This window comes from Gossypium raimondii, chromosome 10, assembly GCF_025698545.1.
Source record: "Gossypium raimondii isolate GPD5lz chromosome 10, ASM2569854v1, whole genome shotgun sequence".
In the NCBI taxonomy this organism is placed as follows: Eukaryota; Viridiplantae; Streptophyta; class Magnoliopsida; order Malvales; family Malvaceae; genus Gossypium; species Gossypium raimondii.
In genome coordinates, this window is record NC_068574.1 from 61,390,530 (window position 1) to 61,510,428 (window position 119,899).

At 31.0% G+C, this 119,899-nt stretch overlaps 14 protein-coding genes across 24 annotated transcripts; 8 read left to right on the top strand and 6 right to left on the bottom strand.

Annotated features, from left to right (window-relative positions):
• Positions 1-305: 305 nt before the first annotated feature.
• On the bottom strand, positions 306-1,759 carry LOC105775742 (cation/H(+) antiporter 15-like). The gene is made up of 3 exons (XM_052622582.1): positions 1,449-1,759; positions 1,292-1,376; positions 306-1,085 (listed from the first exon to the last, which is right to left on the bottom strand). The coding sequence occupies exons 1-3, from the start codon at positions 1,757-1,759 to the stop codon at positions 306-308; spliced, it is 1,176 nt and encodes a 391-aa protein (XP_052478542.1).
• Positions 1,760-3,683: 1,924 nt separating this feature from the next.
• Positions 3,684-6,484, bottom strand: LOC105775743 (cation/H(+) antiporter 15). The gene is made up of 3 exons (XM_012598212.1): positions 6,266-6,484; positions 5,205-6,200; positions 3,684-4,826 (listed from the first exon to the last, which is right to left on the bottom strand). Exons 1-3 carry the CDS (start codon positions 6,482-6,484, stop codon positions 3,684-3,686), a joined length of 2,358 nt encoding a protein of 785 aa, XP_012453666.1.
• Positions 6,485-14,813: 8,329 nt separating this feature from the next.
• On the top strand, positions 14,814-15,613 carry LOC105778458 (abscisic acid receptor PYL4). Its single transcript, XM_012602167.2, has one exon. It carries the CDS (start codon positions 14,883-14,885, stop codon positions 15,540-15,542), a length of 660 nt encoding a protein of 219 aa, XP_012457621.1. The 5' UTR covers positions 14,814-14,882; the 3' UTR covers positions 15,543-15,613.
• A 3,993-nt stretch (positions 15,614-19,606) lies between these two features.
• Positions 19,607-24,021, bottom strand: LOC105776433 (protein trichome birefringence-like 33). The gene is made up of 6 exons (XM_012599075.2): positions 23,740-24,021; positions 23,412-23,643; positions 21,744-21,921; positions 21,184-21,383; positions 20,924-21,082; positions 19,607-20,129 (listed from the first exon to the last, which is right to left on the bottom strand). The coding sequence occupies exons 1-6, from the start codon at positions 23,927-23,929 to the stop codon at positions 19,784-19,786; spliced, it is 1,305 nt and encodes a 434-aa protein (XP_012454529.1). The 5' UTR covers positions 23,930-24,021; the 3' UTR covers positions 19,607-19,783.
• A 3,994-nt stretch (positions 24,022-28,015) lies between these two features.
• Positions 28,016-33,487, bottom strand: LOC105776435 (uncharacterized). Its single transcript, XM_012599076.2, has 11 exons — positions 33,148-33,487; positions 32,519-32,561; positions 32,150-32,203; positions 31,975-32,038; positions 31,567-31,623; positions 30,869-30,975; positions 30,719-30,757; positions 29,433-29,521; positions 28,724-28,802; positions 28,544-28,591; positions 28,016-28,448 (listed from the first exon to the last, which is right to left on the bottom strand). The coding sequence occupies exons 1-11, from the start codon at positions 33,324-33,326 to the stop codon at positions 28,368-28,370; spliced, it is 840 nt and encodes a 279-aa protein (XP_012454530.1). The 5' UTR covers positions 33,327-33,487; the 3' UTR covers positions 28,016-28,367.
• A 4,915-nt stretch (positions 33,488-38,402) lies between these two features.
• On the top strand, positions 38,403-44,754 carry LOC105776432 (cytosolic endo-beta-N-acetylglucosaminidase 1). 4 transcript variants are annotated; one of them, XM_052622599.1, is made up of 10 exons: positions 38,403-38,890; positions 40,730-40,867; positions 41,513-41,622; positions 41,989-42,208; positions 42,832-42,944; positions 43,132-43,213; positions 43,344-43,424; positions 43,517-43,572; positions 43,634-43,796; positions 43,896-44,754. In XM_052622599.1, exons 1-10 carry the CDS (start codon positions 38,504-38,506, stop codon positions 44,640-44,642), a joined length of 2,097 nt encoding a protein of 698 aa, XP_052478559.1. In that variant the 5' UTR covers positions 38,403-38,503; the 3' UTR covers positions 44,643-44,754. The 4 variants fall into 4 exon arrangements, with proteins under 4 accessions (XP_052478559.1, XP_012454528.1, XP_052478561.1 ...); XM_012599074.2 differs by having other exon boundaries at positions 43,661-43,796; XM_052622601.1 differs by lacking the exon at positions 41,513-41,622 and having other exon boundaries at positions 40,730-40,905.
• An 8,833-nt stretch (positions 44,755-53,587) lies between these two features.
• On the bottom strand, positions 53,588-55,190 carry LOC105776437 (LOB domain-containing protein 12). Of its 2 annotated transcripts, none has more exons than XM_012599079.2 (2): positions 54,923-55,190; positions 53,588-54,209 (listed from the first exon to the last, which is right to left on the bottom strand). In XM_012599079.2, exons 1-2 carry the CDS (start codon positions 55,076-55,078, stop codon positions 53,844-53,846), a joined length of 522 nt encoding a protein of 173 aa, XP_012454533.1. In that variant the 5' UTR covers positions 55,079-55,190; the 3' UTR covers positions 53,588-53,843. The 2 variants fall into 2 exon arrangements, with proteins under 2 accessions (XP_012454533.1, XP_012454532.1); XM_012599078.2 differs by having other exon boundaries at positions 53,588-54,257.
• A 17,859-nt stretch (positions 55,191-73,049) lies between these two features.
• LOC105776436 (ferritin-3, chloroplastic) lies at positions 73,050-75,741 on the top strand. Its single transcript, XM_012599077.2, has 8 exons — positions 73,050-73,448; positions 73,613-73,696; positions 73,789-73,849; positions 73,940-74,027; positions 74,861-74,922; positions 75,079-75,144; positions 75,244-75,307; positions 75,391-75,741. Exons 1-8 carry the CDS (start codon positions 73,171-73,173, stop codon positions 75,438-75,440), a joined length of 753 nt encoding a protein of 250 aa, XP_012454531.1. The 5' UTR covers positions 73,050-73,170; the 3' UTR covers positions 75,441-75,741.
• A 155-nt stretch (positions 75,742-75,896) lies between these two features.
• LOC105778415 (DNA-directed RNA polymerase III subunit 2-like) lies at positions 75,897-79,333 on the top strand. Of its 3 annotated transcripts, XR_008189939.1 has the most exons (6): positions 75,897-76,912; positions 77,016-77,137; positions 77,534-77,606; positions 77,757-77,818; positions 78,400-78,528; positions 78,725-79,333. XR_008189939.1 is itself a non-coding variant. In XM_052622150.1 (5 exons), the coding sequence occupies exons 1-5, from the start codon at positions 76,718-76,720 to the stop codon at positions 78,422-78,424; spliced, it is 477 nt and encodes a 158-aa protein (XP_052478110.1). In that variant the 5' UTR covers positions 75,897-76,717; the 3' UTR covers positions 78,425-79,333. The 3 variants fall into 3 exon arrangements, 1 of the variants encoding a protein (XP_052478110.1); XR_008189938.1 differs by having other exon boundaries at positions 77,757-78,528; XM_052622150.1 differs by having other exon boundaries at positions 78,400-79,333.
• Positions 79,334-86,946: 7,613 nt separating this feature from the next.
• Positions 86,947-91,596, top strand: LOC105777920 (inactive receptor-like serine/threonine-protein kinase At2g40270). Its single transcript, XM_012601439.2, has 9 exons — positions 86,947-87,245; positions 87,336-87,474; positions 87,559-87,630; positions 88,061-88,204; positions 88,285-88,362; positions 88,775-89,259; positions 89,335-89,525; positions 89,598-89,730; positions 90,789-91,596. Exons 1-9 carry the CDS (start codon positions 87,125-87,127, stop codon positions 91,328-91,330), a joined length of 1,905 nt encoding a protein of 634 aa, XP_012456893.1. The 5' UTR covers positions 86,947-87,124; the 3' UTR covers positions 91,331-91,596.
• Positions 91,597-92,604: 1,008 nt separating this feature from the next.
• LOC105775914 (non-classical arabinogalactan protein 30) lies at positions 92,605-93,369 on the top strand. Its single transcript, XM_012598409.2, has one exon. It carries the CDS (start codon positions 92,643-92,645, stop codon positions 93,162-93,164), a length of 522 nt encoding a protein of 173 aa, XP_012453863.1. The 5' UTR covers positions 92,605-92,642; the 3' UTR covers positions 93,165-93,369.
• Positions 93,370-103,094: 9,725 nt separating this feature from the next.
• Positions 103,095-105,288, top strand: LOC105774908 (probable transcription factor KAN4). The gene is made up of 5 exons (XM_012597476.2): positions 103,095-103,559; positions 103,730-103,806; positions 103,871-103,907; positions 103,992-104,109; positions 104,636-105,288. The coding sequence occupies exons 1-5, from the start codon at positions 103,271-103,273 to the stop codon at positions 105,069-105,071; spliced, it is 957 nt and encodes a 318-aa protein (XP_012452930.1). The 5' UTR covers positions 103,095-103,270; the 3' UTR covers positions 105,072-105,288.
• Positions 105,289-109,670: 4,382 nt separating this feature from the next.
• On the top strand, positions 109,671-114,901 carry LOC105777429 (hypothetical protein). Of its 4 annotated transcripts, none has more exons than XM_052622124.1 (17): positions 109,674-110,481; positions 110,570-110,750; positions 111,350-111,499; positions 111,884-112,045; positions 112,121-112,293; positions 112,373-112,439; positions 112,510-112,673; positions 112,772-112,930; positions 113,002-113,093; positions 113,182-113,276; positions 113,379-113,456; positions 113,559-113,639; positions 113,723-113,797; positions 113,879-113,970; positions 114,055-114,217; positions 114,351-114,411; positions 114,555-114,901. In XM_052622124.1, the coding sequence occupies exons 1-17, from the start codon at positions 109,793-109,795 to the stop codon at positions 114,665-114,667; spliced, it is 2,595 nt and encodes an 864-aa protein (XP_052478084.1). In that variant the 5' UTR covers positions 109,674-109,792; the 3' UTR covers positions 114,668-114,901. The 4 variants fall into 4 exon arrangements, 3 of the variants coding, with proteins under 3 accessions (XP_052478084.1, XP_012456147.1, XP_052478085.1); XM_012600693.2 differs by having other exon boundaries at positions 109,676-110,481; positions 113,559-113,654; XR_008189931.1 differs by lacking the exon at positions 114,555-114,901 and having other exon boundaries at positions 109,671-110,481; positions 113,559-113,654; positions 113,879-113,942.
• Positions 114,869-116,996, bottom strand: LOC105777430 (U-box domain-containing protein 1). Of its 2 annotated transcripts, XM_052622126.1 has the most exons (2): positions 116,347-116,996; positions 114,869-116,262 (listed from the first exon to the last, which is right to left on the bottom strand). In XM_052622126.1, exons 1-2 carry the CDS (start codon positions 116,963-116,965, stop codon positions 114,992-114,994), a joined length of 1,890 nt encoding a protein of 629 aa, XP_052478086.1. In that variant the 5' UTR covers positions 116,966-116,996; the 3' UTR covers positions 114,869-114,991. The 2 variants fall into 2 exon arrangements, with proteins under 2 accessions (XP_052478086.1, XP_012456149.1); XM_012600695.2 differs by having other exon boundaries at positions 114,869-116,995.
• Between the last annotated feature and the right edge of the window lie 2,903 nt (positions 116,997-119,899).

The window sequence follows — 119,899 nt, forward strand, 5'->3', positions numbered from 1 at the left end:
ATTAATTTCAACTTACATAATGCAGCAAACACTAACACAGGTCCCTCAAGAAGAAAGCTCTAATGCCAATTGTTGGTATTTTATCAGAAAAGAAAACTAAAATGATGAAGAAAACTGAACTGAGAAGTCAAGTAATTGAAATGGAAAATGTACATTTTATTGAATTGAAACTAGTTGTTTATATAGTAAACAAGTTAACAACTACTAACTAAAAATAGGCTAATAACAGAATCATAATCTTTAACAAAAATCTCTAAAAAATTTGAAATAAATCAAAGTTATGATTATATCTAAAAATAGATAGATTATGATAACTTAAGCAAATCTTTAACAATAACATTAGGATGAAAAGAAGCGCGAGTCGCCAAAGCTAACGCCTCGCGGTCGTCAACTCCGCTAAGGAAGATCACTGCCACGGTATAAGAAAAGGTGGTTAATCTAACCGAGCTACGCAACCCTCTATCCACTAGAAGCCCAACCGTGCATGTTGCAGAGGCTTGAACGTTGGTGTTGAATATCCGCAACGTGTCGTCAATGCTATGTGCTTCTTCGCTATTGAAAAAGGGCATTACAATGAGAGGTGCATGTATCTTTTCAGACAGCCTGCAAATGGGTTGGTGCATGTACTTATAATGTGAAATCATTCGAAAGGGATGAATTTGAACCAATCCTTGTGATTTCTCAATGTAGTTGAGGAAAGCTCGAATGATGTTGTCCGAACCACTAGGGTGGTTAAATTTCCTCAAGTGGTTCTTGTAAAGGGCTAATGTTGGAACACTTTGACTAGCCACCGGAACAAGGTGGATGACATAGGCGCTGGTGGGGCTAATTTCTTTGGGGTTCAAAGCTTCAAGGAGCCTAATGATGATCGGGACGATTTCTTCGTCTTGAATGCAAGTAACAATCCGTAACTCTTCAATGGTCGAAGTCATCCTAAGTGACCTAATTCGTAGCCTGACCAAGGTAGGTAAATTGAACTTTTTCGTCACGGCTGGCTTGTGCAACATTTCTATTAATGGAGTTATAATGGCATTTACGACAACAATGCCAATAATAGATGTTGCATAAGTCTGTTCAGTTAGTAACTGCACAAAGATCTGAGCTTATTATAACTTGTAGGAAATAAGATTTTCAATGAAACATAGTTGAAAGAGTACGGATCTGTAAATGTTTCCATCGAATGGATTGAATTAATTCCACAACACCTTGTAAACTCAAAATAAGGCTAAGCAAAATGGCAGATCTTTTCGACAACTTCATAGAAAATGAAACCAAGAGACATGCCACTAGCCTTCCTAAGCATCCCGCAATAGTCATAGCTCCATACATCATGAGCTCGTCCTGATTCTTTATCACCGATAAATTGGTGAAATAACCTATTCGAACGAAGAACAATGGAAGAAACAGTTCAAAGAGAATAAGTTCGCATGTCCGTATGATCGTTGTACCAAGTGGCCATCCGTCCGGTATTACGAATCCCATTATTACAGATGCCATACCAAAGGATGCTCCTATAGCGTCTGTGGTCAATCCCGTTAAAAAAAAGCAAAAGTAATATCGCTATAACATCAGATTCCTTCACCGATTTTCCTTTTGGTGTTATCTTGATGATCCAATACAACATTGGTCGTATAACGAAGAATGCAAACATGGTCAATGAACATAGAGACAAGATAGAGTAGACCGATGTTTTCACATCTTGTTGTCCTAAAGCAACTCCGAGTATTTGAAAGGTGCCGGAAACAACCTCGTTGTGCATCGCGACCGATAAAGAAATCTGCCCTACCTCGGAACTTAAAGAGGTTGAGTTCATCTAATGCTCGAGTAATAACGATGAAATAACTTATTGACGACATGATTGTGAATTGTACGGGAAACGCACTGCCACTTGCTCCAGGGAGGAAATAATTTTGCCCTATGGCTACTGCAATAGTGAATATAATAGGAAAGACAAAGCAACAGAAGCCGAGTTTCCAAGTATGTTTGGCTGCTTTAGTTAACATTATAGCATCCATTTTGATACATACAACGAACATGTACAAGTACACCGCCATGTTCGACATAGTGGCAAGCACCACCATTTCTTTGGGTGCAAACATTTTTTCCATGTATGTTTTGTTGCGTCATTGAAGGTCCTAGGATAACTCCAGCCTGTAAAAACAAAACCATGTATTAAATTTTACCTTATAAATATGATATTGCGAGACCACCGAAGTCTTTCAGCGACATCTGGAGAGCTCGTCAAGTTTCCCCATGATCTCATCAAACCATTACGAGCTAATACCGACAGCATAGACAAGATCCAACCAACCAGGATCTTGGGACACTTATCTCACGAAATAAGACAAGCACATGTCTAGGAACCACACCCGTAACAAAGGCGGCTTGCTTGACATCTATACACTGCATACAGGGGCAAAAACAAGGGGCCAAGCAGTGGACTTCCCCCAATGGTAAAATTATCATTTAGACCCTCAAAATATTGTAAAATTACATAATAATATAAAGATAAAATTATACTTTGACCCCTAAAAGTTATAATGCACTTACTTATTACCCTGATAGAGCAACCTAAACCTAAGAAAGACGAACATCAATATGACGATTAAACCCGGATAGTATAGAACCAATAGCAAAAGGACACATGGAGACTCAGAAAGGGATTGGCAGACCCTTTATAAGGCCTCGAGGCCTTGGAGCTAACCAATACTCTCTCTCTCCTTACTACAAATCTCTTCCACAACCTCTCTTACAGCTCTCTACGTATCGGGTGAACCATTTCCTTCACCATGTATCAAGAGATATAAATAACATAATAACAGGACAAAAACTAGAAACTTACCAAGATATTAGAGACAAGTTTAGATTGTCTTAATGGTTTAAGAAAAGCATGGAGGATCCGAGAGATGAGGACGGACAAGATGACTTGAAGCATTAAGGTAAGGACGATGTTGTCCAAAGGGTTTTGTTTCCAAAACATGCTATTGTAATGCATGTTTTTATTCAAGTCGATGCATACTACAGGGGTACAGAACGTTGTGTTTGGATTCATTTCTTCTATGAATCGAAAAAACCTTTCAGGGTCAAGCAATGTTTCAGGGTTTTTTCTTTCAAATTTTCAGACAAAACTATATGTATATTTCTTGACCAGATTTTCCTATGAATTATGTTAGAAAAAGATGAGCAAACACAAAGGCAGAAAATTATTATTTGGTAGTTTGTTGATTTACTTTAAGGATTTAGACGTTTCAATCATGTTCCTGTTATGATTTGATTTGATTTAGGTTCATCCATGTAAAACAAAGAAACAAAAACATTAATTAGGTGAAAAATAATTATTTGTGTTATAACATAATCCAACCCTTGTATTAACAAATGTTCTGTTTTTTAACCTCTTTCATCGATGAAGTGGGGAGCACCGACTCAGGGGCTTGGAGGATCGAAATAAAATTAAAAATAACTAAATTATTTGTAACCTCTTTGAAATCATAACTTTCTAATTATTGTAACAATAACGAAATTAACCGAGTTAAAATTAAATCGAAAAAAGTATAAAATTTGTTATTTTTTATATAATTAAATGTGTATTCATTCGTATTATGGTCTAAGATCAATCCTATTTGGACCAAGTTTATATTTAAGTAAAACCCTAACTTGATCCAAATGCTCGGAAAACAACTTACCTAGGTAAAAGAAAAGTAACTACAATTATCAAATTTTCGTTGGTTATCATCATGACGATGATGATGTTCCAACACTAAAACCGACATCTTCCCCCCGGAGAAATCCAACGTTGCTATGGCGTCGCCAATAACCCCGAGCTCCGAATATTGCACCCAACTCTCCAACGCTTGTAACTCCGGGTTCGCATGGTGTTTCCCTACAACAACGAGATCATATCCACTTTTTAATGACCGAAGTGCTTTCATTACTTCCTCAACATCATCCGCCATCCATTCAAGACACTCAACACGACCATTGTTTAGATTCATAGCTTCAAAATCTCTAAACAAAGCGTTATCCGCTTCTTTTTCTATTTGATCTTCTAATGTATAAGTCCCTCCTAAATTAATCCTAAAGACCGTAATTGAAACATTCGTTTGACACGAAGCGCGACTCGCCAACGCTAAAGCCTCTCGATCGTCGCCTCCGCTGATGAAAATCACCGCCATGTTGTAGGAAAAAGTGGTTAAAATCGAGCTCCTTAGCCCACGGTCAACAAGTAACCCCACCGTGCATTTCGCCGTGGCTTGGATGTTAGTATTGAAAATGCGCAACGTACCGTCAATGTTATGTGCTTCTTCGCTTTTAAAAAATGGTACTATAATTAGTGGTGCATGTATTCTATCGGAGAGCCGACTAATCGGTTGGTGCATGTACTTATATGGCGAAATCATTTGAAAGGGCTGAATCTGAACCGGTCCTTTCGAGTGTTCAGAGTAGTTAAGGAAAGCTCGGATGATATTGTCGGAGACACTCGGTCGGACGAATTTCCGTAAGTGGTTCTTGTAAGGGGCTAATGTTGGAACACTTTGGCTAGCTACCGCGACAAGATGGATCACATAGGCACATAAGGGACTAATTTCTTGTGGGTTCAATGCTTCAAGTAGGCTAATGATGCTTGGGACATTGTCTTCATCTTGAATGCATGTAATGATACGTAACTCGCCGACGTTCGATGTTGTCCCGAGCGACCTGGTGCCTAGTCGGAGCACATCGAAATTTTCCACCGCCGGTTTGTATAAGATTTCTATTATTGGGGTTATAATGGCATTTACCACAATGATGCTAACCACAGATGTTGCATATGTTTGATCATCTATTAGCTGTATAGACACAAACACCCACCATTATTATTAGTAATAAAATTTTAAAAAGAAAGAAAAAGGGTAAATTATGTGGTTAGTCCCTGTACTTTAAAAAATTAAAAAATTAATCACCCTATATTAAAAAATTGCTTTAGAGCCCCTTTAGAAAAAAAAATCATTTTAGCTTCCCAAACATTTATATTTTACTTCTGGGCCCTTTAAAAAAAATTTCCTAATGTCAAACTGACAAATTTTGATAGAAAATATTTACAATTTTAATGATTAGACTTAGTTTTTAACCTTTTAAGGACTAAATCTAACTTTTATCAAAGTACAGGGACTAACAACATATTTTAAACAAAAAAAGGGAAAGAAAAAAAAAAAGAAAAATCTGACCTGAAGGTGTTTCCATTGAATGGATTGAATTAATTCAACAATACCTTGTAAGCTCAAAACAAGGCTAAGCAAAACGGCAGTGCTTTTCCTCATATTCATAGATGAAGCAAACACAAGACATGCTATTAACCTTCCTATGTATCCCATGATAACAATTGTTGCAAAAGTCGCACATTCCCCCCAATTTTGTATTGCCGATAAATCGGTGAAATATCCGATCCTAACGAAGAACAATGGAAGAAAAAACTCGTGAAGAATAAGTTCGCTTTTCCGTATAATCGTCGTCCCGAGCGGCGGTCCGTCTGGTGTAATAAATCCCATTACCATAAACGCCCCACCAAACGACGCTCCTATAGCGTCCGTGGTCACTCCCATTACAAAAGTCGACAGTAATATCGTTACGACATAAGATTCCTTCACAGGTTTCCCTTTAGGTGTTTGTTTGATAACCCAATATAACATCGGTCGTACCACGAAGAGCGAAAACACTATAAACGAACATAAAGAAAGGATGGCGAGGAAAGCGGATTTGGCTTCTTTTTGCACCGTAGCGACCCCGATGATAACGAAAGCGGCTGAAACCATCTCGTTAAGCATCGTAATAGACGAAGAAATTCGTCCTAGCTCGGAACTTAAAAGATTGAGTTCGTCTAAAGCACGCGTAACAACGATGAAATAACTCAACGACGAGACGACGCTGAATTGGACCGGAAACGGATTTCCGGGGTTTAAACCGGGGAAGAAACGTTGTTTCGCCATGTCAACCGAAACAATGAGTACAATAGGAAAAGCAAGACAACATACACCAAGTTTCCATGTATGTTTGGCTGCTCTTGTTAACATTATTGTATCCATTTTGATACATACGATGAAAGTATATAAATTAGACGCCACTTGTGACAATGTTGCAATTACCACCTCTTCTTTTGCTGGAAACATGCTTTCCATGTATGTTTTGTTACGACCAAGAACAGAAGGTCCTAAAATCACACCAGCCTGTAATAAAAACCCATATAAGAACATTATAAACATAATAACATGAAAAGAAATTAGAAACTTACCAAGAGATGGCAGACAAGTTTAGGTTGTTTCAATGGTCTAAGAATAACATGGATGACCCGAAAGACGAGTACAGACAAGATGACTTGAAGCATTAAGACAGGGAAGACGTGGTTTAAAGGGTTTTCTTTCCAAAACATGCTATTGTAATGCAGGTTTTTATTCAAGAAGACGCATACTGTAGAGCTAACCAGCGTTGCGTTTGGTGTAGTTGAAGCCATTTTTTCCCTTCGAATTATGTTTCGAAGGGAATGCGTAAAGAACATAATGACAGGAACTTGATTATTATAATTAAGATGTAATTAATCAAACAAATGTTGGTTAAACTTGTAGTTTGTTACTAGGATACCTGTTGTGTTTTTTAGTTTATTTAGGTTTGGTTTTGGTTGTCCTTCTAAAACAAAATATTAATTAATTGTCACATAACATAATCCAACCCTCCCATTAACAAATATTCTATATTTCTATTCTTAACCTCTTCATTATTTTATTGTTTTCAATTCTAAAATAAAAAGGGATGAAGTTGGAGTATTTATGTAAGGTTATATTTTTGAAAATTAAGAATTTAGTCCATATATTTGTATTTCTAAGAATTTAGTCCTCGATGTGTATTTCTAGGAATTTAGTCTCTCTTTTCAGATTTCATAATTCAAGTCCAATTGTTAATTTTGTTAATTTCTAGGAAATGATGTGTCTTCTTTTAATTGGACGTGATCATGGATGATGTGGTGGAAAATGTTCATAAAATAATTTCTCCATTTAAAACTAGTTCAATATCTTTGTGCGAATCAAGATATCCCAAACATATATACCATTAATCAATTTCTAATCTAACCGGTTTAATTGATACATCTTATTTGATTCCAAAACATTGAATTTATCATAATAAATTGAGTGATTAATGGTTAAAGTCTAGATTAATTAATTAAATGGGTAAACTATACTAGTAATCACCCAACTATTAATGAATTTCTTTTTAGTCACGTAACTATGAAATATTACAAAATAATCACTCAACTATTAGGAAAATTCTTTTTGGTTACAAAATGGTCATCCCACTATTCAATTTTGTCTTGATTCTAAAAATCTAACCTTCAACATTTACACATTGTGTAATTTGGTGTTTTTGTAGTTTTGCTTTTCTTTGTGACTCTTTCACCTAAAAGCTAGAAAAAAACAAATTTATCTACTAAATTTGATTGAAAATATACAAAAATAGAAACACTCAAAAATCAAAGATAATAATTTTCATATTTTCTCATTCTTTTAAAATCAACCCTCAATGTCACAAAGAAAAACAAGACTGTAAAAAAGAAAAAGACCAAATTACACAATGTGTAAATGTTGAGAGTTATTTTTTTAGAATCAAGACCAAATTGACATATATAAATGTTGAGGGTTAAAGTTTCTATTATGTCAAATTTAAAAGCAACCAATGTCAGCCAATTGGTGACCAAAAAAGAAATTTTGAATAGTTGAGTAAGCATTTTGTAAGTTTTCATAGTTGGGCGACAAAAAGAATTACTAATAGTTGGGTGACTACTAATGTAGTTTACCCTAATTAAATTTAGTTACAAATTTTCAGTTTTGGTAATTATCTTAAACTAACAACTACTTTTTTTTCTTTTTTTCAATCAAATTAACTAATATTATGTTATAGAAGATCAAGAGGGTCAAGTGCGCTCAAGCGAATTATCTTCTTATTTAAGAGTTAGAGAGGGTTATGAGTAATTCTAGGCATTGTATCAAAATTGTATCAAAAGAATAGGTATAATAAGAACCTATAACTGAAATTAATGTTAAAAAAACCTCATTCTTATTTCTTATTAATATTAAATATTAAGGATAGAAAAGAAAATGTCAAATTCTACTATTAATCCCTATATTAAGTATAAGTTATAAATTTAGTCTATGTATTCTAATTTGGTCATTTTAGTTTCATTAGATTTTGAATTTGAATATTTTAGTTCTCACTAAACGGTAGTCATTAAATTTGTTAAGTTAAATTTTGCTATTTCTAAAATCTTATGTAACATACATATTATCACATGTGTAATGTCATATCGACTTATTATTTTCACATAATACTCATAAAGAAGATAGGTCATTTTAGTTAATAGGTTTAAGAAGTACTGTTTAAGTTATGACTAAAATTCAAAAAGTATAGAGACTAAATCCACAACTACGTATACTACGGGACTAATAATGGAATTTGATCTAAAGAACATAATTGCTACCAATTTTTCAGGACTAAAATTTCAAATTCAGAAAGTACAAAGACTAAAATTTACCATTTCGGACTAAAATTAACTAAATTAGAGTATAAGGACAAAACCCATAACTTATACATAGTACAAGGACTAATAGTAGAATTTGACCAAAGAAAGAAAGTGGCAATCTTGCAAATTGTAAGGATTAGTCAATGTGAATATGACAATATTGCCATAAATAAAGAAAATAATTCAGATTTAGGTAACTATTATTATATGATAAAAGAATTTACTTTATTATTAAGAACTTATTAAAATATTACTTTTTCCATTCAAAGGTTTTAGGATAATATATTAAATAAGTCCTTAAATTAGTATATTGCTTATTTAGATAAAACTCTTATGGATTTTCTTAAAAATCTGACTAAGTCATATGCTTTTTTTTTCTTTAGACCAAGCCATATTTTTAATAATTACTTATAGAAGACTTTAATTTTAAGTGCAAGTAATTAAAAAAAAAGGGTAAACTAGCTAGGTGGGTCACTCAACTTTTAGGGCATTTTCATTTTAGTCACCTAAAATGAAATCCTTGAAATTTCATCACTCGACTTTTAAGGTGTTTTCATTTTAGTCACTCAAGCGTTAAATCTTTAACAACGGTTTACTGTACATACCACATCATGTTTACACTTTCATTTTGGTCACCCAACTTCTACGTTGATTTCATTTTGATCACTTATTGATCGGGGTAAAAAAAAATTAAGGATTAAAGTGAAAAAGTGGTAGAAACTAAAAGAATAAATTAAAAAATTAGTCAAGTTGTACTTATTTATCCCTTGTCGAAAGTTTTGATTTTTTCAATATTGAAAATTTAAATTTCAAAATATCAAAATCAATTAAATAAATTATTAAAAATTATGCCTTGATAGTGTCAACCGATTTTTACTAAAATATTGAAAGTAATTAAATTAATTAATTTAATCTCCTTGTAAAATTTAAAATTTTATTTTATATTTCCAAATTAAAATACCCAAATTTCTTTTGATTATAATCTTGAATCTTCCATGTTAAGCTAAAAGAAAAATAAAAAAATCGTTGCAATTAATTAATTAAATAAATTTTATCTTCCATGCCAAACAAAACTATTCTTTTATTACTTCTTCACCCAATCAAGAATTAATTACAACGGCTTTTCTTTGCTTTTAGATTAGTATGGAGGATTTGAGATCATATAATCAAACGAAATTTAAGTTTCACAAATAATTATTAAATATAAGTTAATTGAGTTGATTTCGTTAAGGATAATCTAGAAACATAAAATAAAATTTAAAATTAGATGAGTGAGCTAAACAACTGCTTTGTTAAATTTTGGTTTTATATAAAAGGTATAATAACAAATTTAGCCCTCAACATTTACAAATTTTCAATTTGATTTTGATTCATACTTTTATTGGAAGTAATTATAATTTTTGAAACTAATAAGGCTAATGGGTCAAAAGGCCCTAGTAACAAATTAAAAAAATAAATTAAGTCTTTTAAATTTTAAAATTATTTTAAAAATTGTAACCAGATTATAATAAAAGTTATAAAATTTTTAAAATTATAAATTTTTATTAAAAATAACAATACCAACCCAATGAGTTTTAAAAAATTGACCCTACTCTTTTATTGGGTTAAAAGTATAATTTTATAATTTTTTCATAAATTTTTTCATAAATTTTTTATTTTTTAATAATTTTAAATTTTAAAAGGGCTTAATTTATTTTCTTTTAATTTGTTACTAAGGTCTTTTTGACCCTTTAGCCTTATTAGTTTCAAAATTTTCTAATTTACTTCCACTAAAAGAGGGGTCAAATTGAACAAGTGTATAAAAATTGAGTGCTAAATTGAATAAATATATAAACACCAAATTTAAACAGAGTGGCTTTTTTCCTCACTCATCTAACGTACATGGGTTAATTTGTCCATTTTTTCAGTAGAATGGTTGAAATACAATCCAATGTATAGTGTATTTATAACAAATCAAACTTAGATAATTATGTATGATAATTACACCATGTTTGAGATTAACCCAAACCCGAACCAATCCAACCTATAAACATCTCTACTCTTAACTTAGATATTCATATATATATATATATATATATATATATATATATATATATATACACCCACTCATCCACATATGTTATTAACTTTTCTTTTTTTGTGCAAGACACTCAGAATTCAGTACTGTATCAATTAAATTGAATGTCAAGTACCTAGGTTAGATCCTAAATGGGGACAAAGCACTTTAGACCTCTATTTTCTTTGTATATAAATCTCAAGACCTGCTGAAAACATATCAAGCTTCTTAGAATTGACCTAAAAGGGGTTGGCAGTACTATTAATTATTAAAGATAATTAATTAAGAAAATGACAATATTATTGTAACAGCCTGTTTTCAGTGAAATCGGAACAATGGTTTCGGAACCACAAACCCGAGTCTGAAAGAAAATTTATTTCAATATTATTTCATGGTCTGCATTATGATTGAAATATCATATAAAAATTTCGTAAAGAAATTTTACCAATTACATGTTTAATTGATAAAAGGACCAAATTGCATGAAATGCAAAGTTGAGTTTTAGTAGCTATAAGTATCAAATAACTGTGGAATTGAAAATTAGAGGTCCTTATATGGCAAATAGACCATTAAGAGGAGGTATTAGATAAGTATGATGATTCATCTATGGAAAACTAATTAAAGAAAAGGATGAAATTGGAAAGTAGAAATAATAAAAGATGATAAGTAATTAAATAATGGAAATATCATACTTTTCATCATCTTTCCCAAATTATTTACATGGAAACTCTAGTTAGAAGAGCTTGAAGGTAAAAAGCTTAGTTGGCTTAATTAGGTATGTTTCTTTGTCCCGTTTTTAGTAATTTTTATGTTTCCGAGATCGTAAAAGCTTAATTTAACTATCTCAGGGATTTATTTGTAAATTTATTAAGGTATTAAAGTTTTACCATGGATGAATATGCATGAATTTTGAAGTTTTATGGTAGAAAAAGAAAGGTTTTTGATAGAGAAACAACTTTTGTAAAGTGAATTTTGATGAAATTATGATTTAGGGACTAAATTGAAAAGTTATAAAATTCATGGAAAAATTCTAATTCTTTGAATTATATGGGCTGATATTGTTACACGTAAAACTCAACTAGTCTTGGAATAAGGATTAAATTGCATGAATTTCATTTTCAGAGCCTAGGGACGAAATTGGAATTAATTAAAAGTATAAGGGCAAAATGGTAGTTTTGCCTAAGATGTGAATTGGATTGAATTGAGTATAAATTGTATTAAATTGATGTTAAATTCATTCGTATAGATCCGGATAGATCAAATACGGAGTTAAATCGAGGAAAAGAGAAAGTAACAGATTAGTAACTTTTGTGTGCGTGAAATTGTCGAGGTAAGTTCGTGTAACTAAATTATGTATATTTATATGTTTGAATTTAATGTTATATTTTTGAATTGTATAAATGTCATATATATGAAATTAATCACATATTCGGTAATGCTTGATAAATAAAAAATCTCGTTTGGATAAATGAGATTCGATGGATACATGGTTCCTGAATTGGTTGTGGTAATGCATATGTTGCATACACACCACAGCTTGAAAGAGCGTACCGTTATTAGCCCTCTCGAGCTTCCCGTTTTATAGTTCTTGCGAGCTTCCTGTTAATAGTTCTTCGGAGCATCCCGATTGGTTGTGATCTTGCATGTGTTGCGGACACACTACAAAGAGTGTTCCATTAAATGGCTCTTCGTGAGCTTCCTGATTAAAGCCTCTTTGTGAGCTTCCCGATATGGCTCGCTTGAACTTCCCGATACACAACTATCTGAAGCTTCCCGTTAATGGCTATTCGGAGCTACCCGTTATTGGCTCGCATGAGCTTCCTGATTATGGCTCTTATGAGCTTTCTGATATACAACCTGGAAAAGCTTCATGTTACATGACTCACATGAGCTTCCTGTTATATGTGCTCGAGAGAGAGCTTCCCGTTTATGTGCTCGTATGAGCATTCTCGGATATGAATTGACGGTTTACAGCTTTGTACACTTCATGTGTAATACCCTTGTATCCATCGATATTTTAAATGATTTAACGAGTAAAGTTCCAATATGAGATAATATGAATTGAAGATGAGTTATTATGAGAAATGCTTGAAATACAAAGATAAGATATCTATGTGTTTATAGACAATTGAAGTGACAAATACATGTATGTGGAATTTGAATATTGATGAGATTAATCAAGTTCCTTTGTATTTATGTGAATTACATGACTAACAAGTTTGATGGAGATATGTGTTTAGGCAAATGACTAAACTTGTTTGAGCATGTTTAATTGTTTACCTTGAATGTGAAATATTTGGTAAGTTAAATTCCCATTATAAGAACTTACTAAGCATTAAATGCTTACTTTGTTCCTTTTCCTCTGTTTTATAGTAATCCTGAAGCTCGCTTGGTTAGAAGCTGGTCAGAGCAACATCACACTATCTTTCGACTCATTTCGGTAAAAATAGCAAAATTCCTTTTGGTTATAATAGCATGTATAGGGAAAATTGGCCAAATGTAGGCTTAACAATATTTTGTTGTAAATAGCCATTAGAATGGCTTGAGTTTGATATATTTGATTTATATATGATTATATGGTCATTTAGGTAAGATTGTATATTTAGGCATATGAGGTGCCATGACATGTATTAAACTTGATTTTGGTTTGGTTTGAATGTCTTGTATTGGTTTGAAAGTCTTGTATTGGTTTGAAAATATGTTTAAGTGTTGATGTAGGTGGAAGATAAGTCTGGGTGAGAAATATGGCTAGGAAATGACCTTATTTTGTCCACACGGGCAGAGACACGGGCGTGTGTCTCAGCTGTGTGTAACACACAGCTTAGCACATAGGCGTGTGTTTTGTCCGTGTGTCCGCTGCATCTTAAAATTTAAAAACAGAATACTCAGAATTGATCACATGGCTTGACACACAGGCGTGTGGCTTGGCCGTGTGACCCTTGCACCTAATTAATGAAAATTAATATATTCACACGGCCTAGCACACGGGCATGTGACTTGGCCGTGTAACCCAAGTGAGAGAGTTACACGGGTATGGACACGGGCTGGGACACAGTCGTGTGCCCTACTTCAAAAGCCCACACGGGCGTGTCTCTTGGTCGTCTGAGCCATACAGCATAACCACATGGGCATGTGTCTCTTGTACTTTAGAAAATTTTTGAGATTTTGTGAAAAATTCTTTGAGTTCCCGATTTAGTCTCGACTTGTTTCTAATGTATGTTTTGGGCCTCGAGGGCTCATATAAGGGACAATATGATTAATATATGATTGATTTCTGGTATGCATGTGAAGTGATATGAAATGTCTATACTTGATCTGTAAATTTTCGGTCATGCTCTATAACCCTGTTCCAGCGACAGATATGGGTTAGGGGTGTTACAATTATAGTTTATATAAAATAATTAATACCCAAAAGGAAATGAGCTCTTTCTATTTTCTTCATTCACAAGACTCGATTTAAAACTTAATCGAAGGGAAATCGAGTTTTTACAACTTGACTCAAAAGGAGTTGGTATTAATATCAAGGGTAAACTATACTTGTAGTCATCCAACTATCAGTAAGTTTCTTTTTTGGTCACTCACCTATGAAAAGTTACAAAATGATCACCTAACTATTCCATTTTTTCGTTTTTAGTCACTCGTCACTAAATGGGTAACAGAAAGATGACTACCTTTAATATTGGCATAATAACAAAATTAGCCCTCAATGTTTACACATTATCTAATTTTATCTTTTTTTTTACATGAAAGTATAATTCAATACATAATGCATAAGTTAGAAATAAAAATATTTTAAAATATATGTTTATTATTAAACTAAACAATCCTCAAATACAATATTGCTTTCCTTATACTTCAAATGATTAAAAACTTTCCATTACTCATTTAACACGGGTTACCAAAAAGAAAAGAAATCGAATAATTAGATGATCAATTTAGAAATTTCTTTTATAAATTTTTATAATTGAGTGACTAAAAAGAAATTTCTAATAATTAGATGACTACCGATACAGTTTACCCTAACATTAAGTAATAAAAATAAATAAATAAGAAAATGGCAATGTTGTAGTTTATATAAAATAAATGGATAAATATATGTTAACTAAGTCCAAAGGAACTACAACTTGGCCATCCACTTGCATTGTCCAGCGTAAGCTGTTACATTTGCATATGAGAATACCGAAAATAAATAAATAAAATAAAACCCTCAAAATCTAAAGTGGAAATTTTCCTTTAAATTTTCAAATATCTCAAACCCACAAGCAGACCACAAAAAAGAAAAACATGCCTTCCTCTTTGCAACTCCACCGCTCCACCGCCACCACCTTCGGCAGCAGCCACCACCACCACCACCACAAACAACCTCAGCCCTTACCCACCACCACACTCACAAGGTGTTCCCCTCTTCCACGCGGCGTCTCCCTACCTGACGCGGTCTCGTTGTACCACGTACACACCCTTGGACCGAACCAATGTTGTTCCGCGGTGGTTCAACTTATCGAAGCCCCAATCGAGACGGCTTGGTCCTTGGTTCGCAGATTCGATAACCCTCAAGCTTACAAAAATTTCCTCAAGAGTTGCCACGTTATAGTCGGGGACGGTGACGTGGGAACCCTCCGCAAAGTCCACGTGATATCCGGCCTCCCCGCCGCTTCTAGCACAGAGAGGCTTGAGATCCTTGATGATGAACGTCACGTGCTTAGCTTCAGCGTGGTCGGAGGCGATCATCGGTTGAGAAATTATAAGTCGGTCACCACCTTACACGCTTCTACAGACGGTAAAGGGACGGTTGCCGTTGAGTCGTACGTTGTTGATGTACCGTCGGGTAATACTAAAGAAGATACATGTACTTTTGTTGATATGATTGTAAGTTGTAACCTTCGATCTTTGGCTCAAATGGCCGGAAATTCGGCCAAAAAAGAAAAATATTCATCATCCCCATAATCATTCACCAAAAAGAAAATATATTTCTCTTTGTTTCAACATATAATAATACATACATATATGTGAAGAAATTTTGGCTTGGATGATGGCAATTAATTTTCATTTCATTTTGAGTATATTTCCTTGTAAATTCTATATAAATTACCTATCTTTCATAAATATATATTAGACTAAATTTATAATTAATACATCACAACAATATGCATCGAATGTGGTTCCAATTTGCTAATTTACCCATATTAGTACATAATATGTACCTTTTTTCCCTCCATGGAAATTAACATTAATTAACCCACCTTTTACTATATGGTTTTATGTCGTACAACTACATTATTCTTATATAATTAAGGTTTAATGAATGGCATGTGAGATTATATATATATATATATAATTATAGCTTTTATAGGTTTTATTTGAAGTTTGTTGTGTAGAACATGTTTAGAAGAAAGAGGGTGAGGATTGAATATAATATTCAAATGTTTATTGTTGTATATAGAGGGTTAAGTGAATTAGTATCACCATCCATCTTAAAAATTATCAAAAATTATAAATATTATCGTGATAATATTTTTATCATGTTACCTAATTCTTTTTTACTCACACTATGAATGTGTTATAATCTAATTATTCATATAAAAGACGTCTTAGAGTGGTTTTCGTTCATACAAACATGTACATAGTTCTATAAATATTTATCACAATAATAGATTTTAATTCATATATTGCTCTTCTTGAATTTGATAAATGTTATACTAAACGTCGATAATGATAGTAAAATGATCGCAAAGCAATAAGAAAGAAAATTCAGAACATATAGATTTTATGTGAAAAACCCTTATCGAGAAAACCACGAACAGAGGAGGAAAAATTCATTAAGTTGAAAACACACCAATACAAGAGGAGCTTGACTACATCTATTTAAGAGCTAAACAATCCTGTTATAATCAAAGTCTAATAAAAGAAAAATTCGGGTCACATAACTCTAACAATAAGATTAATAGAAATAATTTAACCATCTCTTATTAATGTTTTATGTAAATAAAATCCTAATAGGATTCTTAAAATCAGCAATACAGATGTTTTCTAAGAGACAAAGAATCAACAGCTTGCAAATTGCAACTTAATTAAGACTTTTATATAGAAAAAAGCATGCAAGTTGATGTTAAACCTTGCCCATTTTTTCTAATTATATATTCTCCCCCTTTTCTCTATTTATATATTCATCTGGTATATATATATATATGTATATGTCGTTGAGCAAGGGACGAGGTTTTGCAAGTTGGATTGCAAGTGGGCACCGAGGCCTTTAATGTTTCCACGTTGTAGGTTTCCTATATTATTCTAGAAGTATATTCTATATATATATAGGAGGGGTAAGTTGTTTTGGTATCTTTTTATACGATTAATATTTCATTGATCTAACCGTTATATTTTATTCATATAGATCATGCATGTCAAATAGAGATATCAGATCAGTTTGTAAAAGTTTACATGCATGACAAGTACAATTATATTGATAAATTCAACAGTTAGAACATTAAAATATTGATCGTAATACACCGTATAAGTGAATCTCTCATATATATATATATAAAGTAAATTACACCCAATGTCACTAAATTACTTCAAAAGTTCGAAAATGTTCATTACACGATTCAAAAATTTTCATTTAAGTTATTGACATAATTTCATATTCTAAAAGGATTAATATTTATAGACCCTAAACCTACCTTTATTCCAAAAAAAAAAAGAAATTATCCCCCATTCACATTTTACTATCTTTGATGAAAAAAATTTTAAAAGCATATTTTGATCCCTCAAGAAAAAGAAGAAAATCATTTTTGCCACTTGTTAACATACATGTGATTTTCTCATAATTTGAACAGATGGAATTTGCTTAGGAAACCAGATGTTGGCCATTGTCTGCAACTTGATAAACATATAAAAAAGTTTTAAGGTATAATGTCAAATTTAATCCTCAATGTTTATATTTTTATTAATTTGATCCTTTTTTCTTTAGTTAATTTTGACAAACAGTCTTTTAAAAACAGTTAAATTTAACCATTAATATTTCAAAAGAGTTGAATGGTTTTAAAATACTGACTAAAACGTTACATTTTTAAACATGAGAGTTCATATGACAATCCACGTGTACTTCATACTCTTTTTAAATTTTCATAATTTTTTTTGTTTTTAATGTTTGTACAATTTTTAAGTTATTTTCAACGTAGCATATAAGACAAATAATATTATGTTAACATGAAGTACATGTGGATTATTTTGCCAACATCGTTAAAAATAATGTTTTAGTTATCATTTCCTTTTTTAAAAAAAGTGATTTATTCTTTTCAAAAGTTAATGGTTAAATTTAGCTATAAAAAAGAATAAGAGCTAAATTGATAAAATGTAAACATTGGGAGCTAAATTTGATCTCATGTCAAAATTTAATAATATGCTCGTACATTTGAGATTTAGTCTTTTTACTTCTACAATCAAAAATTTAGTTTATCTGCTTTCATATTTCTAAATCCAAGTGACACCATTAAGAATTTTTTTTATAAATTCGTTGGCATGACAGTTTAAAATAAAAAAAAATTTACTCAAGTTGGCAATCACGTAACAAAAAATGACATTATAATGAACTTGAATTTAACCAAAAAATTTAACGGCATTAACAATTGGACTTGCATTTTTAAATCCAAAAACTAAAGACTAAGCTCCAAATGTAAAGAGGTACAATGACTTGGAGTATATTTAACCTTAAATACCAATTACGACTTGAAATCAATATTTTAGATTAAAAATTAATTCTATATATTAAGCCATTGATTGAATTGGCGTCGAGTTAATCGAGTACCAATTTAGTTGAATAATGACTAAAAATATCATTGTTTTACAAAATAAATTATATTATTTTGAGTATATTTTTATCATTTTACATATTTTATATAAGAAAAACTAAAATAATACATATTTGACCTTAAAAATTATAATTTTAAATATTTTTAATTTATCATTTCATGTTTTTTTATATAATTTTTATAAATATATTTGTTTAATTGTCACTAATATTTCAACATTATTAGTGTCAATATCACCTTTCAACACAGAATCATGTGGATAGTATTTCTGAAAAGGAAAATTGTTAATTTTAACCACAAATATTTTGGGGTAATCAATTAAATAAATGAAGAATTTCTTAAAATTAGAAACATATGATGTATATTGTGTTTATAATTTTTTTATTAATTTACAGATTGAGAAGTGGAAGTCTGAAATTCTTTTAGGGTCGAAATTAAATTATATATATTTATAGTAAAAATATCATTTCACCATTGTAATAGCCTATATCTTTATAAGTTTTAGAGGATTTAATCAAATTTTTGTCATTTTTGAAGGGAGCAAAATGTAATTTTATAAATTATAAATACCTAAATGAAAATTTTTTTCATGAGACACGCCGATCCGTCCCTTAGACCGAGAAGAAAGTATCCCCAAAAGGAGAACAATGAAGGTCCTTTGGCCTGTTATGTCATTGACAAAAATTACTTGTATTAGAGAAACTTAAAAGGAAAGTTTTTGGATTGCATTTAACTCCTCTACTTAAAAAGTGAGTAATTTAATTATGTACGTTAGATTAAAAAGTAAATCTATCCAATTTTATTGTTAAAAATTAGTTCTTGTACGTCAACATGTGGTGCACATAGCATGCCACATGTAACAATTTTGTTATTACGTCAATCACGTCAGTTTTTAACAATAAAAATAGATAATAAAAAATTTATCATAAAAAATTGCTCTTTAATTTAACGTACAAGGACTAATTTACTTATTTTTCTAAAATAATTGAAACAAAATACAATCTAACTCTTAATATAAGAACTTCTGCAATACTTTTAACCAAAAATTTTAATTTTAAAAAATATCTTCTCCAATCACAGGTCCTTTGAATTGATTACAACTTTTATAAATATATTTATTATATTTTTTTTTTCACTCATGTCGTGAGTATATCTATATATATTTATACATATATCAATACACTTTGGAGAATTGGGCCTCTATTATTATCTTACAAAAGCTCTTCTTTTTCATCTATTTCTTCATCTATTTTGTTGATCAAATGTTACCACCTCAAGCACCAAAACCTTGTATCAATGGCAATAGTATGCATGTGGCTATAACCAAAAACCAAGTAAAAGAATGTTAATTTGATATATATATAAATTCATGAATGGAAATTAGATTAAATCAGGATGGAAAAGCTTGGCAAAGAGAAGCTCATTCCAAGTATCTTGAAGTCCCGGCAAGCACCAATGGATGCAATCTGCATAGCTAGCCGGGTTGGCTAGTTGCTCTGTCGTCAATGGATTCCATTGTTTCTTGTAAATCGAGGTGTGCGCATCTTTGCGGTAACTCGATAGTTGTGTGATGTTAAGAAACGTGATGGGGAATTCGGATTTACTGAATTCTTCCCCAATCACTTTCATTATGCTTTTCCTGCTATCAGAACCCCAATAATTTGAATCTGCGATTGGTGTCGTTTGATTGTAACAGTTCTCACTAGCCTCACCTCCCCAATCGCCCCTGCCAATATATGTGTAGTGTAAATTTTCTATCTACTAGTCCCAAACTATCACCTAAATTCTAAATTTATCTCTAAATTTTAGAAGCATCACTATTGTATCAAACAGGTCCTTCTGTCAACCTAGCCATCAATTTAGACATTAAATGCCACTTTGGATCTAACATGAAACACACGTGAATCAAATTGTAAATACGTGTGTGCTTAACACATAAAAAACATAAATAATTTGTGTTAAAGAACATACAATGTCAATAAAATTTAAGAGGATTATTTCTTTTCTTTTTTCTTAAGAGGTCAGATTTAGGTTGTTCATTCAATAGATACAAATAAATTTACAATTTGATCCATGTATGTTAAGTATATGCCATCTCATATTTGAACTAGCAAAGGACCTGGTTGATAAAATACTAATAACTTGAAGATTTAATTAGACTGTTTCAAAGTTTATGGCCAATTAATCCATATACTAATAATAAACTATAACTACGAATAGACCTATCAATTGGCTGGTCGGGTTGATTACAGGTCGGGTCAATTTAGGATCATTTCAAGTTCAAACTATCTTGGATTCAGTTGTTTTAAGTTTTATCAGTTGGGTTTAACACTCGAGTTTGAGCTTTCTTGAATTACTTGTTTAGACCATTTCAGGTTCATGTCATTTCTCGGTTTGGATTGCACAGGTCTAGCTAAGTTATTAGACTTACTTGTATTCAGATTGAACCGGATCAAACTCGTATGATTCAATTTATCAATTTAGATTTCCAAATTTAGACCAAATTTAATTTATACTCACTTTGAATGAGTAGGAGACATGCTGGTGAAAAAAACCCTAGTCCTCTCACGATCCAAATTTCTGGTCACCCATCTCAACAAGCTCTTCATTGCCATACGATAAGCATCCTCAGTTGACATCTGCATTATTTCTTTCTCAACATCCTTGAATGACCCTTTCCTGTCAGAATAAAACACATACAAATCATCACAATTAAGCACATTTCCCCTAAAAGACAAATATTAAGAAAAAAAGAGTTGTGGTTGAAATGAGACACATACAAGATCTTCATGTCTTGGCCTGTCACCCACCACAAGTACGTATTGAAAACCAAAATGTCGACACCCTTCCAATGCCTGCCATGCTTATTCATCGAGCCTTTCCTCACGATCCTATCGGATATTCTATGAACTACAGCATTATCCGAGTTGGATTCTAGAAGAAATGGAGCCCAATAGAATTCTATGGTGGCATTGTAGTCCTGCACTAGAAAAACACATGGTTAATTAATAAGTCGGATTAATTCAAATTTTAAAATCTTAGATTCATTTTAGTTCAGATTAGATTAATTTCGAGTTTCGATCATTTTAGATTTGGATTTATTTCAGATTTAATTTACTCGAGTTTAAGACTTGAGTTTTTTTCAGTTAGGTCATTATTCAATTAATTTCAGACTGAAATCATTTCGAGTTTGGGGTTTGAGTTTTTCATTCAAGTTTTAAAGCTTGTATGAATCATTTTGAGATTGTGTCAAGTTCAAGTTTTTTTCATTTTAGATTCAAGTCATTTCGGGTTTGAAGTTCGAATTTTTCATTTCAAATCATTTTAAATTCGAATTTACCTTAACTCGGAAAACCGTGAGGGCGTCATTATTGTATGTTTCCATGGATTTTTTATCCTCGGGTATGAGCCTATGGAGAAGGCAAACCATTGATACATATTGACCACGGTTCAATGAGTCACCCACAAACATCATTCTCTTCCCCCTTAGGCTCTCTAGCATCAATGTGGCATTGAATCTGTTAATCATCAAAATCTACCATCATAATTAAATTTATTTTCATGCTAAATAAATTACAATTACAATTATAATTATTACAAAACATAAATATATGTCTTGATAATCTAAATACATCTCTAAATCAAATTACATATGAATATAACTTGAATAGAGAATAAAATCCAAATTAAAACCCACAAATGATAAAATTTTGAATCCAAAATCTCAAACTTTTAGAGATCATTCATCAAGGATTATTTATTTTATGGATATAAACTTAAATGGTGAAAGTTACCATTAAAACCCTTGTATTAGAAATCAGATTATATTTTGTCTTCTATCCAAGAAATGGATAAATGCTGTACATTAGTTCAAAGAACATATTAGTCCTTTTTTGTTAAAAATTTCACCTTTTGTACTATTAAAAGTTGTCTGACAGCAATACATGATATGCCACGTGTATATCGCGGTTATGTATAGAAATTTATTTTTATCATGAAAATATTTATTATTCAAATTAATTATAAAATATAAAAATATTTTTTAATATTTTAAAACCTAGAGAATAGTAAAATGATTTTACTAATCAGAAAAAAAACTAAAAATAAAAATTCCTTTTTTAAAACCAGACCAGGATCTGACCCATGGAACGTGTCCCTAGACATACTTCCACTTGCTTGCACGTGTTCCCAACTCAACACCTGATTAATCCCACGTGGCGTAATGACAATATTACAAGCCACCACATCAAGCGACACGTGGAAATAAAGAAAGTAAATGGGTCCCACCTTCTTAATATTTCCTACCAACACCACACCGACAACTTTTGCTTATTCCTATGGCCATAAGACCCATCCGGTTCGGCACGTGTGTATAATCACGCACCCTGAACCGCCGGCCCTAGAATTTAACCCCACTAATTCGTAATTACTTCAATTTACTACCTAAATTCATCTTTCGTTTTACTTAAAAAATTTAGATACCAAAATGAAAAAAATTGACATAATTTAGGGACTGAATTATAAGATAAACCTTAATTTATAGCTCTAATTTTACTAAGTTAAGCCAAGCCTACCAAGAAAACAACAACATCACTATTTTTAATCACATTTTAATTTACTTCATAGAAAATTAAAATTATTTAATTGCAAATTGAAAATTATATTTTAACCCTAGGCTTTAATTTAATTTTATTATAGAAGTTAAATTATTTTAATTTAATTTTTTACTTTATCAGTTAGTCTAAATAGTTTAAGGATGTAAAACAAAAACATGCATACTAGAAGGATCAATAACAAAATTTGACCTATAATTAAAAACCCTTCAAAAATTCAACTAAAAACCCAAGAAGAACAAGACAAAGTTCGTATATGAATTCGGACAATTTTTCTATCAGTCGACAAAACAATGAGAACAAACACAAGAAGAAGAAAAATTCAGAGGCTTTAAATTATCAACCAAAAAAATAGAAAAATAAAAGAAAGGGGCTTTTTGTGTAATTATACCTACCTAGGAATATCACAGCCATGAGGTTGCCATCTCCATTTCTGATACTCAGTATCCGGTCTCCCATGTGCTCTACACGTTAATTGTGGCTGGATGTATGGACACTCCGATTCACCATAGTGAGGCCGAGTCAACTCGTCCTTGACCCACTTGCCACTGAATATATCACATCCTTCTTCACTTTCCTCCACCGCAAATGACGGCAGCTGCACCACCACCTTCTCCCTTTTCTTCACTGACCCCACAAAAAAAAAATCAGCCAAAAAAACAAAGAGAGCTCGGGTTTTGAGTTTGAGTTGGACTGACTGAGTCAAGTATAAGGTTAACTCACCTGGTGTAGTGGAGATAACTGAGCTGGGGATTATTGGGTCAACTCGGCCAAAATTGGCGATGGAGTATTCTCCATGGATGACAGCAACGAAAACAATGAAAGCTAATAAAGTGTATAAGTAAGTTGAGAGACGAGACCTTCTAAGAATACCAGAGGATGATGATGTTGATGAAGAAAGTGGAGCCTTCATTTTTGTTCTTTAAATGAAAAAGAAGAAAAGAGGAACTTTTCTATGGTTTTGATTGTTTGTGGAAGTTTGTTCATGTGAATAATTAATGTATTTGGATGCCATGGAAAAGGGTTGAATGCTTTTATTAATGTGATGAATGTGTGGTGAGAAAGTGAAATTGTATTATTTTATAAACGGCTAAATTCCATTTTTGGTCCCTCTATTATGATTCATTTTGATATCAACTGGCTAAATGATTAGACTAGGGTTGCATATAGCAAGCGTCACCTTCTTATGTGCCTATTTCGATCCCAACCCGACATTCCCTACATAAATCTCTTTAATTTGACATGATTTGGTCTTTATAATTTTATAAAATATCGAATTATGGCTACATATAGCAAGTGTCACCTCCAATGAAGCACCAACTCCGAAAGCAATTCAACAAGGATTCCATTGAAATTTTGGTAAAGTCACCATTTCATGAACTAAATACATTATGAAAACGAAAGGTTAAATTATGTTGAATCAAAATACAAACACTAAAGTTCAAATTTGAGCACAGTTGAGGGACTGAAATCAGAATATAACCCTTTTATGGAATAAAATAAAACAAAATGATTGGTTGCATATGATCACCAGGTCATATCTTTCTGTTTGTTTGCCACTTTCTGACTTGTGAGGTTGGGATTTTGGGGGTTTCCTTTCCTTTTTTTTTGTTTTGTAACAATTTAATTTAGGTGAATAATTTTTGGATTAACATTAATTAAATGGTGATTAGGTTGGGGATCAATTTGCTAACAGGAAAAAGTGGTCCAATTTCTGTTGTAAACACAACTTGCCTTTGCTTCAACTCAACTCAACTTTTGATCATAGGCATTGTTGTCAATGAAAGAGGATGTGAGTTCGAGTGTGTTGAAACGTATTATCCTTCTATTTATGGGTTGGAGAGAGACAATGGATAATTCTAGGTATTGTGTCAAAAAAATAGATTTTTCGTATAATTGTAAAAAAAAATTTGATATTCATCTAATTTAATAACTCATTGATTTTTAATTCAATCGATTCGATGCAAGTATTGCAAGGAAAGTCAATAATATTTATCTTTGTTGTTAAGCCTATTTAGTATTCTTTCAACATGGATGCACCCATTATTACAATGACTTTAAGGGTAAAAAGCAGGATAAATATATAATTTATAAATGAATTTTAGTTTAATATGTAAATCGGTACATCAGCTTTTGAATTTATGCAATTGTATACATGAAACTTAAATTATGGTTCATATATATGTAAAAAATTATTTTGATTTAATTGTACATATTTAAATAAATGAATACATATATTTATTTTCATATTAGATTAATATAATTGTTTGTGGAAATTGAATCAAATTAAAATTTTATGTATAAAATTGTACAAAATCAAAATTTATGTATGATATTGCACATTAAATCAAAGTTCATGTACAATTTTGATATTTATCCTTAAAAGTAATTTCATAATTGAGGATGTATTAAAATAGGGTTGCTTTAATTAATTGAGGATTTAGGTGAAGATTTGGTAACATTTCAACTTCTACTTTGTTGGCTTTTAAATGTTTTTCTTTTTCTTACTCTAATCCTCAACAAGAAAATAGGTGTTTAAGGTGTCATCCAATTGATATGATCAGCAACCCAATTGGGATGTATCAACTACAACATATCCCATATTCATATGGAGAAAACACTATATAAAATTGAAGATTTTTATAATTTTTTTGTATGATTAATATTTTAATAATTTAGTTGATGTATTTCATGTTCTTGGAGATTATGTTAGTCACGTTTGGGGTCAATTAATTTTTTTTAAACTATTTATTTTAATGTAAAAATTTCAACAATTAAACAGTGGAAAGGCACATTACACTCCCAATGAAAAACTTGGGTTTGAACTTTGGAAATAATATTGTTGAGAGAGGCTACCAAAAACCTCAGAAAGATTAGTCTTAATCTTCATAGACCATAAAATGGACATGAAAGATACATTGACCATGCCAATATATATATATAGACAACAGGTGGGATTTTTAAAATCTTAATTGTACAAAAAGTTATGAATTCTCATACTATCAATTGGGCAGATCAAGTCACTCTAGATGTAGTTAATTCAGATTATTAAATTTCTAAGTGAGTCAATTTTAAGTTCGAATTATTTTAAATCTTGGCTTTTTTCGAATTTGGGTCATTTAAATTTGAGGTTTAAGTTATTGGTCAAATCATTTTGAATTCTATTAACTTTAGTTTCAAATCATTTCAAATTACTTGTTTGATTCATTCAAGGTTCGGTTTAGTTTCATATTTGAGTTAATTTACATTCGAGTCAATTCGGATTCGAGTTTTTGACTCTTTATAATTAAATTAGATTAGACAGAATTTGAGCTCAAATTATTTCAAATGACCTGTCGAGTTTAAGCCAAAACTGACAAATCTATTTATTATTTATTAAATAATTTCAAATTCAAAATAATCTATACTTGAATTTGGTAATTTGTACCTATTTGGTACCTTATTTATTTGATACTTAAACTTGAAAACTATAAGCTAACTTAGTAGTTTCTTTAGGTACCTAGCTAATACTATTATAATACGCTGACGTGGCACTAATGACCAATAGTATATTGACATGTGGTAGCCTCACATTTTGATACATGGTAAAAAATTAAAAATAAGAATTTATAATCTTTTATTTTGCCCTTATCAAAATGTGAGACTACTATATGTCACCATGCTATTAATTATGAGCGTCACATCAATATATTTTAACAGTGTTAATCAGATGTCTAGAAAAAAATAGTAAATTAACTTATCAATTAAGTCCAAAAATATTTTAAATATCGAATAAATATAAATTACCACCTCTATATATATTAACCCTTTTAAGAATAATTTTTGGCAGGTTGCAGAAAGTGGAGATAAAAGCTGGTCATGCAAAGAATGTAAGGGTATTCCCAATCTTTGCTTACTTTTATTATGAAATTAGCATAAAATGCATTCAATTATCGGGGAAAGAGGCATTTTAAAGGAGCTCGTGCTACACAAGTCATAGAGTTAAGTGAGATGGTAAGAGTCTTTCCTACCTTAATTAGTGGTCAAGAATTCGATTCGAGTGTGAAACAATTTTAAAACTCGTGACCAACATCTACACCTTAATGAGCCTATAGAACACGAAAAATTAAATACTAAGCTTGCTCTAATAGATACGTGATAATGGAGAAAGAGACTTCACAACTTTAGAGGGTAACCCTTTTTCCATTAAATAGATGTATTTGATTGAACTTCGTTTTATGCTTAACTGTAAAATTTTCGTTTTTCCAGTTAGGTATTTAATTTTCTTTAGTAACATTTTTATCCAAAAATGTACTGACATTCAATGAAACATTACCACATATCCTATTTTTATTGGCCTGGCTGAGGTCATGTTTAGGGTAAAATGAGACTAAATTAATAGTTTAGGTATCATTTTGATAGAAAAAAAACTTTAAACACTTGATTTTAAAAACCTTTTCTCTCAATTTTGAAATTGAGAAAATTAATTAGATCAATTTAATACATGTAAATTTTAAAAGTGAGTAATTAATAACAATTAATTAGGACATTAATAAGTTTGATATAATAACAAATTTAATCCTCAGATTTACATATTTCGTTAATTTGATCTTGATTTTAAAAATTAATATATTTAACTTCAACATTTACACATTTACAAAAATATTGGAAGCCAAATCATTAAATCATTACCAAATTGATAGAATATGTAAATTATGAAAGTTAAATTTATTATTATACCAATCAAATTTATGTAAAATTGATAATAATAAAAACATTAATGCTATGATTAGTTATCCTTAATTGCTCACATTCGAAGTTATAAGGATTAAATTGCTTCAAATTTTTTTAGAGAGGCCAATTTACTCGATATCAAAATTGTGATAGCCAATTTTGCATTTAAGCCAAAAAAAATTTTAAAATTCACACTCTAGATTATGGCAAACTCACGATACGAGTGAAAAAGAAAATTATGTAACAAAATCTAACCTGTAAATTCGTGAATTACCGAAACAAGGAATTACTTAAAACACGAAAAAATAACAATTTTCTCAATGCAACAGTCATTGAATTAGGTTTTAACAATTCAAGCAAATTTAACATTGTATACTCTTATCAATTTAAATGTCTAACTATCCCTAGTAAGAACAAAGTGAATGAAGATTCTACTATTAATTAGTTGTTCTCCGAGTAAACTACTCATTTAACACCGAAAAAAATTGTCAACTTCAATTAACAAGAGGCGGATCATCGGAAAACCGATTCCCTGTGCAATCATATTAGCAGTTTGGAACTTACTGGGAAAAAAAGGTTCATGACCAAGCGATCTCAAAGCTGGTTTACCTACAAACGCGGAACCAAATTGCAACTGCTCAAGAATTGACTGGCGAATAGGAGTTTCTGTGACTGGTTGAAGGTCCACTAAACTGTCGTACCAAAGACGAGAAAAATATCTGCAAGAATGATAACATGTACGATTGTAAGACTAGTGGGTTTTGGCTCGTATTTATTGCTTGTGCGGTTGAAAATAGCGAATAATGAGAGGTACCTGAGTTCTATGTGGTAAGCTGGCCCACAAATCCAAGTTCGGAATTGCCTGAAGAAAGTAGAGCAAGAATATAACAGAAGTTAGGAAAATGGTGAGTCGATCGAGGCAAGACAAAGTACCAAGTACCTACTTTCGCAAAGAAAAAACAGAGAATTTTAAGAGCAAGCACTAAAAACTTACTTCTATACCGTGAACTCCAAGGAAAAAATATCGATAAACTGTACCAGCAAGCAGGTAGGCTCCAAAGAGGCATATGATACTATAAAAAGAAAAAAAAAGAGAGAGGGGAGAGAGAGATAGAGAGAGAAAAGGCAACCAATAGACTCTTTTAGAACTAAAACTGTTATAGATTATTATTAGGCATAATGATAAATTTAGCCCTCAACATTTACATCTTCTGTTAATTTGACTCTTATTCTTTCTTTGAGCTAAATTTGGCCTTAGACTTTTAAAAAAAGTCAAATTTGACTATCAACCTTCAAAAAAAAGTTGAATTATTGTTTTTTTAATGGGAATTCGGACTAAAACATAAAATTTTAAACACAACTCGCATGACAATCCGCATATACATCATGCTAGTTTTTTGCATTTTTTTGAATTTTTTATAATTTTTTGAATTTTGAATTTTTATAATGATAGCATATAAGACAAATAGTGTGTATGTCAGAATAAAATACATGTGGATCGCCATGCAGGTTGCCAAACCAACATCATTAAAAAATTAATGTTTTAGACAATATTTCCATTTAAAAAAGTGATTTTACTCATTGTGAAAGGTTAATGACCAAATTTAGCTCAAAAAAAAAATAATAAAGAGCCAAAATGACAAAAGATGAAGAACTAAATTTATCATTATGCCTTATTATTATTGAAGAAGTAAAAACCTTACATGATTATCAAGGTGCCAAACCAGCCAAACCCTTTCCCACCAATGGATATGATTGTTGCACAACCAGAAGGATGCCGCAGCGTTGTAGCCTATCAAAAGTAAGGAAACAAACTTGAAACACCAGAGATGACAAAAAAACCATTTGTCAAATGCGAGGAAACAGAAAAGTTATCAATATAATAGATATTGTGCTCTATATTGAAAGTCTTTCGGACATAGAGATTTGTACTCTGATAACTAAGTATTCCCGAACTCGAGAAAAAGTAAGCATCCTCATCTTTCTCAAATGGAAACTATATTCCTTTATTCTATCCTTGCCATACTACAAAAAATTTTCTTTGGCCAGACTGGTTGATAAGAGACACCTTTTTGTAAACTAAACGTCAATTATTCGTAGGCAACTTGAGCTTAAACACAAATAACCTTACCATAACTAGGAAAAAGAGAACCTAAGTGTTCCAATCTGAATTCAAAACCACAACATTGAGACAGTCAATCGGTTGGATGGATGAAAACCACCATATATGCTAAAAGCTATAATCCTTAGCCCAAACATAAAGCTAGAAGCCTAGAACCCTCTGCTCAAATTTCAGAAAATCCATTGGACGACACTCGCTCCTCCTTTCTTCCCTTCCCAATTATTTCTAGAGTAGTGGTCAAATGAAATGGGAAGTCAAATGAAATAAGGGACAGCTAGGGTCAAAGTACTATGGAGGCCCTTATACTAGGAGTCAGATTGCATTTTGACCCCTCTACTCAAAAAAAGGGCAAATTGATCCCTGTACAGTAGATCAAAAAGCAAATTGATCCTTTTTGTTAATTATCATTTTTTTGTAATGTTAAAAATCAACATTACTAACAGAATAACCAGATAGTGACAAGTGGCCTGTCACGTATACCTTATGCTGATATACAAGGACCAATTTTTAACAGTAAGAATGGACAAATTTTTTAACAAAATGACCAGTTAGCTCTTTGATCTAATGTACAGGAACTGATTTGCCCATTTTTTGAGTAGAGTGACCAAAATGGAATCTGACTCCTAGTACAAGGGCCTCCATAATACTTTTACCAATAGCCAGTAGAGTAAATTATTATATAAAGTAACATTTGCAGAAGAATTTAAAATGACTGGTTATTGAATAATATATCACAAAACTGCACTTCTTGGACATGATGTAATGCATGTGCATCTATATTCAAGCATACGCATACTCACCACATACATGATGTTTGGTTAAAAATATCATCAAGTATATCAGAAACTAAGTTTTCTAGAAACTTACATAATCACAAGTCCCCAGTTTCTCCACTGAATCTGGCCCCTGTTAAAAACAGAATGACGTATGGGTATATGTCATAATACAGGTATTTGCAACTCTAGAGAATTTCTATTTGATCAAATTCAGCATAAACATTGTGGTAAACGCTCTTACTTGAGCTCCATTTGAATCACAAAGGATTGAGACCGAGAGTGAACAACTGGGATCTTTTCCACTGCTTGACATTCTAACAATGACACCTTTGAAAGGGTTCTGCTTGTCTGTCATGTAAAAGGTGATAGAGAAGTAAGTATTACCAAACTGCATTCATACAAATAAGCATGAAATCGACTGCCTCCTAATAGCACAGCACTATGGAAAGCGAAAGAATTTCCATTTGGAGGCTAAGTTAGAGTGTTAATCTTATTTACTAAGGCCTGGATCACAATTGAAAGACACCTACAAAATAAAAGGTATGGTAAAAGTACCATAGAGGCCTCTGTACTAAGAGCCAGATTGCATTTTGCCCCCTCAACTCAAAAAATGGGCAAATTTGTCTCTGAACATTAGATCAAAGAGCAAATTGGTCCTTTCTGTTAAAAATCGCATCCTTTTGTACTGTTAGAAACTGGCGTGACTGATAGAATAACCAGATACACATAGCATGTCATGTGTAACTCATGCTGATGCACATAAACCAGTTTTTAATAGTAAAAATAGATGAAATTTTTATTAGAAGGACCAATTTGCTCTTTGATCTAATGTATGGAAACTGATTTGCCCAATTTTTAAGTAGAGGGGCCAAAATGCAATCCAACTTCAATTATAGGGGCCTCCATGATACTTTTACCTAAAAGATATCTTTGACTTACCAAGGATGCTAACATTTGTACTTGAAGCATGTCCAAGAGTAGAACATACGTGATAACCTACATAAACCACAGAGATTCAATTAGAATTAGACAATTTAACATACTGAATTTGTTAGCAAGGCAGGAAAATCTTTGGTATCCTACATGAATATGAAGTTTCTACCATGTTGTCAATAACGCATATATAAAAGAATATTGTAAATTTCAAGTAATCCAAATGTTAAGCAGCAATCCACTCCAAAGAGAAACGAAATCACACATTTTTAGCACCGTTTTTTATTAGACTCTGATAGGTTACGGTGTAGAAAAGATAATATTAAGTGACAATGCCTAAACAGAGAGTGATTGGCCACTAGTAAACAAAGAATCTGCTAACTAAATGCAAGAAAATCAGCAAAAAATGTTTACCTCCAGCATTTCTAGCCGCTAACGCACTACATTCCGTTCCACAGCGTGATGGACCTCCACATTCCTAAAATATCATAAGGAAATCAAATAAATAATTACCACCATCGTTATTCTGGATCCTTCCACGATCAGAATGTAAACAATAAAACTCTGATAAAATTAATGAAGTACTTACCGAGCACTCAGCACATCTAGGTGGATCATGGTTAAAAAGCATTCCACCACAAAGCTGCTCCATTAAGTCAATGAAAAGAAAGCCAATAAAAGAATAAGTTAAATTTATAAGGTAAAACATCCTATACTTAGCTTGTAAAAGACCCTCGAACAAAGATCAGTAACAACTTATTGCCTCTGCTCAATAGTTACAAGTACTCTAATTAAAACGCACAAATATTCTCCAGTTTAAACAACCAACAAGAATTTAAAGGCATACTTCAGTTGTTTAATTAACCACATCAGATTCCACATAAGAAGTTCATACTCAAAAGGAGGAAAACAGTGTTACTTAAACAAAAGTAATAAAGTGTAACCTGATGGAGCCAACCTGAAACCAAAGCACAGTCTCATTCCCCGCCACCTTATAAAACCTAACACATAGTTACACGAAATAAAACATATTTCAATAAAAATGGAAGCTGACCCAATCAAGATATGATAGCTTCCAATCAAACTAAGATAATCTGCAATTTAACCCAATTTCATTATTCAAACAGGTCTAAAGTTCTACTAAACCAAGAGGAACTCTCTTCAAATTCAAACCAATTCCTTTATCGCCTCGTCTTCAAACAAGTATCCTTATCAACAATGATTGGATGCAACAGTAGCCAGCACCAAATTTTCTTTTTAATCTCATAATAACTACAATATCAAACTTGTTTATAAGCCATAGAAATTTCGCTCTTTGATTAAGTTAATTATACCAAATTGCACCAAACAATTAAATTCAAATTATTCTAAATTAGTATAATATACGCATAAAAGGGGAAATTACCAAAATTTTCAACAACCTCGTACGCTAAAAACGAACAATATAAATGTATGTATATATAACAGAGCATTTTACACTAAAATTCAATTAAAACAAAGTAATTTTAATAGAAATGAGAGACATTCAGATCAGGCAATAAAAGGAAAAAGCTAAAACCTAAGAGAAAGAGGGAATTAGTGAGTTACCCGTCTTCGCTGAGAATGCCATGAGGGAATTTAGGCAAAGGAGAAGCCAAGCTAAAGTTGTATAACTTGTTGCCGTCATTGAAGCTGTGTTCACAGATCCCAATGACTGAGTTAACTCGGAGTTGAACCGTCAAGAGAAAAATCGATAGAAGAAGCAATCTCCGAGATTCATTTCCCATTATCAATTTATTCACTCCAAAAAAAAATCTAAATTATTTTATTTCTTTGGTTCCTGAATTTCCTATGATGTTGTTTTGGTTTTCAGCTAAAAAAAAGAACAGTGAAGAGGGAAAAAAAATACAAAGCTGGACCGAAGACGACAAGCAGGGAAGGGAAACAAGCTTTCATTGCTGAAATTAAGAGGAAATTTTTGAACTTTGAGTTAATTGCTCGATTTCAACTCATGTTTTTGATTAATTATAATTTGACCCCTTTATTTTTAATAGTGCCCAACTTAAATTCATTAAAATAGTTATTGAACTATTCGAATATTTTTATTTAAGTCATTACATTGTTAAGATTTTTTTTAAGTGTTCAGCTAGCAAGCTCCAAGTGACTATTCGATAATCAGTATGATGGATTAATATCTATTGACGAGTAGGTTCAAGTCAATCTAACGGTCAATGTCAAATATCAGAAAAGAAAGTTGTTTGGATTTTGGTTTATAAATTTGTTACGTTTAAATTGTTTTATGAAAAAACTAAATGGGAGAAGAAAAAGAGAAGAGCTTTCGATTGGTGCAAATAGTGTAAATAAAGAATGCCAAAGAGTAGTGATTTTAATAGCCCAATGACTTAAATATTTTTTTTAAATATATTAATGATAATTTTCTAACTTTTTATAATTTAATAAGCAAAATATAAACTTATTAATAATTTAATTTAATGACATTAGGTGTAATTTACTCTTAATTTTAATAATAGCGATGTGGCCACCTGCCAAGTGCCCAAGATTATCAATTATCACTTAACAATTACCGGCTCAGCTTTAAGAAGGAAACGACGTCGGTTAATACTTAATGTTTGAAACTATGTTGAGCGAGGTCAGGTTAGAGTTGTCCATGGGCCGGGTCGGGTTTGGATTGGGCCAAATAAAAAAATTAGGCCTATTTTTTAGGTTTGAGTTTGGCCTGGCCTAAAAAATAAGTCTAAAATTTTGCCCAAGACTGGCTCGAATAGAAAAAGTTAAAACCCGAGCTTGACTCGGCCTGCCCGTATTAGTTTTTATATTATTTTTTATATAAAAAATAATTTTAAAAATATATATAATACATCAAATACACTAAAAATATTAAAATAAATGTTTACCAACAAATAGAAAAAAATTAAAATATAGTGCTTAAATAACACTAAGATAAGTGCAACTTAACAATCAAATACTTCTAAAATTGTAACAAAATTAATAATAAAGTAACAACAATATAATAGGGAAGTGATAGCAAAACAATAAAAAAGCAGTGGCGAAATAGTAAAAAACTTACCCAAGGCCCAATCTATTTAGAAAATAGGCATTTTTTTATTCAAACTCATTTTTTAGGCCTATATTTTTATCCAAACTCTCCTACTTCGGCGAGCCTTTAAGCTGAGCTAATAAACAACTCTAGGTCAGGTTGATTTCTAATTTCAAAAAAACATTAAGCCCGGCTTAGCCTAACCTAATCTACTTAAAAACCCATATTAATATTTAAAAGAATACAATATATATATATATATATTTTTATATTAATATATACATATTTTAAAATTAAATGAAATAATTTTAAAAATTATTTAATTTAAATTGATTAACTTGAAAACATAAATTTTTGTCCAAACTCCATCCAATTCGAACCCAAACCAAATTAATGGGATGAGTGTATTTGAAACTTACAAAATTATGTAACTTAATTTATTTTAGATTGGTTTTGTTTAATTTGATTTGATTATAAATATATTCTTTTGTGATTAGTAAAATTTAAAAATCATAATTATTTAAATTAAACTGAATTTTATTTTTATTTTTATTTCTATAGCGGGAAATAAATATTTATATTTAAATAAATGAAAATAATTTTAAATTATTATATTTTAAAAAGAATTCAACTTATATATGTGATTTTTGTTTGGTTTCAGTTTGAATTTTGAATTAATGTATAATTTTATACATGAACTTTGATTTTGTGTAATTTTGTATATGAAATTTTTATTGGATCCAATTGCCTACAAATCATTAATACCATTATTGATACAATACCATTTTATATTTACATATTGTATGCACAAATAATTATATTTATCTAATATAAATATAAATTGATGTACTTATTTTTTTTTCAAATATGCACAATTGACTCAGAACCAATGTTTCATGTCTATAATTATACCAAATCAAAGTTTTATATATCAAATTACACATTAAATCGAAGTTCATGAGTAATTTTGAGATTCATCCCAATAAATTAGAGGCGTTCGTGAGTCAAGCCAAGCCAAGCCTAGTCATGATATTAATATACTTTATGTTTGTTCGAGCCTGCCTTTATTTGTAAATAGTTAACCCAAGCCCATTTTAAGCCTATCTATGCTTGAGTAGATAACTCAACTTATAAACAGATCTACTAAAAAGAAAGCCACAAACTCAACTACACAAAACACAGAAAGCAGTTGAAAACCTTAGTCTCGTACAAAAACATATGAAGGAGAAAACCGGCCTCTATTAAGGGGTACCAACCCAAAAGATAATATTCTAGATTTGATTTTAGAGTGTTATCTTTTTGTGTGTGTAAACTCGCGTACTCCTAAATTATAATAAACTTAAAGACTAATCTTTATCATGTAGGAAGAATTAAAGGCAAAACTCTTCTAATAAATATGCTTTTCAAAATTTGAACTCGTGTTCTCGTCCATTTGGACAAAATTGACATGTAATGGTGGTTATAAACAAATATGCAAATTTGAACCATAAATAATTGTTTTTATTTAGCACTTATTCTAAAATTTGGGTCTTTAGAAATTAGACGAGGTCATTCGTGGAAATTGAGAAATTTCCAAGTAGTTTCTTCAAGGACTGAAGAAATAAATGTCCCACCAAATTAGTCCTTCTGTGAAAAAATTGGCTGGTTAAAGTTAAGTCTTGCATTGACCAGTTTTTAATGATACGAAGTGAATGTTATGATGTTTTGGTAGTGAAAAGTTTTTAACACTTGGGTTGAATTGTTATCATACACGAAGTCACGTGTGAGCTCTCTCTCAAATTATTTTAGATTGGTCTTATTCAAATTATTTGTAATTATATTAGTAAAAATTTGATTACATTTCGAATTAACTCAACCCAAAAGTAGTCAAAAACTAAAATGATTCTAACCCATAATGATTTGATTTCAAAGATCCTAGTTTAAAACGCAAATGACCCTATTGAGGGTTGGACCCTTAACCCATCATGTATTTGTCCTCAATGGCGTTGTCTCTTGACTTTGTCAAGAAGCTAGCCTGAGTGGTAGCCTTTTCACCTATAAATGCCCTACATGCTATAAGGCATGGATTTGAGTTAGATCATGCACAATTGCACATGGTTCACTTGTTCATGTATTTGACGAGTCATTCCCACTTTGTGAACTTGCCATCACTTCAAGCATTCTAGCTCATGGAAGAATTAGTCAATGAATCCACTTGAGCCATTAATAGAATCAAGAGAACCAATAAGTATTGAGTGCACTGGTAAGGCACATTGCACTCCCAATGGGAGGTGCAGATTCGAACTTAGAAGACAACATCCAAACTATGAACTCCGAACATGAATAATAAAACGAAAATGAACAAAAAAAAAAAAGAATCGAAAGATAAAATCCACACTATGAATAATACTTGACTTGTTGAGGGACCCATAAGTTTCTGATAGATAACACTTTGCAGATCCAAACTTAAAATACTCTGAACTTAAAATTAATCTGAATCAAATGAAGATTTTAAAACCCAAATTCACTCGATTCAGAACTAACCTATTCAATTCTACTTCTGCAAATCATCATTATTCGATTCAGAACTTATTTCTATAGGACTAAAAGCATTAAAGGTAAAGCTCTTCCAACAGATTTACTTCTTAGAATTTGAACATGTTCTTATTTTTTGGGACGAAATTGTTATCAGCTTGAATAATATGCAAATTTGAACCATAAATAATTGTTTTTATTTAGCACTGGTTCTAAATTTTATGTCGTTTGAAATTAGGTGAAGTTCTTCGTGGAAATTGAGAAATTTCCATGTAGTTTCCTTCGAGGACTGAAGAAATAAATGCCCTACCAAATTTGTCGTCGTCTGAATAAATTGGCTGGTTAAAGTCAAGTCTTGCATTAACCATTTTCCACAACTTAAATAATGCTGCCATTGGACCCAAGAAAAAAAAAATACAAACTCATAAAATTATTTTAGGGATAAAAAATAAACAATAAATTTTGGGGAGATCAAGATGTGAATTTCCCATTATACTAATTTATCACATTTCAAAATTTAAAGAGAGTAATATAACAATTTTATCATTTAAGGGGTCCAAGGCCACTGTTTGCTCCCTTAGTGCCACCTTTGATTTGATTTTAAAAAGTCTACAACTAATTCAAAGAGACTTGATAGTGTAACAAAGGTCGAAAAGCTTTGAACATCCAAATTCGATTATTACCATGTGCAAATGTCATGTATGTTCTCTTTCAGTTTTTTTTTAAAATCCACTATATATGGACCTTATTAAGATTATTTATACTTGTAAAAAATTATTTAACTAAAACTTGAATTGACTCGAACCTAAAGTGATCAAAATCCAAAATGATTCCAACTCAAAATGATCTAATTTGAAATATTTGAGCTTCAAATACAAATGACCTTGTTGAGGGTTGGACCCCAACACCAAATGAAAACAAACAATCCGACCAAAATAAAGACAACCAAAGCTTTAAAAATAAGTTAAATAGAGGTAAAAGTACTATAGAGACACCTGTATTAAAAGTTAAATTACACTTTGCGTCATTTATTAAAAAAATAAGTAAATTAGTCTTTGTACATTAAATCAAAGACCAAACTAGTTTTTAACAATCAAAATGGATTGAAAATTTTAACAGAATGACCAGTTTATTCTTTGATCTAACATATAACAATCAATTTACTATTTTTTTAAGTAAAAGGAGCAAAATGCAATTTTACTCTTAATATAGGGAGCTACATAGTAATTTAACCCAAACTTCACGTCATGTCTCAATAAGTCAATTGCTAGTCTTCTTACATTGTAATCCACAAAAAGAAAATTCCAACATACTTTCCTCCACAATTCTGAATTCTCCTCCACTCTTAAACTCATCGAAAAGAAAACCCTCATCGGAGAACCCAAAAATAACATGTCCGGCCAACCGAACGATCAAAAATCCGACCCGACACCACCACCTTTCGATCCATCAAAGCCGTCCGTTCCCATCTCTTATCCAATCAAGACCCTTGAAGACCTTGAAAATGGTTCTTACTACAAGTCTTTTCATTACCCCTTTAATAAAAGCAGTGTTCCTTTACGACCAAACACAGGTTTGGCTCAAAGGCCTAGGGTTTTGGTTTGCCATGATATGCAAGGTGGTTACGTGGACGACAAGTGGATCCAAGGTGGCGAAAATTCCGGTGCTTATGCCATATGGCACTGGTATTTGATCGATGTGTTTGTTTACTTTTCTCATTATTTGGTTACTTTGCCTCCACCTTGTTGGACCAATACTGCTCATACACATGGAGTTAAGGTTAGTTAATGTAATAAATATTATTTAAATAATTTTAAAGCATAAAAAGTAGGATGATGTTCATTTGATTGAAAAGTATGATGATTTTTATTTTTAGGATAAATTATATTTAAAGTCGTTAAATTATTAGTAAGTTTATGTTTTGGTCACTCAATTTCAAAAAGTTGCAAAATGGTCACTAAACTATTCGAAAATTTTTATTTAAATCACTATTTTGTTAAATCTGTTGATATATGACCTTCTTCGTTCTCATCTCTGGCACCAATCGAAAGGGTAAACATCCCCTCCACTTCTACAGTTTAGTTTTTTTTTTTTTTGGTGAAACAACTTTGAATGTCAATAATCTACAAACCAAATTCCAAACAACTTTTTTTAATCGATCTCCAACACCGACAATCAGATCAGCTTGGATTTGAGATATGTTATACTACTTGTGAATGGGTATTGTTCTATCGTACCAGTCTTCGAATCGTCACTTAAACTCGTGATGGGACTTTTAAAAAAAAGACTTAACAATCCGGTGACTTAAATGAAAACATTCGAATAGTTCAGTAACTATTTTGTAACTTTTTGAAGTTAAATAACCAAATTAAAACTTACAAATAGTTTAGTGACCTTAGGCATGGTTTACTCTTATTATTATAAAAATTGATTTTTTTATGTTTAAATTATTGTGCTTTAAATGATCAAATATCTTTATATGCATCATTGGGTTTTAAATTGAGTACTACAAAAAAATCAAATTACATAATGTGTAAATGTTGATGATTAAATGTTTAAGAATCAAGACTAAATTGATACATGTATAAATGTTAAAGGGTTAAAATTGCTATTATGCCAATTTTAAAAGCTAACACCTTTCCACGAGCCATCTAATAACTGGTAACCAGAAAAAAATGTAAAATTAAATAGTTGAGTAATCATTTTGTAACTTTTCATAATTGGGTGACAAAAAAAGCTTACCAGTAATTGGTTGACTATTGGTATATTTTACCCTTAAGACACATGTCTCTTTGTAAATTATGATTTTGGTCTTTATGTTTGAATATGAGATTTAGTGAATTTGGTATAATTTAATCTCTTTGATTTTATAATGTCATTAGTTAATCCAAATACTTAATACCGTTAATTATATCATTAACGTATTGACATTATCTTGACTTGTATGAAGTGGTGATTCAAACCGTGTTACTCTTATCCCGTACCCCAATATAAAAAAACATACTAATGAAAAATCTATTGTGTTAAAATTCAAGGAAAAATCTACGTTAGCATTTTAACAAAAATAATTAATTGTATCATTTGGACTTACTAATGAAATTATAAAGGCATAATTATGAATTTCACCTCTCTATGAAAATAAAAAAGTTAGTCACTTTACTTTAATTTACCAGATTTTGATGCTTATACTTTATGAAAGCTGAGAGATTAGTCCAGTTGTTGGTAAATACATCAACTTGGACTTCTAATTTTTGCTAACTTGTTACATATAAATTGTTGAACTGCTGATTTTCTCCCTCTAATTTTGTGCATATAAATGATTGAAATGCTAATTTTCGGGTTAACAACTTAAAGACAAAGAGTTGACAACGAAATTTTAACAATTAAGTAGAGGGACTAATTCAATTTTTCTAAAGTAGAGAGATGAAATTCATAGTTAGACTCATTATGAAAGTAAAAGTACCAAATTATGCAAATTTAAATATAGAAAAGGGACCAAAATCAGAATTTGACCTTTTTATTGTAGTTGGAAAACCTTGTTCATTGTTTTTGGATCATGGTGTGTGCTAAGACACTAACGGAAACATGTCCATATATTGTTTTTCTTTGGAAACTAAGGTATTAGGGACATTCATTGTTGAAGGAGAAGAAGGGACAGCTACTTGCAATAAAATGCTTTCAACAAAGGAATCTGCTCACAAATATGCTCAACTCTTAGTAGAGCTTGCTGTTGCTTTGGGCTTTGATGGATGGCTGGTACACAACATGCTACTCATTCAGTCCCAATCTCAAAGGTAAAAAAGGCCTCTCCAACCTCTCTCAATTTTGAAGTTGAGCAAATTGGTCCCTCTCAAAACAATCGGGGTTATTTAATCCCTATAAATTTTAAAATTGAGCAATTAAGGACAATTAATCATAGGGTTAATGTTTTCCGCCAATTGTACAAGTATTTTTAGTTAGTATAATAACAAGTATTTTCTGCCAATATTTATATGTTTTATTTTTTTAGAGAGTTTGGTTCTAAAAGAATTCAACATATTCAGCCTCAACATTTACAAATTTACAAAAAAAAAAATTACAGACAAAACTTGTTAAATCATGACCAAGTTGACAGTATGTGTAAATTATAAGAGCTAAATTTGTTATCTACCAATCAAATTTATGTACAAATGACAAAAAGCATTAACTTCGTGAGTAATTGTCCTTAGTTACTCACTTTTGAAATTGACGTGATTTAAATTGTCTTGATTTTTTTAGAGGAACTAATTTACTTAATATTGAAATTGAGAGGGATGAAGAGGTTTTTTTTACCAATGTCAAGCATGTTCACTTTTTTTCCGACAAGACAAGATAAAATTCAGAAAATGTTTAATAATGTTGATTTCAATGCTTTACTTGCAGCTCAACATGGAGGTTGACCTTGCCATTAGCCAAATCCCCAATCTCAAAGAATTTGTTAGCTATTTAACGCAGACAATGCACTCCTCGGTTCCTGGTTCTTTAGTTATATGGTTAGTAAATCGGGTTTAAGCCGTGACGGATTTAGAAATACGATTTAGGGGAGTAATGGTGAAGTTAGAAATTTTTTTGGGCACCAGAATTAAATTATATATTTTTATGATAGTAAAAATATAATTTTAATATTTTAATAGTCTATATCTTTATAATTTTTAGAGGATTAAATCAATTTTTTATAATTTTGGGGGTCAAAGTGTAATTTTACCATTACTAATTTAAAATTTTATAAATTATAAAGAACTTAAATGAAAATTTTTCCATTTTAAGGGGTTAAGGCCCTATCAATTCCTCTAGATCCACTCCTAGATTTAAGGTTTGCGGTTTAGGTGTTTGTTTTTATTTGCGGTGTTGTTTTTCAGGTATGATAGTGTTACAATTGATGGAACACTTAGTTGGCAAAATCAGTTGAATGAAGAGAATAAACCTTTTTTCGATATTAGTGATGGAATCTTCGTTAACTATTTTTGGGAAGAGGACGGTCCAAAGTTATCTGCAACGGTTGCCGGCGATAGAAAGCTCGATGTTTACATGGGGATTGATGTATTCGGAAGAGGAACATACGGTGGCGGGCAATGGACGGTATGTTTCATGCTAATGATAATCTTTTATGGGTAAACTATACTAGTAGTCACTCAACTATTAGTAAATTTATTTTTTGGTCATCTAACTATTCAATTTTAATTTTGTTGGTCACCTACTGACTAGCGATGGTATTCTTAAAAATTGGCATAATAGCAAATTTAACTCTCAACATTTATAAATTATATCAAATTAGTCTTGATTTTAAAAATTTTAAGCTGTTTCTTTTTCTTTTCTTTTCTTTTTTTATATTTACAATCAAATTTAGCTGATAATTTGTTTTTAGCCTTTTACATGAAAGAGCCACAAAGAAAAACAAACTTGTTAAAAGACTAAATTATATAATGCATAAATGTTGAGGGTTAATTTTTTTTAGAATCAAGACTAAATTGATACAATATATAAATGTTTGTGAATTAAAGTTGCTATTATACTAATTTAAAAGCTACCATTGTTAGCCCACTGGTGACCAAAAAAGACAAAATTGAATAGGTGAGTGACCATTTTGTAACTTTTCTTAATTGGTTGATAAGAAATTACTAATAGTTGAGCGATTATTAGTGTAATTTACCGATCTTTTATTGTCTCATTCCAAACTTTATATGATAATTGTCCTTTGACAGACGAATGTTGCACTTGATGTGATAAAAAAGGATGATGTCTCGGCTGCGATATTCGCTCCGGGATGGGTTTATGAAACGAAACAACCACCCGATTTTCAGACCGCTCAAAACCGGTAACGGACTTAATTCGTTTATCAAATGTCCTGATGTATTCAGCTCGATGTGGTTGCAATAGCACCATCCAGTACTTGCTTTATTTTCTTTTACGATTTGGACCATCATCGGGTCCTTCGCTTAAAAAACAGAGAAGCATGATACATTTTCGAGTTATCTTCATTATGAACAATTTGGTTTTCGCAGTTGGTGGAGTCTGGTTGAGAAATCATGGGGGATCGTCCAAAATTATCCTAAAACACTACCGTTCTATTCGAATTTCGACCAGGTAACAACTATCTCGTAGTCTTTGTTGTTATTTTGTTACGTCTCGTGCACGTAACAAAATAATCAACTCATCGAATATCTAGCATGACGGGCATATACGCATCCAATGACCGCTGTTTAAAATTGTTCAGGGCCGTGGTAATCATATTTCCGTTGACGGAGCACAAGTATTAAGCACTCAATGGAATAACATTTCTTCACAAACATTTCAGGTTTATCGCTTTGCTTGTCGGTTTGGATCTAAGTTGCTTTTTTATAGAAAAAAGTGTACTTACTTGCATGTTACGTTACCTTCTTGTTTCAGCCTTTCCTGGAGTATGTTGATGATTCCACCTCAAAAACAATTGAAGTTCGTGTTGAGTAAGTTCGCATGATTTATTGTATACCAAACGATTCGATTGTGTTTATATAATGTTCAAAGGTCTATGAATTGGTTCATGAATGGTAGTTTTAAGGAAGCGTCGTTTAACGGAGGTGGAAACATAACATTTAAAGGAACTCTCGAAGCCGGCGCCTCATTCTCAACCAGACTCTTCTCAGGACAACTTCTTATGGGTCCGTTACCGATTTACTTCACATATTCTGTAAGCTATCTCGACTTACTACTTTACATCATAACCAAATATTTTCGAAATCAAACATTGTGATCGCTAACGAATAGTGTTCAATAACCCCCGCTTTAGGTAAACTCTGAAGGTAATTCTCAATTGGGCCTTTCTCTTGAATTATCTTCTGAAACGGAAGGAAAAAAGAAGTTGTTTCTTGCATCCCAAGGAACAAACCAATTCTCGAGTGAAGTCCTCATGCCACGACGACTTACAACGCCGGACAATGCTCCAGGATGGGTTATGCAAGAGGTCAGCATTGCAATGAACGGATACACATTAACAGAAATCCACGCCGTATGCTACAAACAACAACCCGAAATCACAAACACAACTGAATACTTTGCTGTGCTCGGAGACATTAAGATTTCAACTTCGAGCAAGAATACCGAATTCCCTCCATCTACTTCTTGGATCGTCAACGGCCAAGACATAGAATGGGGAACATCTCAAGGTTCCAAAACACTTAGTCTTAAGATCAGCTGGAAACCGGAAGATGAAAAGGGTCCTCTTTTCCCAAAGTACAATATCTACGTTGAGAAATTATCGAAACAATCGATTCGAACATTGAAAGGAACGCTAGAAAGCGTTAGAGAGTACATCGGAGTAGCACACATAGAAGCCTTCTATGTGTCTCAACTTGTCATCCCTTCGGATACTTCGAGTCTCAAGTTTATTATTCAAGTTTGCAATGTTGACGGTGCCAGCCAAAATCTCGACGACGCTCCATTTTTTCAACTCGATGTTCAAAGCTCGACGAACATATTATCACTTCTGTTCGGTTGCCTTCCTTCCTTGGTGAAGAACATCATAGCTTATCTATGAATGTAAGCCAATCTATTATGATAATAAATTCAGGATGAATATCAAAACTATACATGAACTTTAATTTAATGTGTAATGTCATATATGAAATTTCATTTTGTGGGATTTTATATATGAATTTTTATTTGATTCAATTTTCATAGATCACTAACAACATTAATATAGAATTATCACCATTTTACGTTGATATATTGCATACACAAAATTAAAGATTTATGTATCAAATTACACATTGGACCAAAGTTCATCTATAAATTTGATATTGATCCCAATAAATTCATTAACTTCATCAAACCATGTTAAAATTGGTCAAGTTCTAATTTTGGTCCTCTATTATGATCAAATTTAAAATTTAGTCATCATGATTTATTTTTTATTTTGATTCATCTACTTTTATAATATCATTAATGATTAATCAAAATAGTTAACGATTAAATTGTTAATGTAGTTATTTTAAGAACATTTTTCTCATCATGACATTGGACTGAGTATTTTTAAAAAAATTACATCAAGAATTTAATCGGAATAATTAACGATGTTAACTATTTAAAGTATGAAATTATTAAAATTAACGATTAAATTGTTAATGTAGTTATTTTATGAACATTTTTCTCATCATGACATATGGGACTGAGTATTTAAAAAATCAACATCAAGAATTTAATTGAAATAATTAAATGTTAACTATTTAAAGTATGAAATTATTAAAATGGATAATTAAATTATTTTAAATTAAAATATAGGGATTAAATCAAGGTAGTCAGTATCGTACTGGTTGATGTACTGTTTTTGTCCTGATACTTGTATGTACTATTACCGGTATGTTTCGGTATACCGTTTTGAATTTATTGATGTTTTAAATATTTTTCATAAATAGAGAGTTTAATTTTAGTTTCTTAATAAATTATATATACATTTAAATAATTTTCACATATTTATTTAAAATCTAATTTTAGTTTCTCAATTAAATTATATATTATTTTGATCAAAAAATAAATCATATGATATATATACATACAAATATATCTCAATTACATCCATATAAATATATTTATATGTAAGTATAAATTATAAAATTAATAATTAGGTTCAATAATTTAATTTAATTACTATTAATTTTAAATGTAATTATTAAAAAATAAAATGGTTAATACAAAATACATTGGAATGATCGGAACACACCGAAATTTTGACCAAAATGGAACATTGACTATTTGGTACCGGTTTATGACCAGAACGGTATGGTCGCAACTACCATGGATTAAATGTTGATTAAGCCTTAACTCAGTAGGCATCATTGCTATTGCAATAACCAATAGGACGTGAGTTTGAGCGCGACTAAATTCTTCTTTTCCTCCAATTTAAGGGTAGAAGTAGACTTTGTATAAAGAAAAAGTATAAGGATTAGATCACAAATTTGAGTGTAATGAAGGGACCAAAACTACAATTTGACCTTAAAAACTTAATACATTTTGCAAAATTCAAAGAAACAAGTTTGAGAAAATATGAATAAAGTGTGAAATATTGCACAAAAATCAATGAAGAACGTTGGGTGCAATGATGGATAATGAATGATTGACTTAAGAATGTCAAAAAATGGAATATTAATAGTCAATTTACTTATTATTGATAAATTATATTATTAAAAGACTAAATCAAATCAAATTTTAATTAATTAAAAAACTTCATATATAGTCAATTGAGTCTTAGTTCGATTGATATGGGTATTGTTGTTAATGCAGAAGGACGTAGATTCGAGTACGCTAAAGCACATTATCTTCCTATTTATGTGTTGAGAGGGACTATTTGTAATTCTGTAAAAAAAAAGAACAGATATGATCAGAACCTATAATAAGGTTGTTCAAAAAAAACTCATGAGCTAGATGACTCGTCCAACCTACTTTGGCCATGCTTGGTGTTATATTTTTCAATCTCGAGTTGGCTCAGTTTATAAATAATAAAAAATATAAAAAATAATTTATATATTTATATATTTTCTAATTAAATTTAAAATGAATCACTTTTACCCTTGAATTTCTACATTGTGGGCTAAATCCTATTTGATGTGAACTAATCTCCTTTTAGATTCTCTTTTAGATTCTCACCTAAACGAACTAATCTCCTTTTTCACCCACCGACATACATCACCAAAAAATTCACCATCATTTCACTTTGATAATATAATCATTACAACTCTCCATGGTTAAAATAACATACATTTTTGTTATTACATGTAAAATTTATCGGATATTATCTTTTAAAGATGATTATATGAATCAATCGAGATGATATTAAACTTTGACTGGTTTCGTTGTTAATGATCACACTAAAAATATCAAGATATTCTCTTCTTCTGTCTTAAAAATTTGTTCATAAAATCATATATTAGTTGAGTAAAGTAAAAAAAATGGAACCAAAATTAAATTATAAATTTTTGAAAGATCAATTTTAATTTTAAATAGACTAAAGAACAATTTTTCCATATAGGATATCGGATTTTTTGAATTTGCCTATTGGCATTGGAAAACAATAATACTTAAAAAGCTAATGAGGTCTTGATCGTCTTGGTAAGATTGATGCTTCATATGAGATCTTGAGTGTTTTGTGAAAGAAAAATCATGTTTGGGTTTTTCTCAAATATATTATTGATAGTTAGTTGTTGAAATAATTATTTAATTCAGTAATTGTAATGATTAATTCTGTTTAGAACGATGATATAGTTTTGTTGAGGGGAGTTTGACTCATTTGAGAGAAATCTTCCAAGTGTTGTTCGTCGATAGTCAATAAATTTCTTAACGGATCAATATTATCTCCAGTTAGGATTTTGTCCCTTAACTTTACAGAAAACCTAAGTGTCTGGAATTCAACAAAACAGAGACAATACTAACTTAATAAAAAATCCACCAACTCTTAACAGTTGAAACTTAAAAACTTTTTTGAAAAAAATTAGATGTGAATTCAAAAACTAAACAATAAATGCTTACAATTGAGTTGATTAATATATTTTACCAAAAGAAAAACAAAAATTTCACTCTGGTTCTAATTTCAATCATGGAGGTGATTCCAAGTACTTTGAATTTTATTTGGTTGGTGCATAGAATATATGTTATTATTAAAAAATGAAATTATCACTCATGCTCCGAAACTTAAAATCATAACTTTAATATGAAAGCTTGCTTTCATATTTCATAATCATTTAATCATTGAACTAAGATAGAAAAGTTATTTAAAAGGTTATATGTTATTTAGTATTTGAGTTTGATTTTAATATTTAATTTAGTATTTAGTAGATGAAATTTCGCAATGAAATTTATCTTTGGCTGTGAGAACACAGCAAATACCCTGCAGATGAAATCTGCCTCTGACTGTGGATGCACAACAAATGTCCCGCAGATGGAATCAGTCTCTAGTTGTGGATACATAGTAAATTTGTAGATAAACTATCAATCTTCCTCCATACATATCATCCCACCTCTTTCAATGTAATGTGGCATACTTATAAGAGATCACTATGATAGCAATTAATATACTTATAGTAGATCAATACGATAACAATTATTATGCTTATACTAATTCAATTCAGTAGCGTGAGACATGCTTTATCATATGTTCGGTTTAAAGGTAACATAAGGCATGCTAATCCTACAATCCGTAATACAGATGCAACAAACATATATTATTCTCATATCATGCATATACAGTAATAATACAAACATTCAAATCATAATTGCAATACTCATATTATCAGGGGTTTAATTGCGAGAAATAGAACTCTAAAAATACTTCAGGGATTAAATTGAACAAATCATAAAATTATGGGTGAAACTGTAAAGAATGGGTCACACAATCACGTGGTCAAGTTGTGTGAGAGGCTATAGGCTGTGTTGAAGGGTTACACGACCATGTAACAGACTGTGACTGTATGACAAATGCAAAAATTAACCTACAGGGGAGACACGGCGGTGTGGCAAGCCATGTGAGATTCTAACTAGCCTAGGGTTTCAGAGGTACATGGCCGTGTGGTCCACACACTTGTGTGACAGACTGTGTGGCTCTAATCCTAGTTACGGTTTGCCCCGATTTACTTGTAAAAGAACAGACACCTTTCACCGAAAGCTCGATCGACGTTCCTCGCGATCAAATCTGATCCGACGCACTTAAAACAAGTATTCAAATGATATTTATACACAAGTTAACATTGAACATCAAGATTCAACAAGATTAATGGAAGATTTCGACAAGAATCGCAAAAGGTCGTGATTGGATTAAAAAATTAACGTGGATCGACGCTATTGCAAAATTTACACGTTCTACAAATTGAAAAGAATGTACTTACTAATCTTGGATGAAAAGAATTGGATGCTATCAATGGCGTAGTCGACAATCGGTAGGGAAATTTATTCGAACGAGAATTGGTTTTGATTCGAGAAGCAAAAATAGTTTCAACAATGGAGAGAAAATATTATGCAAAAAAGAATATGAAAAAGAAAAGGGCGAAGAAATAGGGAAAATGAAGCAAAATTATGTTTGGTTTGGAAAAGAAAGCAAGAATTCAAATGTAATTAGGAAAAAGAGCTAAATATAGGTGCTCATATTGTATGGGCTTTTAGTTTAATGTTTCTATTCAGCCGACGTGGTTATTGGCAAGAACTTATTGAATCCATTGTTTGGGCTCATAATAAATTAAAAGTTGCTCCTGTTACTCAGCCTAGAGCCTTGAGCATTGTACAAGGACGTGTTGTAGGGGTAACCCATTACCTTCTGGGTGGAATTGCCACAACATGGGCATTCTTCTTAGCAAGAATTATTGCAGTAGGATAATGGCTAAGAGGATTTGAAAGGCATTATGGCATTAAGATTTCCAAGGTTTAGCCAAGGATTAGGCTCAGGACCCGTCGTATTTGGTTTGGTATTGCTACCGTGCATGACTTCGAAAGTCATGAAGATATTACTGAGGAACATCTTTATCAGAATATTTTTGCTTCTCACTTCAGGCAATTAGCAATAATTTTTCAAATGGGAGAAGAGTGGCTTGAACTTAAAACCTCTAGAAAAGACACTAATTACTTAACCACCAAGCCTAATTCATTTCTTAATTAATTATTTCAATTAACCCTCTATATTTTGGGGTGTGAAATACTTAATTGAAACAAAAAAAAATCATGCTAATTCCATGACTTACACAAGAGGAAAAGAGGGACTATAATTTAAAAATTAAACACTATTTTAAAAAAGGAACAAAACCCTATAAATAAATAAATAATAGAAATATAAACATTCATTTTATAAATAGTAACAACAAAATTAAATATTTAAATTAGTTTAAATCCAGTTTAAACGGCTTTCGTTTTTGCACCAGTTCAATTTTTTTATGGGATTGATTGAACTAATTAGACCATCAATTTTAATTTAATCGACCAGTTCAATCTAATTCTAATAATCATAATTTCATCAAAAAATTTAGAAATTCTCAGTAAACCACAAAAATTCTGAAAATTTTAATTAGATCTCTTAAAATTTTGAAATTTTTCAATAATCTACAATATCATATTAAACATTTAAGTATTTAATAAATTTGATGGAGGTTCCTCCCCACCCCCACCATATCTCATTGTGTCCCCATAAATAAGTGAAAATCAAAAGTTTGATAGAAATCAAAAGTGAGCTATCTTTGTCGTCTAATGTCCTTCCAATGAAGTTTCTTCTTTTCTTTCTCTAATCTTATTTTTCAACATAGAATTTGACTGTCCCTCCCTAAGCTGGAAAACCCTATGAAATTCATGTATTAAGCCAATTTCAATCAAGTTTACAGCTAAGTACATATTCATATTCTTATAGGGTTAGGTTCATCATTTTTTCTGTCATTAAATTCTTCACATATCATTGCCTCATGACCTTTAATGTATCATTACCATTAGCTATACGTGACCTCCATGCTAGGGTTGGTAAAAAAATTCGAAAAACTCGAAATTCGATTTGATTTGAATAATAATGTTGGATTATTTTAATTTTAGTTCAGTTTTTAATTTAAAAGTTGAAAAAGTTGTAATTATTTATATTTATATTTACTTTTTTAATAATATAAAACAAAGTTACAAAATGGTCATCGAACTATTCCAAAAATTTTCATTTAAGTTACTAGGCTATTGCAGTTGTTGTCGTTGGTCTTCTCTATTCGCACCGCCTGCACCAATCAAAAGCTTCCGTTCTCCTTATTTTCTTCAATTTTATTTTCATGAAACAACTTTTAATGTCGCGAATCTGCGATCCAAAACTTATTCACCTATATGATGTAATCATCAAATGAATCAACTCCAAAACTTATTCACTGCATTTTTTGTTTGAAAATAAACTTGTAGTTTTCTTTGAAAATATTTATGTGTTTTGATTTTTTTTTTGATTTTTTAGAATTAGGATCAAATTGAGAATATATATAAATTTTGAGGGTTAATTTTTTAAAATTATGACTAAATCGATATAATATGTAAAAGTTGAGAGCTAAATTTATTATTATACCGATTTTTTAACTGCCACATAATGTACCGTTTGTGATTTCAACAACAGGAGTGACCAAAATGACCGAACTATGTAAAGTGGATGTATAAATTGTAATTTTTTTATTTTGGGTACCTAAAATAAAATGTCTTATAGTTGAGTGACTACCTATTTAGTGTACCCAAGATTTTATTCATCTTTTCATCATTTCCATATTGAAAAACTAATTTTATTTATAAATATATTTAGATTGCAAGATATATGATAAACCATATAGTATATATATAGGTATTTATATATATCACCTCCAAAGTTCGAGTCTACGGTCCTATTTGATAATTCAATAAATCTTACCATTCTAAAGAACACTTGTTGGTGTATATGTGCATATTCAGTCCATGGATATATCTATGATTTGAGTAGTTACCCTTTGTTGAAGTTAATTTCAACCTAAAGATAGAAAAGAAAATTCATGTTAAGAAGATGGTTCAAAACTAAATTTTCCTCTTAAGTTGACTGGTTAAATTAAGAATTGATTGATACAATTCAAAATATGATAAAAAATTGATTGACTCGTAAATTGAGTTAAAAATCCGTTGGACCGGATTTTATAATTTTTAAAATATTCTATTTTTAATAAGTTATTTGATTTAAACCTATTAAACTAATTATCTAACTAATTCGACTATCGATCTAATTCCAAAAGTAGTTCAGTTTTATTGAAAATATTGGGTTAAGAGGGGAAAAAGAACCTTTTTAATGATGAAAAATTTAGTTGGAGATTCTCATAATAACTTGATGCTTTTGCTGGCCAATGCAACCCAAGCTGTCCCTAAAAGAAGAAGCAAATCAATTAATCAACTTCTCTACTAATTAATTACATATTTAAAATGGCCGCCACCATTTATATGGCTTAATGTTAAGGTTAAAGTTTTGAGAATTTTGATATCTTAAATTCGAGTTTTGTCATGCGTAAATATTATATATGAGTTCTCAATTCATATTTTATATTAGTTTTACTTTAGGAGCGAAGCCGGAAAATTATTTTAAGAGATCATAGATGAATCATAAATTTTCGGGGCAAAGTGTTATTTCACCATTATATTAACATATAATTTCATAAAATTTTAAAGGACTAAATAATAAATCTACCATTTTGGAAAAAGGAAGGTATTATTCTAATTACCAATTTCATCATGTTTTCTAATAATTATTTATGGTGATATTTATTCAAATGTCGTGTATCTATATGTACTTGTAATAGTTATAACTTTTAAAAATATTAATTCAATTAATGGGAAAATTCCTTTACACCAAAAATTTTCACTTTGGATATAAAATCTTAAACATAACCCTTAAGTCTTTAATTTTAGCAAGTTTTCTCAATTTAGCCCTCATTTTTTGTCCACAATTTATATTAGTCTCAAATTTGACAATTTTTTCAATTTAGCTCTTGAATTTGGATTCAATTAAGATGTGATGACGTGACATTCTAAGATTATGCCACATCATCACCTGAATATAAAAAAAGTTTAGAGACCAAAATGAAAAAAATATTAATTTTTTTATATTCTTTCTAAAAATAAATTCAAACAAAATATGAAATACACTCTTGTTGTTTTATTGAAATAATTCAAAAACCATAAGCATTGGTATTTATGTCTCAAGATTGTTTATCGACCATTGAACTCATCTTTCTTTCCCTACTTTAATTAGTGGTCGAGGGCTCAATAAAGAAAAAAAAGAATGGAGGGGCTGTGTTTAATTAAGGAAAACTCTAGTTTACTTCACTTCTCACATGCTAGAGTTGACCTCATCAACTTGCTCTTGTCTTAGCACATACTCCATAACATGTCTCTCTCCTTGCCATATTAATTAATTATAGGACTAATTTCTTTGATATATGCTTAAATTATGATTCAAATTTTAAAACATTTTAATTGAGTCCTTAAATTTTTAATATCCTCAAACAAATCTTCTCGTACCTAAATGTTAGTATGAGGACTTAAATGTGAGTTCAATTATGACATGAAATATATTTAAAATATATAGATCAAATTTTAAATATGTATTAAGGTCAAGCAAAAAATTAGGGAGAGAACGCCAAAACCAATATGAATTGCAATGTTTAGACGATTTTAGAATACAAGTTAAAATTGTGAAAATTGTGATTATCCAAATGTAATTTAATTCTATTTTTATTTAATTTATATGGTGAAAAAAATATTTCACATTCAAAATAGTGAAAATACTTAAAATTATTGTATTAAAATTTTATTTTTGAAAAAATTGTACAAGACTTACTAATTTTTTACTTCAAAATTTATTGTTTGAGAAATGTTTAAAAAACTTTGAAATTTTATCAAATAATATCCAAAAGCCATTAAAGTAAAGTTTATTTTGTCAAAACAAAGTTCAAAACCTAAAACAAGTATGAAAAAAATCAAGAATTGAATCGAACCGAATTATTATAGATAGTTCAAAAAATTCAACCTAATTGAACCGAGCTGAACTCACACTTATTATGTACTTACTACATGAATAGTTTGGATTTGACATTTTAAAAATAATACAAAATCTCAATATTTGAAGGCCTAGGGCCTAATCTAGAATCTGTTTCGTGGTGTGGGGATATCTAGTGAAATTAACCCTAAAAATTATAACAAAACATCACTTAGCAAACAAAAAAAAAACCCATTTTTTAAATTAAGAAACTATGTCTCCAAAGATGCTCTCCCTTTTGAGAGACTCATGAATATTTACATAGGCAGAAGAAGAAGCATTATTATTAGCAAAATTAAAGCACTGATTTTGGAGAAGAAAAGCTTGGTCATCATCGTCGGCTTGGCCCAATACCATTTGAGGGTTAGCCGCCACCATAATAGGGTCTTGTTGCATTTGAATGCACACTATTTCAGCCTGAGCCACCGCAAGCTGCATTTGAAGCTGAGAAACCTGGTTCTGCAAATAAGATATAGCCCCTACACATCCATAAACAGGGTCCCTAATCCTTGCATTTGCTTCATACACCAAGCTACTCACCGCATCAGCCCTTTGTTGCAACGGCAGCTCCTGGTTTTTATGAACCCCAATGGTTAGCAACAAGAGATATCGTACGTTCTGTGATTGTTTACTCAAAAAATAGATAAATTATAGATAAATTAGTCCTTGTATTGTATGTTAGATTAAAGAATAAATTGATCTTTTTTATTAAAAATTTTATCTATTTCTATTGTTAAAACTTAGTTATTGTATGTTATAATGAAGTACACGTGGCACGCCATGTGTAACTGTATTCTATCAATTACGTCAGTTTTTAACAGTAAAAATGAATGAAATTTTTAACAAAAACTATCAATTTGCTCTTTTGGTTTAACATGTAGGGACTAATTTGTCTTTTTTTTGAATAAAATGGGACAAAATGCAATCTTACTTCTGGTACAAGAGCCTCCAAGATATTGTTACCAAGATATTAATAAAAAGTTAGGGTAAACTACACTAGTAGTCACCCAACTATTATTAGTATCTTTTTTTGGTCGCCCAACCATAAAAAAGTTACAAAATATCCCTCAACTATTCAATTGTCTTCTTCTTTTTTGTCATCACTAACGAAAAAATAGAAACACCCAACAATCTAAGTTACAATCCAAGATAGTTGGGTGATCAAAAAGACAAAACTAAATAGTTGAGTGACCAAAAAAGAAATTACTAATAGTTGGGTGGCTACTATTGTAATTTACCCAAAATGTTAATGAACGCATTAGATGAGGGGGTTGTTAATGAACCTGTAACGTTTTGCTGACATTGCTGGCACCAAAAACCTTGTGAACGATGGCGAATTTGTGGGGATCGTCGGAAGGGAAATAAGGTGCAAAGATGCAGTCTTTGGCACAACGGCGACGAAGCAACTTGCAAGAAGCACAAGGTGAGTTTCCTCCCATGGTTTTAAGGAATATAATCGAAGTGTTTTTAGAAAAGTAAATATTTTGTTGGTAATTGAAGAAGGAAACTAGAAAGGAAAGATGGAGAAGAAGGTGTGAGAAAGGCCACAAGTTTAGTTAAATACAGAGTTGGAGACAATGAGCTTGAGAGGGTGTGCATATTTATAGTAGCCCAATGCGTGTACCCAAGGGTGCTCTGTTTTTCCTTTTTCTTTTTCCTACGAAAGGATAGTAGGATAATATAACATTTGGCCCCTAAACTTGGCAACTAGGTTTACATTGGTACTTATACTTTTTCTTGGTCTACTTTGGCACTTGAACTTGACAATTAAGTCCATTTTGGTCCCTAAACTTGAAAAATATAGAAGTTTGATGATGCGACGCTCTGATCACTTGAAAATTAAAAATTTTATATAAATTTTCAAGTGATGATGTAGTACAATTCAAAGTGTCACATTCAGTTTTTTAATAATCGGACCAATGGTTGAACGAGTTAGACTTTCAGTTCTTGATTCAACCAGTTCGATCGATTTAACCACCTAACCAACAATAATTAATTAATTAATTAAAAACTCATAAAAATCTAAAAAAATTTAATAAACCGGTTCAACCTGTTCAGCTAGCAATTCGTATCCTAATTTTCAGTTTTAACCAATTTCAAGCAGTTTCTAAGTCAATCGGTTCAACCCTTTTGTTCGGACCATTATATCGATCAGTCTCAGTCCGTCCGATCTGGTCCTGTTCCAAAACACTAGTCACATCATCAAATCTCAACATAATACAAGTTCAATGACCAAAATGGGTCTAGTTTCCATTTTCAAACATCAAAATGGACAAAAAAAAGTACAGGTACCAAAGTGGACCTAGTTCCCAAATTCAAAGGTTAAAAATTATATTATCCCTTAATAGTAAGCCTTTCGATTAATTTAAATCTTTCGGATTATTTCGACTTCATATTTAGTTCATTTTAAATATGAATTATTTAGGACTCAAATAAATCAATTTGGGCTAATATGTAGAGATATGAAAGGAAAAGAATACAAGGAGAAGGTTATCTGAAATGTTTAAATAATTTTATTTTGTATTAACTTATAATTTTCTCATTTTTAAGGAATTAAATATAAATATTTTTATCTTTAAAGATTAAATTATAATTTTATGACCTATTAACCGTTCGCCTTTGCTTTACAAGCAGCAGATGATATATTACAAAATTGCTAACATTGAGGAGGTGATGAGCCTTGACAGGGTAAACATCTGACACAACTCTATTGAAGTAAGGCATATATATATATATATATATATATATATATATATATATATATATATATATATATTGTGGTTAAAATGTGCTTATAGTCCCTCTACTTCTCAGATTTCAAAATTTAAATTCAACTGTTAACGTTGTTAATTTTTTATTAAATTTGTTGTTGTGACATTTTGAAATAAAAAAACTGATCATTTGTTAGTCATGTAATTAACTTGAATTTAACCAAAAAATTAATAATATTAACAATTAGATCTGAATTTTAAAAATTAAAAAATAAAAGAACTAAATTCCTAAAATATTAATACAAAGACTATATTTTTTAAAAATACAAAGACTATAAATAATTTTTTTCTATTTTGCCTTTTGTTCATTTATAAAATAAAACATCTTAATTTTTTTATTATAAATTATAAATTACATAAATGATCATTTATACTCCTAACTAGAGGTGATCATGGGCCGGGCCCAGACAAAATTTTAAGCCCGTTTTCTAGGCCCAGGCCCGGCTCAAAATATGGGCCTAAAAATTTGTCCAAGTCAGGCCCGAAAGAAAATTGATAAGCCCGAGCCCGGCCCATATTAAATTTTACAACTCCAAAATAGCATTAAAAAAAGTTAAACATGAAAGTTAAAAAGTATATTTGATTAAAAATAAAAAATATTTAATATATAATTCGGGCCGGGCCTGGGCCAAAAAAGTTTTGCCCGAAGCCCGGGCCTAGGCCATATTTCGAACCTATATTTTTACCCCAAACCCTCTCATTTTTCGGGCTGAATGTCACACCGGGCCGGGTAACCCAACCCATGATCACCTCTACTCCTAACCCAAAATCATTATTTACTACCAACTATATGCCAACATGAGCAAGTACTCATTAAAAAAAAAAAGTACACCAACATGAGCAAGTGTTTAAGTTATAATACAAAAGTAAGAGATGTACTAAACATTTTGTTATTAGCATATTACATATTTCACCAATTTAATTAAACCCTTTTACATTTAATATCGAATATATTTTTATTACCAATTCAATTATTTATAGTTGATTTTAATTATAGTTATATAAATTATGAATTGTGATGATAATTTCATTTGTATTAAAGATATCAATAGAATGGGTGTCGATTGAGTCTTAGCTCTATTGGCTTGGGGTTTATTTTCAATGTGAGAGGGCGTGGGTTCGTGTGTGCTGAAGCACATTATCCCCTATTTAAGGGTTGGGGAGGGGATATATGGTTAATTTTAGACATTGTGTCAAAAAGAGTAAATATAATCAAAACCTATGATGAGATTATTCAAAAAAGAACAATATTCTGCGCCCCTCAATTTGAAAGATAGGACAATTATCTATTTTGACAAAATAAAAAGAGACCCCGTGAGCTGTGTTCTTCAATCATTTTCACTCAATCCTCTATTTGACTTTGCTATATCTACACTTCCATATTAAAAGAGATCATATAGGTCCAATTTGATGCTTTCATATAATATATATATATATATATATATTGATGCATGTATATATTGACCAAGTCAATGAACCTGTGACAACAATCTTCAAAAACAAAGAAGAAAAAAATATATTATTAGGTATTTTTAGCCCGTTGTTTTCTCTAAACTAAACGTAGAAACTGGTTTCTGTGTAGGATCTTTAAATCATAGCCCACAATAGACTCAAAAGCTACACTATATATATCTTTTAGTTATTTTATATACTCAATAATGAACCTTTCTGGGACAGATTTATCCACGTAACTAGGTTTTTTATCATAGATTCTTTTTAAATAAATTAATAACTCGAATCAAGATTTGGTTGGGGTAATGGTTAAAGCTCTCATCTGGCATCCGTGACACGAGTTTAAACCCTGTCAATCCTTTCCCCTTTCTCGACATTGTATGACAAAAAAATGACTAACATAGTTTAGAGCAGTAGTTAAAGCTTTAGTCTAGCACTTAAATGGCACGGGTTCAAACCCTATTATTCCCTTCTCCCTATGATAAAAAAAATAGCTAACATAGTTTATTTTTGTTATTTGGATATCATATAATTTAAAGGGTTAACTCTCATATATATATATATAGGGTCAAGCCAAAAAAATTTTTGTAGGGGTCAAATTTGAATTATAAATATTTTAGAGATAAAATTTTAATTTTGCCATTGTATTAACGTAAAATTTTACAATTTTTAAGGGATTAGACTATAGAATTTTCGTTTTTGGAGAGAACATAATTGAATTTTAAATTTTAGGAGGGGCTAAAATATAATTTTACCATTAAATAAATTTAAGACTTTGTAATTTCTAAAGGGACTAAAGAGATAGTTTTTCATTTTGGAGGCCAAAGGCCCTACCTGCCCCTCTAGCTTTGCCCATGTGTGTATATATATCCATGTATTTGTGTCTTAAATGTAACTACTTAAATAGCAAATTTTCATGAGCGGAATTAAGAATTGGGTGATGGAAAGGTTAATATAAGAATGTAAATTTTGGGGGCCAAAGCTAGAAATTTTGTATTAAAATAACTTGAATTAAACTTTTATAAGAGTCAAAATGCAATTTTCCATTTAATAAAGAAGCTAAAAGTGATTAATTTGAACTATTAACATTCAAGAAGGACTAAAGTTACAAATTTTGGCTCTTAAACTTATATTGTTTATCAAATCACCCAAAATAATTAAAATTAATTTATATTCACTTTATTTATGTGATATAACGTGATTTACCACATCAACAATTAATTAATTTTTAAAATTTAAAAGTTCAAAAAATATTTAAAAAATATTGTTCTAATATTTTAAATATTTAAAATTAATTAATTACTTCACATGACATATGATTCCATTATTTTGTTAGTTCAATGATATGCTTTGATCAATGAACTTAGAGATAATAAGAAACTTTCAGATACTCTTTTCATTTAATGAGATTCTGACATGGAAAACATTATGTGCAATTAGGGTTTTCTTCTGCTTTTTTTCTGTGAGGAACCCTAAGTCTTATCTTTCCACTCTTTGCATTTAATGCTCCATCACATGACACACAAAAAAACTCCTTTTCTTTATTGTCTTGTGTTGTTTTTTCAATTTAATCCCTAAACTTTTTATCTTGGTTTTTTTAAAATTCGATTCTTAAATTTAGATTCTATATAATGATATGGCACATTAAAATTATGTCACGTCATCATCTGAATTTTTTAAAAAATTATATTTTTTTGGGTATATTTTTAGATTTTGAGGCTAATGTGAACCAAATCCCTCTTATGAATTAAGAAATTATCTTTCGCCTATAATTTGAGAAAGTAAAAGTTGTTTTCTTTTAGGTAGGGTTTGAATATTTTTTTCCCAATTTGGGCACCTTTTTTTCACACATATATTTTTTATTTTCTAAATAAAGATATTTCTACCTTAATGAAATGACTAGCTTGTCACCTACCGACAATGCAAGGGCTTTCCTACCTTTATTCTTCCCTTCTTTTCCCAACAAAATTTGGAAAAGAGAATGAAGAAATCACTTTTCTCATCCAAATTTTGCAAATATGATGCACAAATTTTTAGTTTTTAACAAATATTAAATGAATTTCCATTTCAATAATTTTTACGGTCTGTTCCAATTGATGAGATATAGATTGTGTCGTGAGAACATATTTTTAAAAAAAATTTACTAAGATTTGTTAGTTTGTAGGAGTCATATTATCACAATTTTAGATTATCATATCGTCTCGTTTTAACGGAATTCAAGTTTCGAAGATTGAATTGAAAAAAATTGTCAAGTTTCAAGATTAATGTGGACAAAAAATAGATTCAGGGTCAAGGTGGAAACAGTTGTCAAGTTTAGGGGCTAAATGTTGCTTTATACCTAAAAAATGGGTTTTTAACTAATTTTTAACTGAGTTAGTGTTTAGTTGACTTAATGACAAGGGTAGAAAAAAAATTCCAAGGGCCTAGATTTGAATTACAAATTCTTAAATTTCAAAAGATAATTTTACCATTATACTCATTATTATTTATAATTCTTCAATAGAATTGGAATCGATCTTACCATTTTGGGTCAATACGATCATCTCTCTCTTGAATTTACCCGTAAATTAACTCATCATATCAACTTAATACAATAGACTAATGTTTATTTGAAGTGTCGTATTTGGTAATATTGATAATACATTATTAACAATGCTTTTCTTAATAACATATGGTCTAGGGAGGAGAGAAACTCCATATAGACATAGGGAAAGAATTTTTGTTTGATGTTGATTGAGTCTTAGGTTGATTGGCATCGGTATTGTTGCCAATGTAAGAGGACGTAAGTTCAAGTGCGTTGAAATGTATTATCATCCTAAGAGGTAGAGAGAAACCATGAATAGTTCTAGACATTATATAAAAAATTATAGATTATTATTAAGAAAAAACAAAACCTTTGTTTGATATTAGGGTTCTTCGAAAATGCATTGAAAATGGCAAATATATATTAATTTATGAAGAAAAATCAGACATCTTCACCTCCAATGCATTAAATGAGGTTCATATAGCAATGACATTGGTTCATTTTCGAGATGCTTAAAGTTTGATTGTCTTTTTTTATTATTGATGATCTTGTTGTTGGGGTTGGGGCCTTTCACAATGTTAATCTCTTCCAACCTTGCCTCCTTTTTATATGTGATAAGACATGTAATTTTTTTTATAGTATTGTTGAGGTTTATTTTATGATTTATGTTCGAGGTTTGTTGATGTATGTTTTAATGTCTATGTTCGAGGCTTGTAGTTATCTCTTTTAATAATATCATCTCCATTATTTAATCTTACGTCTCGTTTTAAAAGTGTATTGTGTTTTAACACTATACTCAACATTTATCTGTAAATATGTAAATCTTTTAATCAATTTTATAAGTTTATGTAAAATTTTGAATCGACTTAATATTTTTATTATATTGATCTATAATATTATTTTTATTAATAATTATTTAATAGATGAATTTTTAACATAAAATAAATAGTTAAACATTTTAATTTAGCTATTCTTTGATAAATCATTGAAAAATTAAATCCGATTTAAAACAATCGATAGAATTTTTTTCTAAAAAAGTGTAGATAAGAGATATTTATCACTTATGGAGTATTTTTAATTAAATTTATTTTATTTATTTTAATATTATATTATCGTATAATGCCTTTACGGTTAAAGTCTTATTTTTTGTTTACAATAAGGTGAAATGTTTACAAATTAAGGATAAAATGTAGAATTTTTTATATAATTTAAAATCTATATTTATCGAAAATTTAATTATATTCAAGAATTAATTTTAAATAATATATCAAACAAATTTTATAACTTAAATTCAAGACTTAAATTTTCATTTTCAAAACTTAATTTTTTTCAGTTTATCAAACAATACCTTGATATATATGATTTACTGAAATATGAAATATGACATATCAACCGTATTTAAAAGTTTTCAATAAAAATCATACAAAAAGTAATTAAGTGTAAAACTACTTGTAAGTATATTCTCCTCTCTTTGTGTATAGATATATATTTTTATATAGAAAGTTTGAAAGTTCATTTGATTGGATTGTGGGAAGAGTTGTTGACACAAAAAAAAAAACACAAAGTAAGTAGTACACATAAGAAATATTTATACAGTTCAAACTTAGTCTACATCTTCTTCAGAAACCAACCCTATAAATTCTTCGTAATATAAAAAACAATGATTTATGCTTAACTACCATCTCGCAAATTGTTGTACAACCTAACAACTTTGCAATCAATCACTTAGCCAGTGTTTACAACAACCATCTAAGAATGATTTCAACTTGCATACAATAGCTCCTCACATGAATAAATGTTTCACAATCCACTAAAATACTCAAAGCATTTAAGCTTTACTATTGCCTCTCAAGTTGCATCCTCACATTTGGACAACTTATTGTTGGTTCCAACGCATTGCTCTGTCAATCACTTAGTATGTATTTACAACAACCATTTAATAATGATTTCAACTTACACACAACAGTTTCTCGCGATGAACAAATGCTTCACAATCTACTAAAATCCTCGCAGTACAAAGAACAATAATTTAAACTTAATTCATATCTCTCAAGCTACTGTCTCACATTTATACAATCTATTGTTGGTTCTGATACGTTACTCTATCAATATCTTAGAAAGTGTTTATAACGGATACCTAATGATAATTTCTACTTAGATACAATAATTCCTCACAATGAACAAATATTTTACAATTTAAAATACTTCTTCATGCAAAATTTAAGCTAATAAGGTCATCTTCAAAATTCGAAAGGGGACACATTCTACTTTTTCAAATCAATCCCTTTATGTTGTCTTATTTTATAGAGACAAATGTGCAATGGTTAGGCTTATAAAGCTTAAAATTAAAATGGGGAGGTAATGTTAGAGAATATGTTGGGCTCAAAAGGAGCCTTAATGAGAGAGTCCATAAAAAAGTTAGGGATTAGGCCCATAAGGTACTTTTCTACAATCATTGGGGATTTTAACCCACCTTTTGGAGTTTTCCAAGTTTTATACATCAAATGGGCTACAATATAACATTCTTCAAAAGATTCCCAGTTATCAGTCTATCAATTTATTTAGGAATAAATAAACATTTAATCCACAGATTTGCAATTTTTCTACTTTGATCCTTAAATCTTTTTTGTCCACATCAGTCTTAAAATTTGAATTTTTTTTAATTTAGTCCCTAAACTTGGATTCCATATATGCCACATTGTCACTTAAATTTTTAATTTCTTTTTTTTGTATTTATATATATTTAAAAAATTCAAGTACCACATCATCATGTCTTAATGCAATTTCAAGAACTAAATAGAGGAAAAAATTAAAACTAATGTGGACCAAAAAATTCAATGATTAAATTAAAAAATTTATCAAATTTAAGAACAAAATATTGCTTTATCCCATTTATTTAATATCATGCTAATCAAAATAGTCACCGATCATTAGAAACTTTCCTATTAGATCATTCAACTAAAAAAATTACAAAATGGTCAATTGACTTACCTTTTATTTATTTAAGTCCAAAATTGTTAAATACTTAACAGTTGAGCCTTTTTTAAATATCCTAAAATTATTTAAAAAATAACTCGATTTTACTATATTTATCGGTGCTGCCTAATACACTCGCAGCAACGGTGCCTAAAAATCCAATAAATGTGTATGAATTATTACTTTAAAATGTCAAATCTATAATCAACTTTGTGAAGCATTTTATTTAGCTTAATAATCATTTATTTGAATGAAAAAGTGAAAATGGTCTCCACTTATTCTATGGGATGAAATATTATTAAAATAATAAATAAATAAAATGTTGGTCTAATAAATATTGAACACGTTCCTATTCTCAAAAAGATACTTTTTCTCACTTTCAATCAACTTTTCATGGATGCCTTTCTTTTCCAACACATGTCATCCATTTCATTTTTGAATATATATATATATATATAATATTTAAATAAAATAAAAAATAATTGTGCAAATATGTAAATAAATATTAAAGATGAACAAGTTAATTCAGGGCTATTTTACCAAAAAAAGCCTTTTTTTTCAATATTTACCGAAATGGGCCGGTTTTTTAATTATTTACCGGAATGGGCCATTTTTCGCGAAATCGCGTCCACGTAAGCGCGATGTCAGGGTACATGTCAGGACATTGCATCCACGTCAACGCGATTTGCTTACGTGGACACAAATCGCACCTACGAGGATGCGATTTGCTGACGTGGCATGAACAGTTTATGTTTTTCAACTTTAAAAAAGCCCTTTTTTTTCAATATTTATCGAAATAAGCCGGTTTTTTAATTATTTACCGGAATGGGCCATTTTCCGCGAAATCGCGTCCCACGTCGTAGCGATATCGTGGTGCGATGTCAGACATCGCGTCCACGTCAGCGCGATTTGCTTACGTGGACACAAATCGCGCCTACGAGGACGCGATTTGCTGACGTGGCATGAACAGTTTATGTTTTTTAACTTGGAAAACTTTGAAAGGCCATAACTTTTGGCTCGGTTGTCCGATTGAGACGATTTTTTTTATTTCGAATAACTTTTCGAGATCTACGCGCTGACAAACTTCTTAGAGATGAATAGGGACTAATTTGTAAAGTATAATTTGTTAGTTAAGAGTATAGGGACTAAAGTGTAATTATTTCAAAATTAGCATGAAATTTTTGTATTTAAGAATATTTGAATGTTATGGAAGGATGAATTTGAATTTGAATTGAAAAACGAAGCTTAGATTTGAAAATATGACTATTTAGGTTTTAGGGACTAAATTGAATAAAATGAAAAATTTTAGGGAACTTCTCAAAAGCGGAATGAGCTGACTTATACCTATAACAGGATGATATAAGACAATTCTGTAAAAAAACATCCGGTGTTTACTTCAAATAAATAAGGAAAATAATGATTTGAATGTTTCAAAATTCAATTTTAAACCGAAAAAATCAAAATTTAGGGGCAAAAAAGGATATTTTTCGATGAAAACTGCGGCAAACCGCCTTTGGCTGTTTGTCAGTGCATAGATCTCGAAAAGTTATTCGAAATAAAAAAAAACCGTCTCAGTCGGACAACCGAGCCAAAAGTTATGGCCTTTCAAAGTTTTCCAAGCTTAAAAACATAAATTGTTCATGCCACGTCAGCAAATCGAGTCCTCGTAGGCGCGATTTGTGTCCACGTAAGCAAATCGCGCTGACGTGGACGCGATGTCTTGACATGTACCCTGACATCGCGCTTACGTGGACGCGATTTCGCGGAAAATGGCCCATTTCGATAAATAATTAAAAAACCGGTCTATTTCGGTAAATATTGATAAAAAAGGGCTTTTTTTGGTCATTTGCCCTTAGTTCAGGATGAATTCAATTTTATTTTAATTTATTTTAAAAAAAATTATTATAAGTATATTTTTATCATTTTTAGATTAGATAAACTACACGAATAGTCACTCAACTATTAACAATTATCATATTAGGCATCCCAAATAAAAGTTTGAAATTTAGGCACCCACATTATAGTCATTTTGATCACTTCTATTAAAATCACAAATGGCAAATTGACATAAATTTTTCTAATTTGGTTAATCAGACGGTGGCTGAGTTTGGTTCGATTGGAGATTGGTTAATGATTTTTTGAAATTTCGATTATCGATTAATTCAGTTCGAAATCCGAGTAATTAATCAAATTAATCGAAATAAATAATATATATTATATATATAATATATTGTTTATATTAGCAATGTATTTTTTGAACTATTAATTTTTATATTAATCGAAATAAATTGTAATAGTTCGTTTTTCAGTAATGTCAGAAATAGTGGTTTCAAGAACACAATTCTGAAAAGTTAGTCCGTAAATATCATTATTTAATATTTAGGAGTCAAATCTAGTAATATAGTGAATCACGATTTGATAGAATTTTTAACTGGTCAGTTAGACACAGTAAAAATGGTTTGTAGCAAAAATTAGTGGTTTTAAAAAAAGGGTATCGAGACCTCATTTTTATAAATCGAGCCCGTAAATATTTAATAATATTATTAAATATTTACGGAGTTGTAACAACTTGATAGTCACAGGTGTCAGAAAATGTATTTTCGAGACTCCGTTTTCGCAAATTAGACTCGTAAATATTTATTAGAAATATTTACGAAGTTAGTTGTGTGGTTAATTAGGTTTTGGTTAGGTAAATTTGTATGAATTAAAAGTAATTAGGTATAAGGACTAAATTGCATAGAGGATGAAAGTTGAATTATAAATTAAAGAAAAATTAAAAGGACTAAAGAAGCAATTATGCTGATGGTTATAAATGAGGCGGCATAAGATTTTAAACATGTGAAAATCTATTATATATATTATAAAATAAACCTTAAATGTTAAGTAAATATATTATATTATTATATAATAATATATTATTTATTATAATAAAACAAATAAATAAAAGAAAAGGAAATAGAAAAGAAAGAATGAAACAGAGAAAGCCAAACGAAACAGGGAGAAAAGAAAGAAAAAATAAGAGGAAGGGAAAATTAGGGTTTCAAAGTTCCAAGCTCAATTGGTTAGTTACATTAATTTTTTTGTAATTTTTATATTTTTGGAATCTCTCGTATTAAATACTACCTAACCTATGTCAAAATTTTAGAAATTATTGAGTTTTTAAGTGTTGACTATGTTGAATAAATTTAGTATTAGGGATTAAATTGATAGATTTTAAGTTAGAAATGAAAAAGAAATGAAAAAGGAATGGATTGTAGAATAAATTGTAAATTTTGAGTAATAGGGACTAAATTGTGAAAAATTTGAAATTTAGGAATTTTAGTGAAAATAGGGAGTTAAATTTAGTTTAAAATGGAATTTGTATGAAAATATAAGATTAATTGTGAAGAAATAAAATTAGTCTCGGTTTAGGGACTAAATTGAAATTTAGGCAATATTTGAGTAAAAATTGAAATATTCAATATGAAATTGAATTGTGTTGTATTGATGATTTTTAATTATTTTAATTCCGTAGATAACGTCGTACCGAACCCTTGACTAAAAAGGGGAAAGATAAAGTCGACGAGGAATAGCTTGGAATTTTTAGTTTGTATTTCTATAATCCGAACTTAGTTATTAATTGTTGTATTTTGATTAAATGTTTATGGTAAGCGGTTGAGGTGAGTATTTGGCATTTTGATATTGAATTGAATTTATATGAATATGTGATTCTATGAAAAATTGGTACTGGATATTGATTGTTTTTGAAATGTGAAATTAAACCCTATTAACTGTATCGTACTGAGTCGGATATAGATGACATGCCATAGGATTAGAAGAGTTCAGAGATTTCTTCGACTTCGAGTCGATGAGACACTGGGTGTCAATTTACTACTTCGGATTAATTCGATGAGGCACTGGGTGCCAATTTACTTCAGTTTAGCTGATGAGACACTAGGTGTCAAATTATTACTTCGAATTATCCGATAAGGCACTGGGTGCTAAACTGGTGTGTTTTGGTTGGATTAGTGTATCCATCAATGTCCGAGTCCGAGTTCGAGTCGTGTTAATAGAGGTAAATGAATAGTAAAGTTTTATGATTGATATTGAAATGGCATGGTATGAGAAATGAAATGTGAAATAACTTGTGAAAAGCTATGTAAATAGCAAGTATGTGAATTGAGATATATTTGTGAAACAAATGAAATATGATATGATTGTTGTAATAATTAAATATTATTATGAGTTTATATTTCAATTGTATATTTGTAATTTCTTATATTTAAATATTCGGATTATAGAAATAACACTGAGTTTATACTCAGCGTACGATTTTATTTTTCGTGCGCAGGTTAGGTACTTAAGTTTGGTCGCTGATTCAGCATCCAACAACGGTCCCGATCTTAAATGTGGTGATGTTTTTCCTTTTGTATCGGCATGTACCTAGGGTGTCTAACTATTAATCATTTTGTGGATTGATTGTAAATAAGATTACAAGTTAATATTGGTTGGTTATATACACATAAATATGTGTTTATATTTGAGGTCATATTATGGTATCTTTAAGTTAAAGTTTAAATAAACATGAAATAGGTAAAATAGATTGAATTTGGCATGTTTACAAATTGGATTTAAATGATATTATATTGATATGTTTTGTTGGTATAATTAAGGTACCTATGAGGGTACATTGGTTAGACATTTAGGATAATTGTTTTAACATGATTTGGATGTGTTCGATTATGTTTTGAATTGGTTAACTAAATGATTTTTGAGTTGCTTATTGTCTAAGTTTGCAGGGAATGGTAAACTTGTTGTTTAAAGTTCATTTTGAGTCCACACAGCTAGCACAAGGGCGTCCGAGGCCATTTCCAAAGGGAACACGGTCTGGCACACGAGCGTATAGCTCGACCGTGTGACCCAAGTCAAAGAGTTACACGGGTATAGACACGTGCTGGGACACGACCGTGTGTCCCTCTTTCGAATACTCACACAGCCTGAGACACGAGCATGTCTCCTGACCGTGTGAATCACACAGCCTGGCCACATGGTCCTATGAACCCTGCAGCTTTGAAAATTTTTAATATTTTGTGAAAATTTTTCTGTAACGACCCAATAGTCACTGGTGTTAGAAAGTGCATTTTCGAGACTCCGTTACCATAAATCGAATTTGTAAATATTTATTAAAAATATTTACGGAGCTAGTTGTGTAGTTAATTAGGTTTTGGTTAAGTGAATTTCCATGAATTAAGAGTAATTAGGTATAAGGACTAAATTGCTTAAAGGGTGAAAGTTGAATTATAGATTAAAGAATAATTAAAAGGACTAAAGAATAAATTTTGCCATTGACTTTAAATGAGGCGGCATAAGGTTTAATATTATTATAAAATTTAAGTTAAAATATATATTATAATATAAAACCTTAAGAATTAAGTAAATATATATAATATAATAATAAAGTAAATATAATAAGTAAATGAAATAAAAAGAAAGAAAGAAACGAAACGAAACGAAACAGAAAGGAAAGAAAGAAAAGAAGAAAATGAAAGAAAGAAGAAACGCAAGGGATTAGGGACTTTTAAGGTTTAAAGTTTAATTGGTTAGTTAATTTAGTCCCTTTTTCTTATAATTTTATTTTTTTGAAATTCGATGTTAAATACTACCGATCCATGCCAAAATTTTAGAAATTATTAAGTTTTAAGTAGGGATTAAATTGATAGATTTTAAGTTAGAAACGGAAAAGGATTGCATTGTAGAATAAATTGTAAATTTTGAGTAATAGGGACTAAGTTATAAAAATTTCAAAATTTAGGAATTTAAGTGAGATTAGGAGTTAAATTTATATTAAAGTAGAATTTGTATGAAAATATAAGATTAATTGTGAATAAATAAAGTTAGTCTCGGTTTAGGGTTAAATTGAAATTTAGGAAAATATTGAGTAAAAATTTAAATATTAAATATGAGATTGAATTGTGTTGTATTGATGAATTTTAATTATTTTAATTATGTAGCTAACGTCGAACCAAAATCCTCGACTAAAAAGGGAAATGATAAAGTCAACGGGGAATAGCTCGGAATTTTTTATTTGTATTTCTATAATCCGAATCTAACTATTAATTGTTATATTTTGATTTAATGCTTATGGTAAGTGGTTGAGGTGAGTATTTGACATTTGATATTGAATTGAATTGAATTCATATGTATATGTGGTTATATAAAAAATTGATACTGGATATTGATTGTTTTTGAATTGTGAAATTAAACCCTATTAACTGTATTAGGATGAGTCAGATATAGATGGCATGCCATAGGATTGGAAGAGTTTAGGAATTTCTTCAACTTCGAGTCGATGAGACACTGGGTGTCAATTTACTACTTCGGATTAATTCGATGAGGCACTGGGTGTCAATTTACTTCAGTTTAGCCGATGAGACACTAGGTGTCAAATTATTACGTCGAATTATCCGATGAAGCACTGGGTGCCAAACCGGTGTGTTTTGCTTGGATTCGTGTATCCGTCCGAGTCTGAGTTGTGGTAATAGGGGTAATTAAATGAAATGGCATTATGATTGATATTAAATGATATTGTATGTGAAATGAAAATGGGACAGTGAACTAAAATATGGATTGAAACACATGAATTGTGTATTCATGAATTGGATATGGAATGAACAATATTGTTGTTTAAATGGTATGTTTATCATATTGTGAAAAGCTATTATATAGCAAATGATGAGAATTGAGTATGGTATGAATGATGTATTTATGAATTGAATATTGAATGACTAATGTCATTGTATGAATAAATGTGGTTTTTAATATTCAATTGTGATTATAATTAAAATGTACATATTATATTATCTTGTCTTTAAATATTCAGGTTATATAAATACCACTGAATTTTACTCAGCGTACGGTTTTGTTTTCCATGCACAGGTTAAGTACTAAATTTTGATCATCGATTCAGCATCCTACAACGATTCCAAACTCAAACATGGTGATGTTTTTCCTTTTGTGTCGGCATGTACCTAGGGTGTCTAAATATTAATCATTTTGTGGATTGATTGTAAATAAGATTATAAGTTAATATTGGTTGGTTATATACATATAAACATGTGTTTATGTTTGAGGTCATATTAAGTTAATATTGGTTGGTTATATACATATAAATATGTGTTTATGTTTGAGGTCATATTATGGCAAGTTTAAATTAATGTTTAACTGAACATGAAATAGGTAAAATAGATTGAATTTGGCATGTTTTCAAATTGGATTTGAATGATGTTTTATTGATATGTTTTGATGATATAACTGTGACACTTAAGAGGGTACATTGGTTAGGCACCTAGGATGATTGTTTTGACATATTTTGGATGTGTTTGATTGTGTTTTGAATTGGTTAAGCGAATGATTTTTGAGTTGTTTATTGTTCAAGCTTGGAGGAATAGTAAACTTGTTGTTAAAGGTACATTTTGAGTCCACACGGCTAGACACACGGGCATGTGACTGGACCGTGTGAGACAGACGACCTAACCACACAGGCATGTGAACCCTGCAACTTTGAAAATTTTTAATATTTTTAAAAAATTCTTTGAGTTTCCAAATTAGTCCCGATTTATTTCTAACGTGTATTTTGAGCCTCGAGGGCTCAGTTAAAGGACTATATGTATGAGTTTAATTTTTTTTGATATGATTATAATATGATAAGAAATGTTTGTAATTTAAGTCTATTTGGTCGATAAGCTTCGGTAATGCTCCAAAACCTTATTCCGGCGACATATGTGGGTTAGAGGTGTTACATTTTCTGAGTTTTCAAATTAGTTTCAACTTATTCTATCACGTATTTTGGGCATCGAGGGCTCAAATAAGGGACAATTTGTATGAGTTTGATTGGTTTTGACTTGAATATTATTTTATATGAAATGTTTTGAAATTATGTCTGTTTGATCGGTAATGCTTTGAAACCCTATTCCAGCGACGGATGTGGGTTAGGGGTGTTACAGTCGTATGAGTGAATTGAATTTTTGTCCGAAGGATAGTTAATTAAGGTATAAGGACTAAATCATAAAAATTGTAAAAATTAATTAGTATTGATTTTATTAATTAAAATACTTAATTAATAAATGTTAGGATTTTAAAGGCAATTAAACCCTCCTTATTGATAATGGACGGTTTGAGCATGTTTTGCATGTTTTGGGTGGAAATTATGAGTTAATTATAAGAGTAAATTAATAATTAAATTAAATATTAAAACTTAAAGTAAGGAAAACTCTTCATCTTCTCCATTTTTTTCTTACAACTGAAAATCACCATTGTTGAGTGGGGACTGAATCGCCCAAGCTTCCTTTCTTGCATGTAACTATTCTGAATGTTCGTTTTTCATAAATTTTATGTTTTTGAGATCATTGTAATTTAATCTAACTAAATCGTACCTCCATTTTCAAAATTGTTAAAGATTTTAAAGATTTTCATTTTTTTTAAGTTTTTAAATGATTAATGGATGAATGGTATTGTGGTTTGTTAGTTACATGTTTTAGCATGGATATAAGTTGAATGTTATGCAAGTTTTGTGGTCATGTAAATAATATTTGAATTCTAGGTTGTTTGGTATATGTTAGGCAATTAAAAAGACATATGTATGTTCAACACATGCTAGCACACGGGCGTGTGCCACACACGTCCTGGCCACACGCTCAAGTGAGTACTGTAATTTTCGTAAATATTGTATTATACGGTCACAATTAGTTACAGGTCTTGTGGCTCTTGCTGAATTTTTTTTACACTTTGGTCCACACGACCTCAGTGAGTTACATGACTGTGTGATACCTGATTTATACATTTGTCTCTCTTTTGTGAAAAGTTTCAAATCGGTCCTTGATTGATTCCGAAATGATTTTTGAGCTTTAGTAAGCTCGACTCAAGCCCAAACTTGTATGCAAAGCATGAATTGAATGATTGTTTGAGATTTAAAGATTGTTTTGATCAATTTTCAATTTGAAATCTCATACTCTTGTTATATTATTTACTGTAGCATCTCGTAATCTGATTCTAGCGACGGAGACGGGCGAGGCGTGTTACATAAATAACATATAGTATATATAAATTTTTTTTAACTATTAAAGAAAAGAATATGAACATTAGCAGTATATTTTTTTATATTTTTATACTTATTTTAACTAAAAAACATATAAATTTCGTTTAATTAGCTTAATGACTGAATAAACTGATATTTTTTAATTTAATTAAAATTTTTTACATTTTAAGTAATTCGATTAATAATAATTTAATTTAATTATTAACTGAATCGATTGATGTAACCACCTATATTTTTTAGTAATGGAATCCAGTAACCACCACATGAACTGTCTAAAAGTAGATATTATTTAATACATAATTTTCATATTTATTACATTACCTCAAATAATAAAAAATCTAATTTAAAAGAAAATAATATATATAAAAAAAGAAAATTTATCATTATTTAACAAAAATATTCCATCTTTTTTGTCTTCTAGGGTAAAAGACAAGAAGACAATAAAGAAGCCCTTTTTAGGGTCACAAATCACAAAAAGAGGGGATTTTTCTACACGAGCCAGCCACACTCCCACACTGCCACCCTTTCACCTCCTCATCTCTATCGTCCACGTGCCATTCATCCAATGGTTATCCTCATCCCTAGCTATCCTTTTTATTGCCTTTGCTGATCCGGTCTCTCCTTCATCCATCCATTCCTCTCTCAATCTTTATCTCCTTCAATTGTTCGTTTTTGGGTTAAAAAGCTCTGTTTTTTTTATTACCCTTTTCATCTAAAAGCTTCAATCTTTCGACCATGTTGCTTAAAGCTTCCCCTGCTTTTTCTTTGTTGAAGAATCCCCAAGTTGAAACTCGGGTTCCTCTGTTTTCAAGAAACGGTTCTGGGTTTGGGTCTGGGGCTGTTGTTGTTTGTGCTACCAAGGGAGCCAATAATAAGCCATTAACAGGTGTGATTTTTGAGCCTTTTGAGGAAGTTAAGAAGGAACTTAATCTTGTCCCAACTGTGCCTCAAATGTCCTTGGCTCGTCAAAAGTTTGCCGATGAGTGTGAAGCTGCCATCAACGAACAAATCAAGTGAGATTCTTTTCATATATGGTGTCATATTTATGAGAAAAAAATGGTTCTTTTATGGTTTGATCTACTTTTTTTTGTATGAAGAGATGATTCTTGGATGTGTGTTTCTCTGTGTTTGGTTTCAAATCTTAACACTAATGGTGTTTTCTAAATGTTTATGACAGTGTGGAGTACAATGTTTCATATGTCTACCATGCTATGTATGCCTATTTTGATAGGGACAACGTTGCTCTCAAGGGTCTTGCCAAGTAATTTCTTTATGAAATTTCTCAATTTTTTTGGTACCTTTTTTTTTTTTTGGTGGAACTGAGTTAACTTTAGGCTTTTTTCATGAATATAGGTTCTTCAAGGAATCAAGTTTAGAAGAGAGAGAGCATGCTGAGAAATTGATGGAATACCAGGTATTGTTGTAATGGTTTATCATTTAATATGATTTCTTTTTTTGTCTATTATTTATTTATTTACCTTATTATTTTGTCTGTTATTCTCAGAACAAAAGAGGTGGGCAAGTGAAGCTGCAATCCATATTGATGCCCTGCTCTGAGTTTGATCATGCAGAGAAAGGGGATGCTTTATATGGTGAGTTCAAATTATTAGAACCACACATAACATCTTCTTTATGCATCCATAAAAACAAAATGTGTAGTCTACCATTGTTGTACTTGAAAAGTACATTTGAAAAGCATCTAGCATTCAGTTTCTTGGTTCGAATGCCGAAAACCCTGTATTGTTGTTGTAGTTGAAAAGTGCGATTCAAAAATGCTTTTGATTCCGAAAGCCCTTTGTTTATCATTGTTGTTGCAGTTGAAAAAGTGTCAATTTCTTGGTTTGCTTTCGAAAGCACTTTTAAAAGTTGCTTTGCATGCTGAAAGCCCTTTGTTAAGCATTGTTTTTGCAGTTGAAAATTGCGATTTTGAAAAACATCTAGCAATCAGTTTCTTCTAGAAAGTGCTTTTGATGCCGAAAGCTCTTTGTTTAGCATTGTTGTTGTAGTTGAAAAGTGCTTTTGAAAAGCATTTAGTAAGTGGTCTCTTGGGTTGGTTTCAAAAACACATTTAGGAAGTGCTTTGGACGCCGAAAGCCCTTTATTTAGCATTGTTTTTGTAGTTGAAAAGTGCTTTGGATGGAGAAAGCCCCTTTGTTTAGCATTGTTTTCGTTGCCAAAATGTGTTTTTTGGACGGCCAAAAGCGATGAGATGTAGATTCAAGTGGCAACCTAGGAACATATGTGCGGAGATTTGTATGTTTGGTGTGTGTTTATTACATATGTTGGTTAATTCCTTGGAGTATCGGTATTTAGTGAGATATATAATCATCACACCATCTTTCCTATTGCTGAATCAAACTGCATGATAATATCTAATAAGTCGATTTTATAACTGAAACTGACTGTATCTAATTCCTCGGTTCAGCAATGGAGCTTGCCTTGTCTCTCGAGAAATTAACAAACGAAAAGCTCTTGAACTTGCACAACGTAAGACTTTCCTCTTTCCTTACTAGCATCATGTTCTGTATTGCAGTTATGCCTTTCAATCTTCAACATGTTAATAAACTAGCTTGAGGCCTTATCAGTTTGGTTTGCGAGATCATTGGACAAAATCTTGTTAAACATTGTAGATGTGTCTAACAGGTGGCTGAGCGAAACCACGATTCGCAGTTGACTGATTTCATTGAAGGCGAGTTCTTAGCTGAGCAGGTAATGATACAAACCTTGTTGTCTACGCTCTTGGGGCTTTTTCGTTTCCATTTGCATTTCCCAACCGTGATCATGATCTCGGTTTTGCTTTCTCAACAGGTCGAATCCATCAAGAAAATATCGGAATACGTGGCTCAGCTGAGAAGAGTTGGCAAAGGACATGGTATGAATCTTAAGCTTCTCCGTGTCCTCGTCTTTAACAAAAACATATTATTTATCATAACCATACGTTGTTCATCAATCTAGGGGTGTGGCACTTTGATCAAATGCTTCTCCACGAGGGAGCTGTTGCATGAAAACCTGACCAAAGAAACCGCCGCTTGCTTCTGATACCAGCCATCGTTCTTTTAAGTTCCCGTGTTAGTAGTTGTTGAGAGATTAAGTTTTGCAAGTTGTATGGCTAGTTTAGAAAACTTTGTGTTGATGATATAAGAAGATTGAGAGACTCGAAGGGATAATTTGTAAGTCCTCTTGATCATAGCTATAGATTTTCATGGTTTTCGACTTTTCGTATCAACATTTTTCGACTGTTTTTTCTTCGGTTAAATGCTCTGCACAGTTAGCAGATAAAATAATACAAGTAGGGATCATTTTGAAGTTTGGATTGTGTTTCTATGAATGAAAAAAACGAAGCTATTATGGGTTAAAATGTGGTCGCTGCCATGGCTGCTTGAAGGTCTCTGCTAGTATGGGTTAAAAAGATTTTGGTTTAAATATGATTTTACTCCTTTTACTATGTTGAATGTTGGAATTTAATCTACTAGCTTTAGATTTATACAATTTTTTTTCACTTTATTAAAGAATGAGATTTATTTAAAAAAATATGTACTTTTTATTTAAAATAATGTTTAAAATATAAACTTTTGGGGTTAATTTTTTTATAATTTCAAGTTTAAAAATATAAAAAGTGAAAAATTTAAATATAATATCCAAAAGATTGAAGATAATACAATGGGATGCAAGAAGTGTGCCTTTGTCCCAAAAGGTAAAATTTTATTCAACCCTTCAAGAATTGTAAAATATAAATTAATACAGTAATAAAATTATATTTTAACCCTCCAAATATTTATATTTCAAATTTGGTTCTCCTAAAAGTTTGTATGAAGCTAGATTTGATATAAGATATATAAATAATGGCATAAATAATATTTTAATAAAATAACAAAAATAATGAACTCAAGAAAAAATCATGAAAAAGAAAAGGCATAATGATAAATTAGCCCCTAAAGTTTACTCCTTTTCCATTGTAGTTCTAATTTTGTTTAAGCTTTAAATTTTAGTCAAATTATTTTTTGTTGAACGGAAAAGCTGATTGAGCTATTAAAATTTTAACAAACTGATGTGATAGTTCGCGTGACAATTCATGTATATTTCAACTGTGGCAGAGCTAAGTGTGATTGGTAGGGCTTCGGCCTTCCCTAAAATGAAAAATTTTCTATTTAGGTTCTTTATAATTTATAAAATTTTAAATTAGCAATAATAAAATTATACTTTGCCCTCTTAAAAATAATAAAAATTTAATTTAATTTTTTAAAAATTATAAAGATGTAGACTATTAAACTAGTGAATTAAAATGGTAAAATTGCATGTTTACGATAGTAAACCTATACACTGGCCATCAAATATATATAGAAAAAAAGAATTTTCTTTTTTCTTGTGGAAAACCCGTCAGCTTAATGTTTCTGAATTACCGGTGGACAAACAAAAGCTTACTGCTCCAATAAAATCAACTGCTGACAAGTTTCAGCTTCTCCCTGAGTTTTTAAAGGTGAACACTTTGATGTTAATTTGGTATTTATTTTTATGTGAATATGTTTATATTTTTGAACTGAACTGTGGTTTTTGGTTTTTTTTTGTTGTTGTTATTATAGGTTAGAGGGTTAATGAAGCAGCAAGTGGATTCTTTTGATTATTTGGTTAATACTGGGATTAAGAAGATTGTTCGTGTCAATGACAGGATTGTATCTGATATTGATCCCAGTATTTACCTCAGGTTTGAAATGCATTTTTTGTTTATGTTCTTTTGGTTATGATTGCTGTAAAATGTATTTTGTATAACTTGATGATGCAGGCTAGGGATGGAAAAAAACCCAAAGCTGACTGTTCTGATCTGACCTGATCGGAAAATCGGGTTTGGGGTGGGTCGGTTTTGAGGTGAATCTGCCCTGCCTGCCCTGAGATATTTAGCTAGCTTTTTTTTTTTTTTTTTGTTAGAAGCAGCAAAATGTGATCTTTTTGCTTAACTATTACTCATTTGTGATCAAATTTTGAAGTATTTTTGTTGATCTAGCTCAGTTGTAACTTGTGTTGCTGTGCTGGTTTAAAGATGCTAGAATTGGTTATCCCTCCAAGATGGTTGATGGGAATTAATATGCTGTTAGTCTTGTAGGTATTCAGCACCGATATTCGTCAACGGAGAGTACATTCAAGTTAGATATGGGCAGAAAACTAGACTAGAAAAGGTATACAGCAGATGCTTCTTTGATGTGTGTACGATGCAGAATGATAGGTGCTTTGCATGTAATGCAACATCTGTTCCTAGCAGAATAATCTTGTTATTGCAAAAATGCCCATCATGTTAAAGAGTTAACTCTGTGTGATATATGGAAAAGGTGAAGCAGAACTCACAAGGCCATATCCCCATCACAATCAGTCACCAAGAAATACCTACCAGGTTTTTTTACATCTTGAACTTGGTTTACATGTGAACTGTAATTTTTGCTTTTATCATCTCTAAATGTTTCTGTATTTGTAGTCATGTGCTATGGGGAAGCAAGCAATGGGAAATATTGCATATAACCAGACAAGCAGTATTACTTAGTATACTTTAAATTTATTTTCCTACCTTTGAACAAAGAGTCCTTGTATGTCACCGCTCAGTTGCTAAGGATTTAGCCTTCAACCTTCTCAGGCGAGGCTATTTTTATTGCGTGCTCATCCTAGTGCGCTTTATTGTGCATTAGGCTTCAACACAAGGTGATGAAAAAGCTAGCTTGACAGAAGCTGTGAAGTAACATTTAAGTCCTTAATTTTTTATTTTAAAACTCAAATATCCACTTAAGTTTATGAAGGTTTCGTTAGTCTAAAACAAGCATCTACTGTTTTCCATAAGCTATGCTTAACTTGAAGTGATTAAATAACCTTTTATCCATGATTTTCCAGTGGTGAAGTACGGTTCTTTCTTTTTACATTTTCACTGCTGGGATTATTGACAGTAACTAGCTTCAGTCTCAAAATAACCATCTTTTGACATAGGTTTGCAGAAAATGTGGTTTGTTAGGATACTACAGCCATAAGCTGAAAACTGGGATTTGTTCTTCATGTAAAAACGGAGATAATGTTTCTACTATGAAACTACCGTACGCATGCAAGCTTTTAATCCAGGTAAACTTGGCAAACATTTTTCTTATAGAAATGATGTGTTTGAAACTATCACATGCGTACTCGAATAAAATATCCAGTTTTACTTAAAATAGGATGCTTATTGAAATTCGATTTCTAAATTAAGATAGTAATTAGGCCTCTAATGGCATTTGTTTATTGAGCATCATCTTCCTATACTGTTTGTTGATGCATACAGGCAAGGGCGAAGCCAGGAAACTTTGGTTGGGAGTTGAGAGTGTCAGGATAAGAATATAAATTGTTGGGGGGTCAAACTTAAAATTTTTATGCGAAAAAGATTAAACTGTAATCCTAAATAGTAAGAAGGGCTCAAACTGCAACATGCTCATTTTATCCCCCCTTTGGATTCGCCCCTGCACACGGGTGTAGCATGGTACTTGTTAGTTCCACTTCTGAGCACATGTATTCGAAAAGCACGTATTTCATTTATATTTACTCCAACTTGGATCAAGTGCCGGATATGAGTATGTTCCGATATTGGTATGTTCAACTTTTTCAATGTTTTTTCATGGTATTTGGAGAGCCCTTGGAGGGTGTTATATCCTCGTATCCATGTCCAGGTATGAGTTAGACATGGAGTACTTCAAGAGAAACGAAGAATAAGAGCAACATATTATTTCTTAAGTTTGTTGTTTGCTATGGTTATTCAAGTTGTTGGAAATTGTAATTTATTCATGATTTGGTTCGATATTCTTTGTCTTTATCGAACTTTTCTCGGTATTGGTTTTCTTTGTTCATCTCTTATTACGACGAGATATAAAAAGGGGAGTTATACTTAGAATCGGAATTCATTTTGTCCATTCTATTCAGAAAAAGGGTAAATTGGTATTTTCTGTTAAAATTTTTATTCAATTTTACTATTAAAAACTAGCGTGATAAACTAAATAACCATATAGTGAGATGTGATGTGTCACGTATATCTCATGCTGACATACATGAATCAGTTTTTAATAGTAAAAATAGATGGAATTTTTAAAGAAGAATCAGTTTATTGTTTAATATAACATACACGGATTAATTTGTCATTTTTTTAGTAAATGAGGTAAAATACAGTTCGACTCTTACTACAAGGTCTTCATGATACTTTTATCGATATAAAAGTTTTTAAGTTACTTTCCTCATACCTTTTGGGTTTATTCCATTTTTCCTTACGAATTCGGACCATGGGGTTGTTTTCTTTCCTTATGCAATCATTTCAGTACTTAATTCCATTTTTCCACTTTGATTCGACGGCATGTTGAGATTATTTTGAGTTTATGTTTATTCGGGTATAATCCGAAATTTTGGTAAACTGTACTTAATTGAAAAACAAATTGTTGAAATGTATAGATAGGGAAATTCATGCAAAACATTAGTAATATAAATACGTAAAAATATTAGTAAGTATTCATGCTCGTTATAAGAGATAATTTATAATAAATTTATCTAGAATAGAGGTTAAAATTTTTGTCTGATTCTTAGATGATACAAACAGTGGCGTTTGAACTGGACTGAACCAGTCAATTGAATCGAGAACTAGTCAAGAAACTGATTTCTTATTTCGGTGTGTGTGTCAATGACCATTTACTTGTCAAAGTCTTTGGGTGTGATGTAAAATTTCATTTGTCTTAGTATTGCTAAGTAATTAATTATATTTGAAATCATTTTCAATGGAGAAGAACCGTTCAATTTTAAAAAGTACAAGCATCAATTTGAGAAGAGTCTTTCCCATATAAATCCACTTCTGCCATGGTAGCTTATTGAAAGTGGGTTTAAAAACGGTATAACGATAAATTTAGCTCTTAATATTTGTCAAGTAAAAATTGGTCTCAGATCTTTAACGAAAAGTATTGTTCTTATGATGGAGTTTTATCTCTTGTACTTTGAGGAGAACTCAGAGAGGTTCAAGCAGTTTAGGGAATGTCTTGGTTAGTGGAGATACAACTTGCAAACTCACGGGAGAGATGTCAGTATTGAGCATAATATTAATTATAGATATTGGCACATTTTTTGTGAGTTTGTAGGTCGTATCCCCACTAATCGAGGAACTCCCTGAACTTTGTAAACCCTGTTGGGTTCTTCTTAGAGTACGAGAGACAAAATTCCGCCATGAGAATAATACTTTCTGTTGAGGATCCAAGACCAACCTCTCCTTAATAAACGTTTAATTTTTTTTCATTACTTTGATCGTAAATTATTGTTTTGAGGGATTTCTTTGGCTTTCAACTTTCAAATTTTAGTTAAATTATTTTTTATGAAAAAATTGACTGAAATGTTAAAATTTTATTTGAACTTGTATGATGCTCGTGTAATAGTCCATTTATACTTCATTCCTTCTTATAATTTTTTTTTTAAATTTTTATATATTTTTTGATTTTTTTATGAAATACTAGTGGATTACCATATGAGCTACTATTAGGGACAATAAAACCCAAACCACCTAATGGATTCTGATCCACACAAAATGATGAAACTTTTATTTTTTTTGAGAAATGGATGCAGGATCGGCTGAATGAATTTTTTGAGGGGTAGTGATTATAAAGTGATTATAGTAATTGTTTACATATCTTGCCCCGTCACCACTACATGAAATTACCATTTTACCTTCATATATAACTATTAAAAAGGTGAAAATTCAACAACTTGAATTTGAATTTCAAATGATATGAACATTAAATGTATATAAAGATCCAAACCGAATAGACCAAAACTTAAAATGATTCAAGCCTACAATAATTCAATTCCAAAAACTCAAACCTCAAATTTGAAATATTTTCAAAATTTTAAAATTGAATTAACTTAAATTGATAGTTGAATCAACCAGATCAACGATTTCTAGTTCAACTATTACAAAATTAAAATTCTAAAAAATTCAAAAAAAATAGAAATAATTAAAGAAGAGAGAATACAAATACATGACAATATAAACATAAACATTTATTTTATAAATTATAAAAATTAAATTAAATATTTAAATTTGAAACGAAATTTTAATTGATTTTTATGTAGTTCAATCAAAATTTTTAATATTAATCTTATTATAGGTTTTTATCATATCTGCTCTTTTTGATACAATACCTAGAACTACCCATAGCCGCTCCCAACCCTTAAATAGAAAGATAATCCACTTCAATACACTCAAACCTACATCCTCCTACACTAACAACATTATCGATATAAATCGAGTTAAATCTAAGTTCTTTTCCAATTTATAATAGTGAATGAATGGTTAATTTTCGATTCAATTCGGATAAGCATGGGAGAAAAATTAAAGAGTGTCAATTCTCGCCACAAACCAAAGTCATCAACCACTACAGAATAGGTAAAACATTGTGCACCATAAATTTGATTTGATGTGTGTAATAAAATGTCAAAATAATTTAAAAGAATAAAAAGGACGAAACATTTTAATTCTATATAAAATATTTTATTTGAAGGAAATATTAAATAATTTGTATTTAATTTGATATTATGGGTGCATCGATTTAATTAAAAATATATTTTTTTAATTTTACTATTTCAATTAAAGATGGATTTAATTATATCTATATTTATTATTTAAAAAACCAGTTGATTCGTGACACTAACTCAATCAACGACTTAATATATAGTGTATATATCTAACATTATGCTTGAAATAAGGTCTAATTTTTTCTTTCAGTCCCTGCACTCCCCGGACTCTTGAAATTCAGTGCCTTTACTTTTAATTCTAGAAATTTAGTCCTTTTACTTGTCTAGTTTTAAAAAAATTAAAACTATTTGATAACATTGTTAACTAAGATTTACTAAATTTGAATATATGTTATGAATTGGACTTTAATTTTCAAACTAAATAAACAAAGAGACTAAATTTTAAATTATCGAAGAGTAGAGAGGCTAGAGCACAATTAAACCTTAAATTCCATATACATATATACATATTGTGACAATCAATCAAAGACCCAGAGTGTCATCTTGTTGGTTGACTTGAATAAAGACTTATAAAGCATACATGTGATATAGTCAAGAATCTAGCCAAGCACCACCACACTTATTTCATTGACTTTTCCACTCCATCTATTTTTATTTATTTATGACACCATCAAAGTAATTTAATTTCATAAGCAAGTTTTTGTATATTTTTAATTGATATTTAAATAAATAAGATATATAATAATTTAGTATAATAATAAATTTAGTTAAATCTTATTTCTGATACGAGCAGTTGATAATTGAATTCAACTTTTTTCACTATAAGATAAATAATGTAATCTTAACATGAAGTACATGTAACATGCCAGGCCAACACCGTTGAAAATAATGTTTTACTCAACATTTTCGTTTAAAAAAACTACTTGGCTCTTTTTGAACGGTTGAGAGCTAAGTTTAGCTAAAAAAAAGGAATAAGGATCAATTTGACATTGTATGCCTAATGAATTTTTAACCCTACTTTGTTTTATAGGTAAAATTGTTTGGAAGATCCTTACACTATGTATTTTGGGTAGATTTAATCTTCGAGCCCATTTTTTTGGTGAATTTTATAAAATAGTTTGACATGATTTTCTTGAAATGGTTTTTTTGTACTATTGGATAAACATGATACATTTCCCCTTTTTATTTAATGTGAAAAGAATTTGTTCAATTGTGCAGACAATACTGGTGTACATATGTCATGCCATCATTTGTTGTTAAAAGAAATAAACCACATCAAATTCTTCGACAGGATTGATGAAAAATGTTAGCCCGGGGACTAAAAATATGCTTTTTCAAAAGATAAAGGGACTAAATCTACCAAAAATGCATAGTATAGGGATTTTATATGGAATTTGACCTTTTATACACTACCTTAGATATTAAAATGAAAAATGTTAGCCCGGGGACTAAAAATATGCTTTTTCAAAAGATAAAGGGACTAAATCTACCAAAAATGCATAGTATAGGGATTTTATATGGAATTTGACCTTTTATACACTACCTTAGATATTAAAATGAAACCTACAATAAAATTCTAAAATTTATAATAATGCAAGTCCCTATCATTCTTTTATTGTAATAAAATGATAGTATGTAAAAATATGTTTAAAATGTAGTGTTATGGAACATTATGAAAATGTTAAAACATTATTTGTTTGGCTCAACCATTTTGAATAATTTGGCCAACATTAAATATGCATTTAATGAAGCAATTTACAAGTAAATGTGGTGACCAAAAATAATTAAGGAATCTTTAATAATGTTATAAAATGTGATAATAATTTATTTTGACTTTATAAAAAATTGTTTTAGTTTTTGAACTTAATAATAGAAAAGTTAACATTTATTAATTTTCTTGACATGACATGATATGTACATAGTAGCCCACGTGTCCATCATGTCGTAATTAATTTTTTAAATTAAAAATATTATTTTTTGTATTTTCATATTGGGGTGATTTGACAAATAGTACAAGTTTAAGAGCGGACAAAAAATAAATGAAAGACTAAAATTAATTTTTTTGTAAAATTAGAGGCCAAATAAGTTATTATGCCTTATTAAATATACACATATACATCTACAAAGATTTATAATCAACATTTTTAAAACCATCCGGTTTCTCTGTTAAAATTCGGATGTTCAAGATAAGTGGTTGTTATACATCTATAACAATATTTGATATTTAGATAATATTTTTAATTTTAAATTAAAAAATAATATATTAATATTTTATTAATTAGTGAGATTAAAATCATACCTTTAATTTTTATTTCACTTACGATTTTACTAATTTTTGAGAAAAGATGCTATTACAAAGGATTAGTTTGATAGATTGTATACTTCATATTTTATGATTGTTCTGTTATAGAGAGTAAAATAAAACATAAACAACGGTTCTATAACAATTTGATTGTTATAACAAAATGTTGTTATAAAGGGTGATTGTTACAAAGAGGGCGAATCTAGGAAATTTTTAGAGAGGCCAAAATTGAATTATAAATTTTGAGAGGTTAAAATATAATTTTATCATGTATTAGTTTATGATTTCATCATTTTTGAATAGGACTAAATATATATATTTTTTTTATTTTTTGGAGGCCAAAGTGCAATTTTACCACATATGAATTTATAATGGGACTGAATTGTAATTTTCCTTTTTTGTTTGCCTAACTCTGTTTTAAATCTTTGGCTAAATTAGCTATATATGCCTCTCTCTCTTTTTTTTTCTTTTAATTGGCCAAATAGGCCGTTTTTTCAAGATTTAGGGAAATAGGCCGATTTTGGATAGAGAAACTTGGACGCGCTTTCCACATAATTGACAGGAAAGCCCATCCAGTTGGACGAACTTTTGCCAACATGTCAAGGAAAGTGCATTCAGCAGGACGTGTTTTCTTTGGAATTTTCAGAAAACGCTTTTAGCTGGGCAAACTTTCCTGACATGTCAGCAAAATCTCGTCCAATTGGACGCACTTTCACACAATCTCTCCAAAATCAACCTATTTCCCTAACTCTTGAAAAAAACGGCCTATTTAATTAATTAGCAAAAAAAAGGGGCATATATGCACAATTTAGCCTGAATCTTTGCTATAATTGAGGACCTTGGAACATGTAACAAATTATTGGAAATTATGGTAGCAACTTTTGAGGAAATTTCTCATTAAAATTTTTTGATTGGCTTGATTAAGAAAAATAATTACTATTTTATTAAATTTACATTAATACACTTAATTATATGATTCAATCATAAATCCATAATTATGCTTTGGCATAGGAGATAATGCAAGCTCCAATTCTACGAGTAACAAAAATTGACAGCATGTAATGAACTATTTGGTAAAAATATCATGGAGGTCCTTGTACTAATTGTTAGATTGCATTCACCTCTTTACTCAAAAAATGGGTAAATTAGTCCCTTTACTTAGATCAAAAAGCAAACTAGTCTTTTATATTAAAATTTTCATCCATTTTTACTGTTAAAAATTGGCATGACCGACAGAATAATTGAATAGTGTCATGTGGTTGCCACGTGTATCTTATACTGATGTATAGGTACTAATTTTTAACAGTAGAAGAAATTTTTAACAAAAGGACCAATTTTTAATGCAGGTCCATGGCAAACAACGTACATATAATAAATTGATATAAAATTAATGGGTAAATTATAAAAATATTCATTCAATTATTAGTTTTTTTTTGTTTTGATTCTTTAAAATTTTAAAATAATATTTTAGTCACTAATGTTATTGAAATTTAATATTTGGTCACTCTGTTAAATCATTAATGGTGGCATTTTTATTGGTATAATAATTTAACCCATAATGTTTATAGATCCTATCAATTTAGTCCTAATTCTAAAAAGTTCAACAAATTTAGCCTTTAGCTTTACATATTTTGTCAATTTAGTTTTACTTCTTAAAATTTAAAATTTAAAATTTAAAATTAAAAACTTAAAAATAATTAAATTCAGTTAAAATTCTTTTTATATATATAAAATGCATATTCTCTTTTTTGACATGAAATTTATTTATTAAAATAATACTTTTATAAACAAAATATTTAAAAAAACCATAAACAAGACTTAAACTAGATACGAACTTTTCCTTTTTTCTTTTATCAAGTCAAGGAGTAATAGTACAAAGATTGAGTGACCAGAGTGTAAACTTGTAAACTTGCTAATAATTTAGTGACCAACTTGTAGCTTTCTGAAATTTAGTGACCGAATTATAAACTTACTAATAGTTGAGTGACCAGCTTGTAACTTTTTGAAATTCAGTGACCAAATTGTAAACTTACTAATAGTTGAGTGACCAAATTTTAAATTTATCAATTCTACATCTAAAGTTAGTTAAGAACTTAATGGCACAATGACCAACTTATAACTTTTCAAATAGTTCAATGAACAATTTTGTAACTTGCTGAAATTGAGTGACCAAAGTATTAACTTACTAATAGTTGAATGACCTTTACGTGTACTTTATCCATCAAATTATAATAAGTAAAAGTACTGCGGAGGCCTCTATACACTAAGCCTTGCATTTTGCTCACTCTATTAAAAAATAGGTAAATTAACCTTTATACATTAAATCAAAGAGCAAATTGACATTCTTATTAAAAGCTTCACCCATTTTTACTATTAAAATTTGATCGTTGTACATAAGCATGAGACATACTAGCATGCCATGTATCATTGTTTTTTGTTCCGTAAGCCATGCAGGTTTTTAACAGTACAAATGAATGAAAAATTTAATAGAAAGGACCCAATCCATTTTTAGTAGAAAGGGCAATTGTAATTTTGCTCTTAATACAAGGGTCTCCAATGTAATTTTACCAATGATAATCTATTAATTAATTATCTTTTAATAAAATCAAATACATGCCCATGGGCATGGCAGCCCCACTCAACCCAACTGCCCATTGATTATTGCCAGCTTTTCCTTTCAATTCCTTTCATCATGATGAGTCACGGTCTCTACCGTCAATGGCTCCATTGCTTCATATTGTTTTTGCCTTTTTGCCATTGTTAAATAAGTAAAAGAAAACATAACTAAAAAGCCTTTCACTTCAACACTTCAATCTTTGAGCAATTTACAACCTTTGATTCAGTGTTTGAATTAAGCTTTGGTCCAAACAACAAGTGAAGAAGAAGATGGTCGTGAACAAGAACAGGAAGTTTGTAAGATTAAGACAAGAGTTTTCAGTTGTTGTTGTGGTGCTGCTGCTGTTTTTCTTATGTCAAAGTTCTGGTTGCTGGTCCTTGAATGAAGAAGGTAACTGTTCTTCTTCTTCTTCTTTTTTGCCTTTTTAAGCTTTGGGTTCTGTTTGTTTCTTGCGAAAATATGTTTCTTGAATGAATGCAGGGTTGGCTTTGTTGGGATTAAGAGAGAAAGTGGTGAATGATCCATTTGGTGCTTTATCTGGTTGGAAGAAAGTAGATGGAAAATTTGACCATTGTTCCTGGTTTGGTATCCAATGCTCTAATGGCAAAGTTATTGTCGTGTAAGTTTTTTTTTTTCCCTTTTCTGTTTGGTTACCAAGAAAAGAACGGAAAAATTTTGATTTATGGGATTAAAAAAAATGCAGGAACTTGAAAGATTTTTGTCTTGAAGGAACATTGGGACCTGAGCTTGGAAATCTAGCTCATATTAAGTCTATGTAAGTGCCTATAAGGTAAAAATACCATGAAGGCCCCTCCACTAAAAGAAATAGGCAAATTAGTCCCTCTACATTAGATTAAAGAGCAAACTAGTTCTTTCTGTTTAAAAATTCATTCATTTCTAGTGTTAAAAACTGGCATGGCTGATAGAATAACCAAATAGTGGCATGTGGTTTACCTGTGTGTATCTTGCTGGTGCATAGGGACCAGTTGTTAATAATAGAAATGGATAAAAGTTTAAACTGAAGGACCAATTTATCTTTAATCTAATGTATAGGGACTAATTTGTCCATTTTTTGTGTTGAGGGGCAAATTGCAATCCACCTCCTAGTATAAGGACCTCCATGATACTTTTACCGTGCCTGTAATAAAAACCTAGGTCCTTACTTTCTTCAAATTCATCACTTTTGATGCCATCTTTTTCCCTAGAAATTTAAGGAACAACTCTTTTACTGGGAAAATCCCTGAAGAAATTGGTGAATTGAAGGAATTAGAGGTGTTGGACTTGAGATGTAATAACTTCAGTGGATTAATTCCCCCTCAACTTGGTACCAGTTTGTCACGAACAATACTGTAAGTGTATAGTGTCGAATAATTCGAATTTTCTAAGCAAGACTCTGTTTTAAGAACTCATTTTCTGCATAATTTTGGAGGCTACTGGACAATAATGAGCTGCTGAATCAACCTTCTGAGGCGGCTAAATCGTCTTGCAAGCGAAGATTCAATACATGGTATGCCTGTTTATTTGAGAATCAAGCTTAGTTGCATCATGTTGTTCATCGTTCGTGTCGTGTTCAACTCGTGTTCTCTCTGTTGCATCATCTTATCTTGCAAGCAAAGATTTGACTCATGCACTCGTGTCGTGTTGGATGCAATTGTTGTGAAAATTTTCTTTCTAGTATAATTTGTTATGGGAAGTTTCTTTGTTGTTATGTGTTGTTATTGTTTAGTTGCATCATATTGTTCATGTTATGTTTGTGGCACGTTAACTCATGTACTCTGTGTTGCATCATCTTGTCTCGCAAGGCAAAGATTCGACTCATGTACTAATGTCGTGCTCGTTTTGGATGCAACTGTCATGGGAAGTTGCTTTGTTGTTATTGTTTAGTTGCATCATATTGTTCATTGTTCGTGTTATGCTAGGAAACTAAGCCAACCTGAAGATGCAGCTCAAAGGAGACTACTGGAGGAGAAAAGGCCTACAACTCCTTCAAAGTCGCAAAAACCACCCCATCATGCTCCGGAAAACCCACGGTCCCCTATTCCATCACCTCCATCAGGACACAAAGTACAACTTAATGCTTCTGCTCTGTCCCCTTCTCCATCGAAAGACAAAGCACGACCTAATTTTTCTACTCCGATCCCTTCATCAAAAAGCAAAGTACGACCCAATGCTTCTTTTCTGTCCCCTTCTCCATCAAAACACAAAGGACAATCCAATGCTTCTACTTCACGTCCTCGTTCGAGTTCACATAGTCAACGTGCAATACTAGCCGGAGCCATAGGGGGTACTGTATGTCTTCTAATATTAATAGCCATTACCTATCTCTTTAAAACGTATAAAGTATCCACCGTGAAGCCATGGAGAACGGGGTTAAGCGGACAACTTCAGAAAGCATTTGTGGCTGGTAATTATTCTTCTTGTCCTCCATTGCGAAACTAAACGTCCTCGACTGAACTTCAAAACGTTCTAATTGATTTAGGTGTACCAAAGCTGAAAAGATCAGAGCTGGAAGCAGCCTGTGAGGATTTCAGCAATGTAATTGATTCATCAACGACCGGTACTGTTTACAAAGGGACATTGTCTAACGCGGTTGAAATAGCAGTGGTCTCTTTCCCGGTGAAATCCGCGAAAGATTGGTCAAAGAACTTAGAAACACAATTCCGGAACAAGGTAAGATACACTCACTTGATGTGTTCTTCGTGGTTCGGTTTTTAACTATGTTCTTTGGTTTAATGGTTTTAGATCGAGACATTATCGAAAGTGAACCACAAAAACTTTGTCAACCTTCTCGGATACTCCGAGGAAACCGAGCCGTTTACTAGGATGATGGTTTTCGAATATGCTCCTAATGGTACTCTCTTTGAGCATTTACACAGTAAGTACATTAGCTATCCTTTTTCCATTTTCGTCCCGATAGCTTCCTATATGTTAATCCATGCATATGTTTTCGAGTAAACTTGTCAACTGGGTAAGTTGGATTGGTTTCGGATCATATCTAAAGTGAGTTACTTTGAGTTTTAAAATTTGGCATAATTACAAATTTAGCCCCTGATGTCTATCTTTTATGTCATTTTTACCTATTTTTTTCATAATTTTGACTTTCAACTTTTAAATTTTAATCAAAATGCTGTTTTTCGCACTAAAATTTTAATGACGATAACATGGCTGCCTGCGTGGTAGTTTATGTCAGAAACTTTTTATGAACTATTTTTGAAACTTTTTAATAAATTTTATCTTTTTAAAAAAAATATTATGAAGTACATGTGAATTGCCATGTGAGATATCACATTAGTATTGTTAAAAATTTTACAGTTCTGCCAGCTTTTCTGTAAAAAAAAATTACTAAATTTTTAAAGTTTGAGTGCCCAAGTGAAAAAAAGAAAAGAAATTAGGGCCAAAGTTACAAAAAGTGTAAATCGTATGAGCTAAATTTGTCATTATGCCTAAAATTTGTGCCATTCCGATTAGGGTCGATTTTGGATTTGAGTCATTTCAGGTTTGGGTGTTCTTTTATTCGAGTTTTTCAAGTCAGACCATTTGGGGTTCAAGTCGCAAGTTCGGGTCATTTCAGCTTACTTGTTCAAATTATTTTGGGTTTAGATCATTTTTAAATCGAGTTATTCAATTCAAGTTCAAGTTATATGGGTTAGGGTTATTGAGTTTTTATGACCATATCATGTTGGGTCGAGTTTAGAGTTCAGGTCATAAGGATTTGAGGCTCACGTTTTCGGGCCAGTTCATTACAAGTTTGCATCATTTGAAGTTCTAGTCACTTCACGTTGGGTCATTTTGGATTTGGTGTTTGGTCATTTTTAGTTTGGATCAGTTTAGATCAAATCAAACAAGTTAAGATCGCTAACCTTTTAAGATTAAATCGAATTAAATCGAATTTGAATGTTAATGACATGCATCTTTTCTCAATTGACATTGCAGTTAAAGAGTCCGAGCACTTAGACTGGTCCATGAGACTTAGAATCATAATGGGGATAGCTTACTGCCTTGACCACATGCACCACCTCAACCCGCCCATACCCCACAGAAACCTCTCGTCCTCGGCCATCAACTTAACCGAAGATTACGCAGCCAAAATCTCGGACCCATCTTTCTCCACCGAGGTACCTACGACTCTACAAAGCAACGTTTATGCGTTTGGGGTATTACTATTCGAAACAATCACCGGTAGAATACCGTACACGGTTGACAATGACTCAATTGATGACCAGTCATCACACTATTTGTCAAAAGACCAACCCCTTGTAAAGATGGTGGATCCTATTCTGAAATCCTTCGACACGAAGCAAGTTGAAGCCATTGGGGAGGTCGTAAATGCTTGTGTCGACCCCGAACCCAAACGGAGACCAAACATGAGAGAAGTTAGTGCAAGGTTGAGGGAGATTATTGGAATTTCACCTGATGGTGCAGTCCCTAAACTTTTTCCTCTTTGGTGGGCTGAGCTTGAGATTATGTCTAATTAATTTTGATGATATATATATGTAGGCGAGCTATGATTTGTATTTATTTATAGGGTTAATGGAAACTTTGATGTATATACTTTGAGATAGGGTGGAAAATTTGGGAAATCTTCGTTTTTATTATGTATCTTTTATGTTCGTTTTACGAAACATAAAGACTAATCTTTTCGAAGTTTGTGGTTGTTCATCATAACAATGTTATCTCACGACTTGAATTTGAATTTTTTTCATTGAAAGTGTAATGTGTCTTATCATTACACTTAATGTTACATTCGTTTTCGGGCTGTGAATGAATAGATTGTTGTAGAAAGAATTATGGTTAAACTTCTTGGTTGGTTTAAACTTACGAATTAGTTTGATCAAAGTTGCTTATAATGGCAGATTCGTTTTGTAGCTATTAAAATAATTTATACCTATTGATTATCAATTATAAATTATCACAATTGAAGTTGAGTTCTAATAAGTTAATTAAATTGATAACTTAAACCCAATCCAATTTAGTTGATCTTGATTGAATAGATTAACGTTATGTCAAATCATTTAGATTAATTAAGATTTAAGTCGATTGGTTAGTAAGTTAAAATATGAGATTAATTGATTAAATTTTAAGTTGAAATTTTTATTATTTTAATCGGATCGACCGAATTGGTTCTTAAAACTTTAAATCCATACATTTCAATTCCAAAAACTTACCTCACAAATGAATTAAGTTCATTGATTTTAATAGGTTTTATAATGTCTTTATTTACTTAGATTATTTATATTGTTCGAACATATTTTTTTATTCGTTTCGATATATGGATATGAAGATATAATCTCTAAGAATCTTCCAAATACATTAAGAAGCTTCAAAAAATAATCTTACCTTGTATCACATGCATATCGTATCCCTCGAATCGCTAACATATGAATTCATTTTATAAATAATAACAAAATTAAATATTCAAACAGCTTTTTAATTAGTTATTCAACTAATCTTTTACTGGTTCAATTAATTTTACACTAATTTAATCCTTTTTTGTCAACTAATTTTTAACTCAACTAGTTCAACCGATGAATCCGATTTGATTCTTACAACCATCCATCATACCCAATTTTTTTTATTCCACGTTCATTGTTAATAGAAAAGTGGCCTTCACGTAAATGAATATACAATAAAAACGTTGACCATGTTTAATACTTATTAGCTTGCACGTTTATCATTACATTAAAACATAACACAAACTATATATATATCATTACATCAACTATTATTTCAACTCACAATCCTTATTATCCCCAAAATTACCCCTTTCAAGCTCCAAAACTTATATCCATGGCTGCCATTCACTTATCATTTTTCATCTTGCTTCTCCCGTTAGCCTTTCCCTCCGCATTTTCCTACGAAACCAACCCACAACCGAAAAAAACCCAAGTAGTCATCGAAGGAATGGTGTATTGCCAAAGCTGTGACAACTACGGGTCATGGTCCTTATCGAAAGCCAAACCGATCGCGTCGGCTAAAGTTAGTGTCATTTGCAAGAACCAAAGGGGACAAGTGAGTTACTACAAGGCCTCTGAAACGGACGGAAACGGTTACTTCTTTGCCGAGCTCCAAGGGTTTGAAATGAGTCACTTATTATTGGATCACCCTCTTCAATCTTGTGTTGTTAAGCTCGTCGAGTCGCCGCTCGAGGGATGTAATGTCCTATCGAACATTAACTATGGATTATATGGCTCGCCATTACGGTACGAAAACAAGAGGTTTTATAGGAAGGATTACGACGTCGTGATCTATGCTGCTGGTCCGTTGGCTTTCCGTCCGGCTCATTGCGATGCACCTACTAATCACTATTAATTCCACTATTTGATTTAAGTTCAAGACCCCAAATGAAATCAAGTTTTTCATTTTGATTATTGTTTTTGGTACGTTGTGTGTTCACTTTATGTTGGTACGTTCTATTTTTTGAATAAATTATTGAATTGTAACTCTGCTGCAATGCAGCTTTCTTGTTTCAGTGGTAACAATTTTTTTAAATGAAATCAATGTATGTTTCGGTTCATAGATGTTATTTTTTCGAGGTTTGTAGTTGTTTTTCTCAACAGTTTTATCTCTATTGTTTAAACTCGAGTTCTCCCTTGGAAATGCTATGTGCATTATATTACCATTGCACTCAACACTTATCGGTAAAATTATGGTATTTTTTTATATCAATTAAGGCGCCATAATATTGGAGATAAACCTGAGAAATAGTGAGCCGGATTGGTTTTGAGTTGGTCCAATTTGTATTGGACCAACTTGGGATTTAAAAATTTTAAGTTATTTCGGTGTGTGTTAATTTTTAGTTCAAGATATCTGAAGTTTTTTTTTTAAAGTTTCACTATTATAAATACAATACATTTATAAGTACAATACAAATACAAATATATGTCTAGTCAATTGTAATGTAGAAATAAACCAATACAAAGCACAACGGGTAAAAAACCAAACCAAATACACATATGACATGTGCACATGATGGGATGAGACCTACTCATTGCAATTATGCATGGTGAAACTCGAATCTAAATACTCAAGAACTTAGGGTCTCCACCTTAACCAACAAGCTAAGACCTTTTTGGCAAGTCGAGGTTATTTATGGTTAATTGTTCAAATCATTTTAAATTTGAGTTGTTTGGGGTTCAAGTCATTCCGATTTCAAATCATTTAAGGTGAAAACGGATGAGTTCAAATTATTGATTTTTATTGTTCAAATCTAGTTGGATCAAATTTGGGTTCAAATTGATTGCATCATATTTTTGAGTTTGAATCAAAATTGACAAGTCTAGTAGGAGACAAATTACTCCCTTTATTTATAGTTACCTAATCAAATTAGTCCTTTTACTATTAAATAGATCAATTTAGTATCCATACTATTAGAAAAAAAATTAAATAAGGCTAAATTGAAATAGAGTTAATATTTATTGTTTTAAAAAATATCATTTCTTGTTCAACAGAGTTAATTTTTTAAATTTTTATGGTTCAACTTTTGTTTGGAATTGAACAATTAAAATAATAATAAAATTCAAGGCATTGTTATAAAAAATGTTAACTTTATTACAATCCGAATTATTTGATTCTTTTAATAGCATAGAGACTAAATTAATACATTGAGGGCTAATTTGACCTAATCTTTATAACATAGGGACCTCCTATGTAGTTTAACATTTCTTTAGGTGATGCTGATTTTTTTATATAATATTGGTTTGGAATTATTGTCATAAAAAGAACAATATGATGCCTTTGATGTTAAAATGTGAATATAAATTTTATTATAAACTATGGTTTATAATAATCATTATCAATTATTCAGCATAAGTTTCGTACAATTTGTATTTTTATTTATTTATTTGTGCTACTAAGACATTTATTTATTTATTGTTTTTTGCTAATAATTACGATCAGTAGAAAGTCCTTTTCATTAGTCAAAGCATTTTATAAACATGTATATATATATATATATATATATATATATATATATTTAATTAATTTACAATTTGACATACATAAATGGCATAAACTACCCCCTTGCAAGAGATAGAGACACCAACATTTTTTCAAGTCGATTTAAAAATGATAATTACTTCATTGGATCCCTGAACATTTTGCCCTTGTACGCTTCAATCCGGTACCGCCAATTTGTTAGGCAGCACCAAGAAACTTGTTTTTTTTTTGGGGGGATTTTTAGGGTGGTGTCGCCTGGGAAAGTGTCGGTACCCAATTCTACTATATAAATCAGGTCATTCCTATAATTAATTTTGAAATTTGATCATTTTCATAATTTTTTAAACTTATAAGGTCAGATTCTCAAAAAAAACCCAAATATATGAATATATCAAAATTTATATTATTTAAATTATTAACTAAAGCACCTAAAACATGATATGATGAAAAAAAAAACTAAATCATATATGAATGTACGGATTTATCAATCTACATAATGCGAGTTTTAAAATATTAAAGTTTGTGTAAATACAAAATAGGTTAAATCTTGCTATTAGTTTCTATATTTCATAAAAATTGTGAATTTAATCTTTATATTTTTATTTGATCAATTTTAGTTCTTGTACTTTTAAAATTTTGAAATTTCAATCCTCATCACACAATAATTGTTAAATTCATTAAGTTAATTTATGCCGTTTTCCAAAATTTGATGTGCTAAACATATTTTCATATGTGTAATGCCATGCCAGCTTATTATTTTCACATGTTACTCACAAAAAATCCAGTTAATGGATTAATTAATGATTGTCATTTGCATCGAGATTGAAATTTAAAAATTCGAAAAATATATAGACTTAGAATGATTCAATAGGAGAGAGAATATGTACAGAATCTACAATTGTACATATAGTAGAGAACTAGTGATTGAAATTAATCGAATGAATTTAACCAGGGGGAAGGCATAAATTCTTTTAGGGGGGCAAGATTAAGTTATATATTTGTAAGACTTAAAATGCAATTTTATCCTTGTATTTGCTTATATCTTTATGGTTTTCAAAAGGACTAAATTGAAATTCTAGTATTTTGGGTGGCCAAACTATAATTTTATCATATATTGACTTAAAATTTTTTAAATTTTGAAGGTCTAAAGCATCAATTTTTCATTTTAGGGGGCCAGGGCTCTTGCTTGCCCCCCTCCTCCCTTTACCCCTAGATTTAATTGCTACTATTAATAAAAAAACATACCTTACACATGATATATATATATATATATATATATATATATCTACATAAAAACACATAAAAAAAAACTTGTTTTATATTCTCAACTCTAGAAATTATAAAAGTATTAAACTAAAAGACAGATATCCTCTTTTTTTTTTTTTTCCTATTACATCCTCCATGGATACCGATCGTAGATCCGCATTAATAGGTTCACGTATGCACGTTAAAAAACATTACGTAAATAATTATAATATTTTATCATAAAATATATAAGAAAAAAAACAAAGGTATCATATCATAATTCATAAATCATGGTTGACTTTACAGGTTGGGAAATTGAAGCAGAATCTGTCAGAAAAAAAAAAAAAAAACCAGACCTGTCTATATTAATTTTCACAAGCTAAGCTAAAACCAAACCAGCTAGCTTTGCCCTCTCCTGTGATTGTTCAAAATCATGTTTATAGTTATACGTAAAAGCGTCATGCATTACATATATTAAGAATAAGATCGTATTTTATTTTTTTAATTTTTTCATATTGTTAAAATTTATAATTGTGATTAATAAATAATTAGACAGTGACATATGACGTGTTACGTGTACCTCATGCTAACGTATATGGACTATTTTTTAATAGTAGAAATGGATAAAATTTCTAACAAAAGGACTAAATTACTTATTTTTTTAGTAAAAAGGTCAAAATACTGTCAATAAAGTTTTGGCTCAATAACAAAGTTGAAGTCGCACGAGCTTTGAGATTTCATATTAGAGTCTCATCTTATGTAAATGTGTGGATTCTTCATCGAATTTATTATGAATAATTAGTTTGTTAGTTTAAATTGAGCTAATTATTTAACTCAGTGCTTATAATAACCGATTTTGTTGGAATTGTTATAACTAAAAAACACAATCATTATTTTGTTTTGGATTTTTTAGGGTTAATATACTATTAGGTTCGTGAGTTTGGCCTTCAATGTTCAATTTGATGCCTGAGTTCCTTTCTGTCCCAACTTTAACTTCAATTTTTATTTTGGTACATGAGTTTTTTCTTTGTCCCAATTAAGCACCTGAGCTTGATTTTAATGTTCAATTTTATACCTAAGCATTTTTTTCTTCTAATTAAGTACTTATGTTTTTTACTAGAACACGCGTGTCAAACATTCATTAGGTCGCATGATGTTATTTGGTATGGGTACTAAATTAAATATTATAGCCCAACTCAAATATCAAATTAAAATAATAATAAAAATTCAAAAACCAAATAATATAATAATATTTTTTTTTTCGCAAAATAATGGGCGAGCTGATAGGGACGACAGTCAATTTAAAATTTAATTCCCCACAGCTTAGGGTAAATAATTCCCACCAGTCAATGCGCAACTGATTGCGTTTGTTCCCCCAAGTGGCCAAACATAAATACTACTAGTAATGGGTTAATTTTACCAAATGTCCTCAAAACTATTGCTTAGATTCTACTTTGGTTTCTAAACTTCAAAATATACTTTATTTCAGTCCCCAAAGTAATAGTATTGTATTAATCAAGTCCTTCCATCACCATATCTGTCAATTCAAACATTAAATGTTATCTCGAATATGATGTGGAGCATATTTAAAATATGTAGATCAAATTGTAAATAAATGTGTATAAACAACTTGGATCTTACGTATTTAAAAAAAAACAATGTCTAAAATTTAGGAGGTACATGTGTATTTACAATTTGATCCACGTGTTTTAAATATGTTCTATGTCAGATTTGAGCTGACATTTAACGCTCGAGCTAATGGATGGATTGGCAGAAAGACATGGTTAATAGTTGATACGGAACTGATATATATTTTAAGCCATAATTCGAGGAATTTTACTGCAATTGTTCATACTATTAAATAGAAAACTTATTTATATGAAGCATATTATGACATAACATTACTCAAAAATATACTTCCCTTTGATTTTGAATTAGTCTTCAAAGTATCATTATTGTATTAATCGTGTTATTCCTTCAGCCTAACCATCAATTTAGATGTTAAATTCAATTTTAAATTCGATGTGGAGCAAAATTAAAACACGTAAATCAAATTGTAAAAAAAAAATCTATCCAAATCTGCATCCATTATTCGAATATATACATTGCTGATTCGGATGATGAATATTCGAGGTATCTATCCACATCCACTTCGAATCCCCAACATATAATAATTTTAAAATCTGAATTAAAATAATCTAATATTCGCAAAATATTCGAATCTGCAATTCAAATTATCATCTTTACACCTCAAACAACAACTTATTGGTATATGTTGGCATTTTTAGGGATTGATGGCAACATTCATCTCCCCACCAAGACCAACCAATAATTGTAATAATATCAATGGTTTCCTCAGGAGAAAACATACGTTGGAAGGCTGTGATTTCTCCCCCAAGATGCCCGTGCAATGTAAGAACAACTTTTGCTTTAACTTGGAGCAGTTAAGGAGTTGAAACCTCGTTGTTTCTTTTTCCACTTTTGTAGTTATATGCTATGATCATGCAAGAAAAACAGTCTTTGTCTTAATATGCATGGGAGAAATTAATTAAAAGAGACAACACACGAGGGTGGAATTGGAATATTATAAAGTTTTCATGATCATGTAGAAAAGTTTTTTTTTGTCAAAAAGTTTATATATTTTTAATCCTATCATGTGAATAAACAACAAGCTATATATATAGGTTTGTATCTTATCATGAAATCAATATATAATTTCTTTACTTTTGTATGGAGATATGTTCGTAGTTGTTGTTTCCAACGATATCTTTAGGGTACGTGTGTTACCATTGCACCTAATAATTGTTAGACATTACGCTCTTTTTAAGTTATAACAATTTCAATATAATCAATTTAAAAAATTAATGTATCAAAATTAAATTTTCAAAAAAAACAGACAGTTCTTATAATTATTTATCTCATAACTCAAATCATAATCTAATTATATATCGAGATAAGAGAGAGAATTAGGATATAATTATAATCACAATTTCGTTTAAAATTTACGCATTCGACCCAATTTCAAAATACAATAAATATTTAATTAAAATACAAAAAAGTAATTTATACATCCGTAACTTTGCTCTCGAACCTAATTTTCGAACACAAAAAATTACATATCTAGAAAGTTAAATTGGAATCCTACCATCTCTAACAAAATTTCATATATGAAAATTTTGACAATATTGCCTTTTGATTAATTATAGTCTCCTTTTACAACCTGTCTTAGACCAATGTATTGTTTACTTGTTCTAAAGTTAATTTATAGGTTTTAACATTTAAAGGACATTAATAAGTCATCCATGGCATGGTCAAGAGGGCATGGTGCATAGGCCAAAGTTGACCCTTTTTATAGTTGTAACCCTCTAAGTAGCAAGTGTGAAATTAAGGAAGAAATTACAACTTTTTTTTTTCAGGGATAAAGTAATATTTTAGTCTCTGAATTTGGTAAAATATTTTACATTGGTCTTTGAATTTTTTTGGTCCATATTAGTCCCTCAACTTGGTAGTTTTTCTCAATTGATCTCTAAATTTAGATTTCGTTAATGTATGTAGACGTGGCACTATGAGACTGTGTCACATTATTACTTAATTTTTTTTAAAAGGAAATCAAGTGCTGACGTGATATAATCTCGAAATATTGCATCATCTTACTTTAATGGAATCCAAGTTTAAAAATCAAAATGAAAAATAAAAAAAAAGTCAACAAATTTCAAGACTCATGTAAACCCAAAAAAAGTTTAAGGATTAAAGTAAAAAAGTTACCAAATCGAAGGAATAAATGTTAGTTTATTTTCTTTAAAGACTAATATTCAAAGATTGCTTAAGGTTTTGTTTTTGAGAAATGACAAGTACTTTAATGGTGTCCCCCAATTTTCCAATTCGGCATTGGGAATCGTTTTTGAGATGCCCATGTCATAATCATTTTCAAAATTTGTCTCTCCTAAACTTTCTCCTAGAACAAGTATATATATATATATAATTATGTATTATATTAAAGTTGTGATTTTTTTCATTATATTTTAATTTGATAGTTTTTAATTTTTATATTTTTCGAATTTTGAAATTTTAGTCTTAATCGGACAATAGTCGTTAAATTCTGTTATTTTCAAATCTTATGGGACAAATTTATTATCATACATAAGATTTTATCAACTTATTATTTTTACATAATAATCATAAAAAATCAAGTCATTTTAACTAATGGGTTTAAACTTAAGTAAGCATAAGGTATGTTTGGAAAGTTAAAGTACTTAATGATTTTATTCTCAATCAAGCCATAAGAATCGGAAAGTGTACTTGAAGTATTCTTTTTACCCTTTTCATTGAGACCCACTAATTATAATAATTACGAAACATATTACCCTTATGTAATTATAAATAATTACATTCAAATCTAATTATTAGATAGATTTCTAAATACACTCTAAAAATTTATTAGTAAATTAATTATTTTGCTTAAATCCTTATTTAACATCAAATTCGGGTTCAAAACTCGAATAACCCTTTCCCTACCTTGATAAAAAAATGAACATAGTAATAAAAGTAGAAAGTGCTTATTTTAATATCATATATATATAATGCCAATAGTCTTTTGGTCTAGTGGCAACGGTATTAAATAGAGAAACATGATATTTTTGGTTCAATCCCAAGCAATCTCATCATCCCCTACTCCATTATCAGATGGGAATAATCTACTTATATCGGTGTAAAATTAAAGATCATATATTGGATTGATATGATAAAACATAAAATTAATTTGAAAATTTACATGCATGATCAATGAATTCAACGGTTAGATTATCAAAATATTATTTATATAAATATTTATAAAAATATGTAAAATCCCTTTCCCCATATATTATATGAAACACCCATGCATTTAATTTAAATGTTATTATTATGCTACACAAAGTCCAATTAATTCTAATTTTCATTGGAAAAGAAAATTGTGCTTACATGAATTCCTTTAAACATTCTCTTGTTTAGTTGGTCCACTCCCAAAGAACCCCACCAAGACATGATATTTGATAGGCTGGTTCGGTAAAATGTGTTGACATATTTATATATATATATATATTAGATTACCACAAGTGGGCGAAAGAATATATGTTAAAAATTTATAGATAATGCCCTCTTAGAGCATGGGTTGAAATTCTTTTAATTATATCTTAATTTTTCAAATTATAATCAATTTCTAATGTTTGGTTAACTCGTGACATTAACATAGTCAAAAACTTTATTTTAATAGAGAATTTACGTAAATTATCAAAACAAAAATATCCTTATAATAACATTTGTCATTTGTTAAAAAAAGAGAGGGTATTTTAGTTAACTCACAATTGAATTAGTGCTCGGCTTATGATACCAATTCAGTCAAGAACTTTATTATAGTAAAGACATATAAAAGAAATCAAAGAATTTGTAAGCACAAGATAAATCGATCAATTCTGAATAAACGATATTCTGTAAACATCTTTCAAAAGAGTCGAAAATTCGAGGAGAATTGCTAGTTGTTGCCTATAATTATAATAGATTAAATAAATTTTTTTTCAAACAAAGATTGACTCAAAAAGCATGGGTAGCTAGCTAGCAATGGTGACGAATTTATTAAAAGAGTGTTGAAATGGGAACAAAAAGCCAAATCCGTGAATCTCGACGGTATTTCACTTTTTTTGAACTTTGCCATTGATTGGTGACAAACTAAAACTATACCATATGCCTTTACAACACGCATGCAAAAGGCAAACCTATAATTACCCTTTGTCTTCCTTTTTATTTATTAGGGGAAAATTTTGGTTATGGTCCCTCAGAGACTTACGGCTGATTTAGATGGATAGCGGGATTGAAAATAAAGATGACTGTGAGATTAATTACTGTAGTGGTGAGGTTGGGTAATATTCAAAATCAATGATTATGTTATATTCTTAATTGCGTCATTTGCGTTAAATTGCGTCAAATTAAAAAGTCTATAAACTAAATTCTTAATTTAACCAATTATTATGTTATATTCTCCTGGCCATATTAAAGAAGTCACGAGCTGACAAGCCCTAACCATTTCTTTTAGAGCCATCCAACAATGTACAGGGTGTTGATTTACAGTGCATTTATGGGGTTTGCCTTCATTCATTAATATCAAAATTATTTATCTAAAAAAAGAATTAATATAAGAGGCTTTGGTAGTGTTGGTAAATGTTGAGTTTTCGGGATTTTCGTGGGTTTTTAGTTTCGATTTTTTTTTAATTTTAGTGGGTCAGCACCCATGCTTACCCTATCCCTTCACCCCTTTGATTGATTTTAATTTTTAATTACAAATATAAAAAAAAATTGAGAAAATATAGGAAATGAAGACTAACGAATAATTCCCAATATTATATGTATGGTAATAGCTAATTAATTAATTAATTAATTAATTAATTAATTCCCATTGAAGACAAGGGTCTTCCTTTAGTAAAATTTAGCAGGATCTTCATTCATTAAATAAGTTATAAAGAACGTCTCGTTTACGCCATTTAATTATATGTAAATTTTATTAAAGAATTTACCAATGTCAATTATTTTTATTATTTCAACAGTTTACAAGTTTTATCAAATAATTGTGGGTTTGGATGGACGGTACGTTTATCTACAGTTAGTGTAAAAACAATGGTGGCGGTGAGATTAAATACTGTAGTGATACTGTAGCATGAGACAAAAAGTAAACTAAACACACCGCACCCTATTGCCCATCTAAACTCACATTAAAACTAAAATCAATTCATTAAAAATGCAAATGTGAAGCTTACGCATAAATTAGGATATAATAAGAAAATTATCATTATACTAACTTATAATTTCATAAATTCAAATATCTACACCCTTACAACCCAATCATAACATTCGTGTATGACACTTCCACCTTTATTAGCAATACCATAAGTTACTTACCTAATCCCCATTATTATTAATTACTTGCATGGATATCATATGGAACATTTCCTTTTCTTGGAAAGTGTCATATGAATATATATATATATATATATATATATATATATATATAGGTATTGTCAAAGCTTGAGAGAAAGATTCATTTCTTTTTTGCATTCTTTGTAAATACAATAAAAAAATTTCCCAATATTCATTCCCCTTCTTTGCCTGATGTAGGTAAAGTCTTCAATGACTTTCAAACCCTAATTCATCACTTTAGTCTTTCACTTTGATCTCATTTGCAAACAGCTAAAAACATCTTGAAAAACATGGCAAGTGTTGATACCTTTGAAAAAAACCGCAATAATAACAGAGACCTTGCAGACGAGGAAGAAGAAGAGGAGGAGGAGGAGGAGGAGGAGGATCGTAACAAGATCAATTACAAGACAGGAAATGAAGGAGAGAGCTCAAGCAACAGCTCGGTTGAAGAAACTGGAAAAAAGTCGACCACCGGATCTGTTCGGCCGTATAACCGGTCCAAGACGCCAAGACTCCGGTGGACACCGGATCTCCATCTTCGCTTTGTTCATGCAGTTGAAAAATTAGGAGGACAAGATAGTAAGTTGATACATACATACATACATACATACATACATACATACATATATATGATTTTTTGAAGATATGATGATGAACCCTCAACAAACAAGCTTAAACCCAGAAATTTTCTTTGCTGATTTATGCAACAAAAGTTTATGTTTTATATATATATATATATATTGGTCCAGGAGCAACACCCAAGTTGGTTCTTCAATTGATGAACATCAAAGGCCTTAGCATAGCTCATGTCAAGAGTCATCTACAGGTAATTTTTTGTGATACATACATACATATGTACTTAATTTGAATTGTTGTTTTTTTTTTGGTAGATGTATAGAGGCAAGAAGATTGATGACCCCAATCAAGGTAATAATTGAATCTAACAGTGCATATATTTTAAAAGTTTTCTTTGAAAATGTATATATATGATTATGTCCTTTTATATTGCAGTTATTCACAAGAAAGAGATAGTGTTTCAAAATGGAGATCATCATCACCATATACATAAACTCAGCCAACTCCCCATGAGACAAAGTTTCAATAATCAAAGTCCATCTTCAACTTTTAGGTATAAAATAAAAGAAATCTACTATATCTTTCTCCCTATTTTGAGGATTTTTTTGACGTCTAATGTAGGATCTTTTTAAAACAATAATTGTGGTTAAAAAGCTAAAAATGAAAATATTGTGGTCATTTGATCAAGTCTCGTTAAAAACTAAGAAATTGCTTTTATATAGAACTTAGTTTCTCTCATTTAGTGTTGAAACAGGTTGAATTAGTTAAAAAAGTATCTCAATACAAATTTTACATGGCATAATCAAAGATGAATGGATATTTTTTTCCCTCCATTTTTATTTCAACCGTTTATTTAAAAAGGTCTCACGGGATCCCAACTATAATAAAATCTTTAGATAGATGCAGTCACCCAATGACGAAGGTGGCTCCCCCTCTCAAATGGTAGATGTTTCATTTAATTCCTTAAATTTTTATGAAATTATATATATAATAGTAACGTTGTACTTTGACTCTTCTTAATAATTTACGATTTTATAGCTTTGTTTATGATGCCACCTATATATATTCTAATTTTGCAGGTATGGTGATGTAATTTCTTGGAGAGGGAACAACAATAAAAATGTATTGGATATGACAAGCAAAGGGTTGTATTGTTCAGTTGCAACGAGATTATTTAGTAGCTGTAACAACTACAATTCACTTAGCTTTAGTTCACAAAGGCCAACGATGGGTACCAATTGCACACCATTAAAGAGGAAGATGATAAGTAGCATGGTATCCAACATTGAAGATCGTTTAGATTTGGACTTGTCATTGAAAGTGACAACAGTGGCTGGTGAATTTGATGAAAAGGGTTCATTAGCTTTGGATGATAGTGGTGGTTTGTCTCTTTCATTGGCTTCGTCTTCATCATTTTCAAAGCTTTGTAGATTGAATAAGGAAGTAAAATATGGGGATGGCAATAGGAAACAAGAGGTAAGGACAATGGCAAGTACTCTAGATCTCACTTTATGAATACGAGGGTCCATAATATATTGGTAGTGAGATAGTCAAGTATTTTAGTCAAAATAGACTTTTCGAAGAGAATTCAGGTTCAAACTTTTGAAAATGAAATTGTTCTGAGGGACAGTTTTGGACCCTGAACCTTTAATTCAAGGAAGAAAAATCAATGTGTCATAGATATTGTCTATTAATGTAAATCAATGTGAGCACAAAGGTGAATATTAGTCCACCTCTTTGTTTGTTGTTTCCATTGTCTCTTATTGCATGAATTCCAAGTTAGATTATGTTTTTAGGGTTTATATGTGATACATTATTAGTATAAGATAAAATTATACATATGTTAACACTCGAAAATGCATGAAATATATATATATATATATATATATATATATAAAATTTATGTTTTAAGGAGGATTAATTAGTTTTAAGATTTAAGAGTCTTTAAGGTGTTGTTTAATAAATTAAAATATTAAATATTAAAAAATTAAGTACTGAAATTTAATTTATAAAAATTAAGTACAAAATGGGATTAGATTATTTGATAAATGTAATTTTAAATATTCAAAAGATAATATTAAAAATAAAATAGCAATAATTGAAAAAATTCCATGATAAATAATTCTGTATCTGCTTATTATAAACTAATGCTTAATTAAATAGAATTACTAGGAAAATAAAATTATAAACAGGAATCCTATGTCTTTAAAACTAGGTTGCCAATGTCAGGACTCAGGACGAGACAGCAGTTTTCATGTCTTGTAATAGTAATAAAAGAAATATTTGAAAACAGGATAATATAATTAATAAGAGTATAATTAAGATATCTATATATATGTTTTTTTAGGGCAGTCATTGAACTGTGTTGGAGAGAATCAAGGAGAGTTCTGTCATGTATCTTCTCTTTTTTATTTTTTTGGTCTGTCTTTTTTTGTTTAAGAACTTCTCTCTCTCTCTAATTTTTTTCTCTCTTCACACGCCAGGTATAAAATATCTCTCATGTTAGAAGGAAAATTATTCAAAATTGAAACAGCCAAACCAATAAATAAAACCCTATATAGATACCAACAAGTGTTAGGTACATGGTAAGACACAATGCATTCTTAAGGGGAGACGTAGGTTCGATCTTTGGAGATGACATTGTTAAAAATGACAGTCATGAACCGCAAACATATGAATAGCAAAACGAAGGAATAAAAAAAAATCTATACTTGTTATACTATACATCGATAATAGTAGTAGGATTGATCGCAAAGCAATAAGAAAGAAAAATAAGAACATGCAGATTTTACATAAAAAACTCTTATCGGGAAAAAAAAACCACAAGCAAAGGAGGAGAAATTCATTAATGTTGAAAAACAACAATACAAGAGGTTTTTTGCTACACACATCTTAAGGGTTAAACAACGCTTTTTATAATCGTCTAATAAAAGAAGTATAATACTATACGAATTCAACTTATGTGGCAAGGTCCTTACTAAGACGTAAAATCAAACGGGACCAAACGTCTAATAAAAGAAGTATAGTCCTATACTTGTTTGACCCTTGAACCTTCGCCCCCGTAGATCCCCTATTTTTTCTCTCTATTTTTTTTTAATTAACAAGCGAGTTACACCTCAAACTTTTTAAGCTGGATCAAACAGGATTCGAGTGACATAATTTTAACAATACTAAATAATTATGACTCAAAAATCAAAACAACTAAACCAATAAAATTACAGAAGACCAAGTCCAGATTGTGTCATGCATCAATAAATTCTTTTTAACCAAATTTCAAATAACAGCTGCATTTTTAGATTGCATAATAAGACACTGACTTGCAATTTTTTTTTATTTAAAGTCCAAATTCCACCGTCAATTTTGGAAATTCATTTAGTCAGTGCTCCCTTTGCCGAAGCCATTTCCATGTGAGGGCGTCTTGTGAAAATTAGTCTATTCTATTTGTGATGGACATGGTGGCTACGTAGACGAGAGATTTCCATGGCACTCTAAAAAGTCTTTAAGTTCATGAAGGAAATGAGAATTTGTGGGGGTGGCTAAACGTGATTTCATAAAGTCTTAAGTTTTACCTCGATAGGCATCGATATTGTTGTCAGTATAGGAGAACGTGAGTTCGAGTGCTTTAACGTGCATTATCCTCCCATTTAAGGATTGAGAAAAACTATAGGTATTTCTAAGTATTGTATAAAAAAAATTTAGTCCACGATCCAAAAAAGATAAAAAGATTGCCAACTTTTGTCAATCCTAAAATGTAACTTTTGTCAAAATATGTAACTTTTGTCAAATACATGTATCACGTACATTGAACCAAAAGACACAAATACCACATTGGAAAAAAATGTAAAACTCAGGTATCAAATAATAATTAAGCCAACAGAATTTGAGTTAATATCTTAATACAAAATCCTTTGGTATCAAAACCTATATTATATAAAATATATATTAAAAATATTAAAAAATAGACTCTATACAAGAAACAACAAATGTTAACCAGCCTTAGACATTTTTGGTTAAGACATAAATTTTGGGTTTTTAAGCATTTAGATTTGAGTCTCATCATGCACAATTACAATGCGTAAGTGTCATGGGCTGAGATTTCAGTTTGTCACAACTTACGGCCTTAGACGTGAGACTTAAGCCAACGTTGTCTAAGTATAGCCTTTTGAAAACTGACAATGGCAATGGCACTTGAGAGAATCAAACGAATAAGGAAGAGTTTAGGAGAATGCTATGTAGTGAATTAAACTTAAGAAAATATATACAAGAGGGCTTTACAAATGAACTCTCTAACTACACTCACAAGTATGCCTAAGCGTGCTACTCTCAAGCTCACACCTCACTTGGATGACACTTCCATCTACAAATGGTGGAGAGGATGCTAACCCTGTTTATAGGCAACCCTAGAACAATCCAACAGGTAATATTCACCCTAATGGATGGCTACGATAATTTCTAGCTCAAATTATCTATTTAAGTCGGTTGTGACTAGTCAGAAGCTGTTTGAAAGATTAAAATTTTGATTAATTTTATATAAATTACCCTAAAATTTTGATTAATTATGTAAATGACTTTCTATTTTGATTATATACGTAAATGACTTAAAATGAAGAGTAAAAATTGGTGGAGCCAAAGAGAATGGCGCCACCAACATGCCTTGTTAGCTACCTAAATAAAAAAATCAATTTTTGGTGGTGCTAAGAAGAATGGCACCACCTATATAAATACTAGGGAAATATTTCAATTGAAAAGCATTTGGGGACTTTAAAAAAATAATTCATATTTTGGTAGAGCCATTAAGAATGACGCAACCACTTTTTTATATGTCAGGCTTTTATTTTTTGGTTTTTTAAATTTTAAAAAAATGATTTTATTGGGTGGCTCCATTTAGACCAATCCTCTATTTCTTGATTTCTTTTTAAAAAACCCTTTATCAAACAATTAATTCACATTACACACATTATTTACATGAAAATTATTTTAAATTGCCAACATTTCAAATAACTATAAATTTACATAATTCACGAAATATAATTTTAGATTTGCAACATTCCAAAACAATTTCACTTAACTTACCATATATAATTTTACAATACGAGCAACTTTCTCAGTAATAATAAAACATAATTAAATGATTTTGCTCAAGACTAGAGGTGCTCATGGGCCGGGGGTAAAAATATAGGCCCGAAATATGAGCTTGGGCAAAAAAAATGAGGTTCGTTTAGAAAACAGGTTGGGCCTCGGGTACCACTTTTTTAGCCCGGGCCCGGCCCGGCCCGAATATTCTGATTACTCGATTCTAGAGTGTTTCTTAAGCTGCCTCAATATTCCGATTACTCCTCCAAACTTCTAGAGTCTTCATCTCTAGGAGCTTCCCCACACTTCTAGGAGGCCCAAATCCTTGGTTTCTCGAATGACCCTCTAGTGACTTGGTTGGAATTTTTTTGCCCTAGTTGGCACTCATAGTTGTCACTTGCAGTCTCAACACATGGACCATGACATAGGACTCTACTCCCAACATATGTGTATGCCATGATACATTTTAGTCCAGTTCTTTCTAATTTTCGTCCAAATCTTTATCCAATGATTTCATTTTATGTTGTAATTCCTTATTTGAACTTGTATTTTAAAAATAAAAATAAACAATGAATATATGAAAATGAAATTGTCTTGACATATATGAAGCGATAATTAAAATTCTTGTAAAACACTTATTTAACACGGGTTTAAACCGAATTATCATATCTCACCCTCAATATTGTATAAAACAAATGAAAATGGGTTTAACTATTTGTTTGAGGAACACATGCTTGAGAGTTGATGGTAAGATCAAAAAGCCTAGAAAATTGCCTAAGATTGAGCTCAGCAACCAAAGCCTAGAGAAATAAACCCAAAGGGCCTTGAGAGTGGTGTGCCCAATACCACTGCCTCTACACACAACCCCCCGGCAACCCCCAAAAAAAATCATGAAAAGTAAAAACCCAACAAAATTCACATGAACCAATCAAAATCCAAAAGGATAAATCGCAAGAGATGAGGTTGATTACTAGATCCTCTTAAACAGCCCCCACATAACAAGACACGTACGTGTGTCCCCCCCGTTTGACAGTTATGTTTTCAACCCCAACTCTTCACAAACTTCACTTCCTGTTTTTCTCCGCATGATCCTCGGTATATGCTTCCACAAAATTCTCTTCTTATCCCCCCTTCCCCCCTCCCCTTTCTTCCCATTCTAATCAATGGCGGCCACCACCACCATAACACCTTGTTCTTCTTCTATTCTTCTCCATAATAATAACAAAACAAACCCTTTTTTCCACTCTTTAAACCCCAAAAAACCATCTCTTCTCTTCCACCCTTTTCCTACCCTTTCTTTCTCTTCATCTCTCTCCTCTTCTACTCCACCACCACCACTATGTGCCCCACGCGTATCCACCGCAACTATAGAGTACGCGCCGCCTGCTCCAGACTCCAATTTCCACCATGAAATCTCTCGCTTAAAAGCTCTTCGTTTAAAGCTTTCATCTTCCACAACCCTCAAGCAAAAGCTCAAAATCCTTGACTCTGATGCTAAAGTCAAGTTCTTTTTAAACACCCATGGTTATAAAAAGGTTTTGAGTTCACTCGGTTTGGGCTTAAACGAATTGTTTTTGGTTAAGTCCATGGTTGCAGCTGGTCAAGACCATGTGTTCGACATGGGTTTTGGTTTTGAAGATAGGGAAATGAGTTCAGTGAAGACGGCGCTTTATTCATTGGCCAAAATCATTGAAAAATGGGACTTCAGCAATGGCGGCAATGGCAATGGTGGAAGAGAGAATCAAAACGGCGGTGTTTTGGTGGGTGAGGACACTCAACAAGACTTCAACAACCTGTTGAAGGTTTTAGGTGAAGTTGAAGAGTTTTATGATTGCATTGGTGGAATTATAGGGTAAAGTTTTCATTTTTATCGCATTTCGTTTCTTATTAAACTTCTGACTTTCGACTTTCGACTAACATTGCTTTGTTTTTGTTTGTAGGTATCAAATAATGGTGCTTGAGTTACTTGCACAATCCTCATTTGAAACTCAATCTATAAACAATTCCAATCATTTACATGAATCAATGGAATGTCAGTTTTTAGAAATTCATCCTCCTATTGGTTGTGACCTTTCATCAAACACTGAATATGCATCTCAAGCTGCTTTATGGGGAATTGAGGTTAGCGCCAATGGAGTGTTTTTCTATTTATGTGTAGGCTAAATTCTCGAATAGGGACCAAGGAATTACCTGTATAATGTCAAACTTTTTAAAAAGGTCAAATCTTTTTTAATATGCTTATGTGTTCTATTTTAAACACTTTAGCTTTCACTTAATTTTGTATTATGAAGTGCTTGAAAAATCATGAGCACCTTCGAAAAGGTTTGACCTTTATACTTGCATTTATATTTTAAACATTTTAGCATTCACTTAATTTTGTATTACGAGGTGCTTGTAAAACCTTTATTTGAACAGCTTCGAATTTGGCCTTTTCATGAGCATTTAGGTAAGGTTAAAATATGCCATAAATTTTTAATACTTTTTGCAAATTTAGAATTTAATTTTTGTACTTTTATTTCTAGGAATTAAGTCTTGCTTTTTAGATTTCAAAATTAAGGTCTAATTGTTAACCTTGTTAAATTTCTAGAAATAAAAGTACATGTCCTAAATTTCAAATTTGTGAAGAGTACAGGGACCTATGACATATTTTAACCTATAGGTAAAATGATACGGATATGTCCACAAAGTTTGCTTGAATAATAAGATATGATCTGTTTTAGGGTTTGCCAGATTTAGGTGAAATATATCCACTGGGAGGTTCAGCTGATAGGCTTGGTTTGGTTGATTCTGAAACTGGTGAATGTCTTCCAGCTGCAATGCTTCCTTATTGTGGCAGAACATTGTTAGAAGGTCTTGTAAGAGATCTTCAGGTATATACAAATGTTTGGTAAAAGTATAATAGAAGCCCCTGTACTAGGGGTCAGATTGAATTGTGCTCCCTTTACTTAAAAAATAGACAAATTAGTTCTTAGTTCAAAGAGCGTATTGGTCATTTTTAGGCACTGTTAAAAACTGGCGTGGCTGATGGAATAATCAAACTGATATGTGGTATGCCAGTTTTTAATGGTAGAAATGAATGAATTTTTTAATAGATCACTTTGCTCTTTTAATGTGCAATGACTAATTTGACTATTTTTTGAGTATGGGGGGCTAGTATAGAGACATCCATGGTACTTTTACCACAAATGCTTTTATGTCTTTTTTCGTGCCAGACTTTGTGTTGGTTTTTTACGTTTTTATTGCATGGATGTAAGGCTAGAGAGTTCCTTTACTTCAAGCTATATGGCAAACAATGCATCACTCCTGTTGCGATCATGACGAGTTCGGCTAAGAACAACCATGAACATATCACTTCGCTTTGTGAAAAACTCGGATGGTTTGGAAGAGGCCGGTCAAGTTTTCGACTCTTTGAACAGGTTGGAGTTCTCTACTGTCTGTTTCTATCCCGTTATTCGTGCTCGTTATTAATTTGTACATATAAATTTTGTTAGCCTTTAGTCCCTGCCGTAAGTGCCGAAGACGGACAATGGCTGGTTAGGAAACCATTTGTGCCTGTTTGTAAGCCTGGTGGTCATGGTGTAATATGGAAACTCGCATACGATAAAGGTGTTTTTCAATGGTTTTATGATCATGGAAGGAAAGGTGCTACCGTTCGGCAAGTCAGGTTAGGCATATGTATTATATATCGGAACTTATTTGCATGCTATGATATGTACCGGTCGCTTAATTTTTAGAATTTGCAGTAATGTTGTCGCTGCTACTGATGTGACCCTCTTGGCATTGGCGGGGATCGGTTTACATCATGGAAAGGTATGTTTGTTAATAGATATCCTGAGTTCATTGGGATTGAGTTCGTTTGCTGAATCCGTATTTGTAACAGAAACTCGGGTTCGCGTCCTGCAAGAGGAATATGGGTGCTACGGAAGGAATCAATGTTCTAATTGAGAAGAACCTCGATGGGGAGTGGGCATACGGTTTGTCATGCATTGAATACACTGAGTTTGATAAGTTTGGAATCACAAGCGGACATCATTCACCTAATAGGTACACCAAGTTCGATACATTCAGTTTTAATTCATCCCTTCCGTATTTCTGTGCTGTATCAAGTAACAAACTCGGAAATTTCTCTTCATTGTATCAAGTTTGCAGGCAGAGTTCCCTGCTAATACGAACATTCTTTATGTGGATCTACCTTCAGTTGAGTTAGTTGCATCGAGTAGAAGTGAAAGAAGTTTACCCGGAATGGTTTTAAATACGAAAAAGTCAATTGTATACACGGATTATTTTGGAAACCGGCACAGGTACTCGGCTTCTATCCTTTCGCAGGGATAGCTCTTTCTTTGGTAACTTTTTAACCGCCCTTTTTTTTCAGTGTTCCCGGTGGCAGGCTTGAGTGCACTATGCAAAACATCGCGGATAATTTTCTTAATACATATCCATCTAGGTGTTTCAAGGGTGTGGAAGGTATCGTATTAGCTGAGTTCAACCCTGACTTCTTCCATTGATATCATGTTATCATTTGGTTTTACATTGCTGCTACGTGTGTCTACAGATAATTTGGATACCTTTATTGTTTATAACGAACGAAGAAGGGTCACATCATCCGCTAAGAAGAAAAGAAAACCTTCGGACACCTCACTTCACCAGGTAGTTTTCCGAATATTCTTCTTTCGCACCCTTGTTTTATATCGAATTAAACTATTTCAGATACTAAATTGTCTTTCCGGGGAAAACCGGTTCTATATGCAGACTCCTGAAGGTTCACTGTTGGATATCATGCGGAATGCTTATGATCTTCTTTCATGGTGCGATATTGATCTTCCCGAGGTATTTCCTATAAGAACTATTAACATTTTCCAGAACCAAGCTTTAACTACAAATATCCTATTTGGGTTTATTGAGCTTATTGTGTTCTTTCATATTACCTAGGTTGAAAGTAACGATAAATACGTTGACTCCAGACCACCGTTTCTCATCTTTCTACATCCCGCACTCGGACCAGTTTGGGAGGTCACCAGGCAGAAAGTATATTCTGGCTTTTGCAACTCATATTTTCCTTTGGTGTAATAACAACACTTTCTTCTGTTTCTCAGTTTAGCGGAGGTTCCATCTCTAAGGGCTCGGAGTTACAAGTCGAAGTAGCAGAGTTCTTGTGGAGAAACATTCAGGTCGTAAATATCTCGATGAATGGTTTTAGTAATGCTATATCATTAACTTTTACACTGACACGGGGTTTTCTTTTCCTCCAGCTCGATGGGAGCATGATTATTGTAGCTGAAAACATTATGGGCTCGACTAGGATCGATGACAAAGGTGAACTGATATTACAACACGGACACAGGTTTCGTATTGCATGCTTTCGTGTATCTTCAAAGATTGTACCAATTGATTCTCAGGTTCAAGATTGAGTTCATCTTTTATGCAGGTGTGGAAGATGTAAGTTATGTAACGTAACGGTCCTGAATGACGGAGTTGACTGGACTTCCGGAGACAACGTTTATTGGAAGCATGACATTCGCCGTTCCGAGGCACTTAAGGTTATATTACACGGAAATGCCGAGTTTGAGGCCTACAATGTTATCATACAGGTTAAATCTGATAACCATCAAACAATTTAAACCCGGGTCTCAGTACCTTATTTTAATTGGTGTTGTCCGTTCATACTCAAGCCGGTTTTCCGAGTCACACTCTGTTCATATTTCGGTTTTTTCCTTCATGCAGGGAAATCATGTATTTGAAGTCCCAGATGGCTATAAAATGAAGATTACTGCTGGAGATTCAGGTTTGCATAATTCGATGCATCGGCTTTTTTTTTTAGCATTGGTGGATTTCAGAAACTCGATTTTCCGTTGTGCTTATAGAACGATCTTGATTTCAACACGGTTTTTCTCATGAACTCATCTACGTCATTCACTTCGATTGCAGGTTTAGTCGTTCAGATGGACCTGATTCCGCAGAATCTGATGGATAACGGAAGTTGGTTCTGGAAATACGATACCAAAGGCAGCCACATTTTGCTGGAATTGGTAGAGTTGTAAAAAAGATCATCGCCCAATGATTAACTCTTTGGTTTACGCGAATCACTGTTCGCTATCACTGAGCTTCAACCACTTTAGTTCTGATCGGTTGAACATAAGTCTAACCTGTCCTATACTAGTAAATATTCGAGTTTACCGGTATTAGCTTGATGTGCATACATTCGTTTTTTTCTTATCGGAAAAATGTAAACGAACAATGTATAAGTTCTATCAATGAAATTTGTATTCATATAATCATTACAATTCGTGTTTTTGAAATGAAACTTATTGTGCAAGTAAAATCAAGAATTGACAAATTTACACTCGACAAAGAACGTTACATGTTTATCCAATAGGATTATGAGATTGTGAGCAGCATCGGTTGAGTAATCTAAGCAACGCGTTGGCTTTTCTTCGAGCTTTAGGTGAACCATCAGTGGCCAAGCTTTGAAGCGAAGGAATGCTTCTCGGGTTTATCAAAAGCCGTCTCGCGACTTCCTCTCCGCCATCTTTGCACAATCCGAGCAAAAGTGTTATCGAGTTTTCCTTCCCTTTGGCTGATCCAAATCTCAAAAGATCGATAAGAAGAGGCACCAAAGGTCTACTCTTTTTAATAGCTTCGAGCCCTTGTGGGCAACTTAAAAGCAGGGCCAAAACACCCAATGCATCATCTGTTATACCTGCTTTATCATCCATCAACAATTCAATAAGCAACGGAACGGCCCCGGCAGCTACAGTTTTCAGTTTGTTAGCATTGTAAAGCGCAAGGTTGCATAATGCCATTGCAGCGTCCCGTTTTCCAGTCGTTGTTCCTTCTCTAAGGAGCCCAACGAGGGCTGGGATTGCTTGAGAATGGGCTCCGATAGCTACCTTGAAGTCATCTATCATCGACAAGCTAAAAATCGCAGCTGCTGCATTTTCTCGTGCCTCCATCGTTTTTCCTGATTCAAGAACATCAACTATATTCTTGATAGCTCCGGCCGCCATGATCAAGATTTTATTGTTGTCGAAAATCGAAAGATTAAGCAATGCAGTAACAGCGTTTTCCTGGGTTCTTGGATCATTAGAGCTCAGCATCGTAACAAGAAACGGTATAGCTCCTGCCTCAGCAATTATCCTACGGTTATCCATCCCAGTTTTCGCAAGCAACCGTAACTCATAAGCTGCTTGTCTTTGAATATCAACGGAACCCATCGCCAATTTCCCGACCACAAACTCTGCAGTTCTTTTAACAGAATCAATCGCCACTTTGGTAGCGGAAATATGATCGACGGCTTTCTCGCACGTTTTTTTCTCCGACTCTGCATTTGACGAGCATTCCATTAACGGAATATTATTCTCTTGACACCACTGATGCACCAAGCTTTTTAACGCATAGTTTGGTATCAAAGCCATATGAATCAACCTTTGCCCGCTCTTAGGACATGTATAATGTCCTGTATTAATCCATTGAGCTATCGAACTCCGATCATATGTATGTCCCGACGCCACAATCACCGGATCTTTCATCAAATCGAGCGATATCGGACACCGGAACTCATCCGGAACATTAAACGGCGCCGACGTGCTCTTACCCACCGAACCCGAAACCTGTCTAACATCATTTTCTTCACTTTCTTCATTAAAAACCATAGATTTAGCATAAGAAACAAGTGATATCAATTTGTTTATATTTGAAACCACAATTAACCCTCCAGTACCTGCTTGTTTATGAACTTCATCTTCAAGCTTTGACATTTCTTCTTCATAGTCCAAAACTGTCTTCAATCCAACACTGTTAAAAACATGTTTCACCGTCTCAACATCAAACATGTTTTTTTCGGAAGCCATTAATGTAAGAAGAACATCTCTTGTTTGAATCTCTTTAGGATCTACATATAATTCAACTCTTTTAGCTTGTCTATGAAGAAGCTCAATTTGTTCTTTAATATCAACTGTAACAGTAAGTAAACTCAATGGCAAAATATCTAATGCTCTTGCAATTTCTTTAACAAAGACATGAAATTGATTAGACAATCTCTCTGTCTGAATAAGTCCCCATAATGAACTACCGTTTTTACACCCTTCCATCGTCGATTTAACTCGTCGTATCACCGAGAAAAGCTCGCTGAGACATAACACTGATGACGGCGGCAACATCGGGTTGTTTGATTCTTGAATTTCTTCGAACAATGATGTAAGAACTTTGATTCTTCGTAACATTGTTGAAACGTTACGTACTTGTATCGACGGAAGCTTTTCGATTGAACTCACTTCGTTCGATAAATGAATCAATGATTCTAACAAAGAATTTGATTGCAAAAAAATTGAAGAACCCATTTTTTTTTCCTTGTTCTTCAATTTAGTTCATGGTAATAAGCTTTTGAATTAAATAAATATTGGTTTGACATTTAAGACAAAAATTATTAAACAACTTGTCTGAAATTTTGACTCCTTCTATTTGTACATTTAATGTTAGAAGATGAAGTATGACTTGCTAGGCTGCTTCCACTTGGAGGGTTTATATTCTCTGCTATTCTTTTTTATATTCGGAAATTTGTCCTTTTTTCTTTGTTAGTTAGCTTTCCTGAAAATAATTATTTTGGGTTACTTGCACTAAACGTCCCTGAATTACGGGTAAATTCTAAATTGGTTTTTGAACTTCTAAACATTCCGATTAAATCTTAAAACTAAAGTATCATTTTAATCAGGTCATTCTGTAGTCATAATCGTTTGCTTTGACGTTAAAAATGTCAGGTTGGATTTGAAGTGTTCCTTATTTTACTGATATAAAGGGATGTCAAAAAAGCTCTAACCTGACCTAATTTGATATGGTCTTTTTTTTTTTTTTTTTGAAATCGGGTTTAGGTGCGGGTTAATTTCTTAAATTAGTCGGGTCGGGTTTAGGAAAAACCCGTCCGACCTTATCTCAAGATAATTATCAAAATATCCTTCCATATATAATGTTAGTTTAAAGTATATGATAATAAAATTTATATTATTATATGTTTTAGCGTAATTATACTTAGAAAATAATTAATAGTATCATTAAAATGGTTAATTAATAATTATTAGTTTATTTGATAAAAGAAAATTGTGGTATATCAAGTTGGGTCGAAGTTGGGTATAGCTTTGATTTTTTTAATTGGGTTTCGAGCATGTAAATTAATATTTGATTTCAGGTCATGTCATGATCGGCTTATGTCCGGGGGATATATATAAAGTTGCGGTCAAGGCGGTAAAAATTCATTTAGCCCTGACTCGTTGCCATCTTTAAATTAGTTTGTTGGAGCCAATACTATAGACGGCGAATTCATAAATTGGTTTTAGAAGAGACCAAAATTGAATTATAAATTTTTGAGGTGTCAAATATAGATTATTTCATGTATTAATTTATAATTTTATCATATTTGAAGGGACTAAATATAATATTTTTCATTTTGAGGGGAAGCACAATTTTCCTTATGTTTATTAATTTATAATTTCATCCTTTATAGAGATATAATTACAATTTTTCTAGTTTTTGGGACCATAGAGTTCGACAGATTACTAAATGCCAATATTTTAATCAAGATAATTAACTGCGGTAATTATTTAAATTATCCGATTATATAATAAAAAATATAGAGATCACATTATGCCAAATTAAATTATGGGGACTAAATCCTAAATTTGAGCATAGTTGAAGAATCAAAACCATAAATTCTCTTTTTTACAATTACTATTGAGCTTTTCAACTTAACTTTTGCCCACTAGGAGTAGACATAATTTGCATATAAATCGACATAAGATTCGATTCTTACGAGAGTACCCCAAAAATATAATTCTACATATAATATATACACAAAAAGAAAATTGTTTCCATTGGTTTTTTTAGCACCATTCAATCGGGTTTGTATTAGTTCATGAATCAATATGTTTGATATCTTCCTCGAGATTAATACTTCGATTAATTCTCAATTCAACCAGTTGATTAGATCCAGTTCAAACAACCATAGAAGGGGTGAATTTAAAAAAAGCAAGCAAGGGTAAAGTTGCTATTTAAGTCTCCTATAAAATGGTTAAATTAAAAATTAATTTATAGTAAAATTACACTTTGATCCCTAAAAATAAAAAAAATATATGTTTAATCCTTCAAAATTGACAAAATAATCAATTTTATTATTCAATTCCGACCCTATTAAAATTTCTGAATTCATCTAAAACATTCATAGAGTTGAAAAAAAAACAACCAAACAATTCTAGAATGTCAAATAATTTCACAAAGGCAATCCATTGTTTCTTAAAAGTTGAATTGAATTTTCATTACATGAAAGTCATATGTCATGATTTTAATATTATATGATTAGCAGTCTTATAAGAATAAAAAACATTAAAAATACATAAAAAACAAAATCTCCAACTTTGGTTTCTTAATTTGGACAAAGTCATTAAGTCTTCAACTAATTTTGGAAGATTCCATTTGGCTTTTATTTTGTCAAAATCAGACCAGACAATTAATTTAGATCACTGTTTGTTTTAGTATAAATGTAAAAGATTTAGTGTAAGATATAGGCCAGCTTAGAGTATGTCAAGACAAATTTTCATAAGTATTTCAGAACATTAAGAAAAGGACATAATCTTATCAATACTAAATTTTGAGTTTAATTAAAATTTCAAAAATTTGGGGAATGGCGAGGACTAAAATTGAATTATAATTTTTTAGATTAAAAAGTAATTTTATTATTTTATGAGGACTAAGACCCTACTTATCTCTTTGCATTGACGTGTATATATTTTAAATATGCTCCACTTTACATAATATTTAACGTTTAAATTAACGATTATGCTAACAGGATGACTTGATAGGTACAATAATATTAAAAATAATTAAAAGGTATCAATTTTTAAAATATTAATAAATTATATGAAGAGTCCCAATTTCTTTTCCCTTTTTAAAAGTAGTGTGAGAAAATGATATGACCATACATGAAAAATAAAACTCCAATTTTGACTATTTTCTATTGCTTTGAAATGAAAGCCTAGATTTTGACGAGGGCAATAGGTTTTTACTTTGTTGACATTTATTTTGCCTAACATGGGGTGTTCCATCCTATTTTATTTTGATTAAACAAATTTTTTTTAGATTTTTGAGGGGGTGTAAACTGCAATTTTATCATGGATTAACATGTAATTTTATTATTTTTAAAGGGACTGAATTAAAATGTTTTATTTTTAGGAGAGTCAAGGCCTTGCCACCCCCTCCACGGTGTCGTCTCTAGTGGGCAATATATT

Excerpts from the sequence above, each read along its gene's own strand:
- LOC105775742 (XM_052622582.1), bottom strand. The coding sequence starts at position 1,759 with ATGCACAACGAGGTTGTTTCCGGCACCTTTCAAATACTCGGAGTTGCT. Across the intron at positions 1,377-1,448 it reads ACCGGACGGATGGCCACTTG|GTTATTTCACCAATTTATCG; the intron begins GTACAACGATCA and ends TCGTTCGAATAG. Across the intron at positions 1,086-1,291 it reads ATTGCGGGATGCTTAGGAAG|TTACTAACTGAACAGACTTA; the intron begins GCTAGTGGCATG and ends ATCTTTGTGCAG.
- LOC105775743 (XM_012598212.1), bottom strand. The coding sequence starts at position 6,484 with ATGGCTTCAACTACACCAAACGCAACGCTGGTTAGCTCTACAGTATGC. Across the intron at positions 6,201-6,265 it reads AACTTGTCTGCCATCTCTTG|GCTGGTGTGATTTTAGGACC; the intron begins GTAAGTTTCTAA and ends TTTTTATTACAG. Across the intron at positions 4,827-5,204 it reads TTCAATGGAAACACCTTCAG|CTAATAGATGATCAAACATA; the intron begins GTCAGATTTTTC and ends GTGTCTATACAG.
- LOC105778458 (XM_012602167.2), top strand. The coding sequence starts at position 14,883 with ATGCCTTCCTCTTTGCAACTCCACCGCTCCACCGCCACCACCTTCGGC.
- LOC105776433 (XM_012599075.2), bottom strand. The coding sequence starts at position 23,929 with ATGAAGGCTCCACTTTCTTCATCAACATCATCATCCTCTGGTATTCTT. Across the intron at positions 21,384-21,743 it reads TCACGGTTTTCCGAGTTAAG|GACTACAATGCCACCATAGA; the intron begins GTAAATTCGAAT and ends TTTCTAGTGCAG. Across the intron at positions 21,083-21,183 it reads GGCCAAGACATGAAGATCTT|GAAAGGGTCATTCAAGGATG; the intron begins GTATGTGTCTCA and ends TTATTCTGACAG.
- LOC105776435 (XM_012599076.2), bottom strand. The coding sequence starts at position 33,326 with ATGGGAAATGAATCTCGGAGATTGCTTCTTCTATCGATTTTTCTCTTG. Across the intron at positions 31,624-31,974 it reads AGCGGCTAGAAATGCTGGAG|GTTATCACGTATGTTCTACT; the intron begins GTAAACATTTTT and ends TGGTTTATGTAG. Across the intron at positions 30,758-30,868 it reads GTGATTCAAATGGAGCTCAA|GGGCCAGATTCAGTGGAGAA; the intron begins GTAAGAGCGTTT and ends TGTTTTTAACAG.
- LOC105776432 (XM_052622599.1), top strand. The coding sequence starts at position 38,504 with ATGTCCGGCCAACCGAACGATCAAAAATCCGACCCGACACCACCACCT. Across the intron at positions 38,891-40,729 it reads CTCATACACATGGAGTTAAG|GTATTAGGGACATTCATTGT; the intron begins GTTAGTTAATGT and ends TTGGAAACTAAG. Across the intron at positions 41,623-41,988 it reads CCTGGTTCTTTAGTTATATG|GTATGATAGTGTTACAATTG; the intron begins GTTAGTAAATCG and ends GTTGTTTTTCAG.
- LOC105776437 (XM_012599078.2), bottom strand. The coding sequence starts at position 55,078 with ATGGGAGGAAACTCACCTTGTGCTTCTTGCAAGTTGCTTCGTCGCCGT. Across the intron at positions 54,258-54,922 it reads ATGTCAGCAAAACGTTACAG|AACGTACGATATCTCTTGTT; the intron begins GTTCATTAACAA and ends AAACAATCACAG.
- LOC105776436 (XM_012599077.2), top strand. The coding sequence starts at position 73,171 with ATGTTGCTTAAAGCTTCCCCTGCTTTTTCTTTGTTGAAGAATCCCCAA. Across the intron at positions 73,697-73,788 it reads GCTCTCAAGGGTCTTGCCAA|GTTCTTCAAGGAATCAAGTT; the intron begins GTAATTTCTTTA and ends TCATGAATATAG. Across the intron at positions 73,850-73,939 it reads AGAAATTGATGGAATACCAG|AACAAAAGAGGTGGGCAAGT; the intron begins GTATTGTTGTAA and ends TGTTATTCTCAG.
- LOC105778415 (XM_052622150.1), top strand. The coding sequence starts at position 76,718 with ATGGTAAAATTGCATGTTTACGATAGTAAACCTATACACTGGCCATCA. Across the intron at positions 76,913-77,015 it reads TTCTCCCTGAGTTTTTAAAG|GTTAGAGGGTTAATGAAGCA; the intron begins GTGAACACTTTG and ends TTGTTATTATAG. Across the intron at positions 77,819-78,399 it reads CACCAAGAAATACCTACCAG|GTTTGCAGAAAATGTGGTTT; the intron begins GTTTTTTTACAT and ends CTTTTGACATAG.
- LOC105777920 (XM_012601439.2), top strand. The coding sequence starts at position 87,125 with ATGGTCGTGAACAAGAACAGGAAGTTTGTAAGATTAAGACAAGAGTTT. Across the intron at positions 87,246-87,335 it reads CTGGTCCTTGAATGAAGAAG|GGTTGGCTTTGTTGGGATTA; the intron begins GTAACTGTTCTT and ends GAATGAATGCAG. Across the intron at positions 88,363-88,774 it reads AAGCGAAGATTCAATACATG|GAAACTAAGCCAACCTGAAG; the intron begins GTATGCCTGTTT and ends GTGTTATGCTAG.
- LOC105775914 (XM_012598409.2), top strand. The coding sequence starts at position 92,643 with ATGGCTGCCATTCACTTATCATTTTTCATCTTGCTTCTCCCGTTAGCC.
- LOC105774908 (XM_012597476.2), top strand. The coding sequence starts at position 103,271 with ATGGCAAGTGTTGATACCTTTGAAAAAAACCGCAATAATAACAGAGAC. Across the intron at positions 103,560-103,729 it reads AAAATTAGGAGGACAAGATA|GAGCAACACCCAAGTTGGTT; the intron begins GTAAGTTGATAC and ends ATATTGGTCCAG. Across the intron at positions 103,807-103,870 it reads ATGTCAAGAGTCATCTACAG|ATGTATAGAGGCAAGAAGAT; the intron begins GTAATTTTTTGT and ends TTTTTTTGGTAG.
- LOC105777429 (XM_012600693.2), top strand. The coding sequence starts at position 109,793 with ATGGCGGCCACCACCACCATAACACCTTGTTCTTCTTCTATTCTTCTC. Across the intron at positions 112,294-112,372 it reads GCTACCGTTCGGCAAGTCAG|TAATGTTGTCGCTGCTACTG; the intron begins GTTAGGCATATG and ends TAGAATTTGCAG. Across the intron at positions 113,798-113,878 it reads TCTTGTGGAGAAACATTCAG|CTCGATGGGAGCATGATTAT; the intron begins GTCGTAAATATC and ends CTTTTCCTCCAG.
- LOC105777430 (XM_012600695.2), bottom strand. The coding sequence starts at position 116,965 with ATGGGTTCTTCAATTTTTTTGCAATCAAATTCTTTGTTAGAATCATTG.